At 38.2% G+C, this 121896-nt stretch overlaps 2 protein-coding genes across 3 annotated transcripts; both read left to right on the plus strand.

Annotated features, from left to right (window-relative positions):
- Positions 1-22167: 22167 nt before the first annotated feature.
- Positions 22168-23124, plus strand: FOXB2 (forkhead box B2). The gene has a single exon (XM_053472946.1). It carries the CDS (start codon positions 22168-22170, stop codon positions 23122-23124), a length of 957 nt encoding a protein of 318 aa, XP_053328921.1.
- Positions 23125-60622: 37498 nt separating this feature from the next.
- On the plus strand, positions 60623-121445 carry VPS13A (vacuolar protein sorting 13 homolog A). Of its 2 annotated transcripts, XM_053466872.1 has the most exons (72): positions 60623-60851; positions 66642-66685; positions 67144-67186; positions 71916-72011; positions 72242-72343; positions 72873-72982; positions 74292-74351; positions 74701-74760; positions 75206-75286; positions 75778-75835; positions 76078-76205; positions 76770-76876; positions 77383-77554; positions 77660-77722; positions 79227-79347; positions 80078-80172; positions 80498-80640; positions 80841-81042; positions 81270-81384; positions 81938-82074; positions 82401-82533; positions 82645-82762; positions 83471-83609; positions 83699-83780; positions 84726-84904; positions 85674-85830; positions 85922-86001; positions 86098-86157; positions 86414-86567; positions 86938-87054; positions 87398-87501; positions 87920-88087; positions 88804-89111; positions 89514-89661; positions 89818-89941; positions 90666-90796; positions 91272-91438; positions 91848-92071; positions 92391-92623; positions 92902-92994; positions 93337-93696; positions 93773-93874; positions 94396-94554; positions 95205-95466; positions 95881-96041; positions 96729-96832; positions 97160-97442; positions 98064-98459; positions 98734-98838; positions 99307-99453; positions 99863-99991; positions 100519-100652; positions 101068-101197; positions 101577-101809; positions 102476-102623; positions 103183-103335; positions 104526-104607; positions 105108-105177; positions 106099-106207; positions 106857-106970; positions 108135-108280; positions 108389-108470; positions 108568-108681; positions 109737-109812; positions 110015-110178; positions 110808-110853; positions 110942-111065; positions 111603-111717; positions 116910-116995; positions 118386-118509; positions 120012-120086; positions 120925-121445. In XM_053466872.1, the coding sequence occupies exons 1-72, from the start codon at positions 60752-60754 to the stop codon at positions 120973-120975; spliced, it is 9540 nt and encodes a 3179-aa protein (XP_053322847.1). In that variant the 5' UTR covers positions 60623-60751; the 3' UTR covers positions 120976-121445. The 2 variants fall into 2 exon arrangements, with proteins under 2 accessions (XP_053322847.1, XP_053322855.1); XM_053466880.1 differs by lacking the exons at positions 116910-116995; positions 118386-118509; positions 120012-120086; positions 120925-121445 and adding an exon at positions 113657-114682.
- Positions 121446-121896: the final 451 nt, after the last annotated feature.

The following is a 121896-nucleotide window of genomic DNA, read 5'->3' on the forward strand; positions in this document are numbered from 1 at the left end:
AAATTTTTAAAAAAGAAGCTTTTTTTTTAAAGTTTCTATGGTAGCCCCTGCTTTTGGATAACATGCTAATTGTTTCCAGCCAAAAAAGGCATCTATAATAGTTTATGCTTGTTATTGGTGCCTAGTGATGAGACATACTGCACATTTTAGACCTTGCGCTATAGAACAAGAATTTTCTCTATACCTGGTGCTCTCTGTACAGTGGTACCCTCACAGTTCTCATTTTGGGTTGATTTGGGTTAAAACAAAGAAGTTGATGGCAGATAAGAGCCATTCAGCCCCTCTAGTCTTGTCAAAGCCTTGTCTTTGATTCTACGAGTGCTTAAATCCCCTCACTGTATTAGTCTCCACCACTTCTAATTGGAGGCTGTTCCATATATCTTCCACCCACAACCAAATATTATCTGACATAAACAAAGTTGTGTCTGGGAATACACAGTCTACTATACATTAACATCAAAGTCAAGGAGGATAAGCCAAACCAGAACTTTCTGAAGCAGTGCGAAGAGGAAAATTGGATCTCTGCTAACTTTTTAAACGGGACCTGACATTTTTTCTTGCTCATTAATTATAGAGACATTCCATTTTCTTGTTTTCTAATAACACAACAGAATAGAAAACTTGGAAAGTGAAACTCCCAGTATTATGGTATGGAACACTACGCAAATGCTAAAAGAAAAAGCATTATCAGTCTCAGATAACATAACATTTTTATTCTGCAACGTAAGCGTCAAATTTAGGTAAATCTCTACCAATAAAACGATGCCCTGGGGGGCCAGCATGGGGCCCTGACTGGAATCCCGAGTAGGGCTAGGCCTTGGCGCCAATTTTGGTTGGTGGGGGGTGGGGTTTAGTTGGGTGGTTATTTAAGGGGGTTGTGTCATGAGGCTGAGGGCCATTTTGTTGTCACCTTACCCTGTGTTGTTTGTCCTACCCTCCCTCCCTGTTTATTGTGTTAGGAAGGGGGTATTTATGCTGTCACAACCAGTCTGGTAGTTAACCAGGCTGGGGGGTGTGAATCCTCTGGGGGAGAGCATTTAGTGGGAGGTTCCCAGTAGGTGGTGCAGGGAGCCTCAGGTTTGGGCATCTCGGTAAGTCCTTCCTCGTGTGGTGGTTCCTAGTTTGCCTGCTAGGCTTTTTGGGTTTGTTAATTATTTATGTTTATTGATGTTATTTATTATACTTATGTGTTCACTTTGGTAGTGTTTGCTCTGAAAACGAGGTGTGGGGCTAAGGTTGCGTGGCAATGACTTGGTAAAAAAATAAATTGGCTGTGGCCTTTGCAAGCCATTTTATCTGGTGCCTGTTATTATTGGGTTAATGGACATTGGGGGGTCCTGGCCTGGATATCGAGGGTACTTCAGTCATTGCATACCCAATATTGATGCTGACTATATTATGATAACATATAGTCATTAACACAATATAAATATGGTTGGAAGGAAGTTTCGTGTGTGTGTGAGTATGGGTTAGCCCCAAGCAATGTACTGTTGTGTCATGGTACCCCTGATGGCAACAACGCCATTTCCAGAAGGCTGCTAAATGGGAATGTCAGTTTTGAGGTTTTTTTATCCCAGCTCTTCGCAGACATCCCTCACATTTTCTAAAACCGCTCACACTGACATTCAATTACACATTCATAATGAACCCTTCTAATGCACTCACTGTGATTCTTGCAGGCCATAAGTGGGAGAACAGATTAGGAAATTGTAAGTGAAATGGAACAGGAACAAGAGTTGAAGAAGGAAAGTTGAAACCCACAGACAGTAATGTGGTTGAAGATTTCAAGCAGTGGTTCTGCCTATGAGAATATTACCTGGCTCTCTAAGGCCGGTATGTTCAGGTGATGGATATGAGTAAACATGGGGGTTCAGAAGATATCTTGGTATAAGCCATAAGATGTCGGCAACAGAAGAAATAAGCATTTACATTGAGAATCACTTAACGCTGATTTATTCCAAGAATTAACTGTTCGGAATGCTGATGCTGGTTGACGTTATCTTTTGATTCTGTTGTATGAACTAATTCTTTGACGCTGCAAAGGGAATCCTTACCCATAACTACAAATATTATCCACTGCAGCCTGAGTTCATAGGCTCACTGTCTACATACATGTAGCAGAAATATAAAATTTGACAGCATATACGGCCCATTTGGACCATCTAGCCTGTCAGTTTTTCTTGCTGTTAAGACTCAAATCTTAAACAGTAATTGGTCTCTTAGCTGTAAGAACTCTATGTGGATATTATATGCGTGTTTAAATTCCCTTACTTAACCTCTACCACCTCAGTAAAGTAACTTATTACATCTAACTTTACAGCAAGGACAGCCTCCCAAATCAATGGTAAACTGCTAAACAGGGCACAGTTATATCCACAAGAATGACGACCAATGCAGTGTAACTTTTTAACTCAGGAATAAATTATTAAAGGAATCCAAAGGCTCACTGATTATGTGTCCAACTAGGAATCCTCTCCCTCTCCACTAACCAGTCCATCAAGTTGTATCAATCAAGAGTGCATCTAAATCCGCAAAGTATACCTCTCACATCATAAACACTTTGTGTTTGGTAAACAAATATTGTAATTATAAAAAGAAAGAAAGAAAGAAGAAGAGAGAGAGAGAGAGAGAGAGAAAGAAAGAAAGAAAGAAAGAAAGAAAGAAAGAAAGAAAGAAAGAAAAGAAAGAAAGAGAAAGTGGATTTGCACAGGAATTCCACATTCTAGCATTGTTAACCCTTTAAGCGCCAGAGTATTCCACAAAGCAAAGCCTGTATATTATTCCATTTTGCTGAAATGCTCTTTGGAATGGTGTAAATTATGTAAAAAGCAATGGAATTGATTATTTTAAATGCAATATTATATCCCCTAGATGCCCAACTCAAACCTAATCACAGCCATCCACAGCTTAGTTGCCAGCTCTGGGTGGGGCAGAATACGCAGCAGATAAAATGTACCAAATGCCCCCAACGAGCAAGTGTGTATCTGCAACCGACGTTAAAAGTTTTATCCAGCGGGGCTTTAACGGTACGGGCGGCCGTACAAAAGACTCACCAGCTTCGATTTGGTGCGTTGAAGGAATTCCTCCATGCTACTTGATGTACAACTCTCCCCGGGCTGCCTGCCTTAGTTCTACTACTCCTGGGGGTGCATGCACCTGCTGGTCGCGCTGGTGAAACTGCTGCTGTTGCTGCTGCCGCCCCGCAGAGAGCCCTGAATGGGGAGCCGGACACGCAGCACAGCAGCAAGAGCTCCCAGTGAGAGGGAGAGGGCGCGGGAGCGCGCATGGAACCTATCCAAGGTGCTGAAACATGACACCGCGCCGCGCACTTAACCCTTTCTACGCCTACAGCTTTTCACAAACATAGGGCGACCGTGCCGACACTGGGCCGAGGGGGGTGACACTGGGGACACAATCAAAGCAATGCAATGCAGTCTGACGAAAGTAATGTACTGCAGTTACAATGCAGCTATTGTAGCTCGTTCCCTGCTGGCCTGATGTTATATAGTGATATATAGTGTGCATACATCTCTATCTATCTATCTATCTATCTATCTATCTATCTATCTATCTATCTATCTGTCTGTCTGTCTGTCTGTCTGTCTATCTATCTATCTATCTATTGCAGCACAGCATCCACACAGGAGGTATTATTTAAATGTCACTATTGGCAATTTCCTACTGAATTAGAGGAATTAACACTTTGCATTACCAGAGGTTGCTAACTTCATTGAGGCACAGAGGCAAGTTGGGGCACAAGGCAGGCACTGGCACACAGACACATCCAAATTGTAAAGGATTTTACACTATTTCCCCCAATATTACAAACAAAAAGAATTGATTTCTTCAAAGTAAGGAATAGATTGAGCTGCAGCAGAGCCAGACAGGGTAAGCTCTGCCAGACAGACTGATCTTACATGACAAAATTTGCCCCTCTATTATTTGTTTTATTATTATTTATATAGTGCCAACAATTGATGCAGCTCTTAATACAATACATATATTCATGGAGTATGACAAGACGAGAACTGACAGACTAACCAATACATTAGGTGGAGAGAGCCCTGCTCACAAGCTTACATTCGACAGAATGGAGTGAGGATAAACATAAGGCACAGAGAAAGGGTGAGAGGTAGTGTGAGGTTGTATCAATGACATGTTTATTGAATGTTGGGAGGGAGGGTGAATGCTGAAGGTTCATTGGGAGTAGATTCCAGAGATATGGGGCAGCCCGAGTGAAATCTTGTAGATGGAAAAGGAAGAGGTGATAAGTGAGGAGGAGAGCCTTAGCCCATGGGAAGAACGTAAACATCGAGTAGGAGAGTATTTGCTTATAAGGGCAGAAATGTATGGAGGAGCAGTGTTATGGAGTGCCTTATATGTTAGTACAAGCATTTTTAAATGTATTTTTTAAGGTAATAGGGAGCCAGTAGAGGATTTCGCAGAGTGGGGAAGCAGAAGAGCAGAGTACAGGGAAGATAAGCCTAGCAGCAGCATTTAGTACAGACTGCAGAAAAGAGAGAGTGGAGACAGTGGAATGCCAACCAGAAAAGTGTTAAAATAGTCAATAGACAGGAAATCATAAGTGAACAATCTAGAGTTTTTGGGCGAGGAATGGGGGATGCAGGAGATGTTTTCTAGGGGAAAGTGACAGGATCTGGTGAGGGACTGAATGTGAGGGATGAAGAAGAGGTTTGAGTCAAGGATGACCCTGAGGCACCAGGCCTGGTTAGTGGAAGAGACAGTCATGCTGTTGATTGTAATAGAGAATTCAGGTATTGGGGTGGAGATGGAAGGAGGGAAGATAATGAGTTGCGTTTTAGACAGATTACATTTCAGGTAACGTTGTGACATCAATGAAGAAATAGCAGACAAGCAGTAACAAAAATGAAGAACTGATCCTCCAGAGTAAAGAGAAGACTGGGTCACTGCAGCATAGAGAATTAGCAGCAGAGGCAGGGCATCGGGCAGGCACTGGCACGCAAGTTGTATTTCTCACTGCAGGGAAGAAAGCTTCAGCCTACTTGGTACTGGTATACCAGGGGTCATCATACTATTTTTTCATACACGCCTGCTGCCACCTCTGCCCAACCAACAAAAACTGGAATCATTTTGTCTCACAGACATTTCCAAATTGATTGTAGTCACCGATAAAAATGGGAAATAAAGTCCCCTGTCATAATTTGCCTCCATGCATATTTTCTGGCTTATTCTCGTTGTCTGAAATTAAAAGGTTGCTCGGAGTGTAAAAGTGCAACTTAAACCCAATTCAGGAACAAGATGTTAAGAACTGAAACACACTGTGCATATTACACAGTCCCCTGCCTAATTTGTTTTGATTTATTGTGGGAAAATATTTAAGTAATTGGCTCATGAATTTATTTTTTACATTGCAAAACAGCTCAAAAGTATGAATAAATCAATTATTAAATAAAAAAAAAACTAAGAAAAAAACTTTTGCTGCAGTCCCAGTTAATCAATAAAATTAACTAAAATTGTACAGGTTCTCTTACTTGTCTTGACACTTAACACACACCATCCTACACGCAAACGCACATACATACACTGGAGATCTGTAAATGAAACTCTGGACTGAATCCAACCTCAAATCAAACCATCAAAAACTATTTTTATTTGAAAGACTGCACAAAATTTCAATTTAAATTTCTCCCCATCCTATCCGACAACAGCTTTGTGTCTTTGCTTTTCCTTTACCTTCTGTGCAGCTCCTCTTCTTATCTTCTAATCTTCTTGTTCTTTCTTCCCGACTTGCCCTAACATTATCCTGTTGGAGCCTCTTCATGCACCCTCTGCCTCAACTGGAAGATTGGAAAGAGGTAGCCTCCGTGCTGTGAGCAGAGTCTCCGTCCTGTTGTAGAAGTACTCCAAGAGTCCAGGATAATGCAGGGGCGAGCCGGGAGCAGAGGAAAGCCGGGAGAAGTCCAAGAAGAGCAGTCACTCAAGCTGTTGTTAGAGAAGGTAGGGCGATAGAGAGAGTGAGAGAGAGAGAGTGAGAAAAAAAAATGAAATGCAAAGGAAAATTTTAAGCTTTCTCCTTCATTTTTGTTTGTTTCATTAGGACCATTTCCTCCTCATTAGGACTATCAAAATTGACAAGTTTCCTTCAAATTAAAGTTTGTACTAATCCAAATGCATACGTCTACAAAAGGTATGCCACCTATTGCCAAAACGCCCTTTAATCTGGGACCCCCATATAGAAAACTGCACAAGTATGAAAACTACAATAGGACTCACATACAGAAACTGCACAATTTTTAAAAAATACAAATCTCCACAATGCCACCCTTGCCTCCCCCAGGACTCCTTCCTCTATGCTGGCAAATGTTAGCGTTCCGTCTGAGGGTCTCATTGTTCCACAGAATGGTGATCCTGTCGGGTCCCACTAAGTGATCTTTGCAGTATATACAGCACAGCACAGTGAGGGAACTAAGGGTCACAAAGAGCTTATAGGACGGAAGTTGAGGATGTTGTAAGTAGTGTGTGTGTGAGTGTGTGTGTGCACGTATGTATATAAGTATGCGTGTATATATATATATTATATATATATATATATATATATATATATATATATATATATCTACTGTACGTATGTGTGTGTATGTATGGATGTGGGGGCCAGAAGATGTCAGCAAGTGAGGTGCAAAAAAAAAAAGAAATAGGAGAAAAGAAATTGCCAAAGAGGCAGGAAATAATAGAACAGAAGGAAAAAATAGACTGCAAGAGATAGACAGAAAGCAGAGGAAAAAAGAAATTGCAGTAGGCAGGAAAACCAGAGTAGTGAAAAAGAAAGAAATGTTTACTTTTGGTTTTAATTTTCTGAATGATAGAATGCATCAAAAGTATACATTTTTTGTAACTGTAAAATTGGTGTTTTTTGTTACAGTAAATTGAGATTTTTTTCCATTATGTCTAAATTAGTTTCTCCAGAGCCCAAAGCTCCTTAATCTGGCCTTGCTGTGTTCAAAATTGACTACTTGGTATATATATATATATATATATATATATATATATATATACTGCAACAGACCCATAGTACACATTCACAAAATGCGACTGCATGCTGCCTGTGGTTCTTGATGAACTGCAGGCTTCCCTTTAAATTTGAATTGTTTTCCGTAGCTCACTTGTGGGTGTTGTGCATGGTGCACTTACACACATACGCACTATATATATATATATATATATATATTTTTTTTTTTTATTATTATTTTTTAAATTATTATTATTTATTTATTTTTACCATCAGCTCTGTTAAAGCTTGCTTTCTCATCACACAATTCAGCTGTCCATTGTTCATATATCAAGAGCAGAATTTTTATTTTGGTCATGAGAAGGTGGATGGTGAAGGAATAAAGAGAATTCCCTTCTATACGTAAAACTTATTTAATCTACAACCTATTGTAAACCCGGAAGCCGTGGTTTTAGATTTACAATGAGTGAGGTAATATAACTGCACATGACTATATACAGGACTTTATACCCAGGATGCGTTAGTGCACGTGACAAGTGTTTGGATGAAAGCCACGCGCGCTCCCGTGCGGATGGGAAACAGTGGCTGACCAGCCAATCACTTGCGAGGGTGACGTCATCCGGCGATCAGCACTGCAACAACGGACAGCGCCCAAGTGGGCGGGGTAAAGCCGGCCCTTGGAGTAGTGAGTCCCGTGCCCACACTGCAGATCAGCGGCGCGTCTCACGTGCGGCTGGATAATGCATCTAATACTTATATAACTTAACGTAATGAAAATGCCCACTAACGGGAATGACGTAGCGCTGCGTGTAGCTGAAGATAATGACGTCATATACAGCACTTGGGGGAAATGCCTGTGTTTGTTAGGTGTGGTTTGGAAGTTTAATGTGCGTGTCTTAACGGGTTAGGGCATTAGTCATATGTGTGTACACAATAGGAAAGCGTGTTTACACGAGAGATAAACCAGCAATGTGATTGCAATGTTATAACTAAGTCAATGACAGATCACTTGTATCTCTGCCTGTTCTAAAAAGCTCTTCCTGCAGGAGATCATGATGTCATAGTTCCATTAATAATTTTGGGGTGATGACCATCACCAAAACACTTTGCTTTGAAACTTTCAGTTCATCTTGACTTTGGATAAAAATAGTAACATTTCCTATTAAACCCTGATCATGACTTAAATAACTACTTTGCCCTAAGATGTTTGTGATAATAGATTAATGCAAATGAACTGGAAAATTGTGTGCAATCCCTAGCACTAGAGGCTCATGCCCAGTCTGTTAAGGTAATGTTAGCCAAATCTTCCCTTACCCTTGCAGTAAGTCTAATCGGGTGATTAAGACTGAGCCTTTCTATAACAATCTTGCAGTATGATAAGAAGACATGGTGTTTGTCTATTAGATACAAGAAGCAGAGCTGCGATAAAGGAGACAGGCATACGGAAGCGGTCGTCAGTGAATTCAGGGAGACATTGAGTGAGGGTGAGTGACGACGACTTTCATTTCCAAGTTTTATCCGAACTGAAAGGGCAGGAAACAAAATTGTCTGAAAGCAAATGGACCAAAAACAAACGAAAAAATTGTCAGAATCGTTTTTGGTTCATTTGCACAAGTCTATTATATAGGGCTTAACACAATACAACTAGAAAACATACAACTGGCCGATATGCAGCTGTATGAAAACATTATATTATGAAAAACTAGAACTGTTAAAAAAATATATATATAGATATACTTTTGAAAACAAATTTTTAATCTGATACTGATAAAAATGGTGGGAGCTCCCCTTTAAATTAGAATAATGTTAACACAATTAATAGCTTCTAGTGTTCAGTTTTATGGTTCTTCATGGATGGGGCCAGGGCTGGTGCAAGGATTTTTGCCACCCTAGGCAAAACATAATTTTGCCGCCCCCTGGTTCCACCCCACAAGCCCCTCCCCTTTTGACACACCCACTTATAGCCCATCCTCCCCATAGTGACCGCGGCCAGAGCCGGACTGGGAATGAAAAGCAGCCCTGGAAACATTTGGAGACCAGCCCCATATAGTTTATCTCACGGTCGAGCTCTTATACCCACACGCACCCCTTATACATACCCGAGTCACACTGCCATACAAATAACTATAAAACATTCTTTTTATCACATTATTTGTATTAAAATGCCAGAATGAGTAGTTGATAACTTCAGAGATGCAGAACTCATGGTAAGGAATCAACCGACTTCATGGTGGCAGTGTTTGCCAAGGTTATAAGAGGAGTACAGTAAAGATACTGTTCAGACACAATCGTGTTTTAGAAATGAAAATGTTCCATCGTTGTGATTCAGTAGACATATACAATGAGACAGATGAACACCAGTCATCAGATATAATCCATTCAAACATTGGTTCCCTAATTTAATAAGGATGTGTATCAATTTTGAAAATATATATGGCTTTGTGGCATATATCATCCCACATGTTATATACACACAGTAAAGACACACTTTGTAAAGTAGATATTTATAAATACTGCAGACTGATCTCCCTGTGTGTTATGGGCAGCCACAGTACAATAATACCGTATTTGCTTGATTATAAGACGACCCCACAAAATTTGAATATTAATTTAGAAAAAAATGAAAAAGCCTGAATATAAGACTACGAAAAGAAAAGTTTTACTAGTAAATATAATTCACATGTAAACTATTTTTTCATATTTAATAAAAAATATGATCGAGAAAAATTATTTTTTTTGTTTTTATTTCCTTTTATTTGCCACTCTGCCCCCAGTTATGCACATCCGCCCCCCAGAAATGCCTTATAACACCCTATATGCTACTCTCCCTTTCAGATATTCCTTTTAACCCCCTATTTGCCACTCTGCCCCAGATATGCCTTACACACCCCTATATGCCACTCTGCCTGCCTGACATGCCTTTTAACCCCCTATTTGCCACTCTGCCTCCCTGACATGTCTTTTAACCCCCTATTTGCCACTCTGCCCCTGATATTCCTTATACACCCCAATATGCCACTCTGCCTGCCTGATATACCTTTTAACCCCCTATATGCCACTGTGCCTCCAGAAAACCATTATACCCCCCCCTCCGACTTACCAGTACATCCCTAGTATTGTCCCCCGTGCTTCAGATTTCCTGGTGTCTAGTGGGGACAGCCGGTGAAGGTCTGTGCGATGCGCGCAGACAACCTCTGCTGCTGGCCGGTACTTCCACCGGGGCTTCTATGACTGAGTACCAGAAGGTCAGGTCACGCAGGTGTTTCGTCATAGAAGCCGCCGCAGAAGTGCCGGCAGCAGTGGAGATTGTCTGTGCACATCGTGTAGACATCCACCGGCTGCCAGACAGGAGGATCCAGGGATCCAGGATCCAGGGATATAATATAATCGAGCAAATACAGTATTATGTATTAATAAAGCTGTCCACCGTATAATGTCCCTAGAACGTCTGGCAGAAGGATACATAATATTTGCACAGAGTGCTCTACTCTAGTCAGAATTTGGTTTAACAATAAATAAATAAATTAAAATGGGCTGCTCAGTCTTAAATGCCTGGGCCTATTTTTTGTCCCAGTCCGGGCCTGCCTGGCACATTATGAATTTAATGATCTATGATCGCTTTCTTCACCCAAACGGTGTTGCTATAATGCCTCGATGTTGAGGCATTCAGCAACACCAAGATCGGCATCAGGGGCCTGAACACCCACCCCAGGATGCACCATAATCTCTCTGTAGAGCGGTCACAAGTGCCACTGCAAGAGATTTTGCCTTTCGCAAGATGGCGGCATCCTTTACAAAAATCTCTCCAGACCCTCCTGAGAACTCCACATTGAACCATGCAAGTCAATGGAGCCCAGATTTGTAATCACAATGTAAAATAAATTTGAAAAAAAATAATTTGAAAAAATGTATATATTTTTATGAGCAAGTCCTAAAATTAGCGCTATATCTTCACAAACAATTCTTGCATGGAAAGAGTTAAAATACTGGTATGTTAAATGGGGCATTTAAAAAAATGTATTATTTGATGGGGTACATTGAATTGGCCGGGTTCAACAATATCCCAAATAACACAGGGGCAGGATGACCACATGTCAAATTTCCGATGTGAAAAATTCACATGTCCCAAATGTGCTCTTTTAGCCCCCAAACAACCCAACAAACCCATGCATGGGGGGTATCACTCAGGAGATGCTGCTGAACACATACTAGGGTGTTGTTACAGCAACATATACCAGGAGCTGTAAATTCATAAAAACATAAAAAATACTACTGCAAACTTTGACAAAGGCTGGTGGTAAAATGGGTGCATGGAAAGAGTTAATATAGCAGCATTTGAAATACCCTAAGGTGTCTAGTTTTCAAAAATATATGATTTGATGGAGTAAATTGAACTGACCGGCTTCAAAGATGTCCCAAATAGGATTTATGGGCAGAATTTACAAAATATCAGAACTCCAATTTGAAAAATGCACACTTCCCAAATGTAGCCTTTTAATCTCCAAACCCAACAAACCCATACATGGGTGGTATCACTGTATACAGAAAATGTTGCTGACAGTTTGACAGTGACATATACCAGGAGCTGAAGTACACTGAAGTACAATGTGTGTGGGGAAAAATACACACAACAATACTACTGCAAACTTTGACAAAGGCTAGTGGTAAAATGTTTGCATGGAAAGAGTTGAAATACCAGCATTTGAAATACCCTGGGGTGTCTAGTTTTCAAAAATATATGGTTTTATTGGGTACATTGAATTGGCCAGGTTCAAAGATGTCCCAAATAGGGCATGGGTACAGGATCACCAAATGTGAAAGCTCAACATTGAAAAATGTGCATGTCCCAAATGTGGCTCTTTTGCCCTCAAACAGCCGGGCAAACCCATGAATGTACTCTGGAGATGTTGCTAAACGCATATTGGGATGTTGTTTGACAGTGACATATACCAGGAGCTGTAAATTCACACCTTAAGTAAAATGTGTGTAAAATACGCAAAAAAAAATACTACCACAAAGTTTGACAAAGACTGGTGGTAGAATTAGTGCATGGAAAGAGTTAATATACTAGCATTTGAAATACCCTGAGATGTCTAGTTTTCAAAAATATTTGGTTTGATGGGGGTAAATTGCATTGGACGGCTTCAAAGATGTTCCAAATAACACTTGGGGCAGAATTACCAGATATGGAAAAAGTGGTTTTGGAATAGCAAAATGCTACTTGTAATTGTTGCCCTATAATGTGCAGAAAAAAAAGCAAAAAATACATTGAGTATTTCTAAACTGATGACAAATGGTAGAATATACTTAGCAGGTTTTAAGTTAATGCTGTTTCTGATAGAAAGGTGTCGGAATACACAGTGCATCGCAGTTTGTTGCGTATGGGGGTGTGCAGCCGCAGACCAATTAGGGTGCCAATGCTGACCCCAGTACACTGCTGAAAGTGTCCCATGGAGCAACTGAAGAAGGTGGCTTATTATTATTATTATTATTATTATCTTTTATTGATATAGCACCAACAATTTACGCAGCGCTTAATACAATACATATATTCAAGGGGTATAACAAAACAAGAATTGTCAGACTAAGACAAACCGATACATCATTAGGTGGAGAGAGCCCTGCTCGCAAGCTTACAATCTTGATGTCTGATGTTATTATTATTATACTTTATTTATAGCGCCGACAGATTCCGCAGAGCTGTACAAACAAGAATCACGTTTTCTTTTACATCACATGGATGGACGGGTGCGTGTGCGTTGCTTACCTGAAGAACATATGGCAGCAGGATGCATCTATGGAGGCCTCACTTTGCAACTTACAGGACTTAAAGGATCGGCTGCTAACATCTTGGTGACAGATACCACAGCACACCTTCAGAGGTCTAGTAGAGTCCATGCCTCGATGGGTCAAGGCTGTTTAGGGGGACCTACACAATATTAGGCAGGTGGTCCTAATGCTATGGCTGATCAGTATAGACAAGATCATCACAATAAAGATTGATAACTGTCCAAACCAACATTAGTTCATCCTTGGCGGAGGATAATGGGAATTGTATCAGCTGAAGTAAAGAATGTTTACTCATTGATATCTTAACTCACTCCAGAGATTTGATCAATCCCTTGAATATTTTGTATAATGAAAAACACTACTTTGTTCATCAGTAGAACAATATATGTTCTTTTTTAATTAATGCATTGTCTATCTGATGGAAAATATAATCAATTTAAACAAATTTAATTACGAATAAGACAAGATTTAATATGATTTAACGCTCAATTGGGAAATGATTCTTTACTATAAAATTAAATTCAAAACTTTGGGGAAAAATGCAAAACCCAGGAGACACTTAAAAAACAGAAAGACACACAATACATAAATGTAGTCAAATAGCAATTTATGCAAGTTCATTAATGGCACCCGTTAAAAAGATAACGGTTAATTAAGTAATTAACAACATAATTAACTCAGCACTTAATTTGCTTACTTGAGTTCACTTGAATTCCCGAGATCAGATTTAATGGACTTTTACTGTAATTCCTGATTAGCTATGTACATTATGCAATATCTGCATCCCCAATCTTTAATACAATAACCCAAACAAAGTCATATATCACAAAAGAAAAAGTACTATTATTTCAAAAGCTGCTCTCTTGAAAATCTGTGGGAATTAGCATTGTGAAATAAAAGTAATTGTCATTTACTGCAAATGGTAGCTGAAATATTCAGGGCAGGGCTGGCACCTGCTTACCAAGGAAACAAGTAAAAACGAGTGACCCCATTGACCAATTCTCACGACATTCTCACGTTTATGTAGACTTACACACTCGCTCTAACACACATACACACTTACACACACTCAGCCTAACACATAGTCCCTCTCTCAAACTTACACATGCACATTCATGCTCACACACACATACGTGTTATTTATACTAACACAAACACACTTATACATACATTCTCACTCTAACATATATTCATTCATACATACATACATACTTCCCCCTGGGCTGGTCAAAAATTGTTCACAAAAGGTCCTGGCACACATAAATAAGACATGGAGTGTTTAGAGTACATTGATTTGATTGTACAAAACAGCAGGGATACACAAAAAAGACATTGACCTGGACATCCTTTACAGTCTGGACCAAAATTACACTGCCATCCTTCTAATCATCTTTCTAACCAAATAATAATACCAAACACCATATATGGGTTTTATTGCACAAAATAAAATACCTTATTCTAAACGGTATAAAAATAAGTTATTGCTAATTAATAGGCATTTTTTATATTATGACATATGAAAAAAATATATATATATAATTATATATATATATAATGTTACTAAATTTGAGCCTGGCAGCATTCCATTGAAATGACTGGAACACTTCTCAAATTTTATTCTTATGCATTCCGCATTCATACGCAGTGGCACAAATTTACACACTCTAACACATACATGCTTGCTAACACACACATTTGCACAAACACATACACATTCACACAAACACAAACTCTCAACATACCCACTCTCACAGTAACATACACTAGCACACTCATGCTAACACACACATGCACACTCATTCTAACACAAACACACATTCACTCTAACATTCACATACATATATACATACATAGATAAAAATTATTCCCTTACTTTCTCACTCCCTTACTTCCTTACCACTCACTTTGCCAAAAGCCTTCTTTCTAATTGCTCGCTCACAAAAGCCTCTCTTTTAGCATTATGTGACCCTTCATGAGTGGGCTGGCCATTTGTGAAGAATTTTGGATCAACCTGTGGGGCAATTGCCCCTGAGCCAGCCTGCCCCTGCTCAAAATATTCCCAATTATTGCAGGAGTACAGGACCTTCTCTTCCCTAAACATAATTTCAGGTTTAGTACTGTGCCAATGGCATGCTAGTCTGCAGAGTATTTATTTAAGAAAAAACACACAGAGAATTCTAATATTTCTTTTAACAACATTTATGTAAAAAAAAAAATGGCATGACAGTTTCAGAAAAGTCTTGTGGGTTTCTTTCTCTATTTTTTTTGTTGCCAAATTCTTGGTGCTTGCTTTTTATACTAATTTAATAATTCTCACATTTTTTTCTGCTTATGAATAAGCAAATTATGCGCTTTCTGGTCTGTCCCTGTAAAGTTATGTAACTTTAATGAAGTTACATAATATATGTATTTGCATGGCAGTCATCAAACTAAACGTGAAATTAATAAGCTTGTGCGGATATATGGCATGTGGACGACAATTCCCAAAAACCTCAGCCAGTGGCTTATGGGAACTGTGGACTAGCGATCGTGACATGTGATGGTCCCACTTATGGGCCTGAATCCCTCGGTTCCTCGTTCTTTCCCTTAAAGCCACAATAATCTGTAGAAATTACAGAAGATGGGAATGTATATTACATTGTTTATGTAAAATGCCTTATTCTTTCCCAGTTATAAATAGTTATAAATAGGTCAGAAACCAAAATTTAAAAAAACGCATTCTTTTAATAAAAGTGTCCTTTTTTGGCCACACGTTGGGAGATATTTTTAATCAAAATACCCGTTTATTTTAAAATCTAATTTTGTTCCGAGGACCAATAATTTTAGCAACCCAATGTTAGTGTTTTTTTCACAACTGTACCTTTGTCTATATGTAGAACTCCAAGGAGTCCTCTGTTATTCCACGGGTACCCCCTTTACTGTCCTTAATTGATGACCCACTTGCAGTCTAAGAAAACAAACACGATTATTTTGGGTCTTGAAAGTGTCAAATTAATTTTTACCAATTGTCTGTGAAATTGTTGCCAAAGTCTACATTGGGATACACGGCAGAAAAAAAAAAAAACTTGGTGGCAGGCACCCTGCTGAGATAGTAAAATAAAGCTTTACTATGCAGTCAGGCATTTAATGTGGAAGCTAAATCGTTTGTGATTACTAATGTCTAAATACTTTGTCACTGCCAAGCTCTCAATTTCCATCAGAGCCATTCTAATTGATTTAAATGGTCTGTTTCGCCTTGCTGCACGAATGATCACTTCGTAAGTGGTCTTTAGGATTATTTTAATTGCCAAGGATGTTTTTTTTTTCAGAACTTTATTTTTTTATTTTTTTTTTTTACGCCCAGAGCAGAACAAATTATTATTGCAATCTAGAAATACACAAACATTGTTTTTCTCTCTATGCTACTTTTTACATTATACCATTTTTTCTCTTGTGTGTTTTTTGGGGGGGGGGGCATGGGTCTTAATTTATGCAAAATTAATTGATATATCTTTTATAATTGATGTGCTGTAAAATTAATGAGTAATTTATGTAATTAGTCAATTAAGGATAATTCTAGCATATGTTCATTATGCCCAGAAGGTGTACTTTACACGTTGTTATTTGTCCAGGAGTTTGATGCTGAGAAAACCTCCTAATTAATTTTTTATGCATATCAGCTTAGTATCTATTTAACAGCTCCCTTTGTGAGGGAAGATTTAATATTTATCTTTCTAACATGTCTGAGAGGGTGTACATTGGATTATCCTTGTGGTTCTCTTTTGAAGGCCTCTTTGTTAACGTGTTTTGGCTTGAGTCAAAACAACTTCAGTCCCTTGAACTAACCCTTTTTTATTACGACGGTAATGACCATTTTCCAGACATTAGCGGCGAACCTTTTTTTGTGTTAATTCCGCACCTCGGTGCCCTTCATCGTATATTTCTAAACTACGGGATGTTTGGTTGTGTGGGGAGATATGTTGGTTAATTAATTGACACTGTTTTGAATATTCATATCCAATATAGCCAGTGTGCTCTTAATTACATTGTTGGACTTTTCTCCTAGGAAGCTAAATCACCAAAGACTTAATTAATGTAATGTATTCTAGAACTCACCGGCTGAAAGGCAAGACAGTTGCTCTCAGGAGTTGCGCCGTGACACCTGGCGGCTGGTGAACACAAGTTTTTGAGATTACCCTTTACTGCAAAAAAAAAAAGAACTTTTATATATTACCCGCTGACATTTATTTAAAGGGACGGAATGAAAATGATATTTGAGCTCAGAAATTGCTTTACATTTTGGTAAGGCCTTTGAAGAACCAAGCACAGAGTGAAGACCTCATAGACTTTTCTTCTCCATATATTTTATCTAGGTATATAAAATGGTGTTATATTTTTAGAATATGTCATATATTGAATAGGCTTTAAATTCTGATTCTCTCTCTTTTTTTTTTAATAGGAATAATATGTCATTAATGAATGCTGTATTGGCAAAACTATAGGGTGCACCTTAAATCTGAATGATTTTGAAAATAAAAGAAAACATTATGTTTAAAGCAGACCTGTCAGATAATACTTTAGACTAAAACCTTACAGGAGGATTTATGTTAAAAAAAATAATTGGTCAGATTTGTCATTAATTTCTAAAAGACACAATATAAAGAAAAAAAAACATAAAATATTAATAAACTGGCATTGCTAATACATGTTAATATTTTTTTCTTAATTATTTTACCCTGCTAAAGTCTACTTGTTAATTTATGTTTTAGGTAATTAATAGTAGCTTAATGTTTTAATTGTACTAATAACAGTTAATTTATAATAAACAGATTTTGTGCCTTTAAAAACATACCCGTTTATTAAGATCTACATAATAATTAAATGTTCTATCATTTGCTTCATTAATAAGATAATTATCAACATTTGATTAGAACATTAAAGTAAACGAGTAAGATTATGAACAGCTGGGAAGTCTTATTGTGACCTATAAGCATTTGCATTACATGGTTAAAAGGTGTGCAAATTCACTTGGAGTTATTTGGCCATGTTGATAAATAACAATGAGATGAAGTGTCTACATATTTCTTGTTTAAAATATCAAGTATGCATATGTTTTAATTTGTAACGTCAATTTAAATATATACCAATAAATACAAAGGAAAATATAACTTTGTTTAATTATAAAATATAATTTCAAATATTATTGGAATCCCAGGCCCCCCAAAGGGGACCATGAGGAGGTCACTGGTTTGGATGACCAATGGTCAAAAATGATGTCAAAGTGAACATGAGATCTCTGCCATTGCATGCTCCATCATCAGGTAACGCACACTATACCAACATCATAGGGCCACCATCTGCAAGCTAAGCTATCTAAATGGTATCTGACTCCGACACTCTAAAATATAAAATAAAAAGTATGATTGTGGGTCTGTGTTTATATGTACTGATGAACGTCCGTGATGTCAGTATTATAGGAGCGTGGAAGATTTTAAGTATCTCATATATCAACTTGTATGTATATATCGGTTGGTACATGTGTTTATTTGATATGACTACACTACTTGACCTAAAGTATGTGGACACCTGACCATCACACCTATTTGAGCTAGTTGGACATCCCACTCCAAAATCATGGGTGTTAATATGGAGTCCCTCCACCCTTACAGCTATAACACTCTTCTGAAAAGACCTTCCACAAGATTTTGTCTGTGTGTATTTGTGCCCAATTAACTAAAAGAGCATTTGTGAGGTCAGGCTCTGATGTTGGATGAGAATGCCTGGCTCACAATCGGCGTTCAATTTCATCCCGAAGGTGTTGAATGGGGTTGAGGACAGGTATCTGCATGCAACGCGAGTTTCTCCAAATTAAACTCATCAAAAATAATAATAGCACAGTGGACTGGAAATTTCACAAACTGACTTGTGGCAAAGATGGTTTCAAGTCACTAAGTCATTCATTAGGATGAATATGTATGAGTGCTTGAGCATATTTATGTATATAAATCTATGTATCATACACTTTTATGTAAGTTTGTATGCACATGTATAAGTTTGCTATTATAGATCAGTGTAATAGGTTCGTGCCTATTTTTTTTTTTAGGGGGACATCTTTTTTTGTAGATATCACACAGGGTGCCTGATGGCCTAAGGCTGCCAATGAACATAACAAAAACAACACAGATTCATTCACAGCAGTACTTGTACTACAAAGGCTTTCTATATTGCTTTTAGAGTTTTAAACTCCAAAAAAAACTAGAAATGGCTGAGCAGCCCCCTCCGCTGTTGGTCCCAGACTAGGGGCTGAAGAAAAATGTAAAATTTTCTACGACCTATTTAAAAATTCAACAATTCAGCAGTAAACATATTACGTTGATGTCCAAAGAATAAATTTAAGAGGCCCTTAACACATCGTGCTTTTCAACCAGTAGTTAGTTGTAAAGCTGTCTAAAGCTAAAGCTGTGTAAATGACTCTTTGTATTGTATATAGCATTGACTAAAACACTATAAGTACCAATTTAGTTTTACTATTTTTTAACATAAAAAGGTAAATGTTTTTCTCATACATATAAAAAGTGATTGTATGAAATGTTCCAGCTGGGTAAGCCATATACGATGGAAATAATCATTACATAAAATCTTTATTGAGTCATATAAAACACGATATATTGTGAAGTAACAGCTATCTGATCAGGTATGTATGATATATTCTTAAGGCCAATAGGATCATGTCTAGAAAGAATCAAGTGCATCAACCAATATCAGTCATTTTACTCCTCTATTTGAAGGACAACAGTCATTGAAATGGATATTTTATTGTACAAGAATAATTTTTTATCAGACATGAATACATCTTCACCAAGTCATTAAGGTGTCACAACACACCTGACACTAGGAGGCCAACACTTGTTGGAAATCTTACATTGAGAACCCAATGAATTAACCAAAAGCCTTTGCTTTAAATGTGACATATAACCTTATTAGCAGGAGCTAGATTTTAAGTTAAGTAAACAAGATATTTTTACTAGTGACCCCTGCCTTGTAGCTGTGCTCACCATTAATTGGGGAGTTGTCATATGAGCTGTATTTCATTCGCATACATTTTATAAGATATGGTATAGCATACAGCATAGCACCTGCCTCGATTTTATCCCCTATAGTCTATAGAACCAGAATGCCATTAAGATAAATACAATTTACAAGAACGTAAGATCAAATGTGTATATCTCTTTTCTATTCTCAAACCTATGCTTATTGAAATCCCTTAGTCTTTCCTGATCATTAGTAATAATTATATATTATTTATCCAGCAATCCATTCACCATTTAGTAGTTCTCCTCTGAACTCCCTCTAATATGTCAGTATCCTTCTGGAGATGGGGTCTCCCAGAAATACTCTAGATGAGATCTGACCAGAGATCTGTAAAGTGGCAGAATCACCTCTCTCTTTCTGCTGCTAATGCCTCTAGCTATACAATCCTGCACCCTGCTTGTTTGTTTCTATTATTACAAAACACTCTTATTACCTGATGTAAATAAAGGCACATGACATGTTGTAGGATATTTTTTATTATTATTTGAAGGGGCACAATAAGGAAAGTTTTCACTTATCATAATTAACTAGAGGAACTGGATATTTAATAGTATGGAAGTTATTGGCTATATATGGGAAAATAAATGATACAGTAGCTTTTACAATAATAAGGGGAGCTAACGATAGATAGACAGATAGATAGATAGATAGATAGATAGATAGATAGATAGATAGATAGATAGATCGATAGATAGATAGATTAGATAGATAGATAGATAGATAGATAGATAGATAGATAGATAGATAGATAGATAGATAGATAGATAGATATAGATAGATAGATAGATAGATCGATAGATAGATTAGATAGATAGATAGATAGATAGATAGATAGATAGATAGATAGATTAGATAGATAGATAGATAGATAGATAGATAGATAGATAGATAGATAGATAGATAGATAGATAGATAGATATAGATAGATAGATAGATAGATCGATAGATAGATAGATTAGATAGATAGATAGATAGATAGATAGATAGATTAGATAGATAGATAGATAGATAGATAGATAGATAGATAGATAGATAGATAGATATGAAACTTTACTAATTTGTAAAAGGTTCAAACAACTTCTTTTTATTCACCAGCTGGAAAATTATGCAAATCTCATGAACATTACATTATAGGCATACATGCACAAACAAATTCTGGTCCTGCTGTCATTATTAACTCCAACTCCCAACACTCTTGAACTGTAACTGATAGCTGCACAGTTTACTTTCCTCTTCATTCATGTATTTGATGATACTGTATGATGCTCTGTATATATAATAAAACAGTATTTTTTCTAGTTCGTCTGGAGGAAACGTTCATACAATGATATCTGATGACGTAAATATCAAGATATTTACCTGCTTGTTCCAGATGGCCCCAAAATGTGATTCAATTGCAGTAATACTGTACATTTAACTTTGAACAATGTTGAAAGCGAGATAGGGTTAACCATAGTAAAACAGCAACATTGAAAGGAGATATTTCACCATGTCTGTACTGTGTTAGGGATCCAGAAATCCAGAGATTGGATTTTGTGACGTCATGCTTCACAAAAAAGGGATAACAGAGCATGCAATTATGGAGTTAAGAGCTGGAGAGAGTGTGAGAATTCCCACTGCAATCTCAGCTCCCCTCCACTTAAGTCTTACGGCAGAGAAGCTCTTGAGGCTTGTGCTCCTAATGTCCTGAAAGGGATCAAAGTGCATACCTTCTGAGCCAAGAGCGACCTCACACATCGCCTCTCCCTAAAGAGGTGCAAATAAAACGATACGAGACTTTCCCTTCTGTATTGGCGGAGTCCCCCAGCGATTGTCATGTGATAATGAAGAGTCAGCAGCTGGGGGTCTCTGCATCTCTGCGATCATTACAAAACCAGGCACAGCCAGAGCCACCACAACTCCTCTTCTACATCACCAGACAGAGCACTTCTGGATACACGGCATTCAATCAAGGCACACAGAAGATGAGGCTCTCATCCCATCAGCTGCTTGTTGTAGTCTAGGTAGTAGACTGTGTTTGCTGAACTCTGCCGGCGAGCTGTTTGCGATCTCTGTCTGATCTTGGGAAAGACTAAGCCACTGGATCCTCAAAGTTCTTTCTCTTTCTGGATTGCTTCTATTTCTGATAAGAAAAGGACCAGGACATTCGGACCTCGAGTTTCTGATAGATCTCACCAAGTTCTATATGTTCTTCTGTTTCCTGTAGCTGAGGTCTACTCTTCTGAGGTTTTTATTATTATTATTTGGTTCGGTTACTACGATTTACACCTGAACTTAATACATCCTGCATCTATTAGATTCCAAATCCTTAAAATATGCCTCGGCCAGGAAAGAATTCATATAGTGACCAGAAACCTCCTTATTCATATATCTCTTTGACTGCTATGGCCATCCAGAGTTCCAGTGAGAAAATGTTGCCCCTCAGTGACATTTACAAGTTCATTATGGACAGATTCCCTTACTACCGAGAAAATACCCAGAGGTGGCAAAACTCACTAAGGCACAATCTCTCCTTCAATGATTGCTTCATCAAGATCCCGAGAAGACCAGACCAGCCTGGTAAAGGGAGCTTCTGGGCTCTTCATCCAGACTGTGGGGACATGTTTGAGAATGGCAGCTTCTTGAGGAGGAGGAAGAGATTTAAGGTACACAGAGCTGAGCACCTGGCATCCAAAAATCATCAGATGATACACTATTTCCACCACCAACACAATCCAAGCAAGTTGGGTCTTGCTTCTTCTGAAAGCGCTGCAGTAGCCGGCATTGGAAGGTTACCACACTTTCAACCATATGCTATTAGTGGGGCACAGACCACTGGGTTTAAGCACCCTTTTGCTATAGAGAACATCATTGGCAGGGACTACAAAGGTGTTATGGCTGGTGGACTTCCTTTAGCTTCTATGATGCATCACCTTGGATACCCTGTACCCAGCCAACTGAGCAACATGGTTAGCTCTATGTGGCCTCACGTTGGCATGATGGACTCTGTGGCAAGTATGGCGGTGCCACAAGAATATGGACACTTTGGTGTGCCGATGAAAACTATTTGCCATGCTCCTAGTCAGACAATTCCTGCTGTCCCTGTTCCCATAAAGCCCACAGCCTCTCTACCGCCGGTTTCAGCTATTCCAAGTTTGACAGTGAACCCCTCCAACATGTGCTCTTCACTACCATCTCAGACTGGAGTGGCGGTGTCCCGTCTGGCTCACTCACCTTCTGGCCACTCTGAGAGTAAGGCCGGCATGCTGCACTCAGTACTGATCCACTCCTAGATACTGGATATCACTGTACAGCACTTACACAAATATGTAGAATGGAAAAATATATGATTTACTGCCAAACTGTATATAATAAATTAGCTTATTTTTTTCTCCAGAAAAATGCTTGCTGAGTTAGAAAAAATGTCTTGTATATTTCATGTAAAGTTGAAGAAGGACGACCTGCTGCAAACTTAATGTAACTCTCAATTGTAAAGGTCCAGTGACAGGCTTAATTTTATACATATATATATCTATCAGATAGATGGTGAGGTTTATTAACTGGCAATACAATGGTTAGTATTGATGACAAAACTGGATTCCAATTAAATATACAATTAAATTGTGTTTATCGGAGAATGCCTTTCTTTAGCTGTTCTTAAAACATAAACCGGTTAATGGTGATGTAAGAGGAATTATTAGACTGGATTCAATCGCCTGAGATGAATTTATTACAAGTATTTGAATAACATGCCTATATCTTATCTCATTTAATAAATCTGGTCCCATATGCCCCTGTTTTTATCCCACCTTTTACATCTATGAAATGACTTATATCCAAATAATTGTGATAGATTTAACCAGACTGCTTGATCAGTAATGTTACCTGCCAAGGTTATTTCCAATATTCCTGTTTTTTTTGTTGTTTATTTTGTTTCTGTGTTCAATTATAAAATCCAATTCACTAAGGTTTTTGAAGGGGAAAAAAGGCACTTTAACCTATAAATGTAAGTATTGTACTGGTAATATTGTAGGACATTTTCCAAACCTTCATGACAATTTATACAGAATGACAATTTGGTAATGGATTGTGTCTGACCTGTATTGTTGAATTATTAAAGTATGCAGCCCCAGATGAGCTTGCAGTGTATATTATTATAATTATTATTAGTATTATTTTTTAGTATTATTGTTGCTGTTGTTGTTATTACTATTACTTGTATTTTTTTTCATTTTTCATTTATTTTTTTATGTATGTATTTATTTATTTTTACTGGCCTTATCTTTCGGATTTAACCCATGTATTTTGAAATATTTTCAACTATGTCATTTTAACCTGTTGCACTAAAATCAAACACAAATAACTTCTTGAAAACCCAATAATTTCAATACCTGGACCTTTCAGGTCTGTAAGAACAATATCATATTCGATTCATTTTTATAATTACTTTAATTTAATGAGCAAGACATTATAGCCACAGTTACCACCTGTACAGTATAATAGTGCATGAAATCCCACGCCAGTAAGCTATTTCAATTATTTTTGTATTTTTTTTTTAAAATGAAACTATACATTTGTATCTATATTTTGAGCACTATAGGATTATACATTTAATTAATATTATTTTTAATTTTTGCAACGGGAAAATATAGGCATAATCGTATTATGTGGTTTAGGAAACACAAATAAAGGTTATTCATTATAGTATATTGCAGTATGTTTAGTACATTTTCCTTTAATCTTCTTGAAGAATAAATAATACCAATAACAATCTGCTTTCTTAATACAAATAGTTAAAAAGGAATGGGGACGAACCAGGACTAAATTCGGCTTTTAACGTTAATAATGTATATTCGTTGATCTACAATGCACTAATAAATTACGGATGTAAATGAATACATTTGCTTGTAACATACAAATATGTATACATTTATTTCTGTAGAGTGATAAAATACAGTGTATCCCACAGGTTACATGCCAAATATAGTATTATGAACCCATGAAAATAAAGTTTTCATCAACTATCCTACAACTATTTTGTTTAGGAAATACAATCGATTTTCATGAAAACATCAGGAAAAAAAAAGCTCCAGGAATCCGATGACAACTCATTCACATTGCATAGAGATTAATGTAGTATTTAAAGGTCTAATATGTAGTATATTATCATATTATATATATAATATTAATGTTTATTGTGTTTCATAATATGTCTAGAAAGAACCCTGTGGTTACTATATCTATTTCTGTAAACATATACCATTGTACAGCGCTGCGGAATATGATGGCGCCATATATATATATATATATATATATATATATATATAAATGAAATATCACACTATTTAATTCAGTGTTCTTCGTGCACACGTAAGACAGGATACAGCATGCCCCGCGCGTGTGACATTTTATATATATATGAATAATACCCATAGATCCATATATTAATGGTTAAATTACAGCTGTCAGAGGAATAGGGAGAATGAAAGGGAAGGGATGGTGAGCGGATTCGGTGGGGGATAGAGTATCAGACAGTATAAAACATAAATTAAAATGGAATTGTCTGAACAGAACGTACAAGCCATATATTAAACTATAAATATTATTTGTTGGAACCTGGGGAAATTCTTGTTTTAAAAAAAAAAATATTAATATGTTTTGTTAAAAGCTATTCTGATACAATATATATATGTATATAACAAATATATGTATATTAAACAAAATAATATTAATTTTAATAATAACAGTCACCATCTGAAATTAGACTATATAGATAGATAGATATATATATGTATATAGTGTCGGGTAATTGTATTGTAATGAAACAAAATCTCATAATATGTTAAAATGCAGTATATAATTGTGAAAAATTGTAAATGGAGCGGTGATTAAACGAATTTGTTGTACAACTATGAAATAGTGTTCTGAAACAACTCATTCATTATGCAGAAAAAAAGAAACATATGCAGTGTTCTCCTGTAGTGGACACTTGTTGCATACAGATTCAGTTTGCGCTATTATATTAGGGATAGTGCCAGGTATAGAAGGTATAGATCGGTCATTTTGCTCCTGTAGCTTACAATCTATTAAGAGCGATCGTTGAATGTAGGTACATACAGAAAACAAAATTATGTATATAATTAAAATAGCAAATCTAGTCAACATAAAGGAAAATGACGTGATTTTTTTCCTGATGAAGTATTGGTTTATTGGTTTTGGCTATTTTTTGGCTATGTTTTTTTTTCCAGAAAAACTATAATAAATAAAGGGTTTATTTTATGTACATTACAGGACTGTCATGGATGGTCATTTTAATTTTAGCTTTAAACTTTGTTGCGAAGTTGTGAAATAGTTTTAATAAACCAATTTCAAATCTATTATTTTAATTTTTAAAATTAAAATAATTGCTTTTATTTTCATCCCAAGTTAACGTTCTGCGCATTTTTTTAAAGTTTGATTAATCCGAATTATTTACAACATGCCTTATCGTCTTTTGTAATGATTCATTTCCAATTTAGTGTATATATTGCCTAATTTCTATATTCATGTAAACATTGTTTTGTTTGTGGATTCTGTACTTTTTCTTTTTTATACATTTAGAATATTTAAAATATATTATATAAAGTCCTCCATTCAGTAAAACCTAAGCTCTTCTCAGCACATACCTAAATACTGTGTACTACTACTAATAATAATATAATTGAGAAGATTGATAATGTAACATTTATTAAGTTGTCCACCCCCCCCCCCATGGGGCAGTCATCCCAGAAGGTTGCTTTAGCAGAAAATGTTTAATATTTGGGCAGAACAGGTTGGTTGGGTGCACTTAACCAGTCCAGATCACCAAGCCCTCTGTCTGACTGCTTAATGTAATATTAAGAAAATTAAGAAAGCCAAATTTGCCCTGGATTCCACCTGGAATGGTGGAGCTGAAATGAATGGAGATTTTGGTAAATCTTCTCCTTCATGTTTTGAGATGTATTTTTCCTTTACATTCTTGCAAATGATGTGTTTGTTAATATGTGAATATGTGTCCTTTTTTACATTCATAAGTTAATAGTGGATATGTTAAAGAATATTTTGGCATGACCTCAATGTAAAGCTTTAATGAGAGGGAATTGTGTTATGCAGAATCTGGTTGAGATAAAATAATTCCCAATTTATAAGAGTTACAGATTAAAAATTATATATAAATGTGATCACATAAGGAGCAATGTATAAGAGCAATCATAATGCAGTTTGTTAAAAATGGTTGCGTTTTCCTGGCAAACGGTATTTATGCTGACTGCTCTATGTTAACTATATTGAAAGTATTGTAAGAGCAGTTAATAAAACACACAAAGCGACCAATTCAGTGGGCTCTATTTTAAAAAAGAGCATCTGAAAAAAAAAAACGCATGATTTGCTGTTCTTTGACTACTGTCTTATATCTATGGCTAATTTAGACTAATGTCTAAAAGACATTAAGGGGACATTAAATCCATACTACATCCATCAAACAATAGCTATAGGAACAGCTTTAGAGATTAATACATAGACAATCATGAAGAGTCTAAACTGAACATTACCTGAACAGGTAACCCATCAGACAGAACTAGCTCACCCACATGATAATGCATATTTCCTCCAACATACTACATCATATCCTTGCACGACACATCTTAACCAATCAAACGACACCTGCCATCTCTAAATGTCAATCCCTTTCATAAGTCTCTATGTCTATACATACTGCTAAGGTAGTACCTTAACCTATTTTATTCAATGTTGAAAATAATTGTGTGTGTCTCAAACCCCAGATGTCCGCCATGTAAGCTATGTCCAGTAGGGGTGTGGTGTTGGGGAGTTGCAGCTGGAGCTGATGATTGAGTCTTTCCAGTGACTTCAGGGAATCTCAGCAGAGCAGGTGAAGATGTGGATGATGACAGTATGCTATACCTTCTGCAGGTAGAGTGCTGGCTTCACAAGTCTCCACAGCCAGAATTCAGCTCGCTCATCATTATTTCATTCTAGCTGTTGAGGTGATGTGGCTTGGTGATTTTCATTTTTCAGTTTGCAGTTGGATCACATGCTTACTGCCTTTCTTTGCCTTGGTGAACATGCAGTTGAGGATGTTTTCAATGATCACCAGCTTCTCAGCATAAAGTTGGGTCTCCTTAGCCTGTAATCATTGGCTAATTCCTCTATGTTGTCCTTCTCCCAAATTTGGGGCATTTGTTCTGCTATAAAGACCCGATGCCCTACCTGTAATGACTAGGGCTGTGGTTGTTCCCTTTTACTCAATTCCTCTGGTATCTCCTCCCTTGAATCTTGTGTACCTCATATATATCAGGCACATTGATTCCCTCTCCCTGTGGGTCTGTCTCTTCCTCAAGGACAATGTCCCTGCCATCATCTAAACCAGTGCTCTTCAACCCTCTCTTACAAGGCACACCTAATAGTCCAGGATTTAGGTATTACTCATGTGTGTCTAAAGTGTTGCACAATTAACACCTGTCGGAGAATTTCCAAGTACTTCTATACCCTGGGGTTCCAAATTATATAGATATCTCTATCGAGCGGCCCGAGAGAAATCAGACACACAGACAGGAGTGTATGTATAATAAGATCTCTGTTTATTACGGTGCATTATGGATGTATTTATATGCTTATCACAAAGACTGGAAATAACACCCTATTGTAATCCAATCATTTTACATAAAATAGCAGCATGCCCATATTTATCAAAAGGGAGGAGAAGGTGGGCAACAGATACTTGCTGATGCTTCCAAAGTGACCATGTACCTAGTTTCAGCCAAAACCGGTGTTCTCAGATAATAGTGTGGAGGAGAACAAAATATGGGATAGAGTTCATCCTGTATTCTTCCACACACCACATATAATTTTGCCTCTGTATAAATCAATGGTAAGGCCGCTCCTTGAGTATGCTGTGCAATTTTGGGCACCTTTTCTAAAGAAGGATATTATAGCACTAGAAAGGGTGCAGAGGCGGGCTACAAAATTAATAAAAGGAATGGAGCACTATAGTTATGAAGAAAGGTTAACAAATTTAAATCTGTTTAGTTTTGAAAAACGTCGCCTCAGAGGGGATATGATAACGTTATATAAATATATTCGGGGCCAATACAAACCATTGTGTGGAAATCTGTTCATAAACTGGACTATGCATAGGACACGTGGTCACGCATTCAGACTGGAAGAAAGGAGATTTAGACTAAAGCAGAGGAAAGGGTTTTTTACAGTAAGGACAATAAGGATGTGGAATTCTCTGCCTGCAGAGGTAGTTTTATCAGAGTCTGTACAGACGTTTAAACTGCAACTGGATGGATACCTGGAAAAACATAATATTCGGGGATATAATTTTTAATTATGGGGAAACAGCTTATTGATCCAAGGAGAAATCTGACTGCCATTTTGGGGTCAAGAAGGAATTTTTTTCCCTGGTTAGTGCAAAATTGGAAAGAGCGAAGCCGGGGTTTTTTGCCTTCTTTTGGATCAACAGCAACAAATTAACAGATATAGGAAAGGCTGAACTTGATGGACGCATGTCTTTTTTCAGCCTATGTAACTATGTAACTATGTAACCTTAGACACACCTGAGTAATAACTAAATCCTGGACTGTTAGGTGTGCCTTGAGGAGAGGGTTGAGGAACACTGAACTAAACACACTTATTTCATTGGTGAATATTAAAATTATGTTAAAACATTCTACAAAATCCAGACTATGCTATTTAATATGATCTAACACTTGATACTTGTGAAACGTGTAATTAGCATTCTTTTACGTGCTAACTGTTAAAGAAAGGAAGAAAGATACACTATAGCATGTGGCTGCTAATAGGTGTCCCACCAGCTGTTGTCAAATTATATCATGGCATTTGTAGTTTCTCAATAGTTTGTGAAGAACAAGCTGTTGTCTAACCTTGCCACAGCGGATGGATCAGTGTGATGGTATCAGCTCAGTGTTTCAAGTAAGATGGCCGCCTTATTATGCAAGATTCCAATGAGCCAGAATCAAGGTAACAATCTCTAGTTAGAACATGACGAACAGCCCAATCCATGATATTATACAGTAATTGTGGGGAACGAATGTATGAAAGAGAAATGCCACACACAGTCTACCTGCAAGGCAAAACGTTGACATTATTACGGCTACCCATGTAATTACATTAAATATATAGAGGAAACAGCTGTCAGCAGAGTCAGGCATATTCACAGACACCATGGATTTATGTATTATCTCTCTGTCCCATTACAGGAGAGTGTTAGGATGTGCCCAGTGGCCATAGAACATGTGTGCACTCAAGCAGCTATTTTCTAATAGAGAACATCTAGTTTTTCGTGTAAATCTTTGGATAGAAGGGAAAATTATTGTTAGCATATTAATCATTTTGAGTTACTGATATGTTACATCTGGATTACTAGTATGTATAAGATATATATATATATATATATATATATATATATATAATCTATTATAAAAAGCACACAATAAATTAAAAAAGTATAATGGTGGGAAAGGCTAGCTTTTGCTGTGTAATGATTCTTTAAACCACTTGAAATAAGTGAACAGAGAAATTAGCTAAATGGATGTTTTCATCGAGCTGAGAATGAGTTTACACCTTATACAGGGTGCAACAACAGCTTTAGTTACATAGCAAGACCCCTAAATATCCTCTAATTACATGGCTTATGGATTTGGAACAACACAAAAAGGCCATTTCAACATCACAAACATCGGTGCTTTAAGCCAGATTTACTAAAATGCAAGGGCGGATATCATATTAGTAAATTAAAATAATGCTTGGTTAATGTTACACAAGTGACACTATTACTACAATGATCACTCAGAGCTGTACGTACTATTTTCAAAGGAGTAATATACTCTTTAGCAGATTTATATCTGTGGTGCATTCACGTGCACCATGTACAAATAAAACCCAGAAACAGGCAGAAAATGGGTCAATACATGAACAAAAATGCTTGAAAAATAACAGAAAGCTAGCATTAATGTGTATGTGTGAGGGATGTTGGCGTATGACTGACCAAAGTAGTATCCCCAGCCTCCTACCTCAAAAATCAAATTATGAACACATGATGTATTTATTGTATAGAAGTAGGTGCTTTTTTGTGCAGAGCACTGAGATATGAAATCATATGTTGGCACTCTGCCTTACAAGGCTATGTAGCGTGAAGGAGACATAATATGGAAGTTGGTGCCAGCAAAGCACAGTCCCGTGCAATGATTTGTAACTCATATAAAAGGGCCAGTTATATGGGAGACTCCACACCTGCACCCCAGACATTGCTGGAGCAGGCCTACCTTGTATTATTCCACCAGTCAAAATTACCAGCTGATCACTTAATATTTGATATATGCATATAGCTGAAAATTGTTCCACATACTGTAATACATTGAAAAGGTGCATTTAAAATAAAGTAGGCTTTTATCAATTGGTGGCAACAGATGTTAGACTATAGAAGAGGAGGTTGCTGCTGCGGCAGAGCTGCAACGTCAGGTAAATGTTTTTTTCTAAATTTTGGAAACTGGAAAGTACTTTAATATGTATTTTTCTTTAGAGAGGGTCTCAATGACATCAGACTGTCCATTTAAGTTGAAAATTGCTTGTCTTTGGTTCCAGTAGGATTATTTTTGGAATCAAAAAAAGGTTGCCAGGGCTGCCCCGCAGATACATTTTAAATTACAATGTAAAGTGGTGATATTAAGTCTGAAATAAAGTAGTTTAATCATAATACTATAATCTTTTAGCATAGTCTATAATCCTGATCTAAATGACTGCCCTATAATTCAAAGGGTAAACTCCTGCCTTTTAATTACTGTAGTGTTTTTTTTCTTAATAATATTTATAGTTTTTACATAATATTTTCATGTAGATGCATATTAGCCATTTATATGGATTCTATGTCCGTTACGTGACTAACGAGGGAAAGGACTTACTTAGTTAAATAGTACTTCATTAGCATTGCCATAAAGAATCAGCCTTTTTCCTGTGGTAGGCCATCGTATAAAGATACACTGTTGCATACACAAAAATAGTATAGAAAGAAAAAATAATTTCATGAAATCTAATAATAACAAAAATAAGCAAAAAACTGTAAGTATAAGTGAAATTATAAATATCATAAACAAAAATGCAATAGCGCCTTTATCCAGGTGGTCTTTGAAGACACGAGTACAGTTAATCAGCTGGCAATTTATTTATAGGAGGTGGCAGAGGACCTCACACATGCCAAAGCGCAAGCACCCAGGAGATAACCAAATCTTTACCTTGATCTGGTTTGTCCCATTGCTTTAGATAAAACATTGCAAAAACATAACTAAGATAGTTACATTTCAAATTGTTATTATATTTGTTAATTGGTTACTTTTTAAAACTTCAAATATCAGCACCAGATGGAGCCCCAGTGCAAAGTGGATAAAACGGCAGAGATTATCTGCTAATAACACTCTATGCTTTGGCTACCCCTTTGCAATTAAACCAGTGACACGATGCTTACATATTAAATGGTTAAATGGTATTTTAGAAAAAGAAAAACATTCGGAGCAGCAATTACCCTTTCAAGGCTAATGCAGTCAGTCTATCCTGTGTTATTTATGGGAATCAGTTGAGCACACACATTTATTTTAATGCCGTGATTACTTGATTTCCCTGAGATTACAGTGTCAGTTATTTGTTCTACAATTCTTCATGGACAGCTTAGCAAGAGTTTCACAGAATTGCTTTAGAAGCCATTAAAGAAAGCCGAGGCACACAATGCCAGCGATGTATATACATGCTAATGTCCTCTGATGTGGAGAGAACATTAACATATTAATTTACAGAACAAAGAACCCCAAAGCCTAAAAACAAACATTAAATACATCTGGGAAGATTATGCCTTAATATATATATCAAACCGTGTCCCGCCTACCTAGCCATATCATCCCGAGGGCTGAGTGCACCTGCACCCTGGCTTTTCACACGGGTACACGTCCATGACTTCAAACATGTCCATTAGATCAAGAGTTTATCGCCTCGCATAATCCTGTCTTTGATGTCACCAGCCTTCAGCCTCTTAGAACGGAAAGTAAAAGCTGCGAAAAGAGGCCTAGTTAATTTCCACGCGTAAGTGCTGCTCTTCCAATTAGCCCACGTCAAATTTTTTATTTTTTTTTGATTTTGCATGCCAAAGGCGAGCTTATGTTAGGTAATTACCAACTGCAAATATTGAGCAAATACTGGTAATTCACAGGCTGGGCTTTATGCAGGAACAATAACAGGGTGTAAGCTTGTGTATGCTCAATACTGTCTGAACCCGAGACATATTGTAATATTTTGCTTTTTAAGTAAACAGTTTTGTTTTTACATATATTCTATATACATATTCTATATTTAACTTCAGATTTCCATATAAAATGGTATATTTTTCTAGTTGTTTTTTAAATTATACAAATTTTTTGTATTTGTTTCTGTAGAGTATTGGTTATCCCCACCATACAACGGCATCGACTGGATATTGTCCATATTTTGTATTGTTCTACTTAGTGTAGGCTAAGTAGCAAAGGCTCACAACTGAGGCAGTCCATAGGGACCTGATTGGCGCATGGCAGTCATGTGATCACTATAATAGAAAATCACAGTGATCACTTTGTTTGCATAACAAAGTCTTATAAGTCTTGTAAATCTGATCTCCCCGTTTCATACTGATGGTAAAACTGAGTTAACCATTTAAAAGTTAAAAAAACTTTATAAAAATAGCAACATATAATTTCATGGCAGATAACCATTCGACCCATTTTTCCTAATGTCAAGACTCAGACCTCAGTCAGTCCTTGGTCTTAACTGAATGAGGGAAGTGGCTGCCCTCAAAGCTCTATTCTGCCTTAGGATCATCCTAAGCGCACAATTTTACATTTATCAACATTAAACTGCAGCTTCCACATTCTCAACTATTCTTCTACTTAAATCATTTTGCCGTTTGGCTCGTTCCACCAGGAATGTCTTGCCTGTTGCAGATCTTTTGTAATATCGGTTATAAAAATATTAAAAATTAAGGTCCCTTCTCTCCCTCATCTCACTAACCCAAGGCTTACACACACTCATGTTAACACTATACACTTACACACAGTATACTAATATGCAGAAACAGCACCCCCTTATACACACACATGCTAATATTATGTACTAATGCTGACTCTACAGCCATAAAGTAACCCACACTTACTTTTTCACATACATTTACACATACACTCCCACAATCACTCTAAGAACATACACACATACATACATGCACACACACTCACTGTCTCTATACTGTCATCTGTGCAGCTCACACAGTTGTCACTTCCAGTCCTTCCCTACCTCTTCCCTGACACTTGCATACATGTCTTCTTGGCACCGTGTACTCTCTGTGTGAGCTGCTGCACTGTTATTGCCCTGCTACTAGGGGGTCATGTTATGTGACCTCCCTGAACACCTTGGTTACTGAGCGCCTGGGTGCCATGCACCCACAGCATCCAACTTAGCGTGCCCTTGTGCAGGAGATTTAAACATTTCAATACCCAGATTTTACTAATGCAGGGTCAATTACACCAGTGTTATACTCACAGGGTTGGGCCTTTATAATGCATAGAGAGGTCAGGGAGTACAGCTGTAAACTCACATTTTATTAAACACGCCTAAAGCCAAACACATACTCATAATTATATACAAACAAGCTGTTGGATACTGTGGGTGGACGCAGAGGCGTATCTAGGGTATGGCACCTATGGCTCTTGCCATAGGCGCCATTTGAAGGGGACGCCAGTGAGCGGCCTTCAAACGCCGTTTTTTTTTTTGATGCAGAGGAGAGAGAGGGGCGCCTAGCAACCGATCAGCGCCCCTCATTCTCCTCCACAAGGCCTCTACCTCCGTCCTGGTGCCGGCATTTCATGCTGAACGCCGTAATATGACGTCATATTTCGGCGCTCAGCAGTGAAGCAGCAGGCACCAGCGAGCGGCTTTTAAACGCTGTCTTTTTTTTGGATGCGGAGGAGAGAGAGGGGCGCCTAGCAACCGCTCGGCGCCCCTCGTTCTCCCCGCATCAAAAAAAAAAAAGACAGTGTTTAAAAGCCGCTCGCTGGTGCCCGCTGCTTCACTGCTGAGCGCCGAAATACGACGTCATATTACAGCGCTCAGCAGTGAAGCAGCGGGCAGTGCAGGAAGACAGAAGCCTCGTGCTCCCGTCGTTGGACCTCAAGGTGAGTGAACTACATAGGGGAAGAGGGGTTAGACAGTGATAAGGGAGGGAGAGGGGTTAGACAGTGATAAGGGAGGGAGAGGGGTTAGAAAGTGATAAGGGAGGGAGAGGGGTTAGAAAGTGATAAGGGAAGGAGAGGGGTTAGAAAGTGATAAGGGAAGGAGAGGGGGTATATATAAGTAAAGAGTGTGAATTAATGTGTGGATGCATTGAGTGAATGAGGGAGAGCATGAGTTAATATGTGAATGTATTGTCTGAATGAGGGAGAGCATTAGTTGTCTGAATGAAGGAGAGCATGAGTTAATATGTGGATGAATTGTCTGAATGAGGGAGAGCATGAGTTAATATGGGGATGAGTTGTCTGAATGAGGGAGAGCATGAGTTAATATGGGGATGAGTTGTCTGCATGAGGGAGAGCATGAGTTAATATGTGGATGAATTGTCTGAATGAGGGAGAGCATGAGTTGTCTGAATGAGGGAAAGCATGAGTTAATGTGTGGATGAATTGTCTGAATGAGGGAGAGCATGAGTTAATGTGTGGCTGAATTGTCTGAATAAGGGAGAGCATGAGTTAATGTGTGGATGAGTTGTCTGAATGAGGGAGAGCATGAGTTAATGTGTGGATGAGTTGTCTGAATTAAAGTGTGAATTAGTGAGTGACTGTAAAAGTGTTTGTGTATCATACAGGGTTAATATGTCTTATTCAGTTGATTAATACCTGCAATGCTGTTTCCATGTATGTATTTGATCTATACCTGCGATGCTACGTTTCGTATATTATTTGTATGTCTGATTCTGTTTATTTGATATATACCTTCAGTGCTGAGATCACAAGTGAATTTCAATTGATCTGGGTTTGTGTGTTGATCTATACCTGCTATCGGCAGCAGGGACTTATATTTATATATATATGGGCAGCAGGGGCTAGTAAATGGGTTTTAGATATTTGGACAGGGGCGCAATTTCAGTGGTTGCCATAGGCGCTATTTTCAGTAGATACGCCTCTGGGTGGACGGCACCCAGGCGCTCATTAACCAAGGTGCTAAAACCTTAAACTGTCAAAGACAAGAAACAGGATACTTCTGTACTTCCATTAGCTCACATTATACCCTCACATTGTCTCTTACAATCCAAATAATTGAGTATGCACATCCTTTTCATCCCTTCCTGGACTTTGTTCATATGAATAAGACTACTAATTTTGGAGGAGCAGGTAGGAGAAGAGGTCATGTGATAAGAGGCATTACAGACGGGACGGATTGTCTTCTCCCCTGGCAGAGCTCTTGGCTGTCAGCCATGATAGATGACACAGTGGGAATGTGGCTGACTACAGTAAAACTATGGTATGCAATTAAAGCTCACAGATTTTCATCAATTAACATATTTATAATTATCTTGCTCATTTTAAATATATGCATTTTCATTATTAACTTTGACATCGCGAGGACATCCTTATAATTCCTCATCCAGCAGAACATCCTTTGTTCCTCCTGAAACCCTTTCTCTTTCACAAAAAGGTTGATTACACTTTCTATGGAAATGATGGCATTCTTTATCCTTTGCCTAACCTAGCGGTAAATACTTCAGATGTTTTACACAAAACACCAGAAGCCATGAGTCGTTAAAAGCACTGAAAACTTTGAAGTGACAAACTTAAATATTCACTTGTATGTGTAATACCCAGGGCCGGCCCGACAATGGAGCCGAGTGGGGCAACCGCTCCAGGCGGCACTTTTGAAGGGGCTGCACTTCGCCGCCCCAAGCCCTTTTTTTTTTTTTTTTTTTTTTTTTTTTTAAAGCGAAAGAGAGAGAAAGGGGCCCCTCTCTCTCTCCTCTGCGGCGAGTCTCCCTGTTCGGTCTCGGTGCCGGCTTGTAATGCTGAGCGCCGGAAATCTTCCGGCACTCAGCATTACAATCCGGCACCGAGACCGAACAGGGAGACTCGCCGCAGGACTGCTGAAAGGTAAGTACAAGGGGGGGGGAGGGTAGATAAGGGGGGGGGCGGCATTTTAAAATTTGCCCCAGGCGGCATTTTGCCTTGGGCCGGCCCTGGTAATACCCTTTCCTCTCCCCAGTTATTAAAATAATAGCACATGGAACTATGGGTTCAGAAGGTATAGTCATTCTATACATTGTGCTGGCCGACAGTTATGTATAAAACAATAATTCACCTGTATCCTATAGCTTACAAAAATGGTGGTGGCTCACTCGTTGATGAACAGTGACAGTGACAACCTACTACGGTTCCATGTTGAGTTCAGTTTAAAGAAAACATGCTATTTGCTTTGAAGCTCAAACATCTAACATTTAATTTGTGTTACAGGACATGTAGGATTACTCCTCCCTTTCGATTAGCGGCTGTCACTGCCAGACTGATGATGACTAAGTGGCCTTAGCACTTTAAAACCAGTGGCAACCAAATGACATATACACTCTCACACAGCATATGCAGCAGGTGACCACGCACTGCACCCCCCGATCTGCTGCGTCAGCATGGGCTGCTTTTTGTGGACAGCGTGTTGGGCATTTGCCCAGTGGGCCAGATGACCAGTCTGGGCATATTCAGTATTGACTTACACAGACAGCATTAAGGGTAAAGAAGTAAGTTTAGGACAGCCTTTGTAAGGTAATACGAAATATATTTTCCTAAATACATTTAATAATGCTTGTTATATCCCTCAAGTGTCCCAATTTAGAAGACAGTTCCTCTTTGAGACCCAAGCCCCTCTGCCTCCATTTCATCCCCTGATGTCCCTCTTTTCTAGGATCTCAGAATGTTTACTGAGTATAAATGTACGTCAGCTTGATTGGAATCTGATGCAAAGTAACAGAAATGTTGCATAATCTTGTAATACTTTTTTTTATTGGACTAACAGTACTGTATATTTTAATAACAGGTTTCGGGAGTCTTCCCTTTATAAAGCCAAAACAGGGGAGACAACAGGGGAGAAGAAAAAGGTATTAAAGGATTCTGCAATATTTTGTTACTTTGCATCTACATCACTGGACTAATACAATTACTCCTAACTACATTGAATGGAACCTAAAATATTGTGGGATGCACTCAAGAAGCATCAAATGCGTCCTTTATTCCCTCATATCTAAGTTTACAATGAAATGAGATCAACATTACAAGTATTAGTGAATACCACTAAAAAGCTTCCCAGTCCAGACACTCGCAGCACCACTCATTTGATGCGTTTAATGCTTGTTCCATACTTCAAATCACAGCCACTAAAACAAACGTGGCCCTCTTTGACCATCTTAAATGTTGTGAGTCAGGCTAGTTATAAAAGCTGCATTTAATGATCTTTTAAAAGTAGCATGCCAATGAGTAGAGTACGGGCACATGGGCCATTTTGCCATCTATACATTTCATTGTGAATAAACATATTGCATTGTGGGGTGTTGTGTGTTCGGATGTGACACTACTCAAGCGCATGAAAACATCTTTTAATTTATATATATATATGCTAGCAGTTTCAGTTTAATCTGTTCAAAACACATTTGCAGAAGATAGAACTAAGGTAGCAGTCAATGAGCAAATTGTGTCCAAGTTGGTTAACAATTTAGTGATCCAGCATATTTTGGCGTTCAGTAGAGATTTCTCTACATATTGGATCATTGTCCAATTCAGGACGTGGAGCAAAGTGCAGTGAACTGTAATGCTGCAAAAGGGACCACAAACAGGGACAGGTGGTAGTCATGTTCGCAAACACCCTACATTCACCAAAAAACAAAAAAAAAACAAAAAAAAAATGCTTTCTTGTTTTGTACAGAAAAAAAAAAAAAAGCTGTGTCCTAAAGGAGTGTTCCAAAAGTTGAACTTTCCAACAACTCTATCGGTTTCAAGTGTTTCTGCACATAAAGCAAATCTTAAGTGATGTGAACAGGGGCCTTGGAAATATGAACAAAATTAAAGAAGATTTTATATTGTGAGAAAAACAGACTAATTGCATCAGACAATGAGTGATTTGCTGGAACTCCAGAGACTAGTCATCCTCATTAGCATACACTTGGCATGTGCTGGGCTGCCTACTATCACTTCATGATGCTCTTGCTGTTGAAGTGTTCATCATCAAAACCATGAATTCATAAAGAGTTTGGGACTCCTGGGATTCCGAACTTCTCCCCAACCAAGAACGCTTCCCCTAGGGATAGCAAAATCGAAAGAAGATAGACTGCAGCATGATAAATGATCTGTTTACCAGTTGTCTTATTGTTGTCTTTTAAGATTATTAATTGGCTTTATTTTTGTAACAGCCTCGGTGAAATTAGAGGGTGAGACAAGGAAATCAAAAGTCAGAAAACAGCTTAAACTGTGTTTTTATTGGTGTCTTGAGATCCCCGCTATGAAAAAAGAAAACATTTCAGATGTTTCCTTTATTTGTAGCGGAAACTCATCCCCCACTCGACTGTTGCATATTTTTAGAATTCAAGATGTTATTAACATTTCTCACAATGCTACAAAAGCAAAATCATACAACAGCACTGCTGAAAACAGCAAGTTTGTATGATCATATTTTTTGAGGACCTCATTGTTTTGATTTTTGTTTTCAATTTTGTAATTTGTAATATTGCTATATAGAAGAAAAACATCTGAAATGTTTTATACAATTAAGGTTAAAATGCTACTTGCAGACTTTAAAGTACACTCCAGCCATTATATTCAATTTAATGACTATAATAGCTGAATGTACCCTTTAAATTATAATTTTCTTTTGCTTGAAAATATGTTATACCACTGTGTGCATGAACTTTACTCACCGCCAGCCAGAGTCAGTGCCGACACACGCAAGTTTCAAGGCGTTCTATGATATTTCAGTGGGGGTGCTTTCTTGCCATTGGCTACTTCAGCCCACTTACCTCCTCCTAAAGGTAAGTACTTTTATTTTTTTCCATACAGGTTAAAAAATACATTTTAAAGTAATAACTAAGTACTTTAAGTGCTTTAATATGCATTCTTCATTGGTGGGGTTGCTGTCCCTTTAATATCCCCTTTTTTAAAAAAAAAACTTTTGCAATGCTGTGCCTTACAGTTATCTCTTTCAGATATGCTTGTAACTCACATTTAGGTAAGTTTTGTAATTATAGATACCTTTGCAAAATGGGAAATTATGTATTTCTCACTAATATGCACAAATTTACATATATATATATATATATATATATATATATATATATATATATATATATATGAATCCCTCTGCATATTCTTAAAGCCCTGTCTAATTTTTCTATTGTTGCATATTTTTCACATTGATTTTGGTCAGATCATTTTGTGGTTTGTAGGAATAAATAGAGGGCAGGGGCTCGCTGGCCAAGGGGGAACAATTGTGAACAATTTTTGGCCATCAGAGGGAGGCAGGAACACAGCGTTAACATGAATGTGTATGAGTGTGTATGTGTAAGTGTTTTGTGTTAGCATGGATATGTATGTGTAATTGTTTTTTCTGTTAACATGGATGTGTTTGTGTCTGAACATGAATGTGTAAGTGTGTGAGCATGAATGTGTAAGTGTGTGAGCATGAATGTGTAAGTGATGAGGAAATGTGTGTTACCATTAGTGTGTAAGTATATATAAATGTGTATATATATATATATATATATATATATATATATATATATATATATTATTGAAGACTCAGGACACCAAATTATTTCCTTCTAGTAATTAATTCAATTTAAAAAATAAGCATTGAGTTTAAAATATTCAGATTTCTTTCAGTGGAGAAAGGTATTTTTTTGTTTATTTTTTTAATCAGTGAAGAAGTCTTTCGGGAAAAATAAGGATGCCAAAATGAGAAAATAGAACCTTAAGAGCATTTCTTTAATTAAATGTGATGAATTTTCATGGCATTAATTGCTATCCTCCCTGACAATTATGTTTAATAACAATTACATGTCATGGGATAGGAACAACAATTAGCTCCTCTTAGAAGACCTTTTCAATGCAAACACACACACACACAAACATACACACATATATATATATATATATATATATATATATATATATATATATACACACTCATATTTTATATTATATTTACATTTGAATACATATACTGTTGTTTTAATATTTGTCAAGATACATTTTCTAAATGTGTTCAGAGTCAAAGTAAGAGGAGAAACATACCCCAACCTGTACAATCTATTTTTTTTACTGGAAAGAAAATATAATTTTGGTTATACACAAGTTTAATTCATCCACAACACAAACACTGTGAACAACCTGGATAATGATTAGCAAAATATTGAATTTTTTTTCTTTCAATAACGTAATTTAATGCACCAGACAGGTCAGACATTAACACACAACATTTTCCAAGCAATGCCTTCCTAATATGAAATCTAAATGTTTCATTCTCTATCCTGCCTGGAAGATCCGATATGTACAAACGTGATAATGAATAAAATATAAGGTCAAGAGGAGATCAGCTTCTGATTTTAAACTTTAAGCATATAACAGAGGCTGAGTTTGTTCTTGACATGTGAATGGGCATAGAATCCAATATATGATATTAATCCTAATTACAACATCTCTGACAGGTCGGTAGTGATGATCCTAATGACCAGAAAGAGTGTTTCTCCATAATTAACTGTGTAATTCATTAATTCCTTTATTAAAAGGGTCTCAACCTGATAAGTGCAATATAAAGATAGGAGAAAATTATATTTGTATTCTTTGTATTTTATCAATTTTCTCTATATTCAGATATAATTTGAAAAATCATTTAAAACATATAATTACTTGGATATATTCATAAAGTAATTCCCTTACTAATTCAGCAGTGTCTGAAAGGTGTCCGTATGCATATAAATTTATCATACCCACTAACCCATCTAATTTTCAGTCGTTTGCCACTAGCCATTGGAAACGCTGATTAAAAATCAAAAGTCAAAATAGGGCAAATACCGGATTACAATTACAATCCTGCTGTTTATCAGAATTTAGCAATTACTAATTAACTTCCTAAGTGACCTAATCCTTCTATGCATGATCATCCGCAGTATATTTTTTTTAAAAGAGGATCATTTGCAATTTAAATACCTCAATATAATTCAAATTTCTTAACTATAGGACTTAATAAATAACCATAATGCATTTGATTTATTAAAGAGGGACAATCACGTTTAATATAATAGGTCTAATAAAGGTTCATTTGGTACAGTGTATAAATAATATTTTAGCATTTGAGCCCTGTACACACTTGCTTATCATTGTAATTACTTCCATGTCATGGGACTACTCTCCATATTACTCTCTCCTGCTACAAAAAGGGGAACCACAAATGTGAGCATGGGTTTTTACATGCCGCAGAATTGGGTATGTAAGTATAAATGTACAGGCGATTTCATCTTTAGGACTAGTCGACCTGGCTGGCCTTATGGCAACTTGCGGAACCTTGCATGTTACATCTAGATGTTCTAAACGTACTTTTAAAATTGTGTCTTACACCTCTTTCATTTATTCAGGATGTAATGTGCTTCTCTAAACTGCGTGACTAATTGTCTTTTTTAATAAACAGAAAAAAAAAGTTTGGTGATTAAAATAATCATGCGGAATTTTGTGAATTTTGAGATACAGTTATTCTGATAAATGCTAAAGAAGTACTAGAGTATTTAAGAAAAAGCTGTTTTCCTAGAAATATTACAGCTTTCTGTGTCACAAAATCATTTTGTGTCACAATACACATTGTAAAAATACGACTAAATCCTAAAAATACATTAAACTATTACAATAATACTTCCAAAAATGTATTATTCCTAGTGATTTAATAAATATACAAGGTAAATATACATAATATATATAATATGAGTTTTGTGATTAAAAAAAACACACTAATTGTTAATATTGTCACAATGTTGTAAAGTGCCTTTATAGATCCAATTCATCATACACATATACAAAATGAAAAACAACCTTATGTGGATTCCATAGGAAGAAGGTAAAATAATCCCTTACTTTTTAACCAATTATCTTCACAGAAAGCTATAGATTTTAAAACGTGAATTAATTAGGTGAAGAAATCTGAAGGTTTCCTAAATTTTATTCATGCATTTTTGGAGCATAATCATACTGTGCCTGGGAACTCAGCAGGTCAGGCCGCCTGGAGCTCTCCCTTTTCTGAGGGAGTGGCTTCACAAAGGAGCGGGCTAATACCAATGGGTGTGGTTAGCAGTCTGGAGGACAGTATTGATTGGGCAAGAGATAGAGCTAACAGTCAATAAGAAAGCGCCGCACTGTATGCAAGGGAGGGGAGAATTGGGCAGGAAGTGGGCCTAAGCGCTGCCACCCTGCGCCAGAGACACTCTAGGTAGGTTGCAGGAAGTGACCACCATACCAGGCTATATCTCAACAGAAGACTTTTAAGAAAGACATGAACGCCTACAAACCATTAATATATTTGTTCCATTATTAAGAAAATGTAACCAGAGTTCTCAAACTAACCGTCCTGTTGTGGAACACAAATTTGTCATATTACTAACCTTATTTTTTCATTGTTTTGCTTCTAAGCAGAGATGAGGTGAGGTAAAAAAAAAACCCCTACAGTGGTACTACCAAGAACAAAACATTTATTGAAGTCTCGGGTATTTATTATAAATTAGAGGTCACATAAAATGATGTTAAGATAATAAATCTAGCTCATAAGCATATTCTCCTTGTAACCCAGCAGGGGCCCTCTTGGGATCATTTGTCTCCAGTTCATTATCTTGTCTGCATAATTCAGCAGCCTGGTTCCTGCTCAATGGGCTTCAAATAGCTGTTAACAGCTGCTGCTATATCTTTCATGGTTTTAACAGAACGATATTTTCTTCAATGTGGAAGAAAGTTTTAAACTCATCTGTTGATTACTAGGGGACACGAGTCCTAGATGTATAAAATAAAACAGCTGGAGAGCTGAAACTAGAGTGTCATAATTTTATTCAATACACAACATATCCATGTATTATACAGTGTGACTGATATAAAAATGATGTATATTAATCCCGGGTATCTAATGATTACGTCTAAACTGTAGCTGGAAACAAAGAAACATAGAAAGTGATGGCAGATAAGAACATTTTACCCTGTCTACTGAACATCTGAATACTTTCCTTAGTCCCTGGCCTTATCTTATATCTAGCTTAGCCTTATGCCTATCCAAAGCATGCTTAAACTTTATTACTGTACAGCTTGTACTGGAAGACTATTCCATGCATCAACTACCATCTCCGCAAAGTAATATTTCCTTTGCCCTTCTACCTTAAGTCTATGTCCTCTTGTTGTGGTAGTATTTATTCTTTTAAATAAACTCTCCTCTTCATCATGTTGATTCATTTTAAGTATTTAAGTCTAGAGCCTAATAGAGATAGGTAACAAGAATGAGAGTGTGAGTGAGTGAGAATGAATGTGGGCACCAGGCATCGATTGAAAATCGATTAAAAATGCCCCCACCCCTGATATTTGTCCAAACTGAATGAGCATGGAAAGTAATTTGTTCCCTGAAAACAAATGGGCCGAAAACTAACCGAAAAATTTGTCTGAATTGTTTTTGGCCCATTTGCACATGTCTACTCCAAGGTATCTATGTCCATTTGGAGTTACGGTCTCCAGTACTGTACACATTAGTCCAACTGAGGTCTCGCCAGTGTTCTATGCAATGGAATGCTAGCATTTCCTGCCTCTCTATTACATTGTCTACCTACCCCTAATCACTCTAAATCCTTTTCCTCTGCCCTTGGGTTTTATGCCCTATGTGCATTATCTTGCATTTATCCACATTAAACATCAGTTGCCACAGGTCTGACCATTTTTCCAGTTTACCTAAAACATTTGCCATTTTATTTATCCCTCCAGGAACATCAACTCTGTTGTAAATCTTTGTGTCATCAGCAAAACGACATACCTTACTATCCAAACCTCCTGCAATATCACTAATAAAAATGTTCAAGAGAATGGGTCCAAGTACAGGCCCCCGAGGGACCCCACTGATAAGAAGACCTTGCTGCGAATATACTCCATTGACTACAACCCTCTGTTGTCTGTCACTCAGCGACTGCCTAATCCATTCAACAATATTGGGATCTAAACTCAGAGATTGCAGTTTATTGACACGTCTTCTATGTGGGACAGTGTCAGAAGCCATGATCTCCCTGAACCCATGTTGATTTTTTGATCTTGAAACCCATGTGACTTCAGATGCTCAACAATGCTATCCTTCAACATTTCATTAATTTCCCCACTGCTGATGTAAGACTCACAGGCTTGTAGTTGCCAGACTCCTCCCTGCCACCTTTCTTGTGAATGGGCACAACATTTGCTAGTTTCCAATGATTGGTTAAATAAACCCGCAATGTACATTTTGTTTGCTTTTTTAATGATTCTCTTGTTTCAATTCATGCTTGTTACACTTCACCAGTGGTCTACCCTCTTATTTATTTGTTACTATTTAATAAATTTTGTATATTTAATAAAAGTTTACAAGGTTAGTCTTTTGCATCCTTTACAGTAGGAGATAGATTTCATTAGGAAAGCATTTTTATTGGATGATTAGTATGGTAATTCTTTGCCAAGTTACTACTACAGAGCTGGTCAAAAGGTTTAAAGAAAGTTGGATGCAGTTCCACATTATTGTCAACATAACTGTGTTATTCAGTAAATGCATAGAGGCAATACATATACATGTAGCAATTTTGTGTATTCGTTATCATTACGAAGAGGGTCCCCAATTAAACAAACCAATGGCAAAATATCAGAAATTTTGTTAAAATTTGTTAATTCATTTGCCATGTTTTGGCGCCATTACAACCCTTTGAAAGCTTTTTTATGAGGTAAAGTGCGAAAGGAGGGTACATATCAATGACTGATAGGTAAAATCAGGGAATGGTCTCATTGATGGTTGTGGGTGTGATAGATGGGTCCAACAAACTGGGAGGTTTTTTTTCACTTACAATAAGCATTTTCGAGGGGAAGGCACAAGCATTAGATATGTAAATGTGCTAGCTTCATTTTTACTTGTCGGCAGCAGTTACAGATGGATTAGAGTTGGACTGTGAGACAGCCAGTGACAGTCACAGTGTTGAGGCTGTGATTGATGCTCATCTACCATACTGCAAGTGTAGTGCAGAAAATGTACGGTGGTGGGGTGGATTGGAGAAGCTGTACTGTATATAGTATTAGTTCATTATTGATATACAGGGACTGCAGCAAACATTTTTATGTAATAATAAATTCATGTATTTGATGGCTGTTTCAAGGCCATTGCGGACTGGAGGAGCTGTCATGGTGGGCTCTAAAAAAGCCCCATCCCAATGTAATCATTTTCCTTTGTAGCCAGACCAGTAATGTTCAGCAGGCTATATCTTGCTACTATTCTAGTCTTTTGGCCTTTCTGTACTTTTCCAGTCTATGTTTCATGACAGCCTAGGAAAGATAACTTGGCAAGGATCTGTAATCCCACAGATTGGGGAAATTGGCTTCAGGTCTGTGGGGAGGTAGAAGGAAGCACGCCACCAGAGGGATGCAAATTGTGCCAGCAAGTGAAGGTATTTAGTCCAGAAATACAGTGTGTCTTTCCTGGAGAAAAACGGTCGCTTGGCCTTTGCCGGTAACAGATAAGCTTTGTCTTCTTTACAATCACTGACATGCTATATACTGCAAGATTGTAAAAGACTGTCCCATAGTACTATTACTCCTTTTTCTTTATCATCATTTTTATGTTCCACCTTTATACTGTAATTGCAACACATGTCAACTGCATTCATAGAAGATGTATCTATGACTGAGAAAACATTGCAATAAAAAGTTTAAAAAAAGGCCCCAAAACATTATACACTTGGTTTCAGGTCCACCAGACTGAAGATGAAATCTGAAAGGTTTAAAAAGCTCTTTACACATGATTACTTTATTTGAAGACTCTTATGTTAGCTTCAACAAAAACTATTGTAAATCTAGTACAGAACTAGATTCATTGAAAGATATTCTATCAGTGAGATGTGCATACACAATGAAAACCTATCCATGTACATACCACTTGGCTTTTTTCTTAACTATTTCATGTAAAAGATCTAGTGCTGAATTATCATCCAAGTTATTTCTGCTTAACCATGATTTTATACTTGGCAGTGGGCTTTTAAAATGTGTACTCTTTCCTAGACAAGTTTAGCCTGTCAGAACCCAGTCATAAACCCTGTCAGGACCCAATTATGCTAGCTTTCTGAACAGACCATATAAATATGAGTGGAGCAAAGAAGCCTAGCAGAAAAGAATCACATTAACAGTTTTTACGTGATCAGGGGAGATGACGTCACCAGAAGCTCCACCATTTCTGCAGAAGTTCGCCGTGAGGTTATGTCCACAGAGATGGGGATGGAGAGAGAAGAAATATGAGGGAAAAAAGAATATAGAAGAGAGGAGAAAGAAGAAGTTGCAGAACAATAAAATGCAAGACACGAAAGTGGAGCTGCGAGACATAGAAGTGGAGCTGAGAGATATGGAAGCAGAAGTGGTCGGCAGAGAAGGAAGGAGACATTCAAAGGGAGAGAGTGAATGGAAATGAAAGTGTGATAGAACGAGTAAGAGTCAGAGAGAGTGAGAGAGTGAGAGTGAATTTGTGTGTCGGACAAAAACTTTTGTTCCCCAACTGTAAATTGTCCCAGAATGTCATCCAGAATAAAGGTGCAGGGAACGGAATTTCGTTGTCTGAAAAGGAATGTGCCAAAAACAAGCCAAAACATGTGTCCAAATCTTTTTGACCCATTTGCACAGGTCTACTTAACAATAAAAAAAACAAGTTTAGAAAATCCATATGGATATTGGTTCCTATATCTCCAGGAGTCAAAGATTAGCCTTATAGTCTGGAGTGAATGAGAGTGTGAGAGAGAGCGTAAGTGAGAGAGTGGGTAAATGTGTGCGTGAGAGTAAAAGCACCAACGAAATTCAAACAAAAATTCAAAATTCTTTGCTTGGTGTTTGGGGGTTCTCCATGTTTTCAGGGATTCATACGAATCTAAATGCACAAGTCCACTAATAACATTAATTACCAGTTCAGCAAACGTTCACAGAACATGTTGGGGATAGATGCATGGAGGCCAATGCCATAAATCAAATAACTGTGTTTCCCAGCAGTTAATCATGTGAGACGTGTGTTTACCTGTGGGGAATCTGCTTCAAAAATATTACTTTACCCAAATTGCTCTGTTTTTGTTGACAGAATGAGGATGTACTCTACAAATATCATGCACAAGGGTAATGAACGTTTATCCTGAACTATTCAATACAAAATGGTTGAAAATAGGACACCAAGTGAACACTAATTATTCAATATCAAGAATATTTTAATAAACCCATAGTGTAATACAAATAAAGTACATCAATGTAATGAAAATAAATGACACTTATACCACATTAACGGAATATTAAGTAATTTAACACCTTGTTAGTCTCAGCAAGATCTTGTTTATCAATAAGATATAGTCCACACACTATGTGAATGTTTGCAATTTTCTGAAAGTTTTATAAAATTACGGTATATTATTAATCCTAAAACTGTCACAATATTTTTGCTCCAACTCCATTGTTCTCAAAAAACACAAATAAATGAAAATCAATAGTACATAAATTTATTAAACTATCAATAAAATGTAAGATTATTATATAAAATTAATGTGCCCTGGAAGCTGCATAATATAAAAAGGGGTATTACCACACCCAGCAAATGGGCAAAAAACATCAAACTGTGATCTTGTGCTCAGATCTATAAAATGCCACACTAAAACTGTATCACCCAATGTCATACCAATTGTCCATACAAGGATACCAGTTTCCATGGCAGGGTTTTTGAGGTCCATAGGACATCATTACATTGTCCACCACAGTCCCCAGTAAATGTCCAGTTCACCATGAGCATGTCCCTGCCAATAACACCATTCACGTACAAATAAGTGTACTGGGGTATACAAAGAACTAGTATAAGCTCCTGAACTTGCTGGTATTTTGGGGGGTTACGCTGATGTGAAATGCCACCAGATGTGTATTTACCTTTAAAATGTTTTTAGTACAACTCACATCAACCCCAATGCTAAATATACACAATAAAATATAAGCCATTAATCCTGGCATTTCACAAGTGGCGGAACTACCGGGGTCGCAGGGGTCACGACTGAGTCCGGGCCCTGGAGTTCTGCCAGTCAGGGGGACCCAAGGGGTGAAAGTAAAAAATCAGGCAGGAGACAGATAGCAAAACCATATAACAACCAAGGAGTCAGGAATCTGCACTAACACAGAAACACTCTGAAGTACAAGCACCTTTTAGCTATAGACTGCAACAATACTGGAGCAGGGGCATTACACAGCTGAGGAACATCTGCAGGGTGAGCCGTTTCCGTTCTGTATCTAAGTCACCATCCCCTGATCTTTCCCAGTCAATAAGTGTACAGCAACATATCTGCCCCTCTTTTCTACCAATCAAAAGTCTTGCAGCATGGTCACGCTTCTCATGCTGCCAAATATTGATGCCCGTTGATCTCTGCTGACATGGGGGTGCCGTTACCCTGACAGTTTCTTCCAGAGGCAGGCCGTACTGTCCCTGCTCCAGTATCGTTACAGTCCATAGACAAAAGGTACTTGCTCTTCAGAGTTTTACTGTCTTATGAATGATCAGTTCCTGACTGACCCATTTTGCTTTCCATCTCTTCCTAATCAGTGACCAGATTTCAAGCAGTTACGTAATAAAACATAGAAAGAATAATACAAGGTTTATTTTTATTAATAACATTTTTTTATTTATTTTTTTACTGACTGATTTGGATGGCCCCCTTCTCTCTCTGACAGCTGTCAGTGATGGGAAGGATAGGTGGCATCCAGTGGATCTGTCAAATGGTCAAATCATTCATATTGTTGAGGAGTGATCTTCTATGTTCTAGAGACAGTCTGGTCATGCCAGAATAGAGAGCCAGGACAGTCTTTGCACACTCTGCTGGGGCCTCTGATTGATCACAGGTACTGTTATTAGCTATGGGATGTGTCAATGTATGTAGGGTGTTACTGAAATTAGGGATTGTTGCTGAACGTGAATTAGGTTATTGATCAGCAGCGGCTCATACTCTATCCAAATAATACAACTGGAGATCCAGCAGGTGGATACCAAAGAGGAGCTCCTTGTGGAGATTGTGATGTCATACTAGCATCACAGTATAGCAGACACAGTGAGTAGGTCATTCAGTACAGACTCTGGTGCGAAGCTGCTTGCAAAGCACAATGTCTGCGCGTTTACCGGTATTCCTGCTTTTTCTTCTCTTTTATGGCGTCTGCTCATCAGCAAAGGAGCAAGTATTAGATGAGAATGGCTCCAGTGCCAAAGATATTGAAGGTAAGATATTATAAGAATTCATGCATCACAGTTTTTTTAAAATGTACTTTTTTGTTAATATTCATAGCTATTCTATCCTTCATGAAAATAATCACTTTATAACAAAATAATACATTAAAGGCCTTACCCAAAATTTTTGAGCAAACTAGCCATGATAGGCATTTAACTTCCATTTTAAGTCCATTTTACACAACTTTTTCAGAAATTCAGGCATTTTTATGATACTATGTCTCTACTCACTATATTGTGCTTTATAAATGTATGTTTGTAAAAACTGTCTCCTGTGCTTTAACATTCGGATAACCTAGGTGAATGATAAAAATCCAAAAGCCGTTTCATAATTTGAAATCTTTCTTTAGGAGAGGCAGAGGAAATGAAACAGAAATTCTTCAATGAGCTGGCTGCAAACATCCGTCTATTTTTCATCTTTCTATTGATTGGACTGGCAGCGGCTCTGACCATTATTTGGATTTCCATCGTCATGTACACACTTTTTCACAAGAAACAAAAGTAAGTTCTTAAATTATCAATAACAAAAAGTATCTGTCGTTCATGTCCAGAGAACAGGAATGTGACATCAAAAAAGAGCTCAGAATCATGCTGCAAATGTAAAATGTACTTTAATGCATTTTGTCTTGTAAATGATTGTTCCTTTACTGAAGGCCTTATTAAAATACAAGTGATCTCTTTTAGGTCCGTGAAGTTGGCATCAGTGAACACCGAGATGGATGTGTACAGCCCATTTTCAGATGGATGTAGCCAGACTGTGGACATTGCATGTCCTTAAAGAACATTGATATACTGTTCACTTTTTTGTTGGTGTTGTCACTTCTTTTGGCTCGTGTATGGATATGATCTGAAGGACACCTGAGAGAGAACTGGAACCCTGAGCCAAACCCAACACAGGTTTTACTTTAGAGATTGTGTTAATGTTTTAGCTTAATAAAAATGGCCTCTGAAAAACATGGAATCTTGTGGTTTGCTTCTTTTCTCTGTCATTCAAACTATCTTACAATGTAATTCATTAGTTACCACCAACTACAGTATTAGCAGTAGAAAGAGGGAAATGTTCATGCCGTTGTACAGATCACTTGGAGTATTGTCTACTGTTCTGGAGACCACATCTCCAGAAGGATATAGATATGTTGGAGAAAGTTCAGAGAAGGGCTACTAAAATGGTTCACGGACTACAGCACAAAACTTACCAGGACAGGTTAAAGGATCTTAACATATATAGACTGGAAGAAAGACGTCACAGAGAGGATACGATAGAAACATTTAAATACTTAAAGGGAGTCAACATTTTAAAGGAGAAATACAACCGCAACAAGAGGAAATAGTCTTAAGCTAGAGGGGCAATGGTTTAAAAGTAACACCAGGACATATTACTTCACTGAAAGGGTAGTGGATGCATGGGATAGTCTTCCAGCAGATGTGGTAGATGTTAATACAGTGAAGGCATTTAAGCAAGCAAGGCATAGGGCTAAGCTAGATATCAGATAAGACCAGACACTAAGGAAAGTATTCAGAGGTTGGGCAGACTTGATGGGCCGAATGGTTCTTATCTGCCTTCACTTTCTATGTTTCTAATGTTTCAAACTGAAAACAAATGTACACAGCTGCTCAAATCCATGGTACTTATGGTACCTTAGCTATTTGGATCCTGGTGTGTATTGTCCTCAGTAGTTCCTGCTGAAAACAGTGGCGTCTCCAGTAATTCTATTTAGGAGGCACATGGAAGGACAGGGATAAAAGTAGGGGAGCAATTAGGAAACACTATATATATATATATATATATATATATATATATATATATATATATATATATTTACATACACACACATATACCCAGAGCCGTCCTTAAGTGTTCTGGCGCCCTGTGCGGACTACTCCTCTGACGCCCTCTTCTCACTACCCCCCCTCTGCCCCTTCTAACTATCCCCCCCCTGCCCCTTCTCACTACCCCCCCTCTGCCCCTTCTCACTACCCCCCTCTGCCCCTTCTCACTACCCCCCCCTCTGCCCCTTATAACTATCTACTCCATCTCCCTACTTCTCATTATCCTCACTTACCTTGTTGCCGGAGACCTGCGGTGGGAGGCATCCGTCATCCCGCTCTGCCGCGGTGCCGGCTTTTCATGTTGAGCGCCAGAACATGATATTCCAGAGCTCAACATGAAATGCCAGCACCGCAAAGGAGTCATGGAGAGTAAGGGGTGCCGAACGGTTGCTGAAAACTTCACGAGCAACAACTCGGCGCCCCTGCCCGGGAATTAAAGCATCAGGTTTTTTTTTTAACTTTATTTAACATGAAGGATGTTAAATAAAGTTTTTTTAAAAAAAACAATGTTTTAATTTAAGTCCCAGGCAGGCGCCCTTGCTGCCATGGCACCCTGTGCGGCCGCACAGGTCGCACACCCCTAAGGCCGGCCCTGCATACACCTGTTCAGGGCCCTTCCAGTAATGATCTTGTGTATGAACCGAGGAAACCCTTAACCCTATGAGGGTTACCATAGTGGAAGGTAAAGACAGGACATAGGAAGGTGATCCTGTTTAAAATGCATCAGCTCTCTTTATATTTGAGAACGTATGGTATTAATTAGGTGTGGTAATTCAGATAAGATATTTATGTGCACATAATTATGACTGGTTTTACATAGAGGAATCGTTAACAGCAATTCAGAAAGAAGATATGTTTATCTCTGCTGACATCTACTGGTAACATTAAAAGCATCCAACAGACAATTAGACAAAAGTCTAATGATCTATTAGTTTCATTATTTGTGGGGGGGGGGGTTTGGATTGCTACATTGTGACCTGCTGATAGAACTATCACAATTCAAAATATCATGACTTGAAGCAATTGATGGTAGTTACTTTGTTCATTATATTGCTATACCATTCATTACATTTTTTGCATTGAGGTCGGGTGAGCTATAAGAACTTAAAAACTTGACAGCTCTTAAAAAAACCCCAAACAATTATTTTGAGTTATAAATCTAAAAAAGTGGTAATACGAATGAATACTCTTTTCTCCTGCAAGTATCAGTACTAGCAACAGCCTCAAGTCAAATACTAACAATATGGTAACCTTTAAATCAATAAAAAACAAAAAAAACAAGCAAATACTTAATGATTCATTTCAGATTATTAGCTCAACTCAAATCAGAACGCAGGGACTGTGACAAAAAAGTTGCTAAGTCTTCTAAATATTAGACTTCTGTATTCAGATTCATATAAATTGCAAATTTACCGGACTTTGGTAAATTCAGGGGTTAGTAAGAAGCCATGAAACGAGGCTAGACCCCCCACGAATTGGGGCATTTTCATCTGAAATACGTGGGTGCACATTCCCTCGCATTCTCAACATTCTCATTCAAGCTCTCTCTCACTGTCATGGTTCCATCCTGCTAGCCAAGACTCTATGTTTATTGTCTGCTGTCATGTCTATTGCAGCCTCTAGAGGCCACACAAAGAATGGAAGAAGAACCATTTGCTAATGACCTTATCTGTGGCACCTGGTTTCCTGGGCATTGATCTTCCTCTTTTATACCTGCTCAGCCTCTCAGTCTGGGCTTTTGCATTGCAGCATATACACTCTACTGCTGTTGCTCTGTATTTTGGCCCTGTGCTACTGCTAGCCGCTTTGTGTTGGATTGTAACCGTTTCGACCAGCCTCGTCCTGACTGTGCCCTTGGCTCTCGTTTTTGACCTACTGGTACCAACCCAGCTTTCTCAACTACATCTTCTCGTGCCCTGGAAGAGGGCTTCCAGCCTGGTTCTCTGCCAGAGGGCTTCCAGCCTTGTTCCGTACCTGAGGAGTTCTTGATGTGTGCTCTGCCTGAGGTCTTCCTGCCATGTGCCATGCCTAGCCACAGCATCCAGTCCAGAGACTTTCTAACCCGTGTTTACTTACAGCTTGTACTCTGCTTGTGCTTTAGCCTGCTGTGTAACCAGTCCTGTTTGTACTTCTGTCCAGCTAGTGCACTGCAATATAGACTTATCTTGTAAACTAGCCTTGTGTGTGACTCTTTTTGCTCGTCTGTACTTACCTGTTTGTTGTTATGTATTGTAGTTTACAGAACAAGTCCACTGCAACTGGGCTCCTACCCACTGACACTAACGCTCTCTAAATGTTTCCCTACCTTTTTTGCCGATCACATAGAACAGGGGACCCCAACCACCAGGCCGCGGACTGGAACTAGTCCATGGCCTACAAGCAACTGGGCCTCATGGCAGTTCCGGGCGCTGGGTGGGTGTCTATCTTTTTTATTTAGCCCTGCTGCGAGCAAACAGCAGGGTGAGGATCCAGATCACCGGCAACTAGGCACCAGGGAGTCTGGGGTTCATTGGTTAGTGGGGGGGGTCAGAGTGGCATATCTAATGGGGCATAAAGCATATCAGGGGAGCAGAGTGGCATATCTAGCTGTGCTTTTTATGGTTGGAAAGATGGAAGATGGAAGATGTGACTGTACAGGGTCGAGAGGTAGTGAGGTGGGAAGACCTCAGAAACTTCAGAAGGTGTGACTGAACTGAAGCAGCTGAGGGTGGCTTTGTGGCAAGGAGATAAATTCAGGTACCATATGATTAACGCCATTGGGGATGTTATCCCTGGTGGTGTCAATTTTGTTTTTAAATTAAAGTGTTCTTGGGCAGAGAAATTGGAAGGTGAGGGTTTAAAGGAAGGAGAAAAGGGCATGTGAGTTGAGGTAGGATGATGACAGAAAGGACCGAGAGGTGGACTGCGTAGGGGATGTTGAGAGGAAGTTGAGATGAAATCTGTTTGAGCAGTAGGGGTACAGAGAGGAAGAGTAAAAAGAAGCAAGGGGTCATAATGAAGATTAGGGTGAGTTGGATAATAGATTAAGAGAGGCATCTGCTGACTGCAATGGGAGATGGTGTTGGAGTTTTCCTCCAGTTTAACTTCAGTATAACTCTTATCTGTCCACTTATGAAGAGTCCACTTTATTAAGGCTACACTTTAAAGTTAACCTTTTGACTCTCACTGCCTAAACTAGGTAGTTACAAAATAGTATAGGAGAGCATTTATAGACCCGCTTTCCTTGCCCCCTAACCATATGCCCCCACACACCCCCTTCCTGGGACTGCCTCGATTTTAATAATAGCCCTTGTGTGAATACAAAGTCTCAAGCACTATGGTCAACAGTACATGACTGTTGTCCATTCCCAAATAGCCCCCAGTCATGTGAACCCTGGACCAATTTTTAAGCAGAGGGTTCTTCTGAGGTCTCTTCTCTTTTAGGTGGACAGATGCCTCACTAAAATGCAGTTCCATTCCCTTGGTTGGTGTATGAAAAGAGTTGGAGATTGTTAAGCTCAATTGAGGTAGGGGAATCTCAGTGGTGTTGCTAAGGGGGCAGAGGGGGCTATGATCTCCCTACATAATATCCTTCCTCCCCATGTGCCCCCAAGCCGAAATGCTGTTGGCTCTGCCAGAGGTGGTGGCAGGGGAGATCTAAAGATCTCCCATCACCAGCCCTCTCTCTGTGGGGCAGGCAACCGGACACCAGGAAAGCTCTGATTGAAGGAAGTCTCAGGAGGTACTTCTCAACACTCCAAAGAAGACTTGAAGGTTGAGAAGCCTCTCCTGTTGGCTGAGCCCCTTCTTCACATGGATCTCAGTCTACCTCATGGATCTCAGTCTACCCTGCAGCCAGCACCAGGTAAGAAACTCACCATGTGTGTGATACGTGTGTTTGTCTTTTTTGTATGACTGTATAATGTCTGGTAATTGAGGGATTAATTTTCTGTAACTGCTCAAATTTGCTATTAGAGGGGTTAATTCTCTAAAACTGCTCATGTCTGGTGATAGAGGGGTTAATTCAATTAAACTGCTCATGTCTGGTAATAGAGGTGATGATTCTCTGAAACTGATTGTGTCTTGTATGACTGTATGTATATTATATTATAAATACATTATAAAATCTGAAATCAACATGGCTTCCATTGTTTCCTAATAATTTATAGAATGCAAAATGCATTTTATGTGTTTGTGACGGTGTGTGCATATGTGAATCAATATGTATCTGAAACATATACACTCACTGGCCACATTATTAGGTATACCTGTTCAATTGCTTGTTAACACAAATAGCTAATCAGACAATCATATCGCAGCAACTCAATGCATTTAGACATGTAGATGTGGTCAAGACAACTTGCTGAAGTTCAAAACGAGCATCAGAATGGGGAAGAAAGGAGATTTAAGTGACTTTGAACGTGGCATGGTTATTGGTGTCAGATGGGCTGGTCTGAGTATTTCAGAAACTGCTGATCTACTGTGTTTTTTTACGCACAACCATCTCTAGGATTTACAGAGAATGGTCTAAAAAGGTAAAATATCCAGTGAGCGGCAGTTGTGTGGAAGATAATGCCTTGTTGATGTCAGAGGTCAGAGGAGAATGGGCAGACTGGTTGGAGATGACAGAAAGGCAACCGTAACTCAAATAACTACTCATTACAACCAAGGTATGCAGAATTCCATCTCCAAAGACACAACACGTTGAACCTTGAAGCAGATTGGATACAGCAGCAGAAGACCACACCGGGTACCACTCCTGTCAGCTAAGAACAGGAAACTGAGGCTACAATTTGCACAGGCTCACCAAAATTGGACAATGAAAGACTGGAAGAACTTGTCTGATCTGATGAAACTCGATTCCAGCTGCAACATTCAGATGGCAGGGTCAAAATTTGGTGTAAATAAGATGAAAGCATGGATCCATCTTGCCTTGTATCAGCGGTTCAGGCTGGTGGTGTAATGGTGTGGGGGACATTTTCTTGGCACACTTTGGGACCCTTAGTACTAATTTAATGTTTCCAGTTTAGAAAGTATGCCACAAAGAATGAAAGCAGTTCTGAAAGCAAAAGGGGATCCAACCCGGTACTAGCAAGGTGTACCTAATAAAGTGGCCAGTGAGTGTATATATATATATATATATATATATATATCTATATATATATATATATATTTGCCTGTTTGTGCAATATCATCTGCTCCATACTGTGCCCCTAAATCACAGAAATAAAATGTGGTCACCCCTCCTGAATCCTGCCAGAAGGCCTGGTTGGGGAGATCATGGATCTCCCTTTAACCAGCCCAAAATAAAGGGAGTGTGATGTCTGTTTCACTGGTTCCTTAAGGGGAGGGAGAGAAGGAGGACAAGAGATAAAGAGAAAGGGTGGGGAGATGATGAGAGAGATAAAAATAAATGAGAGAGATAATGAGAAAGGGGGATGTAAACTGTATGTCAGCTGGAAAAAACTAGAAATTTGAAAAAATAAATTATTAACTTAAATTTAATAAGTTCAAATAAATAACATTTATTTACAGATATGGTACAGCATAACTCCCATCACTATATACTGAGCCAGACATTAATGGTGGTAGAGTGTAACTCCCATCACTATACACTAAGCCAGACATTGACATGGTAGGCCTCTGCCCCTTAAGCAGCCTGCCTGTGCCACCTTTTCCCCTGAAGCAGCCTGCCGGTGCCAACTTTTCCCCAAAATAGCCTGCATGTGCCGACTCTGCCCCAAAACAGCCTAACTGTGTAACTTCTGCCCCTGAAACAGCCTGCTTTTCTCCCTTCTGACCCTTCAGCAGCCTGCCTGTGCCACCCCTGCCCCTTTAGCAGCCTGCCTGTGCCATATCTGCCCCTTTAGCAGCCTACATGTGCCAATGCTCCCCCCCACTTTCACATCCATGCAATCACACACGTATTCATTAATTCATTTATTATTCACAAACATTCATTCACTCATTCATATATTAATTTCCTCATTGACAGATACTCATTCATTCCCTCAATCACGTGTGCTCATTCATACAACCTCCCCCACCCCCTTACCTGAACCGCAGATCACTTCTGCAGGAGCCGCTGCATCCCTCTGCTTTCTTGCTGGTTTCCTGCTTTTCCTGGGTGGAACAAGAGACGCTACTGGCAGAGCGAGCAACGCACAGGTAAGTGGCAGGGGCTCTGTGGAAGCAGCGATCACGGTTAATGCGGGCTTTTGTTCCGCATTTTTGACGGCCATAGCGGGCGTGCGGAGAGGCAATTGCCCCACAGACCCCCGGCCCAGCCCCTGGTCATAATGTTATGAGGTGGCACTTCTGGGAAGCATAAAGCATATTTGGGGGGGGCAGATGGGCATTTGTAGGTGGCAGGTAGGCATTTTTAGGGGGCATAAAGCATATCTGGGGGGTCAGAGTGGCATATCTGGGGGGATCAGCGTGGCATATCTAGGGGGTATAAAGCCTATCAGGGGCTATAAAGCATATTAGGGGCAGAGTGGCATATCAGGGGTTATAAAGCCTATCTGGGGCTCATAGTGGCATATCTGGGGGTAGAGTGGCATATCTATAAGTAAGGTGCATTATGAATTACGGGGGACCTTAAAATGGCTATTGGTTTTCTGTTTGTATATAATATGTGCTGACAAACTGTATAATAGATACCAAAATGTTAAAATACATGTGTTCCTGTACATTAGATAAATTACTGTTTTACAATTCCACTATTCTTTAAAATAGCACCAAACTTGCAGCCTATATTCGAGCCAATACAGTAACTGATCTATACCTGCAATGCTTTGTTTCCTTGCGTTGTTGATCTTTACCATTACCAAGTGACTACAAATTCAGCAGGGCGTTTATCTCTTGAAATAGCTCAATTTGTTCCTACAGTAAGTTAAGTGCCAGAAAAAAGATGACCAAACACACACACACCAGGACAGGTTCTGCCACACCAACACCCAAACACACACCAGGACAGGCTCTGCCACACAGACACCCAAAAACAACACACCAGGACAGGCTCTGTTACATTGACGCACGCCCACCAGGAAAGGCTCTGTCACACCAACACACAAACCAGGACAGGCTCTGCCACATAAACACAAAACACAAACCAGGACAAGCCCTGGCACACCGACACCGAAACACACACCAGGACCTGCCACACTAACACTCACACCAGGGCAGGCTCTGCCACACCAACACAACACACACACTAGGACAGGCTCTGGCACACCGACACCCAAACACACACACCAGGAAAGGCTCTGCCACACCGACAGATATCCGGGTGGGCTACTTATTTTTTTCTGATTTATTTTGATATCTTTAAATCATATCAAAGGCCATAACAGGAAAGAAAGTAGCTTCTGATGATCATACAACAAGCTAAAACTCTCTCTTTCTGTTTATAATAACTGCTTCCAATGCACCTTCCTAAGCAGATTCTTCTGCCTTTTCTGTTATTTTCCTGTGAACTATGCCTTTTTATTGACTGAAAATAAGGACAACTACCAACTATTGAAATAAGCCGCTGCATTTGAAAAAGAATTAAACTGAGATAAAGGGAACAAGAGTTTACTATTGATCATGAAAACACTCACTATATTGGTAGTTTTATATGTTGTAGTCAAGTATATAGAAAGAAACTTTGTCAAATCGACGAGATGATTTTTTTAATTTAAACTACCAGAAATTGCATTTAGTTTGGTTTCTGATTATGCGTCCTCTATGTAGAATGTAAATTGTACATTCTACGTGTTAATGGGCTGCAGCCTCTTAGGGAACATTGGTTGTTATTTTGAACTTTCTCAGGATTTTCTTGTTTTGCAGGTATGGAGTGTTTTTACCACGCCACATGCCCCGGGGATTACTTTCCACCATGATATTTAAAGAAAATGAGCGTGTGTGTGTATAAAAATGTATAGAAGAAACACAACTCTCCCTTTAGTGAATAGACGCCTATGTGTAACTTTCTGCCATATTCATTGCTAAAGCTGTGATATTAAAATACATTTAAAGGAATTATTTAGCGAAGGATCTGCCATCAGCTTTCGCCTGCAGTGCTGGTGACGTAAAGTTGGGAAGAAGTCACCGATAAATAAATCTAGTAGTGTTTACGATGTATGTAATAGTTTAGTTCACTAATGTCAATAGATATAGTAATAGGTAAAGAGTCCCTGATTTCTTTGTCATTTACAAAACCTCTCCACCAAATCTCCGCAGGTTTATTCGCCATACTCCCCGTTTCACCGACGTTCCCTCGTCCAGCTACTATGTATTTAGAAGAGATACAAAAGTATCCGAGTCCCTGAACTCAATAGGGCTTTTTCCCCATCGGAGGCCTAATAGAGGAGGAGGAGGGTGGAGCCGGTGCAGTGCGCATGAGGCGGAGGGAGGAGCCAGCTGCGGCTGACAGGCGACCCACGGCTTGCGATAGTAGTGGGGACAGGGGGCTGACACCCCGGGAGGGCGGCCTCAGTGATTCCCCTCGTTGCGGTAAACATGGTGTTTGAGTCTGTTGTAGTGGATGTGCTGAACCGCTTCCTCGGGGACTATGTGGTGAATCTGGACAGCTCGCAGCTAAAGCTGGGGATCTGGGGAGGTAAGTGGCTTGTGTAGCTTTACCACCTGCACGATCAGGGTGGGGCAAACGAAGGGCTGTGCCCAGAGGTCATGGGCTAGTAGCATGCGGTAGAGACAGGCCGGTCCCAGTATGTGTTACGTGCTGGCCGGGAGCCTGTGTTTGTTATGCGATAAAGTACACAAAGCTAAACTCAGCTGGCGTTTGGCAGCATGTCCCGGGGAGCGGCAGCAGCAGGGCTGCACGGCTGCAGAATTCCGTCCCGTTCTATTTATAGGTGAATTTGCATTCCGCGATATACTGCGATTCTCCCGCCTGTCACATTACCCGTCACTCTTCTGTTCCTGGACCCTAAAGTAGACTCGCGATCCGTAGGTCTGCCCTTGCAAAAGCCCGATCGCTTACTGTAATATCATCGTGTGTTTACTGCTTTTACAATTAGTGTTCTCAGAGGGAGGGACTGCCTCCTGTGCAGTGAGACAGCATGTGTGTGAGAGAGGCTCACATTGTGGTTGAGAAAAGTGACAGCCCTTCTTGTCATTAGAATGTTTGCCTCCAACAATTTTTTTCCAGATCACTAGTTATCCTGCCGCCATTCTCTTGCTTTTCTATTATTATTATCTTTTATTTATATAGTGCCAACAGTTTACGCAGCGCTTCTTACATAACATACGATTAAAGAGTGGGACAAACCCATGTATTAAGTAAACAGGCCCCTGCTCACAAGCTTTGCGATACATATTGACTTGCTGTTCGTGGAGCGCGTGGTATTTTTATATTTCTGTGTTTTTGTGGTGAACCCAGGGCTGTTAGGCATGGTTTGTTTACCAAGTCATTCTTAATATTGATGTTAGTAGAAGCTTAACCCTTTCTTTACTGGGGTTATTTTGATTATTGTTTTACATAGCGCCATCATACTCTGCATCGCTGTGCAATTTGTAGGTGAGACATAAAATGTACATAACATAACAACTTGACTTGCAGAAACAGGTGAGGAGGGCCCTGCTCATAGGAGCTTACAATCTAGAGGTATTAAGAGCGTTCTAACATATATATATAATATACACACACATAGTCCAGAAATAGACATTCGCGCTCACGGGTCACTTTCATAAATAATGCTTTATTCAACAGATAAGTAGAATTAGTGTTTCGGACTGCACTATGGTCCTTTATCACTAGAAAGCCTGTTTTTCTGCCTCTCATGCATTTAAGAGGCAAAAACAGGCTTTCTAGTGATAAAGGACCATAGTGCGGTCCAAAACACTAATTCCACTTATCTGTTGACAGCTATATTACTTGTTCTGCTGGTCTGCCTGGCCCACCTGGTAATGGGTAAAGGGTTTTGTTTCATATATGTGAGTGAGTGGGATAAATGTAGACTCTTGTGTACATCTCAAGTACAGGGATTATAATGGATTCTTACTAAACAGTATGAGTAAACCTGTAAGGTGTGTATGTTATATCCTATGAGTCCCGGGGCTAGTTCTACTATTTTATGTAGTCTTCATATCCATTAATTCCTAAATCCACTAATGCTTTTTTTATAGCTGGGAAGTTTACACTGAGTTTGTGATTTATTGCAAAGGTAAAGGGATTTTTTTGTACCTCATCTTGAAAGTGCGGCGCTTTGTGCAAATATAGTAACATGGCTATTTTTTGTGTCATCGTTTTTATATCCAAGTACCTTATACATTATGTATTATTTTGGATACATCTTCATCATAAATTGCAGGCGTCATACAATATCAGCAAATTACCTGCCAAGCAGGCCTCTAATGTCAAAGACCACCGTGACTAGGTATATGACAGTATATGTGTGACGTGATCCTCGCAATGATTGCCACTACTTTGGTCAAACTAAGGTACAAGTGATAAAGGAAAAAACTAAGTAAAACAACCATGTTGCCCATTTCCCTAGAATGATCCTTCCCCACTCGGTCCCGAGGTCGGCAGCTTCATTCAGCAGTGGATCTTCCCCAACCAGTTGCTGACCTGTGATATGTATAGGATTGTACAATCAATCGGTTGATGGGTGGCATCATCTAAGCTTTTTCTAAAAGGACCCCTAAAGCTTGGTTTTAAGTTCTTTGGCTTTGGTACTTTTCAGCACAAGATGGAAGTTAAAGGGACAGTTTAATGCTCCACATAGCCCCATAAATAAAAATCCCTTAACTTCTTTGCTCCCCCAAGAACGTACCGGTACATCCTTAAAAGCTGTACGAAGATGCCCATTAGGATCTACTAGTATGTCCTGACTTTGTTGCAGCGGCAAGGACGTTTCCCTGCCGCTACACAGGAGATCAAGTTGTCTGTGGTCTATCCTGCAGGCCAATCGTGTTCAACAACGCAAGCACCGGTACGCAGTTATACAAGGAATGCCTGATCACACGATTGGGCATTCCCTTCCGGCAGGTGTCAGTGCCTCTGGTTTATAATTGATTGATTTGATGGACATTTTCCACATGCATTCCCCACATGTTCAATTCAGCAAATGTGAGGCTTCAATCCAACTAGGCAGCTGTTAAAAATGCATCTGATGTTTTAATTGGTGTATGATTTGGCAAAATAATTTGATCTACTTTAAGTTTTTCTTTAAGATTGGAAAAGCCTTGATGGTATATGACGGCTTATATTCTGAGCCTATTACCAATATTTATCCAGTTTCTCTACAGCGCATAATGTTAAACTAATTTCTACAACAATAATTGTACTGACAAGAAAATGTAGGGGACATCAGTGACCCTTAAAGCATCATCTATACTACACAGTGGCACTTATTTCCCCACAGGTGTGTTTATATACATAGGAACGATCCTTTACCATAACCGTCTTATTCATGGGTGAATCATTTGTAAGCTTGCGAGCAGGGCTTTCTCCACCTAATTGGTTTGTCTTAGTCTGTCAATTCTCGTCTTGTCATACCCCTCGAATATATGTATTGTATTAAGCGCTGCGTAAACTGTTGGAGCTATATAAATAAAAGATAATAATAATAATAATTGAGATACTTGAACTTTCTTACAACATTTAATTGCCTTCAGATCACTGGATAGTTTATTTGAAATTAAAAACAGAGTAGAGATTATTTTAGGGCTGCAACAACTAATCGATAAAATCGATAATAATCGATAATGAAATTCGTTGGCAACGAATTTCATTATCGATTAGTTGAATCGATTATTATCGATTATAAAATGAGGGTTTTTTCAGAGCAAACGCTCTGAAAAATCCCCCTCATTATATAATCCGTTTAGTCTGACTCACCGTCTCACAGCAGCAGCTCCTACTTACTCCCCCTCCCTGTAATCACTGTGACAACTGGCCCCGCCCCTTCCTTCTCCAGGCCAGAACCACATGGCTGTGACACTCATCTAACTGTAAGTATATGTATATATATATATAATATGTGTGTGTGTATATATATATATATATATATATATATATATATATATATATATGTGTGTGTATATATGTATGTAATATATATATATATATTTGGGCTACTGAAAGTTAGGGGAGGTGGGGGTTAATTTAGGGGCAGTTATGGTTAGTGGGGTGTTTAGGGTTAATTTAGGGGCAGTTATGGTTAATTGGGTGTTTAGGGTTAATTTAGGGGCAGTTATGTTAATAGGGTGTTTAGGGTTAATTTAGGAGCAGCTGTGGTTAATGGGGTGTTTGGGGTTAATTTGAGGCAGTTGTGGTTAATGGTGTGTTTAGGGTTAATTTAGGGGATGCTGTGGTTGATGGGGTCTTTAGGGTTAATTTAGGGGATGCTGTGGTTAAGGGGGTGTTAAGGGTTAATTTAGGGGCAGTTATGGTTAATGGGGAGTTTAGGGTTAATTTAGGGGAATCTAAATCCTGGGGGCAGTGAAGTGACATATCTGGGGCTATAAGGCATATACAGTATATAAGGCATATGTTGGGAGGGCAGTGTGGCATGTCTGGGGAGGACGGAGTGGTGTATCAGGGTGTATAAGGCATATCTGGGGGTAGAGTGGCATATCTGGGGGTAGAGAAGTGGCATGTCCGGGAGGCAGGGTGGCATGTCTGGGGAGGATGGAGTGGGGTATCAGGGGATATAAGGCTATCAGGCACAGTGGCAGATGTGGGAGGCAGCGTGGAGTGGCAGATGTGGGAGGCAGCGTGGCGTGGCATATGTGGGGAGGGCAGGGTGGCATGTCTGGGGAGGATGGAGTGGTGTTTCAGGGGGTATAAGGCGTATCAGGCACAGTGGCATGTGGGGGGTAGAGTGGAGTGGCAGATGTGGGAGGCAGCGTGGCGTGGCAGATGTGGGAGGCAGCGTGGCGTGGCAGATGTGGGAGGCAGCGTGGCGTGGCAGATGTGGGAGGCAGCGTGGCGTGGCAGATGTGGGAGGCAGCGTGGAGTGGCAGATGTGGGAGGCAGCGTGGAGTGGCAGATGTGGGAGGCAGCGTGGTATATGTGGGGGGGCAGCATGGCATGTCTGGGAGGCAGCGTAGCAAGCCTGGGCTCAAATGTGCATATATTGGGGGGCTGGTTGGGAAATAAAGACAAGAAATGTATTATCAAAGTTTTTTTATTCTGCTGTTTGTATTTAACATCATTTGTTTAGTAAATTATTTTAAATAAATGAAAAATTTACATTCAGTTTTTTTATCCGATTAATCGATTAATCGGAAAAATAATCGGCCAACTAATCGATTATTAAAATAATCGTTAGTTGCAGCCCTAGATTATTTAAGTTTCTATTAGTCTTCTTGTGCCGACAGCTGATGCCTTCTTTGGTTAGGGACCAGATGACGCCGATAACGTTGCTAGATTCCGTACGTGCTCGGCTTTTAGATGCAAAGGGAATTTGCAGATTGGCTAAACGTTGATAAGCTTACCTGTGGGAGAGTGTCTTTAGACTGCAAGCAAAAGTGCTGTAAGCTTTGTCATAATCAGCTCTTTGCAGAACATTAATTATCAAGTGAAAATGTGGACTCATCATTTAGGAGTTTTTATACCACTATGCACTTCTCCGATGCAACAGTCTCCTGAGTCCCGGCTAAGAAAACATCAGTGATTTATTAAAACTGCAGTCTTTGCTACCAGTCAAGATAATCTCCATGGTTTAGCGAACAGATGCAAATATTAGAATTGGATGGCAATGACAGTTTGTAATTAATAAATCTGCTAAACGTGGAATCTTAAATTGTAGATTAACTGTTAGTTTCTTGATGTGGTCAGAATTTAGGTATATATGGAGAATGTTACCTCTGGATTTTTTTGAAGTCCATGTAAAAAGGGAGGTTGTGCATTTTACAGTATAAAAGAAGTGCTGTTGAGAAGGAAATAGCAACTGGCTCCTGTTTTTAGCTATAAATATGTTTTAGACCAGGTTGGGTGGTCGGTTGTGTTGTTTGATAGATATGTGCTAGCTCAAAACATCATTGTGGATCTTTGAAGCTTGAAGGGGTGTTAGTTACCTCATTAGTAATATATTTTTCAGCTGAAATTAAACAAACACATATATAAGATGCTGTTAGAGATATATACCGTAATATATGTGTGTGTATATATATATATATATATATATATATATATATATATATATATATATATATATATATATATATATATATGACTAGTAGAAATGGAGAGTTTTAGTTCTTGCTAAGACTTCTGTTCTTCACAACCTTTCCTTGTCATGTTTGGTCTCACTTGGTAGCAAGGTCAACCTTATGTCCATGTTAGTCTGTCTCCTCATGATTCATATTTTCGGCCTAGTGCACACTTATTTAATAAGGAATGTATATCTAATACTGTTATATTCATTTTTTTTTCTAGGTGCTGTAGCATTAAAGAATCTTGAGATTAAGGAAAATGCACTGGTAAGCAAGCAATCAATATCAGTTCATTGGTAGGCTGTTTTAACATTCTGCTCAGGATATTGAATACAAATGTGACCAAGCTCAGACTCACTTTTATTAACCATACACTGTAGATTATTTTTTTATATATAGTGCCATCATATGCCACAGTGCTGTACAATGGGTAAACAGGACATACTGTAAGTAATATAACAATTTTACTTACAGATGAGGGGCCTGATCAAATGAGCTTACAGTCTAGATAAAATGTATTCTAATCGACTGTACTCTTATGCTTGTGTGTCTTGCTTGAATGTGATGTGAGAGGAGACAGAAAGCATTCTTCTCCTAATTGAAAGTTTGGCAAGTTGTTTAATGTACTGCTTGCGCACCGTGAACTGGAGGAAATACATCAATGTGTATTTATCTTCTTGACTCCTTGAAGATAGTCTTGTTGACTGTCTGGTCTTTTCTTACAGAGTCAGCTGAATGTGCCATTTAAAGTAAAGGCAGGCCACATTGGTAAGTTGAAACTTTTTAAGCAAATACCATAATCAGCCTAAAAAGGAAATGTTTTATATGGTTATTGTAGTAGCTGCAGACTACTCTGTAGAAGAATTACAAGCAGCCGCTGTCAGATGGCATTCCATGTCTCCCTTCTGTGATTGTTATATTGGCCAAAATGTTAAACGAATTGTGAATGGCTTCGTTATTTTAGCATCATGTGTATATAACTAGTAAAAGCCTTTGTTCCCTTTAGTCTATACCATATGTTCTCCATGATCGTTCCTTGCATCTTTCATTCCATCCCCGTGTCTTCCTACCATTTATGCCCCATAGTATTATAGTGCATAACAGACCATTACTTTGTTGCTGTGTTATATCTCTATGCAAAGCAATGAACATTGCATTTCCATGTTAATAGGATAACAGTCAGCCAGTGTTTTCTATCCCTTCGACAAGAAATGGGATGGTCCTTGATGATTAAATTCATTAAATGTTTAAATATGCAACACATCACAGTCAGGGTAACGGGTGAAATCAAACACTTTTTGCTCGGCCCTATCATGTTTACTCCATGCCTTAAGTGCGGGTAATAATCCCTACATCCCTTTTAGGACAGGTGCATGTCCGTAAGCAATAACCACTTCCTGTAAGAGAGGACCCCCCTCTTTACTTACTTTGTGGTAGCACCCCCCCAAAAAAAAAGGTCTAACCCAAGTTGCTGTTTTACATATCTGTTCTACTGACGCATTGGCTAGGTCAGCCCATGATGTGGCTATAGCTCATTGAATGAGCTACTCATTTCATACTCGGAGGTGTTTCCATCTGCAGTTTGTTGGCCAATGATAATGCAGACTGAAGCCATCTAGCCTCCTGAATGGGATTACATTATTTTAGACCTAAAGTTCTAGAAGAAATTCAAGAGGACCCAATACAATTAAATCCCAACTAGGGACACAAGATAGCATCCTGGGTGAGATATTTAATATCTGTGTATCTCCAGACCAAAGGATACAAAGACTTTAGAAAAGAAAGCACTTAAGGCTGCCACTTGCACCTTAATATACCTGGATGCAAGTAAACCCAGTCTTTTAAACCCAGTTGTAGAGGTTTCAGAATTTGGTAAATAGGTAGGGAAAATTGATCCATATGAACATCATTGTCAGAATTTAGTCCAAATTCTGGCCTATATTTAAGATGTAGTTGCCTTTCTTGTTCGCAACTACAGACTTATGACTTCAGGATCAATGCCTTGGTTTCTCAGTAATTGCCCTCCAGTCTATAGGCAGTTAGCTTTTGTCCTGTTCCATAACCAGAGTTCATCCATGGAAAAAGTATGTCTGGAATCTAAGGGAGATGCCAAAAATCCTCTTGCCATTAACAGAATCTCAGAAAACCAAGAGAGTGATTAGGATCACAGACACTGAATTGTGCTTGATCTTTCTTAGCACTTTGGCAGTTACAGGCACTAGAGGGAATAGGGAATTCCAGCATACTGACATAGCATCCAGAACTTCTGGATCATCTGTTCTGTATGGTTACCCAAATCTTTCAGTTTTGCATATATGTCTCGTGAATGGAAGATTTATGGTAGGTCTCCACATACTGTCTACACTCCGCTGATTATAAGACGACCCCCCCAAATCTGAATATTAATTTAGGAAAAAAAGAAAAAGTCTTAATATAAGACGACCCTATAGGAAAAAAGTTTTACCAGTAAATGTTAATTCATGTAAACTATTTTTTTAATAAAAGCTATGATTGAGAAAAATATTTTAGTTTTATTTTCCAACCTGCCCCCCCCAGTAATACACATCTGCCCCAGAAATGCCTTATACCCCCTATATGCCACTGTGCCCCAGAAATGCCTTATACCCCTATATGCCACTCTGGCATTAAGGGGGTTAAAAGGCATATTATGGGGCAGAGTGGCATATAGGGAGGTGTAAGGCATTTCAGGAGGCAGAGTGGCGTATAGAGTTAAAAAGGCGTTTCTGGAGGCAAAGTGGCATTAAGGGGGTTAAAAGGCATTTCATAGAGCACTCTGTCTCCAGAAATGCCTTATGCCCCCTATGTAACACTCCCCCGCCCCCCCTCCCAAACTTACCGGTGCTTCTGACTCCCCTGTCATGTAGCCGGGGCAGCGTGAAGAGCTCTACGCGATTCGCATAGACAACTTACGCTGCAGCCGGAAGGAGGTGTGGCTAGCAGCGGGGGTTGTCTGCGTCCATCGCGCAGACCTTCCCCGGCTGTCAGAGATCAGAGTTCCCTGCGCCGGTGCCGGTGCAGCTGCGGGGGATCTGGATCTTAGTCGTCTCATAGTCAGACCTATTTGAGGTCTGATTATAAGACGACCCCGATTATAAGACGAGGGGTATTTTTCAAAGCATTTGCTCTAAAAAAAAAAAACTCGTCTTATAATCGAGCAAATACGGTATTAGTTTTGCCCGTGGAAGTGCAGGAATTGCTGCCATTGGGTTAGGTTAAAATTTTTATGGCAAGTCCGGTTCTGCAACTATGAGATTGCCTAACTTTTGTATGGCCCTGTTATATAACGTTTATTCTTGTTTGAGGCAGATGAACCTTCATTGAGATAAATTTGAGTCATGCCTAAAAATCCTCTATTTGCTGGTAGAATGGACTGTGGACAGAATAGCATCCATAGGGAAAATATTTGTCTCGATAATTCTGTTTACAAATAGCTTTTTGGATCTACTGTCATTTGATTAGATTTTGGAACACGAATATCCTGGAATACGTACCTTGTCTTCATTTTGTCAGTGCAAAGGATTCCCCAAATGCTTTTTTTGTTCTATTTGCAGCAGTGCTCAATTTTGGTGGTCTGGGCTTGGAAGGCTAAATCTTGGGACTGGAGGCTCTAGGAATTCTATTGTATTATAACTTTTTTTATAGTTTGAATCAGCCAATTGTTTGATGTTGTAGCTTCTCATTTTAAAAAGGAACACATCACTACTAGTGGGTGCAGGGCCGGGCGAAGACTTAACGCTGCCTGGGGTGAAGTTTAAAACGCCGCCCCCCCCCGTCGACGTCGGGGGGGGGCATTTTAAACTTCGCCGACACCATAATCTACGATTTCCCCCCCCCGGTACTTACCTTTAAACAGTCCTGCGGCGAGTCTCCCTGCTCTGCCACGGTGCCGGCTTGTAATGCTGAGCGCCGGAAATTGACGTCACTTCCGGCGCTCTGCATTACAAGCCGGCACCGGGACTGAACAGGGAGACTCGCCGCAGAGGAGAGGAGAGAGGGGCGCCGAGCGGGTAAGCGAAAACCACTCGGTGCCTCTCTCTCTCTCCTCCGCTTCAAAAAACAAACAAAAAAAAGTGCTTGGGGTGGCAAAGTGCCGCCCCTTCTAAAGTGCCGCCTGGGGCAATTGCCCCAGTCTGCCCCATTATAGGGCCGGCCCTGAGTGGGTGTAAATATCTGCAGTCAGATACATCTAGTTTTATCCTGGACTGGGCCATCTTTATTTTTGTTCTGTTTACTGAAGAATATGTCTAAACCCAAACAATGCTCCTTCTTTAGAAGGAATGTTACAGATGCTGCACTTTGAAGTTGGATCAGCTGCCCAGGGTTTCATCCATAATGCTCTTATAGCAGCTATAGATAACCTCATTTTTTTTACTCCAAGTTTCAATGATTCTATAGAAGCATCGAATAGAAAATCAGTAGAAATTTTGATGTTGGGCAATATATGCAATAATTGTTTACTTGGAAATTAGCTATTGCTTCTTCAAATTGAGGGACCTAACATCTATGTGTTCTGGACATTTCTGTTGCTGGCAATAATGCTTTACATTTAACCCCTGAGGCCAATTCAGCTCTTTTCAGAGCTTTCAGCCTTGTCATCCACATATTTGACGCACCAGGTTTTTTATAGGGGTAGTAGTATGCTTTTCCAAGTAAGCTATATCCACATCTACCCCAGTTGGGGAATCCAGCTCTTTCATTATATATTTGAGGTTTTATATCAGATTTCCACTCCCGGGTCATAGGTTCTTTAAACAAAGGCCATATGGGAAACACTTTCTGTCTTACGTTTTAAGGTAATGTATTCAATCTCATCAATATCAAAAGCAGATGCGTTTTCCATGAGTTTTAGACTTTTCGCTTAATGGGGAGGATGGACAACAAGATAATGGATGTTCTATCCCGAAAGGCTTTTTGCACAGTGCCCTAAAACAAGGCCATAAACTGCTAACATCAGTGCCTCCTTCAGAAGCCTCTCTCATACAATTCACATAAATATTGAAAATGAATATAGATTCCAATCCCACCAATAAACCAAGTTTATGGATACCAGAATCATGCAGACAGACTTGTCCTTCAGACCAGGATGAAAACATTACTTAATAAATTAATAAAAGGCACCTGAAGGGATGAAAGGACTTTTTATCGCTTGTAAGGCTGCCACATGGAGACTAAAAAAGTACATTATCGTCTAACATAACGAGCAACTGCATTCTTCATGTATTATACCTTCATTTATTAACAATATCAGCATGCTTAACACACTGAAAGATCATGTATATTAAGCAGTCATGTATATTAAGCCAATTAAGACAGTTTTTTTATTGGTTCTTGTTAAATATACATTATACTTTGTAGCTATTGTATTTTATTTTTTTGAGCTTTAGAATGGAAAGTGATGACACCGATTTGATGTGTGAAATTTTTGGGGCCCTATCAACCTAAATGTTTTTTTTTGTTTTGTTTTACTTTTTTGTAGGAAAGCTAGATCTTAAAATTCCTTGGAAGAATCTGTATACCCAGCCAGTGGAGGCTGTTCTAGATGGAGTGTATTTACTCATTGTGCCTACTGCCAGTAAGTTGGGCCCCGCAAATAAAGTGGAATATATTATATTTTTATTATATTATTGTGAATGTTTTAACTAAAATCTCCCATTTCCCCTTTCTGTTAATGGACCTTAATGATGGTTTATGGCGCTTACGGCATCACCAGGATACGAAGATTCAGCAATGTTTTGTTTTTTTTTGTTTGTTATAAACTTCTTTACCAAACCTGTTTACTTTGAAAATTGTATTATTTTACAGGCATCAAATATGATGCAGAGAAAGAAGAAAAACAGTTCCTGGAAGCCAAACAGTTACAACTCCTACACATTGAAGAGGCAAAGCAAAAGGTGGCTGATCAAGGTAAGAAATATAATTGACTACACCTCAGTGGACTGTTTATCACAGGACAGTCATCCGCAACGGAGTCCTTTTTTAATTCATTAAAGGCACATTCCACATAATACATACGTGTGGGGCCTTTACATTTGTGTGGTGTCACCCACCATTGCCTATCATATACCCCCAGTCAGCTCTAGTTCTGGCTTGGCAAAAGCGCTGGCTGGGGGTTTAACATGGCCACTTTATTCCAATTTATTTCAGTGGGTGCCCTTTCTTGACATTCATTGCTTCAAGGTCTCCAGCTTCTCCTTAAGTCCTTTTTTTTAAACCTTGAACAATGCATTTGAGTAGTTAAAGTACTTTTGTATGCATTATTGGCTTAGGGGGTTTCCTAAAACACTGGAGTATTAATGAAACCGCTTTCCCAAAATGAAATGTGTCATGTGTTCAATTGTAATATGTGAATAGAAGGAGACCTCGTATGACCTATGTGCACGCTTGCTTAACAGTTAATGATTATGTAACGCGGCCTTCTTTTTTTTGTAAACAGAAAAGCAAAAGGAAGAGAAACAGGACACATTTGTAGAGAAATTAGTAACTCAGGTCATCAAAAATCTTCAAGTGAAGATTTCCAACATTCACATCCGTTATGAGGACGATGTAAGTAGTTAAGCTTTAACGTTTGTTTAGACAGCCCTGGGTTCTAGCTTGCTGCTTTGTGGGCTGCAGCAAATGGCTGTGAAAGCAATGATACTCCAAAGTAAAAACCTCAACAGTGACTGTCCACCAGATATAGAGAGAGAGAGCAGTCCAATATTTATTCAAACTCTGCCAGTGCTCAGTAACATGTCATTTGGCTGCCAGTTTAGATTTTTTTTTTTTTAAATAAACTGTACAACGCAGCCATTTAGCCATGGTAAGCATAACTGGGAACTCTTCTGAAGAAGTGCCGGGAGAATTTTGCCGAATCTTCTGGGTCCCTACTCATTTCCCCCTTCAATGACAGTGACAACGTTGGCAGGTAGTCCTGGCCGCCAACCCGCAAGGGGGGGGGGCGTCCGTGTAGCCGCAGCCTAAATGTTCCCAGGTTTTGGTGTGCATTTTGTCTGTATTGACATAAACATTTTATATACACTTGAGTAGGGGTAGCTGCTCATGCACAAAAGCAGTCACCTTGTAAAACATGCCTTAAGCTGGTCTTGGATTTTTTTTTTGGAGCCATGAAGCACAAACATCAATATGGCACACAACTAGCCATCAAATTTGTGGATATCTAAGGTTATTGAAATATACTAGATCAGCTTTCTCTTTCTGTATTTTGGTAACTGACCTCATCCATATATTACCATGACGTACATATAATTTATGATGAAGCCCTGACTGGGAGCTTTCGTTAGTCATGAATCACTGTTAGGATAAAGAGTCTTACTGCAGAGGTGAGCTCACAGGGCAACCACGTCCGTATAGGTTAAACCCTTGGGTTTCTGTGCCCATATGCCAGACACATGTGAAAGTGGCAGGCATGCTGCTAGAGGACAGTACTGAAGGGATGTCTGCCTGCACAATCCAAACAGCATACGGGCAAATCCAGGTGGCGAGGTACCTGATGACCATCACACGAAAGGCACTTTATTATAGATAATGTACTGTACCCCAAATTCAGCCTAAAACATAAAAATAACACGTAGAAGGGCAGTCTGAGGCTTACCTGTAGGACGCTAGCAGGAAACTGAACAAAGCAATCGGGCAGGTTAAATACAAGAAGGCCAGGCACAGAAGTAGAGCACAGAAAATTAAAACAAAAATAAACGAGTGCAGAGCAGCGGATGCAAACCTGTGCAGCAGTGTACACCATAGCTAGGACCGAAGTCTGACATTATTTAACTTTGCAGCTGGTGTTACTGCTAAACATATAGAGATCTGTCCCCGATGTTTACAGAATTTTAACGATTGTGTGTTTGTTTTTAAGATCACAAATCCTGAAAGTCCCCTGTCATTTGGAGTATCACTTCAGAATTTCAGCTTACAGGTATGGGGATCATACAGTGGGAATAAAAGACTGTAAAATGCATCTGATTATTCATCTGAACCATCAGCTTTTTTAAGAGGCTAAAAAAAAAGTTTGTTGTTTGGGAAGACAATTATTTGAAATGCACATGATCGAGTGTCCACTTTAAATTTAAAAAAAATACAAGTTATATATGAAGGTCTATTTTGCTTATTTAAGAGTGAAAAATTATTACTATTATATTTTTGCCTTTGATTATTTAATATGTGGCATTATGGGCCTATGTATAATAAATTCTATGCAACCATTGTATTTTGCATGTTCTTGATATTGGACCACAAATATATAATAATATGTTTATTTCTTACAGACCTCAGATAAAAATTGGAACCCATGCTTACACGATGAGTCGGCCAAGTTGTTTTACAAGGTACCAGTAGTTGTTGCGTGCATTAAAGTTTTAAAAGTCCAATCAAAATGATTAATAAACAAATTGGCACTGCTATTCATTAAAGAATTGTTATTATAGTGACCAGTATGTTTCCTTGTTTCTTGATGGGTTGACCCAATGGACATTTTCCAGTTTCTATACGAATACCAGTGGTATTTTGGTGTTGGATAGCCTTTTCCTAAATCAAGAGGTTGTCTATCACCACTGTAAAATCATTACGAAACCTTGCAAACCACTATAGCACTGGTGTTACGTCCACATGTAACCGAGAACGGCACTGGGAGTTGCATGAAGAACTGGGTGGTGGGGTCTCAGACATTCCTTTAGATGGGTAAGGGGCAGGGTTGCTTTGTACATATTGGTGTATGATTTTGTAAAAATATTGCATGTTTGTGTGTGAAATTATTTCTTTATATTCTTGCAGCTTATACGACTCGATAACTTGTTTGCCTACTGGAATGTGAAATCGGAGATGTACTATTATCGAAGTTGTGGAGACGCTTTGGTATGTGTCATCATATATATACAGTAAGAGTAATGTGTATAGGAATGTGTTTATGTTTGTATTAGACATCATACAAGAAATGGTATGACATACAAAATCCACAAAAATGGATACCAGACGCGATATTAAAGAAATCCACTGTGTACCAACATGTTGGTTGGAACAATATAGTTTTTCATATATTGTTTGAATAAAAAATATATATGTGTACATTGTTTAGTAGCAGCATGACACTGCAGACAAAGTTTGCCTTTAGAATCTTATTATATGTACAGCTTGAAATTTAGGATTCTGAGAGTAGGAGGATGGGAAAACTCTGTTACATATAAAGGGTAGTATATACCTAGAATAGCTTTCCAGTGGAAACAGTAAATGATTTAACAATAAAGCAATACAGTGCACGGTATAAAGCTGTCCTGAAGAAAAAAGGTTTGCTCTAATGCTATAATACAATTCTGTGCCACATAATAAATGGAAACTGTGTTTTCTAGGATATGCTGAAGCACGGGGTTGCTGGTCATAACATGATTCCAGAAGGTTACAATTTTGGTAAGTGTAAAAATTAAAGACCCACAATATATTGTTAATTAGTACCTGTATGTAGAAAACCAGTCCTTGAAAATGGTGTATGGTCACCGGAACTGGTCGGGAGCGCAGCCGTGTTTCGTAATTGCTGGTCGGTGTATAGAAAGAAAATAGTACCAAGAAATGTTGTCACCCTTTACTTTAAGTAATGAAATTTAAGCTTACGTTATTATTATCACTACTATAATTATTTTTAATTTTTTTAGTATTCCGTCCAATTTCCGGAAGAGCAAAACTACGTATGAACCCTCGTTCTGAATTCGACTTTTCTTCACCCAAGATAGACTTGGATGTAAATCTTCAGGATATAGCGATTGAGTTTAACAAACCACAGGTTAGACTTTTTTGGCTGATTGACTTTGAAGGACGTAGCAAAGATTAGCTTAGTAACGTTAACTATTCTTGCAGAGAAAATGAGCATAAACTAGTGTTTGAAGGCATGTTAAGTATCCTGTGAGTAAGCAATGAAAAGGCAGGAGAACCTTCTCATTTCATTGTACAGCCATTTTGAATCTGTTTGAGAATAAGGGCACAGAACATTCAAATTTTAAGTGAAGATGTAAATGCAGTGGGGTGTAAATACTCTATATTTAGACCTGTGTCCCACTTTCGTCCCTTATGAACTTCTGTATAAAATAACTTTTATTATACTTTTTATTTTCATGCTTTTTTTAAGAAAAATAACATCCTCCTATCAGGCTAGTAGGATCACAAATCTTACCTGCTACATAACTTGTGTAGTCTTCTCCACGTTAAGTTACGTGTTAGTGGAAGTAGGGGGATAAGGTGAATTCATAGCAGTGGAAGGAAATATTTTCCCCGACGTACCACCAAAGTCAGTGTCTAATGTATTATTAAAATTAGTACTATTTTTTCTTTTTTTTGTTCTGTTTGCTAGTACCGCAGTGTTATGGAGCTTTTGGAATCCATTAACATGATGTCTCGAAACCTTCCGTACAGAAAGTTCCGACCGGATGTTTGCGTGCACAACAATGCCACAATATGGTAGGCTACAGAACTGTACAGAACTGATTGAGCCATCAGAGGGGTTGTTGCAGCTATCGTGATTAAGGGCGCACATCCACATTTTCACAATTAAAGAAGTGTACTTTAGTAAATTTTCAGTAAGAGTAAGCAGAAAAATAAATACATTTCACATTTTCTAACTCTATTATCTTGATATTACATGCACCAATTTGTGTGCAGTAAAATGCAACAGAGTCAGTACAAAATAGATCCAAGTATTCGATTACTACTACTAATAACAAATAATTTTGTAATCTAAACTGTTCTTTTAAGCCATTATTATGTCTAGGTATTATACTTATGAATTGCACAGGGTACAAGAGTGTTACATGTAGTTCTAACAAATTGAACATTTAATTCCTGGGCCACTGATCTAGGATCTGTTACTCTATTTGTTATGTGTTTTCTTAAGAAATTAATTTAAAATCTCTATTTATGGAATGGAATGGCAAGGAAGGCATTGTTAATTTTTATTTTCTTAATAGGTGGAAGTACGCAATAACTGGTATCCTTGAAGTAAATGTTAAACCGGGGCTTCACATGTGGTCATGGAAGCACATTCGTAAGCACAGACAAACGATTAAACGATACAAAGAAATGTACAAGTCGAAGATCACTTGCAAGAAACCTTCAACGGACATACTCCATATGAATGAGGTTCGTTATTCTACCATAACATCATTATTTCGTTCCCATTTGGTGTCTGTTCTTCTTGAACAGGTTGTCCAGTTATAGCAAAGTCATATTTTCTTTATTTCACAGGAATATGAAAAGACTTTGGACATTTTCAGCATAACGTTAGCAAGGCAACAAGCAGAAGTGGAGGTAAAGAAGAATCAGACAAATTCACTTTGAACTCACTGTTTGGTGCTCTTTGGTAACCAATTCTGTTGTGTTTTCAGCCAAATCCCACTATTCAAAGGGTGCTTGTTACTTTGAAAATCAGCGGCCGTAATTTGCTTTAAGGTCCTCTTATAAAGTTCTAGAAACCTGTGCTCGACCTCTAGCTTGAAAAGTCACCCAATAGTAAGGCCTGAGCCTTTGTCATTGATTACACCTGAGGAAGGGACATCTAATCTGTTTCGCTAAACAATGTCTAGTGCTAGAGATGCCCAAGTAACCAGGAAGAATGTTACAGCTCCCCACTTAGAATGACCAAATGATTTCAGTGGAACTATCCGTGAACGATGGTTAACGGGGGGGGGAAATTTATAAAAAAATTTTATATACCGTATATTCCGGCGTATAAGACGACTGGGCGTATAAGACGACCCCCAACTTTTACAGTCCAAATATAGAGTTTGGACTATACTCGCCGTATAAGACTACCCCTCTACCCAGCGTACAACAACCAGCCAATCACGGCAATCGATGTACCTTACCGGTGATTTGCTGGTTGATTTGCTGACATATACATACATGCACTGCCCTTACACACACACACACACACACACACATACACACACACACATATAATATATATATCTATATATATATCTACACATATGCCTGTCCATACATACACATTTATACACTGCCCTCACCACACACCCCTGCCTTTACACACACATGTATATGTGTATATATAAATATATATATATATATATATATATATATATATATATATATATATATACACACACACAGTGTGTGTGTGTGTGTGTATATATGTGTATATATATATATATATATATATATATATATATATATATATATATATATTTCTCCCCCCTTTCTCCCTTTCTCCCCATCTCTTACCTTATCTTCTGTCTTCTTTCTTCCATCGAGTTGTGGGAGCCCGAGGTCTGGCACTTCAGACCTCGGCTTCCCTGCTCTCTAATCACTAGGCGCCGGGACATGACATCATCCCTGCGCTCGGCATCAATAGCCGGCGCCTAGTGATTAGAGAGCAGGGAAGCCGAGGTCTGAAGTGCCAGACCTCGGGAAGCCCGAGGTCTGGCACTTCAGACCTCGGTTTCCCTGCTCCCTCATCACTACGCGCCGGCAATTGATGCCGGGCGCCGGGACATGACGGCATCCCTGCGCTCGGCCTCAATAACCGGCGCGTAGTGATTAGAGAGATTGGTGGCTTCGTGGGAACCTCCGGCTTGGTAAGTACCCGGCGTATAAGACGACCCCCCACTTTTAAGAAGATTTTTTGGGGTTAAAAAGTCGTCTTATACGCCGGAATATACGGTATATATATATATAATCCTATGTGTGTATACATAAATATATATTTATTAAGGACATATTTTTATAAATGTATGTTTCCTAGGAAACTGCTAAATATCACTTGTCTCTTATCTTTTATTAAAACCCGTTTTAGGCCTGCAAGTCTGGTCTTAAACTATACAAACCAGGAGCTAAAGACGAAGAGAACAAGGGATGGTTTGGATGGATGTGGGGTTGGTCTGGTGAAAACTCAGTGGAAAAAGTGGAGACTGGAGGTAGGTTGACACCCAGAGATGTTTCTACCTGCAAAAGTCAGAGCAATGCCCTTTTGCAGGCGCAATCCCTTCTTACATTAACACACTCCATTAAAGTACATTTCTAGCTTCACAGGCTGCTTTAGTCTCAACATCTTGGACATTTACTTTTGTTTGGTAGAACCAAGGATGCCATGATCCAATACCTTTAAAGAGGAACTGTGTCACCATTACAGCTTTTAGAGTAGCTAATGGGCAGGCTGACCAAGAGCAATTTTCAAGTCTTCAAGCAAGGCTTGTCCAAAATGGACCAACACCTTGCAGTTTAGACAAGTAACAACGCAATGTTACATGACACCCCATTAGCAGACTGGTAGCTCTTGAGCAGGGCTGAAGACAGGTGCCTGATATTGTTAACAGGGCTTTGGATCAGAGGCGTGTGTTGTATTGGCAGTAGTGCGTACTGTGGGGGTAGGTGATGACAAGGACCAGGGGCCACTCACTGTAGTTGCCCTGGGCCAAAGTGTAAGTGTCACATGTTAGGGAAACTTATAAGTTAAGACTACCTATAGATTTGTACTTTTTTTTTGGGGCAGTCAGGAAAAACTTGAATGGGGGAATAAATAGACTTTGAGAAATGCTTCCAATGTGGAGGCCAGAAAGCAGAAACCTCTAAAGGATGGATTTGTGTCAGGCATGTGTTTTTGACCATTGTTACAGAGGTTAATGACCAAACGTCACTGTCTTAAAGGTATTGAAGGACTGATGTCACCCGAAGAAAAAGCAAAACTGTACGCAGCGATTGGATACAGTGAAACCGCTGTTGATCCAACTTTGCCAAAATCAGTAAGCTATTTTTAAAAAATTATAAGTTATTCACAAATCTTGTTCTGCATATTTTTAGATATGTAGTGCTAATATATTTACTTACATTATAACAAGGGGAGGTAATAGCAAGTAATGCAGTATACTGATGTTTTGATTGGTGCACAATAGGTATGAATACATTATAAAAGGAGGTCCCTGTGTAGCTTGCAGTCTTAGTCTAAAAGCTTTCAGTCTATTGTAACCTTTAATTTATATTAAGTGGTATATGTTTATATTTTAAATTCTGAGAAGTTTTCGTGAGAATGTGGTGCAGAAATATTGTTTGTTTTGTTTATTTCTTTAGTACGAAGCCATCAGTATATGTGTCAAACTTCTGAGCATGTCCTTTCAATTGCGAGAAGATAAAGGAAAACCAGAATTGATTAATCTGGCCATAACTGATCTATGCACAGTGTTAAAACAACGACCAGGAGCGCAAGCACTTCGGTAAGCAATGCGCATGCATTGAATAGGATAATCACTTTGCTTATTGGAACATCTTTTCCATGAATTCTATAATCTAATGATACTTGTTAAGAATAGATATTTCTGTGTTGCTGATCTTGTGATTTGACCATTTCTTGGTTTGTGTCTATCAAGGTGGTAGCTGAATACCCTAACTCATAGCCCTTATTCTACAATTACAGGTTTGAAGCTCAGATTGGTACACTTGAGGCAACAGGCGCGCCCCACGGAAAGTCGGTTCCTTGTCTCCTAACATCCCGAAACATTGTCAAGGACAACAGTGTTTCCCTGTTAAGCCTTATGTTTGAAACCAATCCACTAGATGAGCTTGCTGACCAAAGACTTCGAGTGGAATCTTTGCCACTTCAAATAATATATGATGCAGTAAGTACTCTTTCAAGTAAGACAAATATTTATACTGTCTTAAGGATAATAGTGACGCAAAGTCAATACTTTAAAATGTACTTAGCATTGACCATTATTAAGCATTTCTTCGTATCATTTGTTGCAGAACACAGTTATATATTATTTATTGTTTTATATAGCGCCATCGTATATGTTATATATGTTTATCTTTGCTATACCAATATGATTTTTTTTTTCCATACTAGAAAACAATCAACAGTTTAGCTGAATTTTTCCGTCCACCACAAGATGTCCATCTTGAACAGCTGACCTCTGCCACTTTAACAAAATTAGAAGAGTTTCGGGATAAAACATCAACGGGTAAATTGCATTTTTATGTAATACTTGCTCTGTTAGCATGTCATTGCAACGCTGCCTTTTAGAATGGTTTGTAATATGTCTATTAACATTGCAAGAATTTCAGAGCCTCGCTGTTTCTTCTGTAGAACCTCTTTGTTTGCTAATGATTGTACCAGTTAGGACATGACACTTTAAGTGATTCATACGGCTGTTTTTATGGATCGGAAAATAAAATAGCGCTTTCAAATAAACATTCATTTTCAGTTTTACTGCTCAATTCTACACTCTACATGGGGCTTCAATTATAAATTATCTGTGCATTTTCTGCCCCGTGACCAGGATTTCAGCTGGAACTGTCTTCTGATCATTGATTGTTTTTTAAAACAATAAGAAGTCAGAATTTATCTTCGTTTTTATATATCTCAATAGTATACACCCTTTACTGCTGAATTGAAAATGCTATATAAATCAGTAAATAATAATCACACATTCTCTGAAGAAAGGGTATAGTAATTTGACCACTTTGACCTGCACAGCTTTGTACTTAACGATTCTACATTTCTTTGTATTCCAGGTTTACTGTATGTTATAGAAACACAGAAGGTCCTTGATTTGAAAATCAATCTCATGGCGTCCTATATCCTTGTTCCCCAAAACGGAATTTATGAGCCTCAGTCAAACCTAATTATTCTGGATCTTGGTAGTTTAAAGGTGAGGCATGATGTTATGACTAAATGCTTAGTTTTTGTAGCTTGAGGGTGGTAACTCAACAAGCATCTTCCATCTATTGTGGGGTTCTCAAGAGCCAAGATGATGCCCAGTGTACATACACCCCTATATCTCTACTTTTCTAATCTAACCTTTTGCTTCTTAACCGACATTGAAAGTTAGCTGATATGGATCTTAAGTGGTCTACCAATCTTGTCATGTGACACACACAGTTATAATACATTCACATAAAAAATGATGATTTCATTACATATGGTAAATAATGTTTGCTACAAAGTTGTCACGTGTTCTAAATTATGTTTTTTAAGATGGAGAGCATAAGTCGCGTAGACCTTCCACGACTGAAAATAGGGCAGAGCAGTCTTGAAGACATTATGTCACGTGCATATGAGAGTTTTGATGTGCAACTGAGCAGTATTCAGTTGCTTTACAGCAAATACAGTAAGTACTCGCATTAAGCAGTGCCATAATGCACAAAATGTGGAAACATGCAGATTGTTTTGTTCATACTGGTAGCTTAATAATTTTATTTTTATTTTTTGAATTGATTAGATGAAGATTGGAAGAAGGCTCGCAAACTGAAACACTCGCCTCAGCATATCTTGGAACCTATGGATCTGAATGTGGAGTTTAGCAGGGCTATGGTCGTGACTGACTCCAGGATGCCAAAGTACGTATTTGCAGTCTGAGTTATTAAGTAGTTGAGATCATCCGTGGATATTGAGAGCGAACACCCACCTCCTTTCTTCCTGTTCCACACCATTCATATTGTGAAAGCAAAATGTTGGCACTGTTTAGGTGATTTGTTCGCTTTGATTACATTCAGATTTATGTTTTATTTGAATGGTAGCAGACATGCAGTAGAAATGCATATTTAAATTCCCCCGTTGGATTAGCATCTACCATGTCTAATGGAAGGCCGTTCCATTTATCTACCACCCTCTGTAAGTTTAACCATCCTTACATCCTCTGACCCTCTAGTTTCAGACTGCTTCGAAAAAAAAACTTCCCTCCTGTATAGGAAAGTTTCTATCAAATCTTCCCCATCTCTTCTTTCCTCCAAGCTATAGATACTGAGTTTTTCCATTCACCGTTTTGGTCCCATAGCTGCTAAGTGTTGCGTTAAACAAAAGTGGTTGTTACTTTTGCATCCTTCCAGCAATTACCAATTACATTGTATCTTCTAGGGACAGCAGTGTTTTATCGTGGTGCTCCATATTTCTCTCTCGATAAAAGTTGATATACTCTTAACGTCCCTTACTTTTTAGTTACATTGACCTGTTTACTTTTCGGCAGCTGCTCTTGGTAGCGGTTACTTTTGGATTTTCACACCTACGGAATCAGTCACGGTTATTTATTCCGATTTCTCCTGAAATAGGTTTAAACTGTTTGGACAGCTGCCATTACTCTGTGTACGAGTATCGGACCAAAAGCTGAAGGGTGTTTTGGAGCTAATTGACAGCATTCCCAAACCAGAAAATCCTCCTGATCCATCACCTGCTACTAAAAAACTTTCAGTTAGTATTGTCATGTTGTTCCTATTCTCCACTGTATCTTAGGTGTTGAAGCAAGTGATTTTAATGCAGTTGTCCTCTTTATGATCCAGGTAAAAAAATCTCCACTGAATAATCCACAACTGCTGACGAGAAGGCCTCCTTTGGTGGAATATCATTCAGTCATTGAGTCTGGTAAATTGCGTTTCTGGCCACTTTTATTTTGATCCTCTAGGGAAAAACATCTTATGTTGAAATATACACAAACATAATCCTTATATACCTATAAGATACCTTAAATGTGGTGTCTCATTAATAAAAAGCCCATGCCTGCATGTTGTCCTCCTGAAGTCTCATGACTTTCAAACAGTCTCACTGTTTTGCCTCTGCGTCCATAAAGGGCCAACCAAACTCCTCACACAGCAGACACTCACTGTTTTTGGCCCTTTATAATACATAGTGAAGCTGGTGAGTTAAAACTGCACTTCTGAGAAGAGACGCCATAAATACATTTTTACCTGCTAAGCTGCCTTTTTCCGGTTATCAAGCGTTGTTGTAGGGTACACTATAGTATACATGCAGTACCCCTACTTTTGTTTCAATTACCCATACTATTCCTATAGATTGTAAGCTCTCAAGTAGGGCCCTCAAAAGCCCACCATTCCTGACTGGAACTTTGTGTAAAAGTATCATAAGGCTAGATGGCAAGCGTACGGACAGCAGGGTTTGTCTGTGTGTATTAATGTATATTTGCCATGTGTTTTATCTGCCCCGCTTAAATTGTACAGCACTGCGTAACTTGTTGGCGCCTAATAAATAAAAGATAATTATAATAATGTAAATCTGGGTGATAAACATCCGTGTGGAGATACCTGCCACACTTGAATGGAGATTAATTATTATTTTTATCCCTCCCTAAATAGCCATGTTAATTATTACACATTTAGCTTTGTGTAGTTTAATACTTACTGTTTTTATTTACTTAAGTGTTAAGGAGGCTTATGGTGACTATTCTTTGGTCTGTTTTCCTACACTAATACTGTGGCTTATGCTGTTATTATTATGATTATTATACATACATCTGTGTTTTGGAAACTATTTTCCAAATTTTCAAGTTGTTTTTGGTTTCATCCTTTGCAGATTTAGATTCTGAAGACATATTTTACGACGCACCCACCAGCCCTGTGGAAGATCTGGCGAATTTCAATTTCTCTAATAGTTCGTTGACTGGAGTGGACAATAAGAAGAGGAAAAGGCTGACAAAGCAGGAGTCTTTGAAAAACATGACTGAATTTCAGATGAGATTTGAGATTCCAAAGGTATGTCGGTTCCGCCAAGCACTTGTTTTCATACAAAGTGCGTTATCTTTGACACAGAAACCTTCTTGATTGACTGGACAACCAGAGTGGCTTCGAATTGAGCATATCCTTGTTTCACATATCTAGGCATTTAATGCCTGATATAAGATATCCATTCAGTGCACTTTAATAGCAATTTTACTACCTCACAGCCATTTTATTGTTGGAGAAAAGTCTAAATTTTTTTTGTAAGATAGGAAATGTTTCTTTGCATGTTTAAAAGAGAATCTAAGTCTTGCAGACAATTATTGAATGATACTTTCTGAATTGTTGGTGCTATATAAATAAAAGATAATGGTAATAATAATACTATAAAGTATAAACAGGCGGGCCATACGCAAAACTAGTGAATTTGTATAAAAAAACTTTAATGAAAAATCATAATGGAGTTTAATAACTGATGTGGGAGAAAAAAATGCTAATACCAGATGTAAATAAGGATTCATAGCTTGGCTGACCTAAATCCTATGACTTTTTATATTATTACTTCATTAGTACAGCCGGCAGTGTACATTTGCCATGCAAATGACATCACTATTCAATAATGAAATAGAAGCTTGCTGCCAATTTTTCTGTCGGTTCCCTGTTTAATAACTTCCCTAAATCCTTACTGTTTATAGTCTTCCCCCTTACTGGAAACTAAAGAGAGTTCTCGCTTACATGATTTAGGAGCGGGTATAGATATGATGTTTTTAGAGAGTACCTAAAACTTGTTTCTTTTGAATAACAGGTGATGCTTCAGTTGTGTAGCCTCTCCGAAGATTGTGAGAAAACGGTTCTAAATCTAGAGATTTTGGGACTGGGTACAGAACTTAACGTGAGAACATTCGATATGTCAGCAAATGCCTTTCTGAAAGAAATAGCTTTACATTGCCCCCAGTACACAGGTGATTATTATTTACTGTCTTATAAACACTATATATACTAAAACCTAATTAATTTTAAAGGCTTAAAATTGTTTTTTATTTTCTTATGAAGATGACGAAGGAAAAACAGTTTACATTATCACAACTTTGGACAACACCACAGATGACCTTTTAATTCTGGAATATGTAAAGGTTGGGAATAAATACCAGTTTATTATAAGTATAACTACCCTTTGATATGCTCTTATAGCGCTTAACTGCTTATGTTTTATTATAATTTTTTTATAGGCTGACATGAATGGACCAGAATTTTCAACCGTGTACAAAAATGTAGAACAACTAATTAGGGTAAGTACTATAATGTAAACTGGCTTTAAAAAATGAAATGTTAAAGAATAGATAAATTATCAGTTCCTACTTTTTTTCTTTTTCAAAAAATCCCTTTGATTTCGGTCCCATCAGAGACATGATGGAATCTTAAGAGCATCCCTAAATAAAGTGGTGAAAACTAGATACAAGCTCTTTTTTCTCAGTTGGGTTTTTCTGCCCTGTTTATTACATTATGAGGGACGTCACATACGTTGAACTTTCCGATCTTCCACAGGTGAACTTCTCATCTTTGGACGTCCATCTGCACACAGAGGCTCTTCTAAACACGATGGGCTTTCTGAATAACCTTCTACCAACGTCCAAGACCAACGAACCTGAAACATTGCTTCAAGAGACTGAAGACAGAAAAGAACAAAAGAAGGCAATAAGTAGGATTTTCTTATAAGAAGGTTTCACTGACGGAAACGCATGTTTTGTGAAACACAATTGACCCACACTTTAGTGTTGATGACGTATAGCTGTAGGTACTGTTATTTGGGAACAAATGCCACACATAAGTAGCAAAGCCAAGAAATAACACCTCCTTACAACATTCCAAGTAAAAGCCATGGAGAAAAAGTCTTCTAAATTCAGCGTTTGAAGCAGGCATGCGGATCATTAAACATTGTTTATACACACCCTTTGTATTGGGTAAAATGGAAATGCACCTTCATAGCCATATCCACATGGGGTTCATGTGGCAGTATCCCAATGTCACATAGATGATATGGGTAATATCTTGTCTTTCATTTTTTACAGCACGGACTCAATCAAAATACGATGATGTGATAAATCTTCATGTGTGTGCAGAATTGTCCTGCTTGCGTGTTTTTATCCGTGAACAAAAACGTAGCATTTCTGAAATCAGCATTGAAGGTAAAAGAAAGGTTTTGATTTTCTATGTAGAATTATTATCCGTATGTAATATTATCTACTGGAACAGAGGCTCAGATTTTCCTCGCATGAGTAGAGAAGGATCGTTTTTAACTTGTTCTGCCCTTCTTTTATATTTTGTAATCCTGCATCATCGGACAGACCTTCTGCACTTTGGATTGCTCTTACTCTTATGTATATATAGAATACTGGTTCCTATGATGTTCTCTTTAAAAGTATAAACCAGATATTTGACTGATTTTAAATCTGTGTTGATTTGCCTCAGTTGTACATTGTGTCTTCTCATTAAATATTAAATGAGTATTGAAACTTCTTTCCCTCGTAGGTCTTGATTCTCAGGTGATCATGAGTAAAAAAGCAACAAACATTTCAGCTAAACTGAAAAATATTGTTATTCAAGATCTGGATAGCAATGCCCTCTATAAGAAGGTATGCTGATATTTAAAAATACTTCAGTATTTAAAAAATATTTTTCTAAGACCCAAATGTTGAAAAGTGAAAATTAGCTACATATATGTGTGTGTGTGTTCCACTTGCTGTCGAAAGCCCTCCTTCATGTACATGGATGTTAATACCAAAATACAGATACTGATACAGATAACCCTTTATTTTAACAACATTAATATCTATTAATGTGAACTTGTCCACATTTATTGATTTATTGAAACAGAGTAATACAATTCAATTGGATTCCTTAGCTATTTAAGTGTTGCTAAGTGCTTTGTAGATTATTTTCTGTACCAACCAAACAAAAATGCGCAGAAAGAAACAGAATTATTTCTGATTGTTGTCTAGTTCATCAAACTCATTGAAGAGTCATGTCATAAAGTATCTTTGCTTTATTCAGGCGGTTTGCATAACTGGAAAAGAAGTCTTCAATCTTCAAATGTCATCCTACGTTGATGCCACCCAAGGTGCTGCCTATACAGATATGAACATCGTAGACAGTCATATCACCTTAACGGTTGGCTGCATCCAAGTCATTTTTGTCAACAAATTTGTTTCGGCAATTTTGGTAGGTAAACAATACTATGCAAACTCACTTGTCTATTTTTACTATTAACCCCTTAAGGACAAAGGGTTGTCCTTAAATCCATTAATGACAATGCATTGTGAGCCCGTACATATTACAGGCTTTGTCGTGAAGGGGTTAATACTCTGGTCAGTCTGCATATTCTATTACCGTGTACCGTTGTTTGATCTGTGTGCTCACTGTTATATTTGAAATAACATGATATTAATTGTGTGATGATGTGTATCTTTATTCTGATACCAAGAAGCCAGTCTCCAGTCATGTTAGTTGTCGACATAACTGTTCCTTTGTGTGTCTTCTTTTGTGCAGTCCACCTGCATTTCTTAGTCCCTTCTTCTGGACTACTTCCAGTAGTAACAGTTAAGACAAGTTTCAGAATATTGCCTGCACATTTGAATGAGCAAACAATTATATCTTAAAAGGAAAAATCTAAGATAATTTTTGTTTATTGTGCATTTATGTGTTGCCCCAAACAAATGTGAAACTTATTTGTATTTGTCTGTCAGACTTGGGTCTCATTTATAATGTTGTATTGAATGTTTGATCTTTCGTGAATGGGGGTTAAAATAGTTAACTTTATAATGTTAATGTTGCCATGATGCTTTTGGTAGGTTGGTGTATCTGTTTCTAACGTAGTCTGTTTATAGGCAGTTTTTCTATCTTGATGGCTTACAATTATTTTTGTCAATTATCTCTAGGATTTTGTAAATCGTTTTCAAACGGCAAGAGATGCATTAGCAGAAGCCACTGCCCACGCTGCAGAAAAAGCTGCCACGGGCGTGAAGGAATTAGCCCAACACAGCTACCGGCTAGCTCTGGATGTTAATATCAAGGCTCCAGTTGTGATCATACCACAGTCATCCACATCTTCTGACATCTTGGTGGCAGATCTTGGTCTTATCACCATTAAAAACCAGTTCTTCATTGTAACAACAAAAAGTCGCTGTAGCCTTCCTCCTGTCATTGACTCCATGGCAGTGAAACTTAGTGAGCTAAACTTATACAGGTAAAAGACCAGAGAAGAGCGATGTAGCCATGTTTAAGAGCAGATTAAGCCTGTATGTCAAATGCTAATGGCATAGTTCAGATGAGTGACCATATTGCATAGAATGAAGGGATGTTGTTGGAATGATCACTTATTTTGCTCCTTCTAACAAAAAATGGGAATGACTCTAAAATCTCAAGTGATCCATGCATCAATCTATTATCATTTTTATATCAATTGTCTTTTTTTCCAATGTTAATATTGTGTAGTTTGTGTTTCCCGGATGATAGGTTATGTGATTGTATAGAACAATTCTGCTAACCACCTTTCTTTGTGACTTCCACATATTTGCCTTTACTCTGTCAATCATACAATGATGGTATAGAAATAACACATTTCTGCGTGTTTTTTTTTATATTTCAGGACTGTTTTTGAAAAAGATTCATTGCAGTCAGAATTAAAGCTACTTCAGCCACTAAATTTGGACATAACAGTCGAACGTAATTTGGCAGCTGATTGGTACAATGATATTCCCGATATCAAAATCACTGGACATCTTAAACCAATGAATGTAAGATCTGTTTACACAATTGCGTTCAGTTCTCTTATGATTAAAGCTGTAGTATTTAAGCAAGTCCTTTTTTTAACACACCAGTATCTATTCATGCAAGATCAAAATGTGTTTTTTTTTTTATTTGGTGTTGAAACTTGCCTTGTTGCTTTGTAGCTCGTTCTTGGCCAAGAAGACCTGACTTTGATCCTGAGGACACTGAATGAAAATTTAGGAGAAACATCCCAAAAAATGCCCCTGACCGATTCAGAGCAGAAGATGGCCGAAACCAGCAGCAGTGGTGAGAATAGCAATAGCTATTTCTATGTAGTGACTCCGGAATGGGTCAATAAAGTGTGTGTGGTTTTCTGTAAAACTGTAACCTGTTTGGCTTTTTTAAAACCTTTTTTTTAGATTATTCTGAAACTGTCTTATTTCTATACACAATCTAGCGGTTTCCATGTTTTGGATGTTACATTTTAGGCACTTTGCCTAAATTTGTAAGGGCAGTGTTACTCCTTTGCCCCAGTGGGGCCATACTCTTAAACGGCAATGTGTAGGAAGTTTTACTCATGGAAAGTTAAATCTGGTTGTAAACATGAATGTTTGTTAGTTTTTAATTCACTAATAATGTCTTGCTTCTCTACACACTCTAAAGATGTTGAAGTTTCCAAGGCACAGCCGATATGGCTGTACAGGGTCCAGTCTCCAGAAGGGCCCCAGGACCTCACTTTGCTATCCTGAATACATATTTTGCCGCATAATTGTATTTCTTTAACATCGGTGACATGAGGAAAAGGAGTTGTCTTTTTTGAGCAAGGACACCTTGAGGAATTAAGACGATACGTTGGGAAGAGGCTGATAAATTGTTACTAGATCAAAAAGATCTGATGGTGGACCTGGGGATTGCCTTTATGAAAGAGTATCTTTAATACATTTTATTAATATGAAGTTTCTTTGGTGTGATGAGATGAAAATGCTGCTCTGATCTTTCTTTTCAATCTCTTTTTTTATCTTTATTACAGGAACTACTGTAGTAACAGCTGCAGTAGTGGAAACATATGCACCTGTAAAAATCAAAACAACTTTGAAGCTCGACTTCCAGTTCGACTCCCTCACATTAAGACTGTATAGTTCCAACTCAAAAGCAAACCATGTAAGTACATGAGCAATGTGAATTATTTTGAATATGTGCTACAGGGTTACCCTCTGTCAAGTTAGAGCTTAAAGGAAACAAATCCATAAATTCAAGCACTTGAGTGGTAGAGTTATGAAGCCAAAGCTTGCTTTGCGACCTTGGGAACCCAAACACAGTTGACAGATTAGGCCTCAATGTAAAGGCTTCATGGAAAAACGAGATGTTTTCTCATGCTGTTCTGTGTTACAGCCCCAAAAACAAGATGTGGCGATCAGGGGCCATTTAGGATGATCAGTGGCCAATATGACAAGATATTATGTTAAATATATCTGCGTTCGGCTTTAGTGCATCACAAGGTGGTGCATTGTGCTGCTTCTGGCCCCACCACTTACCATGCCCACCAACTGTGTTCCTTTTGTGGCACCCAAGTAGTGGCTGTCTATAATATATTGTTATGTTAGGTTATACTGAATAATTCATTTATTTTTAACAGGCACGTGTCAGTCAGAGAGATGATGCTTTGAAACTTGCTGAGTTCAGACTAGGCTTGATTTCCACTGCTGCCAAAATGTCCTCCGATGGGACAATAAGCGCTGCTCTCAAACTAACAAACTGCACATTGGATGATAAGAGGGAGGCTATACAAAAAGCAAGTCCCAGGTAATATGACAGGAGACCACTACAATAAGATGCTTTTCTTAAACTTTAAATTTAGTACCTCTGTAACAGAATGCTCGATGAATGGAGACTTTTTGGTTTGAAGTACCAGTAACGTTTAATTTCAACTTTTAAGAAAACGTTTAAGCAAAACATACTTGAGTTTGCATTAAGTATTAGAGGTGCAAATGGGCCAAGAACTATTCCGATTCATTTTTCGGTTCCTTTTTTGGCACATTCGTTTTCGGGCAACACATTTTGTTGTCTGCCAGTTTGGTTTGGCTGTTTTTAATTCGGGAACAATTCACTATCTCACACTGTCATTTTCATTCACTCTCTAAATGTTTTCCTACCTTCCCTGCCTACCACTTCCGATTTCTCTTTAATTTTTATTTTACTCTTTATATTTTAGAATGCTTGAAATGAAACATGGGTTTGAGAAAAATGTCATGGTGGACGTGGCTTATAAACAGGGCAGAGAAGGCACAGTCTTGGATGTAATTGTCCGTGACATCTACTTGTGCGCAAGCGTGGAATTTCTCCTTACAGTGGCAGACATATTTCTCAAAGCCAATGAGCAAAGTGCTGCTGCGCAACAAAGCATTCTTCAAGCAGCAAGCATTCCCAAGGACACAGGTGGGACCTCATTGAAGACTCTCTATATAGAATATTAAATACTGCATATGCAAATATCCGCACTGTAGAATTTGATGGCGATATATAAAACAATAAAATAATAACTATGTATTTACATTCAAACATGGAGTCTCAGGTGGAGAAAGGCAGCTTTTCCTTATTGTAGAAAAAGTCTCATGTACTCATGTACTGATCTCTGCTCACAGATGGGTATACTTTTTTAGGCAACAAGAGAAGAAAAGTATCTATTGTTAGGAACAATATGTATGTTCTGCCTAGATTGAGTTTCTTTAACTTTTTTGCTTCGTGTTCGTTTCAGCGGCCACACAACAGGTGTCTAAAATGGAAATGAATGTAATGGTTAAAAACCCTGAGATTGTTTTTGTGGCTGATCTAACAAAAGCTGATGCCCCGGCACTGGTATTGACGACTCAGTGTGAACTGTCCATTAAAAACAGCACTGAAACCCAGCACATGACTGCTTCTGTGAAGGACTTGCACATGCAGGCTTGTCCTTTTCTGCCAGAGAAGAGAGCAGGAAACATCACAACTGTGAGTGGCATTACCTCTCTACAAACATATATCTATGTAGAAAGATAGGGGAGGTATTATTTTATGTCATAGATGTATCTGTTTTCTGTGTATAGCTTGAAACACAGAGTTGGGTTGACAGAAAAACAATAACCAGAACAAATGTGGCTTGAACAAGAGGACATGCCCGAGAGTGAAAGACATTTAGTGGATAGCAAGAAAAGACTAGGCTGTTTAATTGAATGTGCAGTGAAGTTATTTTTTCTGTACTGAAACCTGTGTTATTTAACTATTTGCAGATACTTCAACCGTGCGATCTCTTTTTCCAAAGTATCCAGTCTAATGGTGGTCCACAAATGATAGAACTGTCCTTAAAGTCACTGATGCTGAAGGTATGAAGTAAATATTGAATAAATTGCTAAGTTCTAAAAGTAGAGGTGGGGAGTGTTTAACTCTCATATCAAATGGTGGACTCAAATCAATGTACAATACAGAGCAACTCAAAGCTCCCCTGAAGGGTTTCATGAGAACAAACAACTTATTCGCTAATGAGAATAGAGAAGTTGATGTTACTGGCTCTAGCGTTGCTGCATCCCTTAAACAAATGTTTCATACCCTAAATAAAAAGGCTGGGTCAAGCACTAACTCCTCTACCCTCACATACCATATGTTATGTTATAAGTCAAGTGATTCCTGTCTTTTCATCGCATCCAATGTGCTTGTCGTTTCTGTAGGTTTCACCAGTTATTCTAAACACAGTCATTACAATTACCTCAGCTCTCTCTCCCAGCAAGGAGGCAATCACAGAAGTAACAAGCCCAGTCCCTCCAGATCTCTGGAAGAAGAAAGACCTGAAAGATTTAAAACTTTGGTTTCTCGAAGAAACCAAGGAAAGTGAGAATGTAGCCTGTGAGAAGGATACGTTGGTGCTAACTGGAGAGACCCTTAAAGTCAACATTGAATCGATCATTGTGTCTCTGGAAGCTGGTGTTGGACACAGGACATTACCTATGCTTTTAGCCAAGTCCTCATTTTCTGGAGATGTAAAGAATTGGAGCACTCTCATAAACCTGCACAGCCAGCTCGAATTAGAGGTACGGCATATTTGCAAAGATTGGAATATTTGTTCAAATGCTCATAATTTAATAATGTAATTTGTGTCATTTTCAGGTTCACTATTACAATGACATATTTGGCGTTTGGGAGCCATTACTGGAACCTCTTGAAGTTGATAAAAGTGATGCCTTTCGACCCTGGACTCTTGGCATAAAGGTATCTTGGTTGTGAAACTAGTTCTTTCATTAGCAATGTTCCTTTTTCTTTTCTTTTTTCTCTCTCGCATGAAGCTGATCACTATCATTATAAATTAATTCTAGATTTTGTCTGGTCAATTTACTTAATGTGTGGTGAGTTAACTACCTGCTTTGGTTTTCGTGAAACCATGGCATTATAGTATACGCAGGAATAAAATAATTAAAAAAACTCTACTATCAATACCTACATTTGGGTTTTGCTTGTCATTTTGCATGTTGACTGTCATTGTACCTCCTTCCAATCTCAATCCTGCCTCTCCTGAAATTTGTATACAATGTTTTCTGCATTGGCTTTAAAACTCCAAACCATGTTCTGGATACAATTTTTATATTCATTATTTTACAGTTTTTATATTCATTATTTTAATTTTGTTTTTTTGTGGATTTGAGTCCCAAGACTCAAATCCACAAAAACTAGATTTAACTTTTAGAATTAAAATACAAATTGTTTATTTAATGGAAATTATTTTTTCACTTTAGATGAAAAAGAAATTAAGAAAGCTACTTTGTGAGGTAGATGGTGAAGAAGAGAATTACAAGATACCAGAATATATAACGGCAATTAACATCTTTTCAAAAGACCATCTGAATCTCACTCTCTCTAAATGTGGTCTTCAAATGCTGACCAACTTAGGACAGGTAGGCATCATTTAAATACATACAATACAGTTTGTTACCTGGGATTGGAGATTATTCTTTCTTTTCATAGGTTATATCACACACAATGTGTACAGATGAATTGAATCTGGGGCAAAGTGTGTGTAAGAAAAAAAAAATAAGGCAATCTTTACTGTGGTAATGTTTACATGACTTGCAGTCAAGACATTCTGGTGGCTATGTAGAAAGATTAATTCTGGTGCCATAAAGTAAAAGTATGCAATGGCCACAGCAACCCATAAAATAAATGACTAAATGTTATAGTTTCTCTATTTTGCCATACTTTCCAGCTTGTTGTCTTCACTGGGACATGAGTTGTCTGCTGGGCACAAATGAAATTATTATGAACACTATAGCTCTCTTGCAAATGCATTCAAAGAATATGCAAACTAGACTGTCAGTAGGTATGAACAGACTAGATTTGTTTCTATCCCAACTCATAAAATGGACTGCATATAAGAATTATTTCAGATCTAATGACATTTGAAACGGTTCCAAAGTAGACACTGCACCGACGGCTAGAAACTAATTGTCCATTACTTCTATAAATTGGTCAGTAGGTAACAATATAATATGTAACATATAATATTCCTTGTGCAGTTCCAAAATAAAATTATTGGTTTCCTTTATAGGCGTTTGCTGAAGCCGCTAGCAAAACAGCTGATGTGTTCAAAAAAGACCAAGCTCCATTTGTGGTCAAAAACTCTCTTGGACTTAAAGTCTCTGTCTCTCCCAGTGACTTTTTCACCCCCTTAAACGCTGATATGGTATCCAATTGTGTTGGGTTGAATGACGGAGAGAGCCTTAGCATGGATTACGTTCAGTCTAAGAGGCAGAGTGACAAGTTCTCTGCAATGACCAGTCTGAGCAGCAAGCACTTCTACATTCAGCTTGGTAAGTGATGGAAGAGGGGAGATATTTATGTAGTGATTCTTTCAATTGTGAAAATTCCGCCGCAAACGCCAAAAATAAAACGCTACTACCTTTTTTAAGTACACTGTGACAAAATTAGTTTGTTATGCATGTTACACAGACAACATAAACTTCAATGTTTTATTTTCCTCTAATTCAGGGGATGAAACATTTTAGGAGCTTTTCAAGTTATTTTAATAATCAATATGTTCTTGCCATTTTATTGGTACATTTTAAATATCGTTTGATAGCTTGTTGCATTTTATGCCAATTTTATCTCTAAACACACACAAAAAATGCATGTTGCAAACTTAACTTTGATTCACATATATTAACTAATTTACATTATTTTAGAAATATGTTAATTAATACTCCCTTAATTTTCTTGAATGTTAGTGCCATTGCAACACACAATGACTGACAAGATCCCATTAACCAAAGTGGGTCGAAGTCTTTACTCTGTACGCCACTTGGACTCTGGTGTGGAAAGATGTATTGTTTGTCAGGTCGATACGGTGGAGGCAACCAAATGCATTACAATCCGATCCCCATTACAGGTATGTTGTACCTCTTTACTGATCACTGTTAGATGGCTTCAAATGCCAGGGCTCTGCTTCTGTAGGACACAAATGAAGAGATGCTATAGAGGCTGTGCACCGACCTCTGGAGTATATATGAGTAGGTTACGAGGGAGATCTTTTATATCTCTTATGGCCCTTTGAACAGACATGCACTGGTGTCCCTTCAAGAGATCTTCTGTTGGTATTACAGCACAAGTGCTTTTTCTCTAGGCTTAGTTGCCCTAGGTTGGAATGCTCCAACTGCCCTTTACTTTGTAAATGGTGTGTGCTGGAAAGGGGATGATGAACAACATGTGTAATATCTAGTATTTGGTAGAATTGGGTCATATAAATGGAAAATAATTGAGGCATCTTATGTCTTATAAGAGTATGTAGCCCCTTGTTAGGGAGCCCTGCAGTGAATCTTCTAATAAGGCTACAGCTTCTATATTATGCCTTTTAAAATAAGTTTGTTTTTTGTAAATAAGAGCATTGAGTATTATGTGAAACAACAAGTGGTTCTTTCAGAAGCACCATTCTATTCAAAAGAATAGACTTATGCTGGCAAAGATAGAACCTCTTCTCCCTACTGAGCGGTGTTATTCCTTTTACCAAAACCACTAAAACTGAATAATCTGTAATTCTTAAGTGTCTAGCGTTATTGTGCTTTCTGTGACTTTCCAGATCCGAAATCATTTTTCAATTGGATTTGAAATTTATGAAGATGAAGTCTGTTTAGGGACTGCTGGACCAGAATCGGACTTTAACGTTCCATTGCCTTCTTACAGGTAAACTAGAATTGTTACCTATTATAGTTTAATACATTTACACAAAAAAGCTTGCAATGATCATTGCTTTAAATTTTTTATTTAGTTAAAAAAAAATCATGCCATAATGAGATCAACCATTTATCACCAAAAGGTATCGTAAGAAATTTCAAAATCATACATTAATTGTTTATGTAGTTATCTACTTATAGAGGAAAGCACTTCAGTCAACATAAAAAGTTAATGTTCGTGAGGGTGGTTTATTATGAGACCTTATTGGTTAGCCTGAAGCTGGTAAAGAAGAAATGTATGGTTGTAAGACTTCTGGATGTTTCCTCTGTTTTATAGATCCACCCTGTGCTTGAAGCCAGAGACAAACGAAACATATCAGATGTGTGATGGCATCAGCTTTGAGGATATCATAAGAAGTAATGGAAATCTTCTGGGGAGGAAATGCCAGTCTCTAAGATCTAAAAATGATTGCCTTATCATAAACATTGCTGCATTGAAAGATGTCCTGATTTCCCCGGTGTCCACAAATGACAAGTGGGACCTACCGTATGTGGTTCATTTGTGGCCAACTGTTCTCCTTCGTAACCTATTGCCTTACCAGATTACCTACTGCTTGGAGGTGAGTTTACTTTCACACAGGGGCTTGAATCTTTAGTTTACGTTTCAAGTTGGTTCTGCATCAGAAACACAACCTAGTCCCTGATTTACGGGAATGGATTCAACTAACAGATTGACCCTTGATACAAACCGTTACTTAACTGAAAAAGGAATCAATTTAGTAGGCTGAAATGGAATATCACATACTCACGTGACTCTTAGATCAGTCATCGACAGCACACATTAGGATTTTGGTTTACTTGAGAGAAAGAGATGTTTGTGCCTTAAGTCGCTTCTTACATGTTGTGGTTTATTCATTAACCCTTACATTGAAGGGAAGAGGAGGTGTGTTTAAAATTTCAACTTATCAACTTCCCAATGTATGAAAAGGACCAGTCCCTGCCAATTCTCCGGCAAGAGTTACTATGGTATAATAAATAGTTATGTTATTGAAGAAATCTCACAGGTTTATCCTTTATTCAGGATTTATTTAGCCTGCACAAGTCACTGTTGGCCCTTCATAATGAATGCTGGCATTGGTGACTTCAGATATTTAAGCTCGTCTCACATACAAACTCATGAGAACACTGTAAGGTTTTAGCGTTGTTCACCAGACCTTACAAATCCATATTTTCTCTTGCAGGATTTTACGGACAACTCTGTTCTCATAGATGAAGGATGCTCTGCGCAGATCCATGATGCGGTCATTGACCAAACTACCCTCAAGTTACAATTATTGAATTATCTTGACCTAAATTGGATTGGCAAATACCATATACAAAGCAAGCAACAGGACATCCACTTCATAAAGCTGCATTCTGATGCGGAGTTTGAGAAGACAGAGCTAGATATTGCTGTTCACATCACATATGCCACAGGCCAAACCATTATCGCAATCCACAGCCCGTACTGGATGGTGAATAAAACTGGGAGAATGCTTCAGTACAAAGCAGATGACGTGCACCGAAAACATGCTGCCAATCACAAGAAGCCTCTACTGTTTTCCTTTAAGCCAAAAAACTTTTTCCAAAATAACAAGGTAATAAAACCAATGGGTCTGTATGTGGATCCAAAAAAATAAGTTAGTCTTTATTTTAATTAGTTCCCAGTTAATAGCATGCAGAGGGTAGACTTAAAATTTGGTTTGTCTGTGCAGTTCAGAGCTCTAAAATCGCAGCTAATGTTTAGCGTTTTCTTAAATACTCTAATACTAATTATCTCAATTAGTGGGGAAAAAAGTGTCATCAGTTAAATGCTGAATTTCGATTTATGCTATTTTGTATTTCGCTGAATGTTGGAAATCTGATTTTTAGGTGCAGCTTATGATAACAGATAGTGAACTCTCCGATTCATTTTCTCTGGATACTGTTGGTACACATGGTGCTGTTAAGTGTAAGGGTAAACACCTGGACTATCAAGTAAGTAACTTTGTTGCACCCCAAATCATTTTTGCTTTCTTTATACTGGTTTAGGAGTTGTTGCTGGAATTAAAAAGTGTCTTTAATACGAATTAAGGCAAGGGCACAAGTTCCAGTACAGAGCATTTAAAAAAAAAAAAAGCACGCAATGGGGGTGAAGAATGAAATATTTAAAATGAAAACTAACTGCGGATTGGCTTCTTGTTCGCAGCCAATTAGAGGATGTGATTTTTACCATGGTCACTCACCAGATTATGTACAGATTGGAATAAATGTATAGCAACTCCATATGTGCAAATCATCTAAGCCCCCCAGGGGATCAACAATGCATTCTGGTCTGAAAGGATTTATATATACAATATTGATACGCTATTTCTAACTAATGATAATAGCACGCAATCATTTTGAAACGGCAAAGAAAAAGTATTCTTATATGTAAACAAAATCTTTTTTTATTGCCAATTTCAGGTTGGTGTCACCATTCAGGCCAGCAGTTTCACTCTGACCAGAATTGTCACTTTTACCCCATTTTTCATGATTACAAACAGAAGCAAGTACCAGCTGCACCTTCTGGAAGAAGGCGTGGAAAAAGTGATCACTGTTGGCTCTGAACAGGTCAGCTGTAATTCTAGATTCTGTTTTTATTAAAAACAAACCCATAAGATCATATATACATCCAAGTCCTGATTTCATTGTTTTAAAATACCGTTACTTTATTTTCTTAAATGTTTCCTTTTCTTTAAAATTGAAACCCTCTCATGTGCAAGGTGGAACATATTCATGAGCTATATATTAACTATAAAGAAATGTTTAGAGTGCCGCATGGACTTCATAAAGTTATATGCCCAAGGAGTTTAATACAAATTCATACTGGGTTCAAGCAATATAATTCCACGAGGGGTTTGTCCTGTTCTGTATGTAAATATCTATCTGAAGGGGAAGTTTATATTGGTTTGCTATAATAATACTTGTTGGGAGCGTTATGTTTAGAAATGATTTGCATTTTTTCTTTTTATTGTTTCAGTGCGTACCGTTCTGGCCTGTAAGCAGCGATAACAAATTGGTCGTTCAAGTTGAAGGCTCCCGGGTACCATCGAAAAAAATAAATTTTAATAAGCAAGATAACAGCATGTTACTTCGCTTGGATGATAAGGTATCCTTGTACTAAAGAACACTAGTGTCCTCCAGGGCCCATCTCTCGTTGTATTGCTTACAGTGGAGCTAAATCAACTCAGCTTGCACCAAGACTGTCCTATGATTTCTCTTTGGACGCCATTAATGGGTACCAGGGTGTGCAGAAAGGCTGCTTAACCAGATGGCTGTTTTCAGTTTTTAAATACATGCTCCAAAGCTATATTGATCAGCTATATTATGTTTATGTAATTAGTAATTAAACCTCAGAATGTTATCACTGTCTAAATTACACCAGTGGGCAATGAGCTGGATTTAATACCAAAATAAAGCGAGAAAGAAAGAAAAAATAATTTTCTGTAGCATAGGATGCAGTGCAATGAAACTACAAAAAGTGGGATTATTTTCTGGCTGGCATCACTGTAGGCCACGTATTGATTTCTGCAGCTAACCACTATTTATCGTACATGGTTGTTTGATCTGTGCATCTGATTTGTTAAATATGTTAAGAAAATTCGAAATAAATCGCTGTTCTATATAATTTGACAGTTTGGAGGAATATTAGTGGATGTCACCTCCAGAGAACATTCTACCGTCATAAACTTCTCAGATTACCACAAAGGGGCAGCGCCATTTCTTTTAATCAACCATACGAATTCTGAAACTTTAGAGTTCTACCAGAGGTAAGATAGAATGGATTTTTCTTCTTACATTCAGATCTTTTCAGTTACTATTGAGAGGGCCAGACATACTTTCCATAAAGGAACACCCCAGCACTAGTACAGTATGTACTGCAGTACATTGAGCCTGAATTTACATCTTTTTCAATTAAAGCTAGAAATTTATTGTCTCGTTTTCCCTTTTCTTCTGCCTGCTTTGACTGTAGCAGAAACTGTAAGCCACACTCTGGTTCAACTGGTGTACTTGATAATATTGATGACTTTTTTTTACTATTGTATGCTAAGGATGGGCCATTGCCTTTGTAATTATTTTTATGATACACTCGCTTAAGTTGTGGTGTAATCTCTGTCCTTAGTTATTGTAGTAAATGGGAATCTGTCCGGTTACTGTGACACAACACCTTGCCTTCTCTTACAGCTCTGTCAATGGCGAGACAGACAGCCTTCCACCCGGGAAAGCTATGCTGTATGCGTGGGAAGATCCAACAAGCCAAAGGGAGTTGTCTTGGAAATGTGGCAATAACACTGGAAGTGTCTTACAAACAGAAGTCAGTATTATTTTGCTTTCTTCCTTAGATTTTGTGTTTACAAAATTTCTCAACAGCTTTCCCTGTTTTTATCTTTTTTTTTTTTTAATTTAATTACATTTTAATACAGCCAAGTGACAATGGTGCAGAGGTAGAGAGTCTGTATGTACCCTGGCTTTTTGTGCTATATTTTTTTAATCAGACCTATAATATTGGTTCTTGTGATGTTTTTTTTCTTTTTGGGTGGGCAATAAGTCTATAATGAAACCACATTGTGTCGCTGAGGTTTGTATGTTATAAGCAATATGTATTATTTATGTGTTGGGGTAGATTGCATTTATTCATTCAAAAGCCTATCCAATAACTGACAATGGTGACCTATTTGGGTTGTTTTTCATAGGACAGAGTTGAGTATCTCCACGCGGAGAACAGCATTGTCTACCTTGTGTCTTTCTTGGAAGGACCGCAGCGCATTGTTCTGTTCACTGAAGATAAGGATGTCTTTGATGTGACTTATGACAGCGAGAAAGCAGAGTTATCAGAGCAGGAAGTCACAATATCCCTCTCAAACGTGGGCATTTCTTTAGTAAACAATTATTCAAAGCAAGAGGTTTCTTATATCGGGATTAGCAGGTATTTTGAACTAAGAGCTCAAAACTTTGTTTCTGATAATACTTATACAGAGTATAACAGTACATTTAGTCGACCTTGAATTTTAGCAGGTCATTTACATTTTAGAACTTCACCCTCTTATGTCACATAATACACCAAGCAAAAATGTGAAGATGAATATTGAAACAAAGGTTACAAATATTCATATTTGTATTTAGTTCATCATTGACATTGAAGTATCATCCATAAGTGTGCTTACGAGCTAACTCCAAAACGAAGACTCATACGTGTTAGATTTTTGTGTACGCCACTGCTTTAGATTTAGTTTTTTCTCGATAAGAAAATGCATAATGCCAAAATATCTGTAGCTCTTCATTAGTTGCCTTTCAACTGAGCATGAGTACAGTGAGTAGATCTTGTTTTCACCGTGTTCCTCAAAGCTGATGGTTGCAGCCAAGTGGCAATGATGTTTTAGAAAAACCGGGACCGATGGTTATTTTTATTTCACAACACAGTCTTTAGTGAGTAGGACCACTTGTCTGTAGCTACAGGACTATGGTTATTAAAAGAATAGTTCCCTTATTATTACATCACATCAACTCTGGGAAGCAGGCACTTGGAATTTTTTTTAATGTACACTAGACAATTACAATAATTCAGTTTTGTTTTTGTGATTTCTCCATTTAGTTCAGATGTAGTTTGGGAAAGTAAAATGAAGACACGGTGGAGGCCACTCAGTGTAAAGCAGACGGAGAGGCTGGAGGAAGCCTACAAAGAATACAACGAGTCTGCTCCAATCGACAACAGAATTGTTGAGTTGGATCAAGAAAACAAGGTAATGCTTACACATGGGATTAGTTTGTATTGGCAAAGGTACTATACACCTAACTTATTTTTCTGGACTTCTCCAAATACTGGAAAATAATATTCCAAGCTGGCCTTGGATAACACACTAATGCTAAAGATTATACCAAAATAACATTAACATACATACTGATACAAGCTGAAAGGAGGGCCATGTTCGTGTAAGCTTAGAATGTATTAGGAGGTTGTTCGGGGATGAGATAGAAGTGAAGAGGCTGCATGGATGAGGACGGTTTGATCAAAGGGGATCCTTTCTCAGCTTCTTTTAATTCCAGTGGGGCTGTATTACACTCATGTGTTTCATCCAGGTTTGACACAGTGTAGCTGCATGTAGGAATAGAAGATAATCATTTCACCTTGTTTTAACATTCTCTAAATAAATCTAGCACATGGTTTCACTATACATGGACTACAGTGAACTTTTAGTTTTGCCTGTGAAAGAAGGTCCTTGCTTACCAACTTCCAGCACACCAGCTGTTGTGTCACTGCAGCTTCTCCGTTCATGATCCAACATCCATCTCTTGTTTCAGTTACAGGTTTGCCTAACACCCTCGTTTACTGGGATGAAGTTTGTAGGGAACAGTTCTGCACCTGTCAGGAGAAGTTTCCTGCCAGCGCTGAAGGTGGAGTACTCTGCCTCAGCACATCAGACGTCTATCCGGCTTCAAGTCTACAGCATACAGGTAAACACAAGCAGAAGACCTGATGCAATATCTCTGGTTCACAATAAAAGTATTGTTTTTTTATTTATTTTCTTTATTTCAGTGTTGCCATAACAAATAATTGTTTCTTAATTGTTCACTACGTGTGGCCTGAAAAGTGAGGTTCACATCCCTTCTTTAGAGGGAAACAGCATTGCTTTAATCCCATGCAGATTGCATTTGCTGGGAGAAAAATCAAATCAATATTTGCTGTGACCGCCCTTTGCCTTTAAAACGGCATCAGTTCACACGCACAAAGTCAGGGATTTTGTAGGCATATATTTGGGTGTATGATTAAACAATTATACCAGACAGGTGCTAATGATGATTAATTTAATATGTACGTTGAAACACAATCATTAACTGAAATAGAAACAACTGTTCAGGAGTCATAAAACAGAGGAACAGACAAATCCATTAACACAAGTTATACAGCTTAGCAAGAAGACACAAGGTAGTTATACTGCGTCAGCAAGGTATCTTCCAGGCAGACAGGGGTTTCCAGATGAGCTGTCCAAACTCTTGTGAAGAATCACAGAGAAACGGGCAATATTAAGGACCATAAACGCAGTGGTCAGCCAGGGAAACAGTGTGGCAGATGCATAATGCTTATTTTTCTTCTTAATCAGAAGATGTCCAGTAGTGTCATCATCTCAGCATTGGCAGAACACAGTGGAACCCTGGTACACCCAACTATTGTCCAGAGAAGTCTAGACCTGCAGCCAAAAAGCCATAGTCCTGACATAGAAACAAGGCCAAGAGACTCAACTATTCACAAAAACTCAATAACTAGGGTGTAGAAAAATGGCAGCAGCTCTAGACTGGAGTCAAATTTTTAAATATCTGGCTAGCAGAATAAGAGTTTGCATGTAGTAGTGGAGGTCAGAATAAATAGCTTTCTCAGTCCTGACATGTAAAGCCATCTGATTGGCCCTAATTTTATTCTGCAGCATGACCCCAAAAATACAGCCAAAGTCATTAATAACTATTTTCAGCGTAAGGAAAAAAAAAGGTTGGTTCTCCAAGATGTTTGGAACAACTTTCCTGCCGAGTTCCTTAATTAACTGTAACAAGAATTGATGCTGTTTTAAAGTCAAAGGGTCATCACACAAATACTCGGCAATTTCATTTTTATTTTGTAATGCCCATGTCTCCCTTCTTTATGTTGTCAGGTACAAAACCAGATTCCAGGAGCCATCTTCCCCTTTGTGTTCTATCCTGTAAAACCTCCAAAGTCTGTTACCTTGGACACAGGTTTGTAATTGCAATATGGCCGGTTTCAAATATGGTGGTCTGTTTTTATCTGTCAAAAAATGGAGGCATAATTTAAATTTGTTTTGAGCTGTGCTTTATGATAGTGGAATTGTTAGTGAATGTGTAGGTTATAATATTTGTAGGTTGGTCTCAAGAAGGTATGAGGGTGAGGGTGCGCCCACTGTGCACCATTTATTTTACAGTAGTGAAAAAACAAGCAAGACTAGGTTTTAGGTGGGAATTCCTCTCTCTTTCTACTTTTCCCATGTGACATTTATTTCTTTAAAAATTAAATTATGTTTGTAGAATCCTCTGACAAGAGAATGTGTGCACTGAGATGGATCAACAAATGTTAGGCATCACCATTTGCTACACCAATCTCAAGGTCATGTTGTTACAGTGGTTGTCCTCTCAAAATATATTCTTCGGCTACCTCTAACCAAGTGTAATTATGATTTATTTTTTGTACGTAAACCTGCTTTACCATTTTCTGCACACAGAGCCAAAACCTTTCACTGATGTCAGTATTGTAATGAGAACCGCAGGACATTCTGATCTGACACGCATAAAGTAAGTGTTTGGGTTTTTTTTTTTTTTGCCGTAACTCACGTGTTAAGACTTTTGTGTAGCACTTAAAACTATCCAGTCAATGCACATTTTTATTTCTTGACAATTTTCTATGTCTTTTCACTATGTATTACCACATATATATTTTTTCTCATACTATCATAGAAGTATCATAGCATTGTACAATTACAGCTTCTTACCACTGAGGAAAATGCAAAAAGATGTCACAGGTGCAAAAACAGGGAGAAAATCTTGTGTGCTTGTGATTGCACCAATGTCTTGCATCAAAAGTTTATAGAACTCAACAATCATTGCATAAAGTAGTTTTGTGATCACAGAAACCACAATCTCACTATATAATGTGGTGCATCTGAGATATAAATATTTGTTGCATTTTAGTTTTAACATAAATTGATTAAAGTATCGCCATATCGCATCCTCAATGAAAATAGGCTGGTTATTACAGTTATGCATGTTATGCTACAAGTATGATTTTAGATTGACCTGTTGTGTTTTAGGTGCTAACAATACTCCATAATTATGTGTTATGTTCATCTGGGTAGTAGCATAACTATTCCTGAATCTTAAGATACACCACAAGGTCTAGGATTGTTAATCTTTAAAATGACACATCTAAATTTGTATGTGATATCAATCAGTCCCGAAAAGGTAATCTTATTGTAATCATTTCAAATGTTGCAAGGGACTTAGCTCCCAGGGATTGCAGGTAGGTACATATCCTTACAAGTTGAGTATTAACCTTTTGAAGGACACAGTTCTCCAAAGTAGAAATGGTTTCTCTCAAGGGTTGATGAGACAAGAGATCCCAAGGAGAATTAAGGGTTGCTAGTAACCTTATTTGTAACCGAAATCCGTTACTGAAAAAACATTATACTCCAAACTTTACTTTTGTTTTGGAAATAGGTATTTCAAGGTTTTGATTCAAGAAATGGATCTCCGACTCGACCTTGGGTTTCTGTATGCTCTTGCTGATCTTGTTACCCAAAATGGTGACATACCTAAAGATCAAGAGGTAACGCCCTGAATACACCCCTAAGTACTTGGATATTAGCATATTTTGTTTGAAGAATTTGTACCATTTCTCAATATGCCTCAGACACCCTTGTGTCTAGCCGACAGCTTTGTGACCAATGAATGCTTTAATAAGTCCCATGTTATTTCCTCTTTAATAAACAACAAACCTATATATAATTTTTGCAGGACTGACTTTTTGAGATCTCTCCCTTAATATCATTGAGGAAATTAGTTTTTAGCAGATTGCTCAATGGTCTTCTCTTCTAGCCTATTCAGTTACAAGCAATTCATGTTTTATATTGTTCTGTATATCGTTCTATAAGGAAGGCTTTTGTCACCGAGCACAAAATCCTGACCTGGGTTCAGGTTGGATCAGTTAGACACAGACAAATTATATATGAGGAGATGTCTCAGAATATTCCAGAACACCAGTCCTCTGACAGCTGGCAATCAATGCAGCTGGGCCTGCATGTATTTCTTTTTCCATATAACTAATAAACGGAACTCGAATTGTAATTAAATCACGTTAATTGAATTAACTCTGTTTTGTTAAATATTGCTTAAACCATATTTGCATATTTCTGTGTTCTATGTCCTTTCAACAAGTTTGACTATGACCAAATTATTAAATTGTTATATTTGACTAGGTTGAGCTGTTCAAGAAGGACGTGGAGGCTCTCCAGAGTGAACTGAGCACTGTGTCCTCGAAAGATACATCTTTAATCAGCTTATATGAATATTTTCACATATCCCCAATTAAGGTAACAAGATTCAGATACTTAAACAAATAAAGTAATGTAACCCTGTTTACATATTACTATAGTCAGTTGCATTGCACATACCGTATTTATCGGCGTATAACACGCACTTTTTTAACTAAAATATGAAGCTGAAACCCTACCTGCGTGTTATACGCCGATAAATCCTAGAGCCAGTGGCGGAACTACCGGGGTCGCAACTGCGACCGGGCCCTGGAGTTCTGCCAGTCAGGGGGGGCCCAAGGGGTGCCGAGCGGTTGCTGAAGACGACCGCTCGGCAACTCTCGGGCCCCCCTGACTGACAGAAATCCAGGACTCCTCTGCTGGCGGCCGCCGCCTGCCTCAGCCGCCACCGCCGCCTGCCGCCTGCCTCAGCCGCCGCCGCCTGCCTCAGCCTCAGCAGCAGCCGCCGCCGCCGCCTGCCTCCGCCGCCTGCCTCCGCCGCCGCCTGCCTCAGCCTCAGCAGCCGCCGCCTGCCTCAGCGCTTCAACTCCTGTGTTGGAAGCGTGAGGCGTTTGTCTCGGGTGCCGGCGCTCAGCAGTGAAGCGCCGGCACCCGAGACAAACGCCTCACGCTTCCAACACAGGAGTTGAAGGTAAGTGACCGGGGTGGGGTTAGGGAGAGAGAGGGGAGATCCTGGGAAGGGGGGTTAGGGTGTGTGTGTCTGAGTGTGTGTGTCTGAGTGTGAGTGTGTCTTACTGTGTGTGTGTGTGTGTGTGGTTTCCCAGATAGCAGTGATTTTTATGAAGTTTTTTTTGTTCAGTTTTTTTGTTCAAAAATGGGGGTGCGTGTTATACACCAGTGCGTGTTATACGCCGATAAATACGGTAATTAACAAAATAGCTATGTCATAAAAGTGGCATTTTAAAAGTCTTGCTAATTCAAGATATAATAAGGCATTCAGTTTTAGTTGGAGGCTTTCTGTGAATTTATACAGAGATGTCCGTGTTTTCCTATGTTATTCCATGGGATGTTTGTTTCAAGTTGGAGAGATCTTCGTACATTGCCTTCAATGAATAATGTATGGGATACTGAGTTTTGTCTCAGCAGGGGCTTCTAAACTTGTTTCTAGACCATTTTGATTGATTATTGCACCCACAATGCTTATTTATTTTAGTAGTAAAAACGACAAAGTCTAATAGGTTTCTTTTTATCCATTTACATTAGTTGCATTTAAGTTTTTCATTGAGCACTGGAGGGGATGACGGAAATAAAGAACAGCGTGATAAAGAACTGATTCCGGTGCAGTCTGTGAATCTTATGTTGAAGAGTATCGGCGCCACCCTCACAGATGTCCAAGATGTTGTATTTAAGTATGTATTTTACTCCATGCTGCCGACATTGGTCACAGATGTATGTTGTATGCTTACGTTTCTTGCGTTATATTAATGTTAACAACTTACCAATTTTTTCGTTTTTAGACTGCCCTTTTTTGAACTTCACAATCAGTTTTACACAACGCAAGAACTGCAGTGGGATGTCATCCGTCATTACTCAAAACAAGTTGGTGTTCTCTAGTCCTGCAACTTTAATAATGTAATATCTTTGTATATATCCCAAATTTTCTGGCTCCACTAACAATTCTATTTTGTCTTGTAAGGCTATAAGACAAATGTACGTTCTTGTTCTTGGACTCGATGTGTTGGGTAACCCCTTCGGTTTTTTCCGAGACCTCTCTGAAGGAGTAGAAGCGTTTTTCTATGAACCCTACCAGGTGATGTATATGATACCACACACAATATTTTTTCACCCATTTACAATCCTCATCTCCCCTTGTACAATAATATTCTGTTATGAATTGTAATGTACAACAACACACCCTATGTATATGTTCTTTAATCCTTTGTACTGCCTACTCTCACAGCCCTTAATCACATTCCTTAATGGTGGATGAATCTGAGGATGAATCCTACATTTGGTGTAACCTTATTTTGATTTTTATGCAACATTGGAATCCTGAATCCTTAAAAAATCAAGCCGACTCCTAAGATTTTCTGCCAGATTCCTAAATTGTAGGAAAATGTGCCCAGTCCTCTTAATCCTTCTCATCCTTTTCGCAGTTCCCAGGTTGTAATCCTCTTTAGTTGTCCCCAGTCTTTATATTGTAATTGTCACAGCAATCAGTCTTCATTCCAACTCATGGTGGGACTGCAAGCATTAAGGCCAACCACTGTCCCAGCAGGGAAGTGAACATCTACATCTAACCCAAATGATTCACACGCTACCCTACAAATATCCACTGCCACCCCTGTTATATTTAAGGACTTCACCATTTTTATAGTAACACATACAATGACAAGTGTGGGTTCATCAGATCTACCTAAATTATGGGTATTGACCCATGACGTTCCCATTTCTGAGGCATTGTTAAATCCGTTCCTTGCATGTTTACCATCATTGGTTAGAGAACGCTGCCAGCCAGTTGACCATGTAATATGATACTGAGTGTTTAGTCAAAAATAATACCTTTTAATTGGACTGAAATAGAAAGAGATGTTTAGCTATCGTGTTAATTCTTCCTGTGTCATGGAAAAGATTAACCCTGTACCATCTGTATGATAGTGTATAAAAATAATCCACTACCAATTCTCTTCATTTGTCCAACATCGTTATATGCCTTGTTATCTTCAACTACTGTAATGCTGTAAACCCACATCTTTATACCATAGTGTACATGGATTGTGTAAGGGATAAGATGGCTGAATATCACTGATATTTTGCTTCCAAGAAAATATATAAGTAATCTTTTTACTTTGATCCCATTTATAGGGTGCAATTCAAGGGCCCGAAGAGTTTGTTGAAGGGATGGCATTAGGTGTCAAAGCTCTTGTGGGAGGAGCAGTTGGTAAGAAACAATTTGGAGAAAAATGTAATTATTGCATGTAACTACTGGAGTTTTATATTGAGTTGATTGATAACTAGGAACTAGGAACCATAACTATTAACCCATTAGTCATGGTTCCTAACAAAAAACTATTTTCACCCAACATTCAAATATAATAGTGACACCAATATTTCTAACTGTGGACAAATATTTCTTCTGATAGGAGGCTTGGCCGGTGCAGCATCACGGATCACAGGTGCTATGGCCAAAGGTGTAGCTGCCATAACCATGGATGAAGATTATCAACACAAGAGGAGAGAAGCCATGAAAGAACAACCCCGTGGTATAAAAGAAGGCATAACTCGAGGAGGAAGAGGCCTTGTATCTGTAAGCATTGGGGTGAAGGCTTCTGGGATTGTGATAACATTCTCATTAGAGTTTGTTATGGAAAAGCCAACATGTAAATTATAGCAGTAGATCTACCACAGATGAATGTCACTATACATATATGTTTGCCGGATCTGCCCCGATTTATGTTCAATATAATATTGCTTTATGTGTGAATTATATTGTGCTGTTATTGTATATTCATGACTAGGAGGAATAGCCCTGAAGTTTCCCTAGAGTACCATATACACGTGTACTTGCTGAGACTGGCCTAAATGCAATATATACCATCAGACTACATGGGCCATTTTGTGCCAGTAAAGCAAGGTCATCACACTAGCTGTACCAAAGGTCAATTTCTGCCACGCATTAAGTCTACTTGGCTCTTTCCTTTAATGTCACGAAAATGATGTCCTGCCATGTTAAGTCATCGCATTTGTATCAGTGATTCCGATATACTTTACTATGTCTCTCGGTGTAATGCTTTCATATTTCGTATACTTATTTTTTTTTCTTATATTTGCCTTTGTTTTGGTTGTTAGGAGTTATGAAGTGGTGTTCATACAGGAATATGTGTTTGTCAATAGCATCGTTCTCTGTTGTGTTTACGGTGAATCTTTTCTTTACAGGGCTTTGTCAGTGGAGTAACCGGGATTGTGACAAAGCCAGTAAAAGGTATAGTTCACTAATTCACCTTATGTGTTATAGGTGTGTTACGGTTCCTTGTCAATATTTCTTACACATCATTGAATTTACTCGCTAGGAGCCCAGCGGGAAGGTGCAGCTGGATTCTTTAAGGGTGTTGGAAAAGGATTGGTTGGGGTTGTCGCAAGGCCAGTCGGAGGAATTATAGACATGTTCAGCAGCACGTTTCAGGGTATTAAAAGGTAAATTTAGTTTTTTGTTTTTTTATGTATTGTTGGGAGGGTCTTGTTTACAGTACTACGTTATACTTAAATACTTTATCAATTAGAGCTTCTCTCGTTCACCAATCTTTCGCACAAAGATGATGATCTTACATATTTCCATGAACCAATAACAACAAAAAGGTACCATTTATAAACAGTTTGTCAACTGAACGTATTTTGATCGCATTTGTTGTTCATGAGTGCCATCTAAAGTCCATATTCAGCTACATTCCGCAAGTGATCCATATAAATAATTCTGTATATGTATGCGTGCTAATGAATGCAGTTACAGAGTTTAGTTACATATTATGATATGTACTCCCTGACTGCTTTGTGGTACAAAACTGTATTCCTAAACATCAGAGAGCAGATATTGCATAGTACATGGTTGGAATAAACTCATAGAACATTATATGAAATTGCATGATGGAATTTTACTTTTTCATTACCTATACCTTTTTTTTATTTTGCTTTTGTCACTAGTAGAAATCAAATATATATATTTTTTCTCTATAGAGCTACGGATTCGTCTGATGATGTTCAGAGCCTCCGTCCTCCACGATTTCTTCATGAAGATGGTGTCATCAGACCATACAGGATGAGAGAGGGTGTTGGCAGTCAGTTGTTACAGGTGATGGAAATTGAATTGGTTTTATAGTCTATGGGTCCATCATCAAGGAATATAGTTGATGTCTGTTTTAAAACATCTGATAATTTTTTTGAAACTTTGGTTGAAATCAAATAGTGTTTTGCGATATGGGAAATGTCGTCATATCACCTAAAGCCTTTACCTTTATAAGGGTTCTATATAGGGCTGCTTTGTTTGTGCCATGTATTACAGTATATCCTTTGTGTATATTTCTTATGTTATTGATGTACAGTATTTCTGATAAAAGAGTTATGTATTCTTATTTACACTTTTCAGTATAAACAAACAGGTCAACACCCAGGTCCCTTGCCATCATTTCCAGATTCATCTTGGCAAAAGCCAGGCTACGAGTGGGCAGCCGCTCCGGTTCTCAGAGTAAAATATAGCTCTTACAGCGACAGTACATATAGGGGTTATGTCTCAAAACTTTGTTCAGGGATTTTGGTACATAAATCTACCATAAACATTATCTGTATTCCCTGTTCTTTTGCTGGTTGGCGTCACAGAACTAGCTATTATATTTAATTGCTGCATTGTCAGAAATCTAACACTCCAGCCATACAGCTTTTTATGCCAAGCACCCAGTAGGGAGCCGAAGCCCCGCCCCTTTACAGTTAGCCTGGCCTTCTCCTCAGACGGGTGCCTGCGAGGTTCAATTCCTGTCGCTATAGCAGAATGCATTAGGAAGAAAGATTAGCACTCTACACCCAGTTATCCAGACAGGCTATCTGTGTTTCTAAGCCCAACACTGCCCAACTAAAACAACAATCAGAGAGGCAACATTAACATTCAACCATTTGCAGTCCAGTTATGAGATACTATTTCTAAAATAAAGGAACTGATCAATAGTGTACGTGTCAAGGCTAATGCTCTTGAATTATGATTGTGTGCCACCACTACAGGCTGAGCACAGATAAGAATTTATATATGTTACATTCAAAAGGTAGAGCCACTGTAGACAAAATATATAGTTTATTATATGTTGTATATCATAAGTATAATTACAATATACATAAATAATTGTCAGTGGCACACCAGGTATTACTTTCCATGCAGTGAAATTTCAGAGTGGCTATCGTATAAAGGCATCATAATAGCTTCGGATAAGACAACCGTAGTGGGAAAAAAAATGTTTCCTTAAATTCCTTAAACACTGATAACAGTATAATTGCAGTAAAACTTTAAAGGATATACAAAATAATTTTGTCGGCCGTTTTGCGGATGTCTTTTAAATTATATTAAGAATTTTAAAAGTTATGGTCAAAATGGCCACCACCAATAACAAAAAACAACAAAAGAAAAAAGGGCTGCCACCATTCATTGTAATGCTCGCACCAGTAACAAAAATGGCTACTGCTCAACCACGGAATATGGGGAGTGTGGGAGCTGAAAAAAAGGTATTTGCCAGGGATTTAAAGAAAAAAAATGTTCTTGCTACAGTTGTCCTACAATTGCAATAAGTACAATAATCAGGATGGTAAAAGGCAACTGAAGAACAATAATAAATAATTAAGGATTCCGGCAATAGTGAAAGACATGCATGGTGTGGAGTCCACCCAGATTTGTTCAGAACAGCTCTTGACTGCCACCTGCTGCTCAAAAACAAACACACAACCGGGAAATGCGGATGAATGAACCATCCTTTACCATGCATGCGTCTTGTACATCATCACATACTATTTTTGTGTCAGATTTCATACAGTTTGATTATAGTCGTTATGTTGTACACACACACTGTTTTTCAAGATTTTCAAATTTAGCATTTGCTAATAAAGCAAGATGCCAGCTGCTATGTTATTTTGTTTGCTCTCTGTAAACATAAAAGGCAAATCCATAATATGAACTATCATGGCATGTTTATTGTGTTGTCCCTCCTGCATGTTTGCAAGCTACAGCTATTCATATGTTTTTTGTCTTTTAGAATTGAATTCATATTGCACGATGCTGCCTATGGTGGGACAAAATATAGGATCTTTTAACACAGTTCTGTCTGATTATAATCTACGTCAGCTACATGCAAGCTATGCTGCTTCTTGGGTTTGGCTCTTGGTGCTGTGTATGCACATTTTCCTTTCTTTTGGTAGCCTTTGTTTAATGTCTGTAACATGTAATGCCACATATCAACAGTTACTGGGACCAGTATCACTTCTATGATTTTGTATTCAGTACATGGAGCTGAGACCGTGCTGCTCTGGCCAATCTTTAGTGTCGGAGTCCTAGAGTCCAAGAAGCATATTCCACCTTCTCTGCTGAGGCTTCATGTGAAATGGTTAAACATTTTATGAAACACTCGGCTATGCATTAATGTCAGAGATGGCAAATTTAAATCTGAAAATAAAAATACCAATAGCAGAAGTGATAGATGGTTCTGGTTATCTGAGGTGTGAAAGTTCCCCTTTAAACTCATTGTCTCATCTACTAATTTGCTTTCTTGAAATGTTATTGTTTGCTTCTTTCTTTTTCTTGCCTGCAGACGAAACACAATACAGGCCTTGAGTGAGTTTGCTTGATCAGACAATGGTAGTGATAGAATGTAGTAGAATAGAAACATTTCCTATACATTCCTATATATAGCAGATATATTGTCTAGTTTCAGGGAAATCCAGAAGTCATTTCAGATCTGAAATGTGCCACATTACAGAATGTATCCGATATGTACAGTTTATATTTTCTAAAATCCAGATACGTTTTTATGTTCTTGAAGAGTTTTGTTGCTTCCTTGGAGAATTATATTTTTATTACTCTGTCTTATTAAAACACCTGAATTGCGTAATATTTTATTATATTCATAAAAGGCTGCCTTTTTGTAGACTCTTATTTGTGTTTTTAAAATATTGTTTTGTTGTATACTGGCCAAGTGTTTTGTGATATGATTGTATTGGCATAAACGTTATAACCTTTTGTTCCTTATCCGCCATATTTAATAAACATGAACTGTTCATTCAAATTGTTTTTTTTTTATTCTGACCTGAATAATTATCTTATTTCACCTTTTACCAGCTTAAGTTTAAAATATTACTTGAAAGTAACATTTTATAGCTTTATTATTTTTCAATTGTTTACATGTTAATATTTAAGTTAATAAAATCAGGAACCTTGTATAATACATGGTTAAATCAGTGAGATTTCACCAAAGTCTCCTCACACTTTATTATGCATTATACAGGGACAGCCCAGCCCTTCTTACTAGAGAAAATGGAACTTGACACCTTTCTTTTTTAGTTTCTTTCTTAATTTGATGAAGCATTGATTGTATTTTGCATATTATGCTGTGGACTGAGACCCCTTTTGCCCTTTTCAATTCTGTTTGGAGTCCCAATCCAAATATTGGGGCAGAGCCATTGGATTTCATTCTGCAGATCTGATTAATATTTTTTAAATATAGTGAAGTATATATTGGTTGTGCGAATAGGGATTTTTTTGCATCGAGGAGACATCTGTGTAACCTAGTGCTTCTAGATGCCTACCTGTTGCATGATAAAGTCAAGCTCCATATTGAAACATGTGAGAGGAGGGTAACCAGAAAATAAAAAAGCCAGCTACAGCTGTAATTAGCTTGACAAAGTGCTAAACTTGGAGCAATAAGCTCATTACATTGAATTATGCCCCATAAACCATTATGTTTTGCCTTCCTTAATATTACTCAACGTAATGTTTCACACAGATTATCATCATTTAAAATGTTCTGCCTCATCTTAATTTAAATTCATCTGATCCTTTGGATGCTGGGGGAGCTAGACTTTTGTACGTGGTATTAGGTGTTTCTGCACCACCTCCCCATCTTTCCAAATTGTATATTCATGTGACTTTGTTTTTGTGGTTATATGTGTGTATTGAGCAATAATCTATTCACACTTTTGTGCACATTGCTGAAGTTATTATCATTAGCATATTGCTTTTTGGGGGTCACTTCCTTGATGGACCATTCTCGGCAAATGGCTTCTGTAACTGTTCAGTTTAATGATCTTCGGTGTTTGGCTTATCATTTAGCAAGCCGCCTGTACTCAAATGGGAATGTTTCTAACCAAGACCTCGGACCACCATGGCCTCTATAGATTCTTTGAACTTTTAAGGGTCTTGAATACACCTGCCCATCAACCGTAGATAAAATGGGTGTTTGAGTATTGTTTTATGTGGACAAGCAAAGTACGTAACCTTTTAGTATGTGTCATGTCATGTTTCTCCTACAAGCAGGGTTGGGTTAGCCTTCATAATGCATAGTTAAATACAAATTGTTTACGTTAATGATTAATCTATGCATTTTGAGGTGCCACATCTGCTGCCCTTGCAGGAAGAGTTTGCCAGGGTTGACCCTTAATTTAACTTAATACAATGTGCATTGTAACGCCTGCTATAGTAAATATACAGATGTCTAGACCGCTCTTGTCTCTTATATGCACATGACCTTTAAAATGAATTAAAAATATAAAGGGCAAAAAAGAAAAGCATTCAGACAAAATGTAGACTGTTAACTATGAACATGAATCCAACATTTTATTCTGGATTTACAAATAATGACATAAAAAGGGCATAGAAATCAAGCATCAATTAACCCCTTAATGACAAAGCACCTATATGTACGGGCTCCAAATGCATTGTTTTCAATGGGTTTAGGGACCGCCCATTGTCCTTAAAGGAAAGGTTAAAGGAAAAGTAAAATGTATCAGTTTTGCAACATCACATAAATTCACTGAAAAAATCTTAGTCATTGGAAAAAAAAAATCTCAATCTCATTCTGAATGTTTCTTAGCTGACCTAACCTAGTATTCACATGTTGCTTTTTGCATTGTATGTAAAGCAACAGTAAGTGTGGGATGTGACAGATATTTTTAGTTTTCTGGTTCTTATGTTCCATTGACACTGATGGGTCTTCGTGCAGCTCAATCTGATGAACAATTTTATGGGAAAGGGGAGCAAAAAAAAAACAGACTGCAGCATAAATAATTGTAGATATTGCATTCTGATACCCATACCTACAAATACCAGCCCGAAATAAAACACAATAGTACACAAGAAATTTGTTTAGTTGGTAGGGGTTTTTTCCACATAAAAGATGGTGTTTGGTGTCATCAATCTTTTTAATTTAGGATCTTAGTTGACTTAGGAAATTGCTTAAGGAAATGGAAAATCAGTCAGTTGTTAGCTATAACATTTTTTTTTCATTTTTTCTCTAGAAAATTGAAAATGGCCGATTTGCTCAATGGAAATATCTTGCACATGCAATGGTCAACAACAGTGACTTAGTTATGGTAACAAAGAGGTATGTAACACATATAAGCCATAATAAATGTGTATACAGTCATGTGAAAAAGAAAGTACACACTCTTGGAATTCTACAGTTTTACATATCAGGACATAATAACAATCATCTGTTCCTTAACAGGTCTAAAAATTAGGTAAATACAACCACAGATGAACAACAACACACGACATATTACTCCATGTCATGAGTTATTCAACCAAAATAAAGCCAAAATGGAGAAGCCATGTGCGAAAGACAGTGGCAACCACTTGTTCCTGTCGCCTCATACTGGTTCAAAATGGTTTAGAAATGGCCTTTCCGACCTGGACCGACCCCCTTTCTAAGCTACTTTGAACAGGCACGGGAAGACAGGAACGTATTGGGGTCACGTTACCTCAAGTGAAACCGAGGCTGCAAGCAGGAGTGGGCGATGGGTGGTATGTAATATATGTGTGTTTGTTTACGCGTATATACGTGAGCATGGATGTGTAAGAGTGTGTGTGTATATGAGCATGGATGTGTATGTTGGGTGAGATGGAGTGTGCCAGAGTGTATGTTGGAAGGGGAGCAAGGGGCAATGATGTAACAGACCAGCTGTTTGGGGCAATGATGGCACAGTTTTGGGGGCACTGAAAAGCTATGGGTAAAGAAGGCACTCATAAGCTGTTGGAGCAGAGTCACTCATCAGCTGTTTGGAGCAAAGGTGGTCCTGTGGGACATTTTGCTTGGTGAAGTTGACGGGCCCGGGGGCTATTTTTGCACCAGGACCCTGTGGTTTCTGGGTACGCCCCTGGGAACAGATGATTATTATGTCCTAATATGTAAAACCATAGAATTCAAAAAGAGTGTACTTTATTTTTTTTTACATGACTATAGATCCACAAGGTTCTATTGATATAGTATGTATATGCATATATATAGTATGTGAATGTATATGTGTATACATATATATGTGTGTGTGTGTGTATGTGTATATATATATATATATATATATATATATATATATATATATACACACAGAGAAAACCTGGATTGCTGATGTAGATGTTTGTTTTATGGTTAAATAAGGAGACGCTCACTGGGGTTTACCCTTGAAAAAATATATAGTGATATAAAGGAGATGAGAGGTGCAGGTCTCTTACAAACATTCACTATAATGGATAGACGCTCTGTCTTCTTGTATTTGTTGTCTTTGCATCACTTTTCTGTTCCAAGGAGTAAATGCCTTTTATCTGTACTGTTAATCTGTGCCGTCCTGATTCCTAGATATGTTTGCCGAACTGGCCTGTCAGGTTTTCTTAGTGTTAAATATTATTTTTCAAAATAATGCAATACATTGCAGAATAGATTTCAACATGTGTGCTAAAAAAAAAATTGGGTTGACTGTATTTTTATTTTTTTTCCCTAGTGGAGTGTTGTTTGTTACCAAAGGAACATTTGGGCAACTTATATCTGAATGGCAGTACACATTTGATGAGTTTACCAAAGAACCCTTTATTGTAAGCGAAAGAAGACTACGCATTGAGGCCAAGGTACTGTATGGACATATATATACTTGGCTTGCTCATCAAACAAGGAATCATTCCATGGTCTGTGTGGTTATTTATATTAGATCACTTAGTCGCTTAAGTGACATTGGGTTCCTTTAAGTATCCCTTACTAATTAAATATTATTGCTACAAAGTTCAAAGCTATTACATCTACCTAAATTCTGGAGCACCTACATTTATATTCATGTAGCAGCTCTTCTAAAATAGTGATGCTAGAGCAGGGCGTTGCCTGAGCTATATTTCTGGTTTAAGCCCTTTCCGTCTCCAGCCTTGCCACTTAATTCCTAGTTAAAGTATATTCTTTCTGGACAGATCGGTTGTGAGTAACTCCTGGATTACGAGTTTGCCGAAAAATCGTATTTAGGTGAAAAAAGACTCCAAAGTAATTGAAAATTTTAAATTCATAGCACCATTTATAAACTGTATTCCATCCACGTGATCAGTAAGAGGAGTTGTTCTAGTAAGTCTTTCCCAGTCCAGTCTTGTGTCTGAAGATCCATACGGTCTACTGACACACCTGTAAAAGCTGTCATCATGGCTAACCTTTAGATATTTAATCTCAACTGATCCATGGAAATGAGTCCAATCAGGATCTGACCAGACAGCCACAATGTGCGCGATTATATATAGTTCCGACTATAGTACAAACACGTTTCATGAATAGGTGTTTCTAGTCCCTTTTGAGAATTCCGTATGGCCAAAATCATTTACAACTGTCGTATGGGACAGGGTCTTTAGGGGCTTTGGAATCCGATAAATTTTCAAGACATCTCGTGTTTTTATATTGGAGAAAATATCAGATTTATTGATGTCTGAAATATTTATGCGACTCTTCATCCTGTTCTGTTTTTATGGTGACTAAGTTGTCACACATTTGTAAAGACTTTGGAATCTGTTCACCAAAGTGGGATTTAACATGCATTATACAAAGCAAGCCACAGGAATGAGCTGGCCTTGTATAACGCTTAGATAATATGGGATGTTTCTTAAAACTCTCCTCAGTTATATTATATATATACATTATCTAGAGCCAGCTCAGCACTGGGGTTGGCCCTTGATAATGCTTCATGATATCGGGCAGCTGAAATGTTAAATCTCCTGCAAACTCCCCTTTTAGTGATTAAACCCCCTTCGTCTTGGCTAATGGCAGCAAACATTGTAATCTGAATGCTACATCAATCTATGATTTAAAAGTGGAATGATGCGCTTTATTTGTTTTAACACGGGCTGAAATACCGCAGCAATATTTTTGGCGAACCTTTGCTACAGGTTGATTCATTGTAAACACCATCTCCACATATAAAGAACTTTGCCTGTTTACTGTACAACCTGTCCTTTGAACATCATCGGCCTAAAACTACAGAAACAAGCACACACATTAAACAACCACAAATGTGTCTGGAATTTGTAACAAAGATTCCCAGACCACAATATGGATTAAGGTCTCGAGTCCATCTCTTACATTTGAATTGTTTATTTTTCAGGAGAGAGTGAAATCTGTTTTTCATGCCAAAGAGTGTGGAAAAATAATCAATTTTAAGACTCCGGACGATGCCAAGGTAAATACAACAAAGTATTAGTAATTTAAAGTTATTGTTGAGTTAGGCATTTCAAGTGCTTGTTGCAAGAGCTCCGTGAAATGTGTTCATTTTAGGTTTTTTTTCCATTTAGAATATTTTCTTCCCAGTTTTAATCCCCCTTGGTGATTTACGTTTAATATTCTGTGATGTACTTTCATAAAGAGAGGTTTCCAAAAAGAGAAAAACCCTGAAAATGGTAAATTCTGCCAGGAAGACTGGGCTGAGGTAAAGGTGGTACGTTGTACCTTCCATTTCCATGGGTGAAGAATGGCCATGACATAGTCAACATGGAGCAATGGTCCTAAATAGCATTATTATAGCCAGTGCATACTTATGGTAAAACTGTCTGTGGATCATAATTTTAATAGGACAGGCCTATAGTGAAGGATGCTATAGTGAAGGATGTTGTCAGTGAGTATCTTTGGACGTGTGTAAGGTGGGAGTCCACACACAGAACAAGGCAGTCACTGCTGTCTATTACAAATGGAGTTAAGGCAATAACTGTTATTTGATGGATTACCATGAACATACCGTATATATGTAACAGAATCTAAAGAAACTGAAATGGAATATATATATAATATACATTACACAAACACATAATACGCTGCAGTGTACAGGTTTAGGTGTCTTCATTGATATTTATTGTAGCTGACATCCGAAAATGTCACAAAGACAATGTGTATACCCGCCCAACATGTATAGGCAACCTGGGGATACCTCTAGTGAGAGAGAAAGCTCCAAAGGTATATATTTCAGCAAGTGGTTATCCATATTATGCCTGCTTTAACAAAATTCTTCTTGTTTTCCTTTACAGTGGATTCTGTCTAAAATTGAAGAATTTTCAGATACTACACCAAAGACATAACTACATAACTAAAGACTGAGAAAAAACATCGAACACGTCCATTTTTTTTAAATGTTTTTTTGATGCTATCATAACATGATCATTGACTAACATGCAAATCACTGAGATAAACTCAAAGATCTTCCCTTACTGTCAAAGAGAATTATGTAAATTGTCAGATGTTATATAATTATTTATATTACATGTTCAAATAATCTAATATGCAAATCTGAAAGCCATTTTACAAAATGCACTTTAAATACTTGAGTGTACAAGTGACATGTGCATAGAAATAGTGCCTGTATGACATATGCATATGTATTCATGTGCAGCTCATGTCTTGAATGAAAACACATTTTGCACAATCATGTTTTTCTTTTTTGGTACTGAAACTGTGTGAATTTTATGTATAGTTGTTTTGCATTCGGCTAAACCTTATTCCTTATATAAGCTTTGGAATATAAAGCATAATATTTCTGCAAAAAAAAAAAAAAAAATCATCATCAAAACGGTCTTATCTCTGTACCAATCAATGTGGATAGGAACATCCCACAGGTTGATACGGTGACAAAATTTGTGTATCAAAACTTATGTTGAAAAAGTGATTGTGAGTTTATGTAAATATCCTCTGACACACCTTCTGTTGTAGAATACCAGTCTTATGGCTAGATCTGTATGAAGAGATTTCTAAACTACAGTGACCTTAATACCAGATGCCCCCTTTTTATGCCATAGTCTTTCTGCTCTGAAGAAGAACCATTGAGCACATCTTAGCCTTGGCCTGAGCATCATTTTTAGTAACATGATGTCCAACCAACCTTGAGGCCTGTAGAACATCATGGAGGTGTTCTGGTAATGTTCTTGAGCTTGGATATGAACCTGTTACTCATGGGTAACAAACAGGTGGATTTGTAGCACAGTTTCCATACTGTACTGCATAAT

The sequence above is a fragment of the Spea bombifrons genome, chromosome 1 (assembly GCF_027358695.1).
Source record: "Spea bombifrons isolate aSpeBom1 chromosome 1, aSpeBom1.2.pri, whole genome shotgun sequence".
NCBI lineage: Eukaryota > Metazoa > Chordata > Amphibia > Anura > Pelobatidae > Spea > Spea bombifrons.

Coding starts and splice junctions, on each gene's coding strand:
- FOXB2 (XM_053472946.1), top strand. CDS start 22,168: ATGCCTCGGCCAGGAAAGAATTCATATAGTGACCAGAAACCTCCTTAT.
- VPS13A (XM_053466872.1), top strand. CDS start 60,752: ATGGTGTTTGAGTCTGTTGTAGTGGATGTGCTGAACCGCTTCCTCGGG. Junction 60,852..66,641: donor AAAGCTGGGGATCTGGGGAG/GTAAGTGGCTTG, acceptor TTTTTTTTCTAG/GTGCTGTAGCATTAAAGAAT. Junction 91,439..91,847: donor ATACAAAAAGCAAGTCCCAG/GTAATATGACAG, acceptor TTTATATTTTAG/AATGCTTGAAATGAAACATG.